The sequence below is a fragment of the Drosophila albomicans genome, chromosome 2R, assembly GCF_009650485.2.
Source record: "Drosophila albomicans strain 15112-1751.03 chromosome 2R, ASM965048v2, whole genome shotgun sequence".
NCBI lineage: Eukaryota > Metazoa > Arthropoda > Insecta > Diptera > Drosophilidae > Drosophila > Drosophila albomicans.
Genome location: NC_047631.2, coordinates 24588386 through 24723673, shown reverse-complemented (window position 1 = coordinate 24723673; position 135288 = coordinate 24588386). Strand labels below are relative to the sequence as shown.

Here is a 135288-nt window from a genome sequence, read left to right as displayed (position 1 = left end):
TATAGTGAGAGGTTTTTCACTCAGCTTTAAAACAGTTTAGGGAAAATATAACTAAGAAGTTGAAGGAAGAATTCACTGCCTATGGAAGTTGTAATTTTCATATAAGAATAATACAAAATTAAAAAAAAACAACTAAGTCGTTGACTAATTATTTTATGGCCTATTGAAGTTTCTTCAAGTTTTTTTGTAATACTAATATTTGTTATTAAAAATGTAAAAAGACTATCTTCGAGGGTGTTTGACTATGAGATACTCGCTATGAAAATAAAACTGTGCGATATTATTCTTTAAATATACCAAATTAATATTACGAAAAAATAGTATAACATACCTCATGACATACTTGGTATTTTGATATACTCCTACAATTAAAATATACTATAGAGTACTAAAAATACCAGAATGTCAGGCTAATACCCTATTGAAGTTGGCGTTTTTTATCATACAAAAGTATTTCTTAAATAAATAAATAGAAATTGTATCTTATCGCATCCAAAATTGAAACGAACTTGATCTGCGTGCAAGCATAACAAATTCTATCTATATACATTATATCATTTATAGTCTCTGAGATCTAGGTATTCATACCGACAGACAAACAGATTGATATATGTATATACCGTATAGGGTCGGAGATGTCTCATACTACCTGTGACGTACATTTCATGGAGGCTACCGAATGGCTCGCCGGTATAAAAACAACTAAGACAACTGAATTTGAATTTCGTTGTCTTTTAAAGTTTCTTAAAGTTTCTTAAAATAATAACAAATTTGCAAACAACCTTGAAATATATTCGAAATGAGAGTTAGGAATAAGAACAATTGTTAAAATCCTCTGTGGGTATCAGAAAACAGATTTATTAAAAATGTTAACAGTATAATAATGTACAAAAACAATACAAATAGCCAACTTAAGATTCATTTTCTCTATCTGTTTATCGCTATTTATTGCAAATAAATTGGCATCGACAAACAAGCATTTAGAAAAAATATAATCAAAATGTTATCTGAACATTAAATTTATAGAATTTGAATGAATTGTTCATTGCATTGAGAAAAGATTTTATACTTTACAAAGGTCAACAAAAAAGGCAATATTAAATCTAAGATAAATGTTTTGTAGAGCTAGCTTGATAAATGTTTTATATAGTACCAAAAAACTTTTCTAAGCTACGAATACAATAGAAATATTTTGTAGAAGCTGCACTTAAATTTAAGCCAGATTATAACAAATTTTTGCTTTTATAAAATACAACAAACAAAGAACTTTCTACTCCTCCTTCACTCATTAACTTTTACTGTCCAACACTATAAACTATCATTGGCCGAAAGTAGAATGGTAATTTGTGTAGTTTCTAATAATAAGTTGACAAGTTTGAAGTAGCAGTAAAATTGTTACTTTAGCTTTCCCTTTATAGAGCAACCAGAACAACTACAAATTAAATATTTACATGAAACAACGACCCTGTAAAATCGTAGTTGTAGTTGTAGTTGAAGTTGAGTGCTGTCCGAGTTCACATATAAATTTTATATATTTAGAGGTAATGCAAGCCTTAAAAATAACAGATACCCATCGCACCTGAATATACTTTATTTATACGCTCAAAAACTCAACCCTTGTCAAATTCGTTGATGGCATTTCTTGAACGGACTTTTGTGAATCCTTACAGCTGTTCATAATATCATTTTCATTCTCATATACGCATATTCTCATTATTCCGCCCCCTCTTATGCCACTCCCTAAGCAGCTGTTCGTATGCAAAGTGCTTGAGAGGGGGAATTTATTAAAAATTTACTTAAATGCGACAATTAAAAAATTGCTGTGGCGAGTTCGGGTTTGGGAAAGTGAACAGCTTGTTGTCCACATGTCGAATCGGTTGGAAAATGTACAAGATGGCGGACGAAACAGAACAAAACAGAACAGGACAGGACACAAGTGTCAATCAGCAGGCGCAGTGTCAATCTGTCAGTCAGTCAGTCGATCCGTCCGTCAGTCAATCAATTTGCTTGCATATGTAGTTTGTATAGATGTCGTTTCATAAATATTTTATGCTGCGGTCCTTTGGCTATATACAAGGACACACACTCAAATGTCTGTGTGTGTTTATGTATGTATATTAGTTAGCCCAACTCCTGTGTACACTGGGCGTATGAGCAACGCGACTTCGCCTTCAGTAAGTGACAATTATTTTGGGGTAGGTATTTTCTCTTGCTCTCGCTTTCGTCTTGGCTGCCAAAAATGTACCTCCAAAAGTTGACATTAAGTGTAATTTTTTGTTGGTAGCAAACATTTCATGAATTAAAAATGAGTGTGCGTGTGTGTGTGTGTAGTTTATTAGGGTGGCTCTCTCTCTCTCTCTCTCTTTGTGGTTGTGAAAGAAAAGTGCGTTCGGAGTTCTTTTGCTGCGTGCTCTGTCGCCGCTGGCAGTTAGTCATCATCCTCTTGCCACATGCCACATGGCTCATCGCAACAGCCCAAAAAATGAAATGTTATACTACGTCATTGTCACACGCGCTGCGCGTAGGCGTGGCCAAACGCCCACCTATACAGGCATTTTTCGGGGCCCCTGTCGACGTTCGCCATGTCATCTAATGTAATGAAGCGAGCAGACAGAGTGAAAGTAACCAAGGGAGAAAGAGAAAGCGAGAGAGAGAAAGCTGTTTAGACATGCTGCGTTTTACTTTTATTACCAACACACATACATATTTTGTATGCCAAGCAAGGTTTCCTCCGCTTATCTGTTGGATGGGCATATATTTTTCATATGTCAGTCGAACAGCTCAAATCGTAAGGCATTTAAATTATTGCCTTTGGGGTCGGCAGGCGACTAATGCTAATTGAATTTGCCCAACAAAAGAAGCAAAAAATGGAAGAGAAACCCGATGAAAAATGCCAAGCAACAGGCAGCCAAAAAATCTGTGCAACTTCATTGCCAGCATATTAAATACATAAGTCCTTCATCAGTTAGCTAATCATCCACAAAGAGCATGATTATTACCCGTTCATCGTTATGCCATATAAAAATATATAGCATGCTAATAAAATGCACACAGATGAGTACCAAAAAACACCCAAAAAGATTCCAATAAAGACTTTTACGACATTCCCAAGCGAAAAGGACACTCTCAAAAAGTGTCGCATTCGAGTTTGATTTCATTGCTTATATCCTTTTATAGTTTTCTATCTCAGCTATCTAAATGCCTTAATCGCAACTGCAATTGGGACGGAGTTTGGCAAGGTGTGCGTACAAAGTGAATTTCCTTTCTGCAAAGTAACAAGCAAAAAACCTTTCACAAGTGCTCAACTTCACTCTTCACTCTTCTCCTCAATTCACAATTCGCAATTCGCATTCGAATTTCAGCACAATTTTAGCTGCTGTGCATTTCTATTGCTCCCCAGTGCTGCAGTCGCTTTCGTTCTTTCTCTTTTTGTGTGTGTCTGTGTGTTTCGGTTCCTGTTTGCATTCAATTTGATATTGACTGATTTGTAATTTAAGATAAGCAAATGGAGCGTTGCAGCCCCCCACACAGCTAGCCACCAAGGGAGGATTTAGAGGAGGTACTAAGGGGAGGGAGACAGCGAACACGGCAACGAAAAGCAGCACAAATGTTTTGTCAATATTTGCCAGACTGCTGAGGGGTGGAGCGGGGGGAGGTAACCGGTAACTGCGTCAAGGTGAGCGACATTCAGCGGCAGCTTTAAGGCAATAAAACTAGTACATAACACTCACATAGAGTGAGAGAGAGTGAGGCTAATGGAAAGCACTAGATTTATGCATGAATATTCTATAGCATATACTATATAGTAGATTATGACTTGGGCTTCACTAACCTCGATTTACGTATTGTACATGAAGAGTCCCAAACAAACAAAAGTAAATCAAACAACACATAATAATTAATCGTCCTGCTATGTAAATATATTATAATTATATTTACGAGGCTAAAAGAGAAATTCTAAAGAAAGTACAGAGTGAAGAATAAAGCACAAAATATATTAAAACTGATGTTTAGTTATTTAGAAATATGGATTGTATATGACTATAATATAAATATAAATAGAAATAATTCTAAACTCAACACAAATATCAGTGATTTATGAAGCACAATTCACATAATAATGCAGTCAATGTATTATATTTGCATATAAAACATATCTTATTCGATAAAATTTGAAATTAAATGTAGAATGCGTAATCAAGCATATAATATCTGAACATTAGTATAGCAGATAATTTGTTTCTAGTTATTCAGAGATGTGAACTTTCATTTGTACAAATAATTCGAAATTCAAAATATGTATTTTATGAAGCAGAATTTACATAATAATTAAGTTAGTAAAGTGGACAAAGCTTATTCGATAGAATTGGAAATGAAATGTGGAATGCATGAACAAGAATATAATATTTTAAAATTATAGCACAGAATTGGGCTCTCAGAGATGTGAGTTACAAATAGTTTGGACTATAGGAATATCTAATTATCTCTATATATCAATATATCAAATACAACCTTCGGTATATATCAGTATTTTTGTATATTAATTTGGTATATTAAAAGAATAACACCGAACTCTTTTCTAAATGGAATAGCCGATCAGCTTTCTTACTTGTTTGAATTTAAATCCAAAATTTCCGATTAAAATATTTTGCATAACAAAGTGAGAAACGACAAACAAATTAAGTTCATAACATCTAACAACTATTTAAGCACTTCTTTCACTTTAGACTTTGTTAAGCCTGCTTCAATATATCTCAGTCCGCTTAGAATTAAACAAGAGTTAGATTAAATCTATTTCTTTGCATATTGATTGCGAAGACAATTGAAAATTCTATCTGGCCTGTGACATACAACAGACAAGAGTGCACGAAATTTATTTCACAGGTCGCAGAAGTTGCTTCGATTTGGCAATGTCAGACAGTAATAACAATCGATTCACAGTCTCGGTTTTCGTCTCAGTAAATTCTTTTGCAGTCTTCATTCCTGTCTTTGATACTGTCTCGTCAGCTGCTGTTCTGATTGATTTGATTGTCCCTCAAGCTACGGAAATGCGCATTTTACGCCGGAAGCTGCTGCTGATGCGTTTTTGTCCTTTGTGTGTCTGCAGTTGGCAGTTTGGTTTCTTTTGGGAATTGCGTTTCATTTTCCATTGTGTGTGTGTGTGTGTGTGTGTGTGTGTGTGTGTGTGTGTGTTTGCAAAAGTTGGCGCATTGCATGCGATTTTAATGAGATTATCGTGGCGTTAAGTGGCCAGGCCAACTCCCTTTGCCTCCCTTCATTCTCATTTTCGAGTGGAGCGCCAAGTTTTTGCATTGTTGAGACTGTGGCAACAGCACAAACAACAAAATACAGAAAACGCAGAAAATATGTGTGTCAAGTTGACGTTTTGACTAATTTCAGCATAAAAAGCAGCGCCACACAAGAAATGAGCTGAGCAAAATAATAATAAAACTGCGGCAGTGGCAGAAAACATAGCGCACGAAAGTATGCTACACTTCTTACAACGCAATCCACTCACACACATTGTGCAAGTTTTTGTAGCATACTTCGAGGCGCATGTTAAAAACCTGTCGCAAACAGCAGCTTTTCTTACTTACGTCTGCGATTGTGCAAGAGTCTGCATGTGTGTTTGTGTGTTGGAGTGTGTGTGTGTAGATTTAACTGCGCCACATTTTACGGCATTAACCCAAATTAGCTCTTAACATAAAACTCATTTGCAATTGGGTTTCTTTTGGCCAGCAGCAGCAGCAGCAGCACATTCCAACAAGTTTTCAACTGGCTAGCATGCAAAACCCAAGCTCAAGTCCAACCCCTAGACTAAAGATAGAGAGAGAGAGAGAGAGAGGAAGTAAAGTAAGTGCGAGTTGGGTGCTATCAACCCTTGTTAATATCCTGTTAGACAGGACAACGCTTGTTTGCACTGTGTGTGTGTGTGTGTGGCTTAGAAGGAGCGGGGCATTAATCAAATGATTTTTTGATTATCATGCAAGTGAATTAATTATGTTTGGGACAACTTAAACACCAACCAGGCAGGCCACAACATACAACAGAGAAACATTTCCCTCACTCCGACTGGAAATTACTGGCAATATATATTTTTATTGATGACTGTGGCTCTATCGTTGCATACCATCCACACTTCAACCCACTCTACCTCCTCTAGCTTTATCTTTATCGCTGTCCTTGGGTTCATTGACTGAAAGGTTAAAGTTGAGGCAGCATTGTTTGTGTGTTGAAATTTACTTTTGACGTAATTCATCGCTTCAGCTCCTCCATTCACAGCCTTAGTAACGCCCTCAACGCCGATGTTATATAATAATTATTATGCTTTTATTTTTATTATGACTATTTCATCAGTTTTGTGCTGTTACTTTCGCCTCGTTACAGCTCTAAAGGTATGGCCAATAGTGCGGCTTAATATGCAGATTGAACGTTATATTGTATTACGATTGCCAGACAAACATTTCATTACGCATAACCCAATGACACAGGCAGTAAATAAATAAAGTTTATATTCAATTTTTTTTTAAATTTGCCAGCTAAGACTTGATGCGTCATGTTCGGTTTGCTGCTCATTAATCTAAAGCCACTTTGTAGTCGGTTTCGTTTAAGCCAGCGTCATTGGTTTATAGTCAATGAGGGCATAAAAAAGTTCCACGTGCAAAGCGAGAGAGAGCGAGCATTGCTCACCTTTTTGTATTACTTTTTATGTAAATTATCGACCGCCATTTCAAGGGAGGCAGCAAGGCGGGCAGCAGGTCCTGTCACGCAGGCTACGTCGTTTGCTGCCATTGCCTTTTGGGGGGCGGTAAGTGGTTAATTCTACTGGCCCGCTGGCCATTTGTTGGTCAGAGAAAGAAGAGAGGCCGCTTACAAGGGTAACACACACACATTCACACATATGTATATTCTCATGCGTGCCATTACCTCGCAGGACATGCGAGTGTGTGTCGCTCTCTCTCTCACTCTCTTTGTATCTGTATCTGTATCTGTCTGTGCGGTCACGTATTCATTATCATTATCTTAATGAAGCGTTATGTAAGGTGCATTATAATTATGGATTTTTTCGCCCATTTCTCTCCGCTCTCTTTTTTTTCGACTGTGCCACTAATGAAGAACCCTTAGAGTGTGTCTCCTGCTTCACTCCTTGCTTAAATACGCATTGTGGCTGGCGAGTCAATAAAATAAAAGTCATTAAATGGGTATTATGTGGGACACTTCAGTAACTCTGATTTACCTCCGGTCTCTGTCCGCCTCCTTCCTCGCCACTCATCCTTGGATAGCCGCAGGCATTATCCTTTTTCCCCTGGACCAGCCAGCAGCCATTCGATCTGTCTTCGATTGTGTGTCCAATAAAATGCGAGGATTTCGCTGTAAAAGCATATCGCTGGACAGGCTTATAAAAATGTGCTCGATTTAAATTATGCGAGCATGTATACGAGTATCCTGTCATACAAGGACCCTCAACATTTGAAGTGCACACACACGAGTGTATGTGTGTGTGGGTTTGAGTGTTCATGTGTTTGACACTCTGCATATCCTTGTGAACAGATTTTGCCAGCGCATTTGGTGAACAATTAAAATTAAAAATTCATACGCATTGGCAACTTGCACAGGACATGCAAAATGTTTGACAAGCCTGACACAAATAACAACATTTCACAAACACACACACATGCACACGCAAGTGTACAGCACAAAGACATTTACACACACACACATGAAGAGAGTCAAACGAGGCACAACAACGACAACGACACCGACAACAACAACAACAACAACTTTTTATAACTCGTATATGAATATATTCCTCTTGTTGAGTGCATTTTGGTATTCCATTTAAATTTTTAATAATTTTCAAAATTGATGAGTGACAGACAGGACAACAGTCAGATGGAAGGACATCAAGAGGGACAGACTGTTGTGTTTGGTTTTGGTTTGGTTCGGTTTGGTTTGCTTTTGGCCTGGACTGAGCGACAACTTGAATTCATTGAAAAGCTGGACTCATGGCGAAGCTTTTCATTTGATTTATTATGATGCTTTTGGGGCCTTGCCTGCAAGAGACTTGCACACAATAAACACAAGAATAAACAAGTCAGAATGTGCCCAAAGTTGGGCTAACAAGAGACTAGAATATACTCTGTAAAGTCAAGGATGAAATAATGAATTTTGGAATAGTACAAACTTACCAGAATAAAAGTGAAGAATTCAGAATAAACTGAAAAGATAACAAATAATAAGCGGAATAAATACAATGCTTATTAAACTGTATAATAGAAAGTAAAAATATATTTGTATAAATATAATTATGGATTATTATATTCAACTCTATTGAAATGAGTATTAAATACTGTAATTTAATGCTAGTTTTGTTTACTGTTTAGGAGGGTCTCATTTATTTAATCACTGAAATTGATGAACAAATATTTCAGTTAAGTATAATAAAACTTCATGGTTCAACTTGAAAGTTAATTCTATGAAATACTCATTGAAAGTATTGAACTCATACTTTTAGGAGAAAAAAGCTTATATATTTCTATCTATTATTAATGAATTTTAAAAACGAATTAAGAGTATTAGCAATGAATTAATAAAAAGACACTTGTTTCTAAAATCAAGAATATTCTTCTTAAAAATTGTGTTTTTAAAATGTAACCAATAAGAACATATTCTTAAGACAAAGAATATTAGTTTAAAAATGCCAAAATCTCGAAAAAAAAAACCAGAAATTATAGATTTAGGTTGCAAAATTCTCTAATCCATCGCATTTCCTATAAAGCTTTTATCTAGCTTTCTGTGTTTTCATAGCTCTGTTAGTTGAGCTGTCATTAACTTTTCTTCATTGTAGTCATCTAAAAGAAGAGGTTTTAAATGCTGTGCGAATCGATGATAAGTATTTCGTAAGTTGAGTGATCAACGTTCAACTGAATAACTGAAAAAGCCTATTAAAAACAATAAAATAATAAATAAATAGAAAAATATAATACATTACTTTTTTGATCATATAATAATATTTTTGTTTCTAAAACTATAAGCTTTTATCTTTATCTTATTAATAACATCTTGCTCTTATATCAAATGTTGTTAAAATCAAGATTTGCATTCTACGTTTAAGATTTTCATATTCTGAACGCTCTTTTTAGACCAAAATTCTAAGCACCAAGACCAAAACTGGATTTTAGAGCTATTTTTTCAGTTAGTGAGCAGAAGAAGTGAAGACTCTTTTCCTATTTTTAAGTTGAAAACTTGTATGGAAAATATTAATTGAAAATATAAATTATTATTAATTTCAATGCTTTTGCTTCTTTACCTCTATTCTAAATTCATAAATATAGCCGCTAAGCTTGAATTTATTATTATAGGGTATTCTAAAATTCGATTTGTCATTCAATGCGTGGCTCAAGCTTCACCGCTGCTGCTTCTGTTGGCCAGTCGATTTCAATTTGAAAATGTGCGCTTATTGTTGAAAATCTTAATACAACAAATAATTTATGGCACAAGGACATGCGCATGTAGCATACAAATACAAAATACAAGCTCACACACACACAGACAGACACACACACCTTTCCACTCCCCTGTCAACAACTTCCGCTCTGCGTTTTTGTCAATTTAAAGTTATGCCGGAGTCGAAGTTGGAGTTGGATGCGGAGGTGGAGTCGGAGTCACTGCGGAGGTAAGCTCAATAAACGGAGAATGGAGGAGGAGGAGGATGAGGAGATTGTGTCGAGGTTGTCGCGAACAGATCTCGGCAACTGGCAAACTGGCAACTGACAGACGGAGCTCAGCTGTCAATCAAAGTTTGTGCCAGTGACAACTTTTTCTGCTTGAGAGCAATGAGAGCGCAGTGCACATTGCCAGAGATCCTTTAAGTGCCGTAAAATGGCACAACGGGTTAAGCTACAATGGACAACGGGTGGTCGTCGTCCTTTTCCCCCTCCCGTTGTTGGTTTTATGGAAATTCAGTCAGTGTTACGTGCGTCGATTGTAGTTACCTAATGAAAATTCAATTTGATTTGGCAACAAACGCTTAAGCTGAATTTGATTTGCACTCAAGTAAAGTTTGAAGGTCCTGTTTGCTTGTTTCGATTGCTGTGACTGACAGTCACAGGTCAAAGCAGAGAGCTTTGTCTTCTCTGTCTCTCTCTGTGTTTATCTATTGAAATTTATGCAATTAGCTCGATTAACAGGTTTCGGCACAGTTTTCAAATCAACCCCCGGCCAAGGGAATTTGCATAGTGTGTCCGAACGCAGGACCTTCAATTAGATCGATATGCGCACTGTCTCACTTTCTCTCAGTCCCTCTTTTCCTTTCTCTCTCTCTCTCTCTCTCTTTGCGGTACACGCTTTATCATAATCAAGTCAATTGTGTTCATTGTGGCCATTATTATAATTAAATCTATTAGTCGAGTAATTATTTTAAAGCAACTTGTGGGCGGGTGTCACATTGCCGTGTTTTCTTCGTTCTTCGTTGTTGTTGCCTTGCCAACACAGCGTTAACGATTTTTTGTTAGCCTGGCCAAAACAAAAGCTCGCAACGAACGAGGGCTAGCTCGCTAGCAGCTAGCTAGAAGCTCGGTTGCTAGCACGAAGCTAGAACACGCAACAAAAATTCCTCGACATTATATATTGCTAGGATACGCGCTCGATGTTCGGCCAAAACAACAAAACAAGCGCGTTGCCCAGCCACGACAGTTGGCAATTGGTCGCAGTGGCAAATGGCAGCGAGTGTGGCGAGTGTTATGTAAACTATCTAAAACTGAACAACAACAAATATACTAAAAAATACTACTACTAAATACCACTACAAATTAAAAATACTAACATGGTGACGTAATAGCATTGCCTAAAAGAGAGAGAGAGAGAGACAACGTTGACTATGGCAACAATGTCCTTGGGCCAAAAGATATACAAAATCAAGAATTTCACGCAAAAATTTTGCCATCAGCTAGCCAGAAGATTGCGCAAGGATGCGCATCTCGCTGCACGATTTGACTAAGTGAAAACCCAACAACAACAACAACACACATAAAGTAAATTTCTCAACAAATTTCATAAAACATTCAAAAGCTGAGCGCAAGAAAAAAAAATTAAGTAAATAACATTTGCATTTCCGTGGATGAAAAAAAAACCCCAAACGAAACGTAACGAAAGAAATATCTATACAAGAGTGGAAAAAAAGAAAGAAAGAAAGAAACGAACGAACGGACGACACATTTCTTCGTGCGGCTGTTTTGGGCTGGTACAACGCGGCGTATACGTGGCTTATTGACGCGTCGCCAGGCAACACAAAAGCGCGAGCGAACGTCGCGAGCCCAAACAAACACACACACACACTTGGCGAAGCGAGCGTAAGTACGACCAAGTGCGAGTAGCATATAATTATAGACAGGCCCCAGGACAGAACAGAACAGAACAGAACAGAGCTGGCTACTATGCCATGTACATAACATAGTATATGTTAGTATATATGGTATATGAGTATAGTATACACCAAAAGGTAGCGCAGCCATCGCGGCCTCTGTTTGCTGTGTTTGGCAACACTTTACTCGATTTGTTTAATCGATTTTTACTGCCAGGCAAATTGTGTTGCTAGCGGTATGAAGTGGGTGGGGTGAGGGGGTGGTTGAAACTGCTTTCCAAATTGCCTTTATTATAGATAAATATGGGCGATTGAGTGCCACACGCAACTTCCACTTGATGCAAAGGCAAAGCTAAAGCTGAAGCTCAAGACGAAGTCGAAGCTGAGGCAGCGAAGAGCGTCCAGCGAAGCGTCATAAACCATGCGCCGCTGGCTGTCAGATTTATAGGTGCCACGGCACTCGACTATTAATAATACTACGAAAAATATAATAATAATATAAAAGCAACAACAAGAAAACGCAAAACGCAACAGCAGCTACAAATTAACATAATTGCCTGACTCTGTTCGCCTCGCCTCTATCCTTCTCTCCTTCTTCTGCTTCTTCTCCCTCTTCTGCTTCTTCATCCATTTCTCCAACTCTCTGTTGGGCTCATCATAACCCGCTTACGGTACTTGCAGAAACTTTTACTTCATTTTTCTACAGTTAGACGGCTTAAAGAACTTTACAAGCTAAATAAAAATTAAAAAGCGAAAAAATGCTCAGTCTTTGGCAAACTTTTTTTTTCTTTACACTATTTGACAAAAACGTTTTACAAATTAGAGTATTTAAGCTGCTGGGAAAGAAAATAAAGCTTTTAAAAAGGTGACGAAATATTGATAATACAAACTTTTGTATATCATTAATGCATGTTAAATAAAAACCTTCTTTGTTACGAAAGTAATATTTCTAAAATAAATATTATAGCCCTTTTTTGGAAATTTTATTGTTTTAAAGTCTTTTTTCATAATATTCTCTTTAGATCGAAAACTATGAATTTTACAAGGTAAAATAATGAGCTAACCAATTATGGTATTTAAGTGGCTGTCAAATTATTGGAAATGCAAAAATTTTGCTACCACTTAGATATATTAAAATATGAAATGACTTAAAGAACTAAGAGCATTGCTGAAAATTTAACTTAATTTTTGAGTATAAATCATTATAGCTTTCATTACGTATCTCATTATTTAGAAAGCTCTTTTCATAATATTATCCAAAAATAAATGTACAGTCGGGTAAGCTCGACTGTGAGATACCCGGTACCCATTTTCAGTAAAACCATATTCTAAAAATATATACTAATAATATACTGTGAAAATACTAAAACATACCATAGACTATATTCAGTATATTGATATAATACTACATACTACATAGATTAAAATAGATCTAGGTGATCTTATGGACGGACAGACAGACAGACGGACAGACAGACATGGCTATATCGTATTGGCTGTTGACGCTAATTAAGGATATGGACACTTTATGGGGTCGAAAATGACTCCTTCTGCCTATTACACACATTTCATGCAGGCATATAGTTATAATACCCTTCTACCCTATAAGTAACGGGCTTAAAAATTAATCAATTCCATATGCCAAAGAATCTAGGAAAATACCTTCAATATTTATTTTTGACTCAAAGTATATTTCAAGAAAATATGCATTTCCTTCGGTGTCAATGTCAAATTAATAAAAGCGCCTTTAAGATTATAATTATGTACCATAAGCCATGCAAATGAATTTCCGAATAAAGCTTTTTATTTTAATTATTCCTATAATTGCGAATAGTTAGCAATGTATTGAGTTTAATAAATACACCTCAAGATTTAACTAGAAATGCATAATTTGAGAACATTGCCAATTCTATTTCTTCTAATTATAATTTCCATTTATTTTTATGGGCTGTGTTATTGACTGCAAACAAGAACTATACAAGTTGCCAGTATTTTATTACACTCCATATAACTTGCACACCTTTATTTTTTTGTTGTGCTCTAGATGTGAGCACAGGGCAGCGGAACATAATGCCAGTATTCTGAGTTTTCAGTTCTCAGTTCTCAGTTTTGTTCCTTTGTGTTTGGACCACTCTCTGTCCATTCACTCTGGCCATTTACAGCTGTTGTATTGTTGTTGTTGTTGTTGTCGTAATTGTTGTAGTTATTGTTGTACGTAGTTTGTTTGCTGGCGAAAAGTGCAAAAATATATTTTGCTTTGCCTCTTCGGCTTGACTCTCTCTTCATGGTCTGTCAATTAACACGCCTTTTGCATTTATTCAATACAAATCGAGTGTGCCGACGTTTGTGAGTGCCACACTGTAAATGGAAATGGAGAGCAGGACAGAAGCAGACAATAACAACACACCTGTATATAAAATTAGTTTTTCAAGAATATCCGAGACACTCACTCTCGCTCAGTGCAGTTCATTACACAGTGCAACAAATCCTTGAGATGGACATTTTCATAAAAGTAAATAAGTTTTTGGGGGTATGAGCAACTAAAGGTTACCCTTTATACATTAAGATGTAATTAAGTTGAGCACCAAACTATTTGCAATTAATAAACAGAAAATGATGCAAAAGTTGTCAGTTATTAACTGAAATTCCCTTGCTTTGCTTTTGTTGCATATGCAGGGTATGAAAAACTGAAAAATGGCTGCAAGAAATGTTGCACAGATGGAAGAGCACAGGTTGCGAGAGATTTTTGCGTACTTAAAACTCGGCAAATGGAGAAAGAGCTACTACGTGTGCACATGTGTGTGTGTGTGTGTGTGAGTTGGGCTTAAAGTGCTTTAGCCGGGCCTAAAAGACTCCGCTGCGTCGGTGCCAGGCAACGTTTGTCGAAATTGCAGCGCACAAAAACGGCACGTAGACATCTTTAGTTGTGTACGCGAGTGTGTTTGTGTGTGTGTGCATGCAGAAGTAGACATGTTATACAGTTGCCACACATACTTATACATATACATATACATATATACATACATATAAATCGAGTGTGCAGCAGGCAAACTAACCAGGCAAAAGTCTCTGTCGCTCGCTCGCTCACAATGTGATGAGAATTTTATGTGGAGCTGGGGCGTCTCCCAGTTCCAGAAGGCTTAAACAAGCTGCCAGCTATTAGCTAGGCGACTGCAGAGAAACAGTTCAACAGAGTTGTGCATGATATAAGGATAGGCCCAGCTATAGTTGAGACGATGCTGCTGCAATTTCCTTTCACCATTTGGGCAAAGGGAAAACGAAATGTGAAAAATACAAAAATACAAAATAGAGTGAAGAATACAGAGCAGAACACAAACACACACAGTACAAGTAAGTACTGAATACAGAATAGCAGAATAGCAGCAACAGAATACGTTATATGTATATACACAGGCCACGTTTCGCGCTTCCAGAGACACTACTAGACTACTACTCTAGATTTCGTGACTTCTGGCTGAAGACTTCAATTTGTAGCTTACACATACGTCTGTCCTTCTCTCTGTCCCTCTCTCTGTCTGTCCTGCTGTCTGTCTGTCCTGCTGTCTGGGTGTCTGACTGTCTGTGTGCCACGTGCAATCAGCGTGGAGTTCGACTTGGAGTGCCTAGCAAACTACTGAAGCGTCAACGCACAGTGGAACCACTTTCATGAAAAGCTAACTCAAAATATACAGTATCACGTTAAATATACCGAAAATATACAAGCGCAAATAACACAATTGTTCAAAAATGTTTGACATATCAAACCAATTTTATAATAAAAGTATTAACAAAAAAAATAGAAAATATGTATATTTGATTTCTTTTTTACACTGAAATAATTTGAAAAAATTTTAAGACTTTATAGACAATTTAATATACATAATTAAAAAAGGTAAAATTAGTTCCAGTATCTATTAGATTTTCCCCTTTTATAATTTTATGAAATATGAACAAAATTTCTAATAGTAAATTTATTGAATGCAAATTATGAATTATGAATTACAACTCTTCTACATTATTTCCATCTATTCAAAAAAAAAACTTTTCAAAATTGCGGGCTATGTTTTTATGATCTGAAATCTGGAAAATGAAAGTAAATATACTAAAATATCATTTCTGAAAAACTTTTATTAAAAATAGACTAGTATTCTATTCTATTCTATTCTATTAAATTTTTAAACAAATATAAAACACAATTTATAGAAAATATTATACAATATTCTTCTTACTTCATAATGGGAGCAATAAATTTATTTCCAAAAAAATATTTCAAACAAATAATTTATAAAAGTCTTATACAGTATTCTTCTTACTATCAACTTATTTCTAAATAAACAAATACTTTATAATGAGAGCAATAAATTTATTTCCAAACAAATATTTCAAAATGACAGTTTATAAAAAATCGTATACAGTATTCTTCTTACGTTTTATAATGAAAGCAATAAACTTATTTCTAAACAAACAAAATACAAATAATGTTATACAATATTCTTTCTCAGTATCAAGTGCTTCAATTAAACTCATTAATTAAAAGCGACTGCATAAATTAAAATGAATGTATTCAGCACTCAGCACATACATATATTTTGTGCAATCTCAGCACAGTGTGCAACGTTGCCTGGGCAATCCTGGCATCAGGATGACGCTGACAGGCAGCCAGCCAACAAGCCCGCTAGGCAGCTCGGTAGCTAGGCAGCTAGGCGGCAGAGCTGAGCTCCCGGAATTGGGTAGCCAAACAAATTGGGTCAAAGTTCAAATGTGATAAAAATCAACATGAAAATGCAGCAGGAAGAGCACCCCAAAGCTGAAGCTGAAGCAGGAGCGACTCGAGTGGTTTGGCTCCATGCCTGACTGCCCGACTGTTAGTCTGTTAGTGTTTTAGTGTGTGTGTGTGTATTGCTCTAAGGAAGCCTTTTTATTGCTTACCAAAACTTAAACATTTCCATTTTAATTGACAGCCTGTCGATGATGTTGGCTCAAAGCACCAATGCGCTCCAATGCTGTCCAGCACTGCAAGTTTATTGTGACTATGCACACGAAATATTGCTGCAAATTATGGGAATTTTCTACTACTTTTCCTCTGTCTTCTTCGTGCTCAACTCAACTCAACTCAACTCAACTCAACTCATTCCTTACACTACTTCCTTCTATGTATTCTATGTGTGACTGGAGCAAAGCTTTGGGGCTCAAGTGCAGCTGCAAAAAACACTTGAGAAACGAGTTTGAAATGGCAAAAAGGATTCAATTGCTTAACAGTTACTCATGTTGCTCTTCGGCTGCCGCTCTCAGCAATTCAGAAAGAATCTCGATAACGAAAAGTGTATTATCAAATAATGAATACAAAAAAAAATACATATACAGGAATGTTTTCAATACGCTTTAGTTTATCAAACCAAAAAAGAAAACTTAATTGCATGTCTAGAATCTCGATAAGAGCTGTTAACTTGTCTAAGTGATCTTGATGCAACAATTTTTATTTAACAAGCTCAAATGGAAAACAACTTTCAGAATGCTATTTGAGCTTAATGAAAAAGCACTTAAGACATATTTAAAACATATCAAATTTTGTTGTCTTCAGTGACTAAAGTTTCAATGTAAATTGTTTTGTCACCCAAACACACAGTATTTAAAGTCAGAGTTTGAAGATTATAGTGTCTCATACAAATTATCATAATGTTTAATAATATAATAATATAATATAATAATATAATAATATTTACGTTTGATACTCGTATTTAACTATAAAAAATCGAAACCGCCGATTTAAATCTTTTGGCTGCTTAAACAGATTTTATCTTCTGCTTATCGAAACTGCTTTTATATTGTTGGGAATTGTTTGAGTTTTTGTAGTTCTTGTTTTTTTTAACTCCCTAAGCCATAAGAATCAATTGGCAACGACAGCTTTAGATCCACTATGAGATTCCCTTCAATCTGTGGCGCTCCAAAAGAAACAATTTTCACATGTTGTTGGTGTTGTTGCAGTTGTTCTTTTTTCGTGTATTGTTTGCTGTGTTGTTTGGTGTTTGTTTTGTTGTAGTTTGCATTTTGTACATTGCCAGCGATGTGCGACAAAATTGGCTTAGAAAATTGAGCCTGCACTTCAACAAGGGGCAACAACACAGCACAACACAACACAACAGCATTGACAACAGCAACAATTGCTGCAGGGCGCAACAAATTTGTGCAAGCGGCAGAGAGAGAGAGTGGAAAAATTGGGGAGAGCGGAGGAGGGGAAGTCCCCGAGGTAGCCATGCTTTAAAATGCAACTCTGTGTATGGCACTATGGCGGATTTCATTAAAGATTTAAGCAACATATGGTAAATTTCCAGCGAGTGCCGAAACGAAGTTGACTTAAAAAGGGTCGACTATGAAATACCCTAGATAGAATGTGGAGGTAGCGAAATTACTTAAATAAATAGTATATTCTATATTAAATAGTATATTATTTAGCATTTTTATTTAAATAGTATATTTTATAGAAAATAGTGTATTAGTACTTATGAGATGAAATGTGAAAACAGTGAAATTTTATAAGCAAATAGTATTCTATATTGAGTAGTATATGATTTAGTATTTATTAGGTAAAGTATGAGGGTAAATAAATAACATATTCCATATAAAATATTATATATTTTTTGTAGTATTTTCTATGTAAAATGTGAAATAAGCTAAATAGATAGTAAGGCTTTAAAAAAAAGGTAAATTAATAGTATTCGAAATAGTAAATTCTATATTATTTGATAGATAAAATGTGAGGACAGCGAATTTAGTATATTCCTTATTAAATATAATACTATTTAGTATTGATTTTTACCAAATGTAAATTCAGCATTGCTGCAGAGTATAGAAAGTGACAAACTAACGAAAATATAAGATACATATATAAATTATAATTCAAAATATAAAAGTAATAGTATTTTCTAGAAAAATAGTATTTAATTTATTTTTACAATATATTTTCTTGACTAATGCTGCAGGGTGTAGAAAGTGTCCAATAAACGTGACTAAAAAATTATTAGCAGTGAAATATTAAAAAGTAATAAAGTAATAGTATTTTCTTTAAAAAAAATAGTATATTATTATATAGTATATTAGTATTAGTATTAGTATATTATTATAAATAGTATATTTTGACACATCATAAATACGCTTTGTTTGCCAATTGATGCAGGGTGTATAGAAAGTGTCCAACAAAGCAAAATGACCAAGTGTAAAAATGACATTGTTTTCCATGCTGTTACAGCGAAGGGGTGAGGAAAAGGGGGCAAGGCATTCCGTATATGTGTGTGTGAATGTGTGTGTGTTGTAAGGTAGTCACTCCGCTGTGCCTGGCTTTATTCAGTTGGGGGCTCTTTGCTGTGGCGTTGTAATAAAATTAGTTGCTGGCAACTTCTAGCTGTTGTTGTTGTTGCTGCTTTTGTTTGGGCCTTTTTTGGCAGCGAGACACTCGAAGAGAGCTAGAGAGGCCTTTGCATAAATGCAGTTGGCAGCAGCAGCAAAGGAATTTAGGAGTGCCGAAACCAAATTTACAACAATGCAGCAAAGGGAGGCGCCCCCAAAAACAAAAAACAAAAAAAAAACAAGTTAAGGGCATTGTTGAGGTTGAGGTTTTCACAGTAACGGCTTTTTCCTCTGTGTGTGCTTTAGAAGCAACGGCAACAAGCAAACGTGAAATGAGCTTTGTGGCTCCGTGTGGTGTCTGTGGTACAAAACGCAAATTGATTCGGTGCCGGGTGGTTCAGGTGGGTCAGTAGAGGCAAGTGTTGTGCCATTGGCGCTAATTGCCAAAGTAATTTACCAGAGTCCAGCTATAGTTGCAACTGCAACTGCAACGGCAATTAATTGTGCTGCTCGCAAAACTAAAGAAAACTCTAAGACTAACCAAGGACACTCTAGTTACACATTCTCGATGAATTTCTTTCAATGCTTCAGCTCCTAAATACATACAAAATTAATCAAATGTGTTTGTGCAGAGAGAGAGAGAGAGAGTCACAAGTTGACTGCAGTGAAAATCAAAGATAAATTGAATTGAATTGAATTGCAAGCAGCGCATTTTGCAATTGCATTTGAAAATAAAACTAAGTGAAAGCAGTACCAAAATACGTATCCTGATCCTGGGGCCAAAAGAGCAGATGCTCGCTATACTTAGATGGGAATGCATCAATTTGGAAGCCATCGCAATCAAGTGCCAAGTTCTTGCACTTCAATCAAGGCTGCACAACTCCGTCTACTAAAGTTTAATATTTATCTCCAAGTTCTCTCACTCACACACTCTTTCTGTCTTTCTCTATCTCGATTGCAGACTTTAACACGGGCAGCGCAGTAAAAGCTGAGAAATACTTCAACTTTTGGCAAGGTGAGTAATAAGTTGGATAAATAATAGTTACTTACTTGACAGCAAAGATCAAGGAAACTAATTTAAATTTGGGAAATTAACAACTCTACTAAATATTTATACATTTTTTTATTTGAGTACTTGAAATATTAATTTCATTTGAAATAACAAATAATTCTCTTATAACTTTGTGTCGATAAACAATAAATTAATTCAACTTCAGATCCGTTTGATTTTAATTGGAACTTCACTAAGCAAACGGGATGTGTCTGTTTTGTTGTAATTACACATAACTCGAAGGCAAAGACGATGTCGAAGTGTTCAATTAATTTAATCACTTTTAAGCAAAAGCCAAAACAAATACAAATTAATTTGCATTGAATGGTGAATTGCGGATTGCGAATGGCGATGTAATTAAGCGCAGCGGTTTCGCGTTTTGATATTTTAATCTCGTATGCAAATGTTGAGGAAATCATAAATTACAAAAACAAGTGGCAAGCGATAGAGATTATAAGTAGAAGAGAGGGGGGAAAGCGGTATCAGATTGGGGTGAAAAACCGTAATTGAAATGCGACCACCTCAAAGATAGTCTAAGTGAATGAAATGAATAAATGATTCACTTGACAAGCGGCATTATTCCAATTGCCAGCAATTAACCATTAAGCGAACACTCAGAGCGCAGCTCTTAGCCGTTAAGGCTTAGGCCTGTCAATGGCTTAGAGAAGCAACTGCTTAGCTTGATTGCGGGATTAGACGACGGACTTTTCGAGTGCTTCGAGTGCTTCGAGCGAACGCATTTGCAGCTTAACCAAAAAACAAAAAAAAAACACTAAAGTCGAAAGCCAAATGCTTCAACTGCAGCTGGTTCAGAGGCCAACACATTGCAGCAGGAGCAGTGGCAGCTTCCCCCCTGTGGCGCTGTTGCTGCCACAAATTGTTGCACGTTCCCTGTTCACTGTCCAGTGAAGCGGACTGCAATCCAAATGCTGTTTACCCCCTCGGGCGTTGATCCACTTTCCCGACCACAAATCGGGACTCTGAATCAGCATGCGGTGGCCAAAAGTGCGTCGTTTCAACCAAACACACACATTCCATGATTTATCCTAGAAGTTAGCTAGGTAGGGGAGGAGCAGTCAGAGGGGGTGCGTACTTAATTCAATGTGTTGGAGCAAGCACAGCAAGCACTGCGAGCCATATTAAGTAATTGTCTGTAAATCAGCGCCTAATGTGGTTAAGCTGACTTCAACCTCTCACAATATTGCCGATTGCTAAGATCGCAGGGAGCATTTAACACATGAATGCAGTAAGCTAACTAAAGCTTCTGTCGAATGTAAGCAGCATATTTAAAATAGCTACAGCTTCGCTATTATAAATTAATACATAATGCTTTAGCACTTAAAGTTGTTCTTTAAATGTAGTATGAAAATAACAAAGTTAATTGAAATTAAATTCAATTGAATCAAAATGTTGAGCTTTGTAGTTTTTCTGTTAATATTAATTATACAAAGAGGAAATTTTAAAATAATAATAGTAACATTATTAAATACAAAGTGAGGTAATTCACTTATTACGTATATAAAACATATAGAAAACAAAAAACTTTTCTTCAACTTAGAAGATTTCATAGAAATAGTTTCTGTGTTTATTCACAGCTACAACTTTTTGCAGAATGCATAATATTATATCATAACCTAACAATGTTTAATGAGGACACGAAATTCATTTTGTCCATATTATAGAAAAACTCAAAGGTTGTTTCACTTTAAAATTTGTAACTTAAAAGCACGTGGTCGCAGAGTTGTAAAATTTTGACACAGAGCTTATGATAATCGACACTATCGATAAAAATATCGATGTTTGCTTACTACTTCCCCCTATATGTGGGGCCGGGAACTAATTGAGCGGTGTGATATATGTTGATATACTCTTCTACAAAATTTGGGAATGACTTAAATAAAATAAATAGCTTAAGAAAATAATATTATATTTTCTGTTAGTCTTCAATTTCACTCTGAGATTTTTATATTGAGATTTTTATATTAATTAACTAAGACTAAATTTTAATAATGTCGTAAATAACAAGTAGGAAACCTACAGTCGACTGCTCGACTGCGAGATACTCGCTACCCACTTTAAATAAAAGCAAAACAGTGCGTTATTATACCACAAAAATACTAAAGTATATACCAAAGACTATATTTTGTATACAGCAACATTTAAAACATACCATAGAGTACAAAATATGCCAAATTGTTAGCAAAAACAATTAAGAACAGTAGTTAATAGGCTTTTTGTGGCAATTTTCAAGTCGGAGATGCCTTTTTCTGCTTGTTTCATACATTTCCTGTAAGCACTGAACTAAAAAGTTACTTTAGCAACTGAATTGTCTTGTATCTCCAAAAGTATCTTTATCAAGTTAGCCGCTTAAAATTACTGTTATTCAAAATGTACTTTGAGCATTTACAGATGTTTGTTTAATGACGCGAATCCTGCTTTTAAAGATAAATTACTGGCAGTACTTGCTGGACAGGTTTTTTGTTTTAAAAACAGCGAACCCCTATCAAAAATAGTGGGAGAAAGGTAGAAAGCAAGAATGGGGAAGGGAAGGGAAGGGGAGAACTTTTACAGTGAATGAGTGTGTCAATCAAACTCCGCCAGGATATTTTATACGCTGTCCACTTTCCACTTCCCGTTACAAGGTGTTCTCTCTCTCTCTCTCTCCCTCTCTCTCTCTTTCTCTCTCTGCTACCCCTAAATCGTTTTGGCTGTTAAAAAGACAGTTCGCGTTCATATCGATGACGATGGTCAAAGTCTCGCTCGCTCGCTCGCTTACGTCACCCAACAACAAAGGTAAATATGAAGCGAATGTCTGCGCTGACTGACTGAGTGAATGACTGAATGACTGACTGACAGTTGCACAGTGTGTTCTTCAGTTCTCCTGTTTGCCAGTTCTCCATATTCCTCGAGTCCAAATTATATGGTTGGAATGTAGTTATACACACACAATATAATGTGTTGGGTACATAATGTGGCATACTGTTCGCATAGTAAACTATATAGATATCTGCCTGTAATTGTCTGTGTCTATGTGTGTGTGTGAGAGTATCGGTGTGTGCGTGGCTGGCGTTTAGAAAAGTGGTTGGTTGGTTGCGCCGCTGGGTCGCTGGCTCAGCCAAGTGAGACGCCTTTTTTTTCCAACCGCTTGTTGTCTGAGCCGCCCGCCAACTCAGGTGTGACAAATAATTACACATACCTGTCTATATATACACTATATATACATATATATGTACATGTATTTGTGTGCGTGTCAAAAGTATAAAGCCAAAGCGCGCACAAAATGCGCAAAGAGACAGCAAAATAGAAGCATCAGCAACTACATGACACAAGCGACAGCTGGGGAGAGAGCGGGGGGGTAAGTGGTGGGTGTTTGTGCAGGGGGAGCATTGCAGTGGACTGCTGAGGTGCGACAGCAAGCAAAAGTTCATTAAAAGCCGCACAATGCCAAAGGCAAACGAGTTGCTCTTGTTGTTTTTGTTATTGTCAAACAAAACCAAAAGCGAGTCGAAGCAAAACCAAACCCAACTTTGCTCCGCTTGGCGACACTTTTCTGACTCATTAACGTAAGTAATTTTTTTTTTAATTTATAAATTTTCACAAACAATTTTCCTTTTTAAATTCGCTGTCAGTTGAGCTTTGCCATTATAAAATCAACTGCCTGCAAATCGCAGGAATGTTAACGCACACATTAAAAGCGCTGTTAAAGTTAACAGCTGTAAACAAGCTGGCAACTCTGTTCAATTTGGTTAACTTCTTAAAGTTGACATTGACTCAGAATACCAATAATATTGGTAAAGTTTGTAATACAAAAAAAACTTTAAACAGAATTTTTCAGCTTATTCAAAGTTAAGAGTCCAAACAAATTAAAAATAAACTGTTAACTAGCTGCTCAAACTATGTTAACATTTAAGAGAGCTAAAATTTCTTCTGTCAATCATTTTCACCACGAAAAATGAATAGTTAAGTGCTAGTAAGATTTTTAGAATTGCTTTTATAGTATTAGATGAAATAAATTATAGTCGACTTGATAACTATGTTTTATATGTAGTCAAGAATTTGTAAATTTAGTATCACTAAAATCGAAGCTTAAAACACAATTGTATTATATCAACTTCGTAACACAGTAAGCAGCATAAAGAGGATACAAAAACCGAAGCTTAAAGCGTTTTAAAATCAAGGATTTTTAGCTTAAAGCTGTTAAAATCAAAAGTCAAAATAGCTAAAAGAAAGCAATGTTATTGTGTAAAAGCTGACTCTAAACGATTCTATCAACAATGATTTGTTCTTGAGAATTGAAAACTTAATGCCATTAAAATCAAAAGAAAGTTCAAAAATCGTCAAATAAAGCAGAATATTATAGCAAAACTAAAAAAATAATATTCCAATTTTAATTATATTACTTCGTACTTAAGAATCGATAATGTAATACCATGAATATAAAAAAATAAAACCGAAATTGAGAGAAAACATAATAATTCATCAAAAACTGAAGCTTAAAATCCAAAACTTAATAACAAGAAAAATCAAAAGTTGAGAATTGTTCAACTGAAAGAAATCAGTGTAATTAGACGTAAACTGAAGCTTAAAGATTATATCACAAATTGTTGTAAATTTTCCAGTGGCCAATTAAAGTGAAATCAGTCGCATTTAAAATTCTTATTGCATTTTTCGTTTGCCTCAATTGTGTTGAGCGTAATTTTAATGTTGTTATTTGTCGATGTTGCTGCTGCATCGAGAACGAATGTTGTTCTCGATGTTGTTGTTGTTGTTGTTGTTGTTGTTGCCCTTTTATCAATGCACTTTTAACGCTGTTGTAATTCCGTTGATTGCTTTTGCCTGCTGTTGTTGTTGTTGTTATTATTGTTATTGTCGTTGTCGTTGTTGATGTTGTCGTTGCAACTGTTGTTGTTGTTGTTGCTCTTGTTGCCATCGTTGAGTAAATCACAATAAAGCTATTAAGAACGGAAACGGAAGCATTCGCCGCTGCGCACGCATTGAAGCATAGCCGTCGCATCGCCAGTCAATCTGCCACACCCCCATATCCCCTCAATCCCTCCCCCTCCTCCCGAGTTAAACACAACCCTGCCTCACATCTTGCACTCGCATTGTTTATTGCATTATTGTTGCTCCAACTGCTGCATTATTCATTTGATTTGACCATATTTTAGAGTCGCAATTCCCTAGCTCTTCTTCTTCTTCAACGACTACCGCTTCGTCCGATCCAGACAAACGGTCAAAGTGCATTGAACGTTGTTCGACATCAAGACTGACCAAAGGGAAGCGCAATGGGAATGGAAATGGAAATGGCAAATGGAGAAATATGAACGAAGAATTTGCCAAGCAGAACTCATAACTTGTCTTTCTCTCTCTATCCCCATCTCTGTCTCTTTGTCTTTCTGTCTTCTTCTTCATCTGTGCTCTCAGCAATTGTTGTTAGCTAATAATTTCTTAATCTTCCATGCATAATGCATTTCTATGATTGTTTATATGCGCCGCCATGGTCATTGTCTGCGATATATGAGCACAGTTACAGTGGTCAAATAGTCATTAAACAGCTGTCCAAAATATAATTACAAATTGAACAATAAATTGGAATTTAAAAAAAAACTTTAAGAAGAACATTGCTTGATTTCAGAGTACATTCAAAGAAAAAAACAAAGTTCTAAAATCATGAAGAAATCATTCGCTTTAAAAATTGTGTTCTTCGAATAAAAGCACTTCAAGAACAAATTCTTAAAACTAAAAACATTAGTGGTAAAAATGTCAAATTTTTAAAAAAGTAACACAAGTTTTAGATTTCTGATACAAAATTCTGTAATCCATTGAAATTTCTTTAAAATGTTTATATATTTTTCTCATCTGGATTGTTTTCATTCTATACAAAACTCTTTATTCAACTATCACGTATATTTAAACAAAATTTTCAATACTCTTTAAATGAAAAATTCATTACCTATAAATGAATCATAATTGCTCACAGTGTACAGTATAATTTCAAATGTTTAACTCAACTTAAATTCTGTATAAATTGTGAATATTTAATGCAAAATGCATTCAGACAAGGCAAAACATTGGGAACATTAACCACAAAACAATAGAAAATATACTACAAATTTGAACCAAAATTATTTTAGAGAGTTCATCATCATTATAGATTCAAATATTATTAAACACAATTTTGCATTCAGCTCTTGAAACATGACAATTTTGAAGAAACTCACTCATAAAATAAATATTAAATTATATTAACAATTTAGAGCAATTTTAAACAATTCGTCATCATTATTAAACTTCTTATTAATATACAAAAATTTGTGTTATATCTTTGAGTCATGGACAACACTTCAGAATTTATAGAAAATGAAACTAATAAATGTAGCCAATTTTATTCATCATCATTAAAGAATTGCCAACACATTTGACAATTAAATGAAATAGTTTTGAAATGCTACTTATTAACTTCTAATTGGAGTGCAACACATTCTTGCATTCTTGCCTCACTGTGCACCGTATCTTTTCGTCTGAGAAGATAAAGTTGGTAACTCGCAACTGGCAACTGGGCAACTTGGCAAGCTCATGTCTCTAGTAAGTGCCGCAATGACTGGCCTGACTGGTCGGAATTTGAGTTAAGTTACTTTTGAGTTGAGTTGGGTCTGCGGCAATTGCTGTTGTTGCTGCTGTGGCTGTGACTGTGGCTGTGCAGCAGGTCTCGGTCTTGGGTCTTGAAAGTCTGGGGGTCCAGACTCGAGGCTCAAGACTCGGACTCGAGGCAGGCGTTGTTTGGCATTGTCATTGTTTAGTGGCATTTACGAGTGCAATTGCAATTGCCATTGCATGAATTACTTTAGACTGGTTTGCCTCTGCTTGTTTTTGTTGTTGTTGTTGTCTTTAGCTCGGTGCATTCACCTTGCCCAAAAAGAAAAAAAAATATAAATAAAAGCAACCCCCAAAAGGCCGCATAATAAAAAAAAGAAAGAAAGACACAAACACACCTGACTTTATGCCATTCACTTGCATATTTCATTATGAACAGTTGTCGGTCGATGGCAAGAAGGGCATGTGGCATGCGGCAAGGGGAGCATGTGGCATGTGGCAAATGGCAGGCTGAGCTGGCTTGAAGTGAGCTGCAGCAGCTGCTGCTGCTGCTGCCAGAGCGTTAACACATGTCTTTTTAGGGCCAGGAACCTGCTACCTGAAGTGGATGCTATTTGTGGATGGTAATGTTAGAGAAGCGTGCCGCTTATTTCATCCCCTTCCTCTCCTTCTCTCTCATCCCTTCGACTGTTTAGTTTGCCATAATTGTTTCGGGTTTGTTTTTGACTTGTAAACAATGCGCTGTCTCTCTCTGACTTTGATTAGGCCATGCAAATGTGAGCCAATAAAGTTAGCCAAGTTATGACTGCAAATCACGTCAACGGGGCAAACGACACGTGGCGACCTACAATGCAGCCCCCGCTTCCCCTCCTCTCTCGCTTCTTACTCACTATTATTATACTTAGTAGTCTCTAGTAGTTTTTCCATTTTTTTGCCAAAAATTTCCATAGTAATTGCGGCCTGACATGAAACAACAAAACAGTGCAACAATAACAATAACAACAAGGCCGCAAAAGCAATTTTCTTTTCAAGAAATGCCAAATATTTGGGGTAACTCGTCAGTTGCTGCTGCTGCTGCCGTTAACAAACAACTTGTAATGTTGCCCCAACCCCAACCCCTCCCCCGGCAACCCCTTTATACCACCCCTACCTTAGCTGTACTAAACGGTTTGCTTATTATGCGCCAACAATAACAACAAAATGTAAGAAAAACTGTACAAAGTTATGAATAAATAAATATTGTAAATGGCAAATCGTGACTGGCTGTCATTGTGCTAACACCCTCCCGAATACCTCCCCTCCATAAAACATACTCACGCATATGCTACTTCTTGTTGTTGTCAGTCCAAGGATAAATGTTATATCGGGGTTTAGTCATCAGTCATGACATGCAAATTGCATTTGCTCATCATTTATTCGCTGAGCGCTTGTTTGATCAATTTTTATGACAAATTATCGGCACATATATAGATAACATATATAACATATAAATGGTCGACCCTAAGTTGCAAGTCGTGTGTGCAAGAACTTCAAATAATAATAGTTCCGGAAATTGAAAATTTGCTATCTACCAAACTATATTGTATGTATGTGGCCTGCATTCGTTGCATATTCTCACCCCTTGCTCGCTTCCCACAACTACAAACTGTCTCCAGTCAAGCGTTAAGTGCGCCACTTCCTGACCAGCAAACACATTCCAACGTCATAGCCCAGCTAATGAACTCATCCCACAACCCAAGCCCAAGCCCAAACCCAAGCCCAAAAAAAAAAACTGCCCACTTACAGCTACAGCTGAGAGTCCGCAGAGCATTGCCTGAAGTGCAAAAAGTGCAAGTTGCATCGACAGCAAAAAGTGCCGAAAAGAAGAGAAAAAATAGAAAATCAACTAAATAGTCGACGCACAATTCGAATTGATGACTGCGAGTTACCCTGTAGTGAAAGTAGTTATTATAGTCTAAATTGTAAAGTTACCATTCTGCATTATGTAAAAAGAAGAGGAGATGGATATATTCCAGCACTGACAACAATAAGTTAAATAATACAAGAATATTGTCAAAAAATTTCATAGCACTAGCTTTTATATTAACTGAGTTACACGACATTTTATAAGCGGACGGACAGTCAGACGGATTGTGGATGCCGTTCGAGCTGCCCGCTGTAAGTCTGTCAATTACAGGATATGTGGGGGAAAAAACGAAACCGAAGTCAGTTCCTCAGTTATTTGTGGGCAGTCAGAGACTTCGATTCGAGTCTATGAACACTCGAACTCACATGTAAGCCAAGTGACTGAAGTTTCAAGTGTTGTTGCTGTTGTTTTGAGCCTGTCTAGCGACAGCGTCACTTGCAGCCTCTGTGTGTGAGAGTTTCAGTTTCGAATCGAGTTCGCCACACATTGCTGGAATTCCTGGTTGCTGCTCCAAGTGGCTGTAGTCTGTAGTCTGGTCTGTCTGGATGTGGTGTGGTGTGGTGTGTGAGAGGTTAGCTTTAGTTAGTGTGTTACATAATCACAACTGTGCCAAGTCAAGTGAATATGTAGCTAAAAATGGCAAATGATTTGTTAACATTTCTTTGCTTCCCTCTTTGACTTTTTCTTTTCTGTGTCGCACCTGCTCCTACATCTGTACAAGAGCGAGCGAGACTTGCAGTTGCAGGAGTCACAAGTTGACGTCGGCACTTGGGGACAAGTTTTTGGAGGAGCGCGTGATTTATTGTCAGTGTGCCCATTTTTCTTGGGGGATTCACAGTCAAAGAGCCACACAGCCGGCAGCATTCGCTTTCATGTTCAAGTTGTCCAATTGTTCCAGTTTCCTATACAAATGTACCACCGCTTTAAAATGTACCATCAAAATTCTTAGTGTCGCTCTTAGTTAGACAGAATCCACAAGAGCACGCCGCGCTCTCTTAACATCCACAGCTGCGTGTATCACACGCTCTCTTTCACATGCGAACTGCGAAACCAAAACAAATGTGATGAAAAGTCTAAACCGATGTCTGGATCCCGGTGTGCCGATATGCCGCCGCTTCGCTGCTGCCGATGTCACGATGTGCCGCTTCGCTGAGTGCACGAAGTCAAAGAGCGAATGGCACGAGAGCGCCGCCGACGACGACGCCGATTGCTAAGCAACCAGTCGTTGTGTCGTCGTTGTTGTTGTTGTGTGCATAACAGCCACCGACTAACAGCGCTGTTAACCAGCTAACAGCTGGTGAATATCAGAACGTGCGAGCGAACGAAATAGCAACAGAGCAGAGAGAGTGCATAACGAAGAGAGCCGAAGTGCCAGAGTACGAGAGCCGAGTAGTTGACGAAGTTAAGTTCAGTCGGAGACCGCCACAGTTTTTGGTTTTTTGGTTCGGGCCATTCAGTCTAATGTCAGAAACGCAGTTAGCTGCTCGTCGTGCGCAAGTTTCAAACAGCTAAAAATAACAGCTAATATAACTATTACTGAAAAGCCCCAAACAACAACAACACCAACTACATATAACAAGCATTGTTAGTTCAAACTTGAGCCGTTATAAATCAAAATCAACAAACACACACATAACCACACACCCAATCATACATCGCAGTTGAAGTTTTGCCTATCGCATTTCAATTTCAACCATTTCTAATAAATCAAAACAATAACAACTCGAACAATAACAATTGCAACAACTGAAAACAACAAAATTGTGAAGCGGAAACCGTTTGCAATTAGTTCGTGTAATAAGCGCAAAAGATATTCCACTCGATTTGTATCTCAACAATTTAATTGCAACGAACACAAAGCAAATTTAATTGTTTAAAAAGAGAGAACAAAATAAAAGTTAAATTAAGGTGTGCATTTACCAACAGCAACAGCAACAACAACAACAATAATAATAACAACTGAGCTGAGCATATATAAAAAAAAATTACCGATCGTTGGCATTGTGAAAAGTGCTTTCAGTGCTAGCTACTTTACTGTATCTATGAGATACCACACGAAATGAGTCACGAGTGAAGTTGAACAGAAACTACAAGCACAACAGAATCGTACAAACTAAACTAAACTCAAGACCTAGAATCTAGGTTAAATGGAAAGCGGTATTCAATAAAAAAAAACTTAAACAACAACAAAAACAGCCATTTAAACGGGTCACAAAATTAATTGCAAACTTTAAAGAACCAGCAAAGAACCAACAAAAAACCCTAAAAATTTGTCAGAATATTTATTTATGCAAATTTAGATAAACGAATGGGCAAACATTTAAACAAGAAATCCGACAAAACTCAATAAGAATCATACTATATAGTATATTTTGCAGAATGAATTAAGTTGTAGAACAGAATTCGAAAGAACAGTTCTTCTACGTCTTTTTCTTCTCTTTGCTCATCTTCAGCTGTAGTTGGAACGACTTTGAAGACAGCTTTTTTAAAGAAGTAGAAGAAGAGGCTACGAAATTGATATGGCGTAATCTTCTTATATTACAATTTATTTATTGAGAATTTTTCAAGTTGCCGAACAAGATATTTTCAAAAACGAAAAAATTTCAAGCGCTGCAATTTTAATAATGAAAAAGTTGTAAATTCCGTTTTTGAGTTGAAGAATTTTTCAAGAATTTGAAATGCCATAAACTGCAAATCTAAATACGACACAATTTTTGTTAGATACATTTTGAATTCTAATATATTTTGTAATTAAAATGATTTTAAAGTTATATTATCTCATTATAAGTTTTAAAAGATTTCTTGTATATTCCTTTTAGTGTAATAATAATTTCGTAGAGAATTCTTTATTCTTTAATAATCCATATTACATCATATGATGTACTACAAGTTTTCTTGAAATTTCCTAAGATTTAAGATATTTCTTTAGAAATTAATCTCATTTATTCTGAGAGCATTTTTTAATCTTTCCAAATTCTAAATATTATAAAGATTAACAACTTTTCATAAAGTTTCCTTTTAACTCATTTAATATGTTGAGATAATACTTTAATATTATATCATTTGAGGTATTCAGAGTTTCCTTGAACTTTCCTCTTAATTGAATAATTACTTTGAAACTTTCTCGCCAATAGCTTGGAGAATTCTTCATACTGTGTCACACAAAGATCATTAGCTATTGTTAGCAACATTTGTGTGATGTTTTGCTGCAGCTCTCTCGAAGTTGATTAACTTAAGTGCAGATACTAGTTGCCATTGCAACACAACACGTATCTTTTGCTGTGACTGCAATTCCTATAAATTCCAGCACGTAGTTCTTGGGATGCGGTTCTTGACTCTCTCTCTCTCTCTTCTCTTTCCCCACCATCGTTATTTCGTTGTTAAGTTATGCCGCAAATCTTACACGTGAACCGCAAAAAAAAACAGAGAGAAGAAATACTGCAGCTGGCAGCCGCAAATTGAAATTGCAGCCCAGTTAAGTTTTAGGGCTCAAAAGCAAGTAGCAACGTGGCTAGAACAAGCAGCTGCAAAAATGAGAAATTTGTTGTGCGTAATAAATATGTTAACTGAAAACATTTAATTGCCAGCCAAAAAAAGGGAACATAAATTGGCGCCGACAATGTGAGTGCTAAGCGAATGAGTCGTGAGTGCTGAGTGAGTGGTGAATGAGTGTGTGAGTGTGTGTGGGGCTTCATTAAAAGTGCTCGCAATTAGCTGCAAATTGAATTATGGATGCGTTTCATTTTTGCCGCAAAACTATTTCATTTTCATTTTCGGCCAACTTGCCTTTGAACTTTGACTTCTTCCTTCTCACTCCCCAAACTGAAGCGAACCGAGCAAAAAAAAAAAAAAGAAAAACTTTTCGTGACACAGGAATTGAAGTTGTACACAATGTTGGGAAGTTGTTGTGCTGTTAGTTTGTTGCCTGTTTTGTATGGCTTTATTTATTTTAGCCAAGTTCAACCGCCAAGTTGCCGGTGCGGTGCCTCGACAGTCAGCCATCCATCCATTTCCATCAGCATTTCCATTTCCATTTTCATGTGCATGTTTATTCCCATTTCTGTTTTGTGCTAACTTTATTTTTTGCGCTGCCTTTCGGACTTCACTTAACTTGGCCCTCTGCCGAGTGTTGTGTGTTGTCTCCGACTTCGTCTGCTGCTTCTCTTTGTCTCTATCTCTGTCTTCTCTCTGTGGGTCTCTGACTTACCTTACTTTACGATTATTTCCGCTGAAGCGTTGCGCACTGCCGACTGCCACTTACTTTGAACTTTTGCTGCGGCTGACCCTTGGCCCCTTCCCTTTTTCCTTCTCCCTTTTCGTACTTTTTTTTTTGGGCGTGTGAAAGCCGTTGAAAAAAAAACGCCATATGGGTTACGACTTTGCTGTTAGCTGTTAGTTAAGAGCAGAGCCCGGTTTCCCGTGGATTCCCACACCCGCAAAAATCGTTGGCATTGCTGGCAAATTGTATCAATTGTGTGTTGGCCAACTATAGTACAATAGAAACCGGTTACTTTGCTGCTGTTGCTGCCTGCATCGAGAGCGCAGCATAAATCAGTCGCAGTCGCCTTTTCGACCACAACTACAAACTAACTAACTGGTTTATTTGTTTATAACCAAGTCTGCAAATGTGTGTGTGTTTAAATCTTTTAATGTGCTAACGACAGTTGAGCGCCCACATTATTTGAAATGGACTTAAATTGATGGCACCACCCAGCAAGTGTTTGGTTATTAATTATATTATATATTTGTACTTTTATCCCCAATCTTAATCTGTATGTGTGTATGTGTGTGTCGAAATCTGTGCAACATCAACACGAAAAAATTGCAACAAAATATATATACATATATTTTGAAAGTGGGCGAAACAGTTTTGAAACAACAACAATTTCAATTACAGTGCAGCTAAAAAGTAATACACCACAGCAACAATAAAACCAGTTACAAAGTGACGGGCAAAACGAAACCGTAACAATTTCAAAACAACAACCAACAACAACAACAAATATCCATCTATCAACAACAACAACAACAGCAAATATATAAAGGAAATTGTAAACCGATTGAAAAGTTTTATTGGAAAAGTGCAGCTCAAAAAAATACAAAATTAAAATATAAAGCAATCAAAAAATAGTGAAAATATTTTTGGGAAAACAAGGCGAAAGGAAAAAACAACAACCTCAACGAAAACTATAAAAATGGTAAATTATCATTTCTATTTATTTATATTTTTCCATTCCCTTTTCTCTCTCTATCGTTTGTACTTGACCCACTAATTATACATCGGAGAGAGAACTATATAAATATGTATACGTATATATATGAACTATGTGGGGTAACTAGAAACTTATCACTAAAGTCGGGTGTCCAAAGCCGAACGCTGAACCATCATTATATAAGGTTTTATGACGCCGACGTGACGATAAAACAAAAAAACGCGAACAACAACAAAAAGCGAAAATAATAAAACAAAACATAAAACTTGAAGTCGAGCTTGGCGCGATTTCAAGGAATTTCGCTAGAAAATAATTATGTTTCAATAATAAATATACAGCAAGCGAGTCAGTGCACTTAAAAGAAGAACTTCAACACAGCTGAGATCATGATTAGATAAAAGAGAAAGAGAGAAAGAAAAGAAAAGAACAAGTGTTGACATTTATGATATTTTAATGATGTGAACTTTTGAATTACCAAAAGTGTTAATTGACAGAATAAATGGCATAAACAGATTTCAAAGAAATAAAGAATTTGCCAATAAATTTTATGCTTAACAAACATTGACAAATCATATAATATAATTTGGAATAGATAAAAAGTGTGATTTTATGTGACTCATTTTAAATAAATATATTTTATATTTAAATTATGATATTTCAAAGTTAAATATTGATCATAATTTATTCATTTGCCATTTCACATGCCTTCGAAATTCAAGTAGTTGAGTCATTGCTTTTTATACCCGCTACCCATAGGGTAGAAGGGTATTATAACTTTGTGCCGGCAGGAAATGTATGTAACAGGTAGAAGGAGGCATCTCCGACCCTATAAAGTATATATCAGCGTCAACAGCCGAGACGATCAAGCCATGTCCGTCTGTCCGTCTGTGTGTCTGTGTGTCTGGATCTTAGAGACTATAAGAGATAGAGCTATAATTTTTTTTGACTGCATTTGTTATGTTTGCACGCAGATCAAGTTTGTTTCAAATTTTTGCCACGCCCACTACCGCCCCCGCAAATCAAAAAAATCGAATAACAAGCGTAATTTTAAAGCAAGAGTTGCGAATTTTGGTATATACAATAATTATTTAAAGTAGTTATGATTCCTGGATTCAGTATATTTTGAGAAAAATACCGCAAAATATATTTATTTTATTCAAAATGGGTAGCGGGTATCTCACAGTCGAGTACACTCGACATACTTGTTTATTTTATTATTATTAAAAAGTATATTGCATAGCTGAGAGCTGATGATAAGTGTGAAATGATATGGTATGCGGAATAGTCTGGAACTTCTAACCGGAACGACATAGTTATAGTTTGGGTTGTAAATATAATAAACCAAAACACAATGTTCAATGTTGGGTCATGGCAAATGATAGATAAACTTTAACAACATGTGCAATGCGAACAATTCAATTAAAAGCGCGTGCTAGGCTGCAAGATAACATTCGAAAGAAAGAGACAGCAAGTTATGTTTACATAGAGAGAGAGAAAGAGATAGAGAGCAGAAGTTAACTTTATCTAAAGTCATTCGCTACCTGGTCGAACAAACAGACAACGACGCGATGACGACTGGTAAAACATTTATCAATAAGCTTTATAAATAGCGTAGACCGCATTTTTAACAATATGAATTTCTTGACTTTTTTTCGGTGATTGCGTTTCTTGTAATCAAAGAACTTGACTGACTTCGACTCGACAGCAGTTGAGTTTAATAATCGGTAGCTAATTACTGGACCCCCCTTTGATGGGAAAGTACTAAATCGTTTTCCAACACTTGAGTAAAGAACCGTTATCTTCGAGTGGCGACGTCGCGACGTGGCGATCTCGATGTCGATGTCGATGTCAGTCAACTTTATTTTGTGACGTAGCTTCGAGTATCGCACTTTGCTCGCTCTATGAATGGAAAATATCTTATGGGTAAAAGTGATAACAACACACAGTTTAATTGCTACTATCTTTATGGTACAGTATTTCTCCAAAAAAAATAGCTTTGATTGCTTTCAAGATATGTTTACAATTGGTTAAACTATCTGTATTATCGATTTTAATTGCATTTCGAAAAGAAGTGATTTCGAGATAACGACGATCATCGTAAGCTGCTGTCTACAGCGTATAATTACAATTTGAAGAGCGAAACAACAATTTGCATATGACAGAGAGAGAGAGAGAGAGAGAGAGAGAGAGAGAGAGAGAGAGGGAATTGGCAAGTGAGATTGCAAAGCTTGTCGACAAAAAGCTCCAACGTATGCAAAAAAAAGCTGAATATGAAATGCGAAGCGGAACACAAAAACAACAAAAAATACAAACTTAAACAGAAAATAGTTTTTAATTATCGATGTCAATTAAAATGAACTGTGCGCTGACGTTGTCGCTGTTTGTGTTTGGCTTTATATAAGACTGTCGCTTTATGCACAGAGTAAAAACACACACAGTGACACACATACACACACTGTCACACACACAGTCTCACATATGTGCTGGCAGACGGAGAGCAAGTAAAACAATAAGCTTGAAGCATAGTAACGAGGCAACACACAACGAGGCGGCGCAGCGGAACTTTGGGCAAAGTCATTGCTCATGCAAAGACCCCCAAAGCGGGGCGGAGGGGGAAGGAAGCTGGGTCTCAGAGTGCCACGCCTCCCCCCTTTGGCTGCTGTTGCTGCTGTTGGATTGCCAAAGTGAGCAACGCCAGCAATTTAGCCCGAGACACACAGAGCCAGAAGCACAGCTACAACTATAGATACAGATACAGATACATTTATAGATACAGCTAGAGCTACAGCTACAGCTACATCCACAGACAGTTCGACAGTTCGGACTATAGATAGAGAGAGCGAGATACAGCTACTAATACTTGCAACGACCTGCGGCTTTTGATCGATGCTTTGAGTTATGAATGAGGCAAACAGCTGCCGGGTTAAGACCGAGGGAAGTGGTCCGAAGGGGGTTAGTATTGTGGCCTTAAGGGGGTGTCAAAGCTTCAACTGCAACTGGCCAGTTCCAATTGCGCGTTGTCTCTGTCCCCTAAATGTCGCTTATCGCTCTCTCGCTCTCGCTCTCTCTTGCTGTCCCTTGCTAACGAGGTTTGCTTACCATATCGATAAAATATCTTTTTTTTTGTTTTGTCGAGCGAGAATGGGGGGAGCACAGACAGATAACATGAGCCGGCAATTCGTATGAATATTTCATATTTTATTTGTTTTATGATGACAGCAAAACGAAAAACACAGAGAGAGAGAGAGAGAGAGTGTGAAAGAAATATACTTTTGTATTTGCTAGAACGAGATAAAGAACTATTTGTATCTGTATCTGTATCAATAACTGGCCTCTTACTTGGCTTGTACTCAGTTTTTTTTTCTCTGTTTTTTGTTTTGTTTGGTTTTGTTTGCTTGCTGTGTTGATTGCACATACATACATAACTAAACAGCGGAAATATTACCAATAAATATGAGATACACAATACACTTACTCGCTTATGTATCTGTATCTCTGTATCTGTTGCTTCTGCCCTGTAACTGTATCTATATCTAAATGGGAGCGTGAACCCCACGCACACGCTATGCAAATCATAAATTGGAACTTTCCATAAGTGCTCGATGTACCCTGTAAGCTGACGATGAGACGTAACTACATTTGAGCAAAAGTTCAAATTTGAAATTTAATGATTACTTTGACAGATCAAGAAATAAGTTTATACACTTCGAATAGTAATTTCTTGATATTCCAAAAATTTCTTAGCTATGTGAATAAAAAATAATAATAACTAATTATTCTTTGAAAACTTTCTTAAATCATTGATTACGTTTTCATTATTGCTCTTAGCACTTTCAAATAAGATTCTATCAATATTCTAAAAATTTAATAATAATAAAAATAATATCATTATCATTATCATGATTATTATCATCATCTAATTCAAGAAATAAGTTTTCCATTATTTGGCAATAGAAATACATAAATAATAATCCCTTGATAACGTGGTCAAATCCACAAATAAATTTCCATTCCATTCACATTCGAAAAATTTCTTAACAAAAGAAATAAATCAATAATATCAACAATTCAACAATTAAGTTTTCATTTATAGCTTTTCTGCATCTTAAATAATATTCTCTTGATATTCTGAAGATTTCCTGACAATCGTTTGACAGACACACAAGTTTGTGCCATTGAAAGTGAAAGGTCTTTTTATAAATAATGTATATTCTATACTAAATACTCGATGCACAGTCGATCAGACTCACTTAGATCACTTATATTTGTTAGGCGAGTCAAAGACAATTGAAGTTCTCTTGTTCGAGTTCTCAGATCTAATTGAATTAAAGACAATTACATAGCTCGCCATAAATGCTCTATATATACTCGTATACTAAGTGATTCTTATGCACACACACTCACATACACATACACATACACACACAACACACTACACACATGCGCAATAAAAACTCACACTAAGGCGCGCCACAAACAAAAATCAATCATCAATAAAATCTAATTGAATTTGTGCGTTGTTTGTTGCCGCGATCAGTCTGTGAATGGCAGAAAGAGAGAGGAGATAGCATGTGAAAGAGAGAGGGAGAGTAACCATCATAATTTGTGTGAAAAAGGCGATGATCATTAGTTGGCCAGGAATGCGTGGCAAATGATAGCATGTGGGTCATTTACGACCAGACGCAACTCGGACAAGGAGCAGCAAAAGGGAGGAGGAGGAGGAGGGTTGAAGGGCAAGGGACAGGGGGCAGGGTCGATAGAAGGGCAGCGCAGCGTGCGGGCTGTTGTAACAATTATCACAACATCTAAATGGTTTTCGGAAATGTTATTTGAACTTTTCGGTGGAAATGACTATTTTGTACACTTATTTTTCTTTTTTTTTTTTTTTTTTGTTGTTGCATTTTGTTTAAATAGTTTGGAAAAGCGACAGAACTGTGACGTTATTAAGGTTCACAGAAAATTGAAGTCAAATTGAACTTTTCAACTTTTCACTCAGACTTTTCGCTCTGTGTGTATGTGTGTGTGTGTGCCTGGGAAAATGGCAGATAAATGTAATTAAAGTTGAAAACTTTTCTTTTGTTGTCTATCGCAAATAGTTTATTTTCAATTTAATTATATGTAGTTAATAACTTAATATAATTATGCGTGTGTGTGTGTTGCGAACTTTTGTTAAAGAAAAAGTTTTACAAGCTTTACAGAATGGAAAATATTTAGCAATTAAATAATGTGTTATTAACATACCTGTTTAGACAGAACTGTAAAGAAATTAAGAGAAATAAAATTAAATTAAATAAAGTAAATATGAAAAAAGAATGCTACGTAACTTTAAATTAAATATAAGAAAGTAAGAAAGCTATAAACTGTGAGATATCTGCTACCCATTTGGAATAAAAGCAAAACAGTGCGGTATTATTCTAAAAATATACCAAATAATATACTGCAAATAATTTTAAAATATACCGAATGTCATATTTTGTATATAAAACAGGACTACATTCGAAATAACATATACCATAGAGGTCAAAATATACCGGATGTCATATTTGGTTTATCGATAAAGTACTACATTCGAAATATATCACAGAATTCAAAATATACCAAATGTCATATTTGGTATATTGATAAAGTACTACATTCGAAATATACCATAGAATTCAAAATATACCTAATGTAATATTTGGTAAATCGATAAAGTACTACATTCGAAATATACCGAATGTCATATTTGGTATATTCGAAATATGCCATTAAGGTCAAAATATACTAGATTGTCAGCCAAAGCAACATTTTGAAATTAGAAAAATGAATGAAAATATAATACGAAGCAAAGACAGTTAGTATTCTATGTGAAACATATGGAGCATTAAATAAAACATAAAAAACTTTAAGGAAGAAAAATAAAATATAACATTTTATGAAGCAAAGGTATAAACATATGGAACGTTATAAGTGAGCAAGAAATTAGGAAAATAAAATACAATATAATATGAAGCAAAGATAGTTAAGTATGATAGTTGAATGTGATTCATATGTAACATTAAGTCACTATGGAAATAAAGAAAAAAAAAATATAATATAATATGGAACATTAAAAGCAGTCAAGAAATTAGGACAATAAAATAATATGAAGCAAATATAGTTAAATATAAACATTTGAAACATTAAAAGTAGTCAAGAAATGAGGAAAATGAAATACAAAATAATATGAAGTAAAGATTGTTAAGTATAATAGTTGAATACGAATGTGAAACACACGTAACATTAATAGAAATAAAGTAAAATAAAATATAAAATAATATGAAGCAAAGATAGTTAAGAATGACACTATGGAACATTCAAAGGAAAATAAAATACAAAATAATATGAAGCAAAGATAGTTAAGTATGATAGTTGAATGTGAATGTGAAACATATGTAACATTAAATCGCTTAGGCCGTGTCCCTCGACTGGAGCGCGTTTAATGGTTTTAGCGACTGCGACTGCAGCAGAGTCGACACACAGGTGTGTCAATGAGTTGCCAGGGGATCTCGTGGATAATGAAAACGAAATGCAGCCAAAGGGACTTGAAGCAGTCACCGGGGCAATGACGATGGCGGAGAGCTGAATAATTTTCACTTCCGACACGAACAACAAAAAAATACAGAAAACAGAAAACATATTTACCGAGTTGCAAAGACAACAGCTGGACAACAGCAACAACAACAACAGCAACAACGATAATAATAACAACACAGGAACTGAGCTGAGAGCTGAGAGGGAAAAAAGGGAACTGGGAACTGGGAACGATGACGAGGTCAAGCTAAAAACTATTAAAAGCGAACCAAGCTGCTCCCATGTGTATCTGTGTGTGACCATTTCTCACTCGTATGCATGTGTGTGTCTGTGTGTGTGTTGTGTGTGTAGTTTTAATCAAACCGCCGCCAGAGTTTGCTTTTGCGCCTTTTTTTAAGGTGCGGTTCAGTGCCCTTTTGTTGGCCATAAAACCAACCAACCAACCAACGGCTGTGGGCCAACTTGGAAGGCAGGAAACGCCATCAGCTGTCGCCAGGGCTTGAGGTCAAAAGCGAGACTCCGACTGCGAGTCCGAGACTCGAGGCTCGTTAGCCGAAAAACTATTTGCGAGGGTTGCAGTAAGCAGCGTTTTTCCCCCCGTTTTTTCGGGGGTTGGGCTACTTGAATTACACAACCAGCATTAGAGGAGGGTTTGAGTGTGCGTGTCGCAAATGAGCATGCAACATTAAAATACACACGCACACACACACATGGATGATAAACTCTGCACTAACTATATGCCGGGCGCAATAAATTACCAAATTTATTTCAAGGCGCACGTGCTCGTCTCTTTCTCTGCGCTCTCTTAAACACTCTCTCTCTCTCTTAAATTTCGCTTGCTAAATTATTGCAATTGTTGCACGTAGCGAACGCTGCAGCCGTTGATTGATGGTCGCCCATAAAAAGTTGTGTTGTGCTTGTGCTTGTGCTTTTGTATCTTTCAGATACATTTGTGTGTCACACACAATATGCGGCGATTTATCAAAAAGGCTTAACCTCAAACAAAACAAACAAATTGATAAACTATGCAAATGTATCTCTGAGATACACATGTATCTCGGCATCTCTAAACGCAGTTTGTCAAAAAAAAACTGACAAATTGTGAATGAAATTAAGACCTCTTCCTTCTCTCCATCCACACATTTGATAACCTCATCATATTGGGGCATATGGATTACCCAATTCTCAACGAACAACATTACACAACACTTACGGCTAAATGCGAAATGTGAGACGAGTCGAGTCGAGTTGAGTCGAGAGGAGCTCTACAAGTGCTGCACAACAATGCTACAGTTGCAGATACAATTTCAGTTACAGTTACGGATATGCATATGCATATGTATGTAGATATAGATACTTTCGACTGCCAAAAGATACTTACGTGCAGCGCATGACGCAAACGTCATTACAATAGTAACACACACAACACAACACGAGAGTCATGCCACAAAAGGTGGCACAAACCATGGCGAGGGAGTCGATTGAAATGCTCGCTTTGCTGTAGGCTAACTTGACTCCAGTTGCAAAGCACGCGCGAGTTGCAACTTGCAACTTGGCAGTTGCAAAATCAACGCGAACAGCAGTTCGACGTGGCTGTCAGTCATTCAAACTGAGTTCATTTTAGCGATGGCAGTCAAATCGCATTCTATTAAGCGATGACTAAGACTTGCTATTACACTAATAGGCAATTAATCATTAATTCAAATTCATTACAAATTATTCAAATTAATATGTATTATAGATACTATTCGATAGTAATTACTATCAAGTGCGACTTGAATTTGTCATCGCTTATTTTGAATAACATGTCGTAATTCTAAATATATTTTTAATAAAGTGAGCGAGAAGTTGGAAATTGATTTTAAAATACAGCAAATTGTTTCAGGTCTTATATAGAATACAATTTATTAAAGCAACTAAACAATAAAAATTTTTTGTAATATAATTATTTATATTAAATACAAATTTTAAAGAATTTATGAACGCTAACTTTGAAATTGATTTAAAAATATCATTGGAGAGATCCATTTTGAAAACTCTATATGTTATAATGAATATAGAATAAAGTATTTAATGAAAACTTATAACATTCACTTATAACAGTCACTTAGCATGACTTGAATTTGTCATCACATATTATATTTTGCATTACAAGTCGTAATTCTAAAGAATATGTTAGCAAATTTACAATTCACACCAACGTTGAGCGATAAATTTGAATTAGTCACCGCAATATCTAAAAAACTTAGAAGAGCATATAAAAAGCAAATATTAATGTGTAACTCGTTACATTCATGTGTTTATTCTCTTTCAGTCATCTCATCAACGTTTTTATTGTTGTGAATAGACTTTTGTTTTTTTACAGAAAAGAAACACTCTCTCACTCTTTCTCTCTCCCTCTCTCTATCTCTTTATCATTCTCTCTTTTGGGCTGGATAAATACTATTTATAACTTGCACTTCTCCACTTACATACGTTCGTTTTGTTTACATACTCGTACATCATCGAATTCCCATCAATTCGTCTTCATCATCATTCAATTATGCATGCCCGTTTTTATTCAATAATTCAAATTTGGAAAAATACTCGAGATATTTATAGGCAAGACTTTCGTGCTTGATTTGTAAATGTGCGCGGCTGACATTCCGATGCATAATTTTCCATAATTCAATTACAATTGATGTGAGTGAAGAATTCTGCGAAATTTAATTAGTAATTCATTCATAACATAATATCGAATTCAATAATGATTTACAGTTACACAGCATTCGTGTCGTGTCACGTTGCCATCTCTATTGAAGTCGCGAGATATGCATTCAGTTTGCCATTGACTTCCAGCCATGTCATCATGCCAACTCATTCCGACTCATCAGCAACTACACGACTATAGCTCACATTTATGTAGTTTTCTGTTGTTGTTATTGTTGTTGTTTTTTATGTTATGTTGTTGTGTGCTGTGTTCAGCTGTTAGTTGAAGATTATTACAAAGTGAGTGACAGCGATGTTGCCGGTCGACGGCATTTGTTTACCTACAAGCTCAACAGCTGAAGACGTTGCCCTGGGGCTCCCAAAACATAGACAAGACAAGAAGAAAACGACGATGAAGATGGAGTTCGAGTTTGAGTTTGAGTTCGAGTTCGCGGTTGAGTTTGGAGTTTGGTGTTGAAGTCACAAGTAAATGCTTGCTGATATTTCTGCTTAGCTTGACGTCTTTTGGGAAGCTCTGAGGTTGCATCACTTTCAGCTTGGCCATCAACAGCTGCGACTTCGACTTCTACTGCAACTGAGCTGCATTTGCATATTTTGTTTAATATTAAAGTGGGGATCCGTTGGATCATTGAGAGTGCCAAGTACCAAGTGCCAAGTGCTGTGTTGTGTTGCTCTGACATTGCCTTGAGGGTGGTGTGCGAACTGCAAACAGTTGCAAATCGGTTGAGCAATTGAAACACGTTCAAGTTGAAAGTAAAACGGCGCCACAGACGCTGCAATTAACTGAGAAGCAGCAGCTGCTAAAGCGAACTTGACTGAGAAATACCCTAAAGATAAGCAAAGTAAACTGAACATAAGAATTTCAAGCTGGGAATTTAAAAATAACTTCAAGTTTCTACCGAAAAAATAACTTAAACTAACAACTTGTATTACATTAAGGGATTACCAAGATATATAAAATAAGTACTAAAAAATCTATCGTTAAAATACTAACTAAGTACAAATTTTAAGGGATATAAAATAAATAAGTTTTTGGAATATTTATTACCAGAACATAGAAAGATAAAACAAATAAAAGAGAAGTGCAATCGAAAGTGCGGTATTCTTAAAATATACCAAATAATATACCGCTAAAATACTAAAAATACCAAACCGCATACTTGGTATATAAAAGAGAAGTGCAATCAAATGTGCGGTATTCTTAAAATATACCAAATAATATACCGCAAAAATACTAAAAATACCAAAGCTCATACTTGGTATATTGACATAGTACTACATTGACAATATACCAAAGCGTACAAAAGAGATTGTCAGCCAAAGATACTTACATTATATAGTGCGATTCTAGTATACCCCTCTCTTATCACTTCCCTTTTACAGGGTATGCAAAACAACAGCGAAATGTGTAACTAAATAAATAGATTTTGCGCTATTGCTGGGAATTGAAATAAGCTCGCACCTGTTGACGTCGTCTTTTGTGTAAATTTGCGCAACTGTTGCCAGCCATGAAATCTCCCATCTCCCACCTCCACTACATCTCTCTCTCTCGCTCTGCCCTTCACTTGCTACGCCCCCCGTTGGACACGCCCTTTAGCATAACATTACTAACAACTTTAAGGCGTCACAAGCTCATTCTCTGGTGTCTGCTTACAGTTGAAAAGAAGAGGCAAACAGTGTATTATTGCCTCATTGGGAAAGAAAAAGTCGCGCATCGACTGCAATTTGTGGCGCATGTGAAATTTGCTTTTGTTCGGACACTTGATGCCGCACAGTTCATTAACTTGAAGAGTTGAACGCTGACACTTTCCATTTCCATTTGCTATAAGCGACGATGATGATCAAGGTAATTAAGCAGCTTTTGCATAAATCTAACAGATTTATCAACTGCGCCTAATGATGAAATTCCGCTCGCTCGCTTGCTCACATTGTGTGGGCCAAAAGCTGAAGATGTCAGGGAATGAAGATGAGAAGAAGCCCCTTCATATTTTTCAAAAAAATAATGCCCCCAGCTCCAAGTGTGTTGTGTCTTCAGTTGTCGTCTTGTTGCGTTGATTCTTTTGCGGCGAGGCGAAATTTTGCCCTGCGGGTCGCGCCACAAAACTTGTTTAACTAGTTTAATGACGATGTCACTCATAAGCCTAACACTCCGTCGTCCCCAACTGCTACAAGTCATTTTTCTTTTTTTTATTTAACGTTCTATGAATGTTCTCTGCGCTCTCCTCAGAAGTTCACACAATGTCCATTGAACCGTACAAAAATTCCAGAGAGTCGAAAAAAAAGAGTTGAGCTTGAGCATATTGAAAAATAATCCTATTAATCCATTTCGTAAATAACATTGAAGAAAAATATATTTTGTATTTTTCTTTTTGGTGATACAAACTGTGTCAACTCACGTTGTTTAGTCAGTTTTGTTTGGTTTCTCTATGATTTTCGATGTTTTGGTGACGATTATTTGCTTTAAACTAAGTGAGGAAGGCTTCAAAAATTTTGTTTATTTGATTTGCTTGAGTCTTAAACTATTTCAACTCAGCTGTTATTATAACAATTATTGTTTTTGATAAGTATAATTTAGCTGCGATTAAATTAACATAAATATACGTTAATTTAGAATAAACCTATATTATTTAGCACCGATTTAATTAGCATAATTTTATGTAAATTTAATATAAAAAGAAGCTACATAATTATATGTTAATTTTGATTACTAACATCAAATGAGAACTTTCAAATATGTCAACAAATTTTTACTGAACACCTTCTAAATTCTGAACTTCCTCGTTTCATAAATTCTGGAATTCCCCAAATTCCATTCTTCAGTTTAACGTCTTGTATTGATTGCATAACTCTGATTTTCTTGGAGTTTCGAGTTGACTTTCGGGCTGAGCAAGCGATTTATCAAAATGCCCTCAAACATTTGTTTGGCAATGCTTTTGATGATGCCACTGCGTTGATGCAACTGTTGATGCTTTTCCCCAAGCACTAAAAGAGCGAGTGAGAAATAAAGAGAGAGAGAGAGAGGGATAAAAAATGAAGAAGAGATTCGCTGAAGGTCTCACTGTGGGCGTCTAACAAATTGTCTTTTGCCTTTTGCGGCATTGGGCGTAGACACGCCTACAGATTGTGCTACACTTGCTTGCGATAGTTGTTGTCATTGTTGTTGCTACTTCTGTTGTTGTTTCTGGCGTGTTCCAATTCCCAAACACAGCTGCAATTTTTAGTGTGGCAAACAATTTCACGGCTTAGACTTGACTTCTTTGCATCCTCTCTTCTCTTTCCTCCCTTCTCTCTTTTTGCGTTAGTTGCATTGTTTTATGTTGGCCAGATTCGCATGGCCCTTTCCCTTCCCCCAGCCCTTCACCACTAAGTTTTCCAAGTGGTTGTTAGCCCGACACTTTGTCTATGTCGGCGAAAGTCTCGTCGAGCAATTGATGAACATGTTAAGTGCAGGGCGAGGACTGGGAATTCGTTTCTGGAGCGCAATTTCTTATATTTTCGTACGCGGGGCGGGGAACTGGGCACATCTCCAAGTGTTTGTTGTGGGTGACTGTATGTGTGTGTGTTTGAGTGTGAGTGTGTTGCAAGTGCGTGTGCCGGGCTAGAAGTCAATTACTTATGGCAAGGCTTTGTTCAAGTGGCTGTGAGATGAGCTGGCAGGAAGTGGAAACTGGAGCACATGTCGCTTAAAGCTATCCACTAATTCAAACATAGCTTCATTCTTGTCCCCCCTCCCCCTCTATACATAGTCTACTTGTATGTGCTTGGAAATAACCGTATAGACATGATATCATTATGCCTGAAATGGCCCAACTAATTGTTGTTCTGTCTCTTGCCTTCTGCTGCCGCTTTTGCTGCTGCTGCTAGCCAAATTCATATATTAATTAAACGCTAAATTTAACAGAAAGCCAATTATGCTAATCAGCTTCTCAGTGCGACAGCGCCACAGATAAGCTTCACCTACACACGCACAAATACAACACACACACACACACAGACACACACTTAGTCAGTTAGACACAAATAACACTACGTTTTACCTTATTGACAACAACAGGAAGCCTGAGCAGAGACTGCTTCAGTGCACTGAGAGAAAAAGGGGTTATTTGAAATAAAACATGCAATAATGAAAATAAATAAAGAAGTTTTTAAAGATGAAGACGTGAAAGGAAATAAAGAAGTTCTTAGCAGAAGAACTGCAAAGTATTTTAAAATTGACTTAAAAATAGTATAGTTTATAGCAAAGGCATTTCTTGTAGTATTTTAAAATTGACTTAAAAATATTATAAATTATTTTATGTCATTTAAATATATATATCTGAATATTGACAAATTTGGCTGTTTAAAATATTAAATGTGATTACCCCAAATGGAACGATTCATTGCTTATTAATTTCTTCAAACTAAAATTGTTTTGCTTAAGTATTAAATGATAAATGCTTATAAATAAGAATTACCAAAAATATATGAGCTATTTATCAATGTTTAAATCCAAAATTCCTAATATTAATTCTTTATATTCTTAGCAATTATTTATGTATATTATCCCAAAAATATAGATCATCTAGTCATTATCAAATTCAATATGATTAAACTTATTGTGCAACAAAAATTCCCAGCAATAAAATTCTCTTATTATTGTATATTCGCTCGATCCCTTTTAATAAGTATTGCCAAATATAGATATGCTATTTATCAAACTTTGATTTTCATATCCCAAATATTTATACCTTATATTAATTTATAATAATTTAGCAAATTATGTCTACATACTATAACAAATACACATCACATATAGATAACATTAAATTCCAAATAATTTATCTTATTGTGCAACTAAATTTCTTAGCAATAAATTTCCCTTAGTATATTCGTTTGATCCCTTTGAATAAGTATTACCAAAAGTAGATAAACTATTTACCAAATATCCCAAATATTTTTTCCTTCATTCAGTTATAAAAATTTGGCAATTTATTTAAAAATATAATAATAAATATACATCACATCGAGATATCATTAAATTCCAATCGAATTATCTTATTCTGCAACTAAATTTCCTAACAATAAAATTGCTTTAGTATGTTTACTTGCTCCGCTTCAATTTTGTTCAGTGCACTCGTCGTCTTGAGTCGCCATCGTCATTTTGATTGCCAATAAGCCACAAACGCACCCAGGGCGAGCATTAGCTAAGCCCAAACCTTCCCTCATACTCCGCACACTCTGCTTCTATCTCCATCACAGTCCCCAAAGCAGCTCCAGCTTCGAGGCAAAGAAAACTCCCACCCGAATTTTGTTGTTGATTTTATTTACTGTTTCGAATCTTGCGGATAGCTTGAAATTTCGTTTTAACTGCAATTACAAATTAAATCAGGCCCAGGGAATCGACAGCAAATTGCGTGACGAATCTGGAATTGACTTCGCAGTGCAGAGGTAGCAATACTTTTAGGGCGTACTGTCACAAATAATACGCTAACATGGAGTTTTGCCATTGAAATAATGATTTATTTTTGAAAGGAAAATGCTCTTCGAGAATTTTATCTTGTTTTTTTTTTATTTGTTTTGTGTGTTGGAAATCTTTCACTTTGCCACCTGTTTACACTCGCCTACAAACATTCGTTTCTAGTTCTAAGCGAGCCGACAAATATCTTGCTGAAATTCGTTGATTGTGCCTCATTTTTGGCTTCTTGCTACCTGTCGTCACCTGTGCGGCCTGGCAGCAGCTGTTTATCTTGCGTCATGCAACGCGACGCGGCTGTGGCAACAACGACGCCAACGCCGGCGTCATCTTGGCATTAAATCAAAACCACTTCCGTGCCGACTGTTGCTGTTTGTCTTAAGCCGTTCTTGTTGTAGCTGTTGTTGTTGTTGTTGTTGTAATTGCCACCGCACCCTTTCGTCACACACATGTCGTAGTGGCAACCAGTTTGCGATGAGTAAATAAAGTAGAGTTCGAGAAAAGAAACGAAGCCTGTGACGCGTCACTTTGACGGGGAGGGAATGAGACATGAGACCTGAGGTCTGAGTGAACCACCATGTAACCTGAGACTTGCAACCCCCGCCCAGCAACAGCAGCAGCAGTAGCAACAACATGGAATACCTGCAACCCCCATGCCAACCCCAAAACCCTAAAATCCCAACCCCAATCTTTAGACTCATGCTCACAGGTCTTTAGGCAGCCCATCAAATAGCATGTGTAAATAGAGGAAGAAGAAAATAAAACATATACGAGTGTATGTATAAAACATGGAACATGAAACACACACTCACAAAAGGACACCAAACAAGAAGAAGAAGAAGAAGAAGGAAAAGGGAATAAAAGGGGTTAGACTAACCATAAGCTAATTGAGGAGAGACTCTTTTGCCATGTTCTCTTCCATTAGCAAACTGTCGAGCGTACAACACAGACAACTTCCTTATATAGTATGTGTATTATCTACATATCTATATTTATTTTTTTTCTTGTTTCTTCTTTCGTCGTGTAGGCTGCACAACTCGCCGAGTATTTGCACATCATTAGTGCAGGCGGCGACAGAAACCAAACCAAATAAGTGTTCAAGGAGGGAGCAGCAGCTGCAGTTTGCATACTTGATAGAGAGTAGAGTACGAAATGCCAACACACTACCTTACAATTGTAAAACTTATTACTCTGATAAGGCTGCGAGTGGGGATAGAAGGAGAGAGACAGAGAGAGAGAGAGCAAGAGACAGCTGCAATAAAAGCAGCTGTGTGATAATGAGGTCAGCTTAGATGTCATTTGAAGTCAAACTACAACTGCACAGAGTTGAGAACTCTTTACATAATCGAAATCAATTTAAGGGCTAGACATTAAAAAAGTATATATGTAAATGACAATTTAAAAAGAACTATCGATACAACTTTGTATTTAGTTTATTTTACAATTATCTGAGTACTTTTTATGCCTGATTTATGACTTGCAAATTGCATTTATTGCAGTTTTGAATTTGTGAATCATATCTAAAAGCAAGATATAAAATCTTATTCATTGCACATTTGTAAACCACAACATCTAAAAACTTCTCTCAAAAAAGTTTGTTTCAACATCATTCTAACCGATTCTATGATATCAAATTGTTTGATTTTAGATTTATGAAACTCATTGCAATTTGTTAATCACAATATCTAAAAGCATCTCTTTAAAAGTATTTCAACATCATATTTATCAAATGAAATCAAATCGATATATGAAGTAAATATCAAATCTTACTTATTGCAGATTTGTAAATCACAATAACTTAAAATGTTTTTCCAAAAAGTGTTATTACACCATCCTTCTTACAGATTCTATGAATCTAATCTATATAAGAAATATATAAATATCAAATATTTGGTATTGCAAATCTATTAATAACAATATCACAATATTTTAGTACAAATCTTTATTCCCTGATTCTAATTGCTTCTCAAATCAATATATGAAATATGTATATTCATCAAATCTTAATTTTTGTAGATAATTTTTGAAAATCATATTAAAATGTATAAATCATAATATCTAAAAACATTTCCCCAAAGTTCTGTTACACCATAATTCTTATTGATTTTATGAATCTAATCTTTATATAACATACGAAATTGATATCAATCAAATCTTATTTACTGCATATTTGTGGCTCAAAATCAGATTCGTAAATCACGATATCTAAAAACAAATCTCCAAAAGTCTTCTTACACCATCATTCTTATTGAGCTTTGTAACTCAATATCTTGCCATAATTCATTGTTCTTTGCATCTAATCTATATAATTAAAATGAAATACATAATGAAGCGCACAAAATGTCTGACTACAAGACACGTTTGAATTAGATACAAATCGTTCTATTTATAGCCAACTATTGTTGTTGGCCGCACAACAACAGCAACTCATTGCTGGCGGCTTCAAGAGAAATATCGGAAATTGAATAAAGCCGATGATAATCACGGGTTTAATGGGCCACTCCATACAAGTAGATAGCAGACAGTGTCTGGGATGGGCTCAGACTCTAGAGTTTCGTACTATTTTTGGCCATAGTATAGTTATAGTTAAACTCATATAAAAGAGCACGTTATGTGAGTCACAGACTGAGATTGTGTGTGGCTGGTGAAAGGTTTTTTGGCGCAAAAACCTCATGCTGACCATAGAAATTGTTTTTATTTAGTCTTTTTTTTTTTGCTTAATGCTCTTTAGCTTGTTGTTGTTTGCGCTCACAAAACGTTAAGCAGATTTCGCCTTTCGCCACACAACAACAGCAACAATAACAACACAGTCATCCATCAACAAAGTGTAGAGCAACAATTGGCCACAAATCGACAAAAAAAAAAGAGGAAAATGAAGAAAAAAATCAGGGCAACGGCCATTTGAAACAATAACAAAACAACAAAAAAAAACTGGCAAGAAAGCAATCCATGAACAACAATCATCCCATTCATTTTCTTGGGGTCCGCTAGGCGCCTATCCTTAGGATAAGCTCATAAACTTTCCAAAAACGGTCTGAACAAGAATTATTGATTCCCATGCCTGAACCCCTTCAATCTTGCTTTGCATCTGCAATTGAAATTTGACTTTAAGATTTTTGCCAAATTGCTAATAACAATTCTCTTTCTTCTCTTTCTCTTTGCAGGTATGTGTATGCAAAACAAATCGAATTATATACTCTACTTTGTGTAAGTAATGGGAGTTTAGTTGAGAATGGAACTGGATTAGTTTGAAAGCGATTTTCCACCTGCTGCGGGCCACAAAACACACACACACACACACACAAAATCCAAATCCCTTTAACGCATCAAAACTTTTGTCTCCATTGCCAGTCGAAATATTTATCTGCATAATGCTGCCGCTGCTGCTTTTCTCATTTTCCCCATTCCCTGTGCTTTTCTTTATTCACTTTTCTTGTACTTTTCTTCTACGTCTGTCTCTGAGTGCTTAAGTAAGGCGCAGCACCCAAAAAACGAAGAAAAAAACAATGACAACAACAACAACAGCAATAAATCAAACTAAATTTCCCAGTTGGATTTTCATTTTATTGCATTTACTTATTATAATAATTTTCTTTCTTTTAGTTTTCCTCCATACTATTGTTGTTGTGGTTGCGTCAGCGGTTGTGTATTGTATTGTATTGTTAAGGGCGGTCGTGGGCGTGGCAAAGCAGCCAGTTTTAATGACTGCGCTTAGTTTACGCATACCCAGTGAATGCGGCTTTGAAGGGTATGATAGAAGTGTGTAGTAGTATAGAAATTTAATTTTAATTGCAATCAATTCATTTCAGTCAGAATCAATCTTATGTCAAGAATGTTATATCAAATCTAAATTATGATAATATAGGTTTGATTCTGATTTAAGATTTTGCCTTCTTGTTTCAATTTTGAAATACGATTTTTTCAATTTTTTAAATAAGATTACAATAACGAATTTCAACATTGTGCAATCTAGAATAGTTGTAGAATTTTTATCTAGATTTCTTTTTCATCTTCTTGGTTCAATTTAGAACTCATACAAACTTGATTCAAGATTTTATTTTGGGTTTTAGATTATGAGTAATTTATAATTAAACTTTTTTTGATATCTCTACCTAGTATATAATTATTTATAATTTTGTTAAATACTGAAAATTATCTTTCATTTAACTCAAATGGTAAATGCTATCTAGATATCTTATTTCTTATTATAAATCTGTAAATTCTTTAACTACTACAAATTCTTCTCATTTTCTTAACTCACGTGGCATTTGTCAGTCTGCATCACTCGCCACATTTTAACGCATTTTTTGTGCGCTTCGCTTTTAGGGCTTGCACTCCAGCTGTTTGGGAGACGGCAGCAGCAATAGGCTGGGGACTCTGAATCTGAATCTTAACTATTGTTAAGCACTTTCGAGCTGAGAGAAGTTTTGTGCGTCTTTTGGATATTAAGATAAAGCTTCCAAGCACAGACAGACAGACAGACGGACAGACGGATGGACAGACAGAGAGTCGAGTCGAGGCAGATGTTCAAGATGCAGAGATTCCGCTTGGGAGGCTCAAACTCAATTGTAAATGGACATTGCGTGAGTGTGCGCGAGAAGAGTGTGTGTGTGTGTGTGTGTGTGTGTGTGTGTGTGTGTGTGGGTCGGTGTCTTAAATCGCTAAACAACTACGACAAGTTTTTACAGCAATTTGTGTGCAGTGCCAGAGAGCAGCGTCAAGTGCGCTTTCCGCAGCTAATTGACATCATACTGAACTCATTCACATTAATTAATGACATCATCCAGAATGAATGACCGGGAGGGGAGCCAATCTTGAGTGGAATATATATAGAGAAGAGTGGCGCACAAAAAAAAAAAGACAACAACAAGATGAAAACGAAACAAAAGAGAGCAACTGTCGGACATGCGGCACACGCACTTTGCGCTTAATTTCAGGCAATTTCCACACACAGAGCAACATCATCATCATCATCGTTATCATCAGCAACTCCTACTTGAATTGAGTTGACTTTGACTTGAGTTCACTTGAGTTGAGTTGAATTCGTTTTCAGTTGCAATTGCAATTGTTGCTCATTTTGTCATTTTGGGCAAACACATTTTTGTGGCATTTTCAATTGACTTTGAGTTTTATTAACCACAAATTGTGCTCAACTTTTGACTGCAATTTCAACTTGTGCCTCAAATTTCGCCGCCTCCTCAAATATGTATATTCATATTTCCCCAAAGTCTTTGGTTCACTCACAGACAACAAAGTTAACAAACAACCTTGACAATATTGTCACCAACAGACACACTTCATCTCGCATATTTGCGGCTATCAACTGGCAACTGGTTAAATTACTGGCATTTAAATGGAAACTCTTCCAATCTAAATTAAAATGAAATACAAAACTTGAAAGCAACTTGAAGAAATAATAATTTAATTAAATGCAGTTTGAGCGCATTTTAAAAGTATTTAAAATACTGTAATATTATTTTAGTTGCCAATATTTTTAATACAAATGTTTGTAAAAGCTATGAAATTACATTTTTATACCCGTTGAATATGGGATGGAAAAGTAGTATAACTTTGTATGTAATAGGCAGAAAGAGGCATCTACAACAATATAAAATAAATACGAGACAATATAGTTATTTACTTATTTAGCTGTCCATCTATCTGTCTGTCAATAATACCTATAGAATTTATGAGTTCTGAGAATTTGATTTCAATCGAATAAATTTTGTAATAGTTATTTATGAAATACTTTTGTATGGAAAAATACGTTTACCGCAATCGGTATTTAGCTGCTTTGGCTGAAAATCTAGTATATATTTTGACATCTGTGGTATGTTTTGAATATAGTACTTCATGCATATAGCAAATATGGCCTTTAGCATATTATTAGTATTTTTGCGGTATATTAATTCGGTATCTTTTAAAAATAATATTATTCTTTTATATTTTGTATTGTAAGGAACATTTTGAATATAGTACTTTAACAATATAACATATACCGAATGTATGTATATTGCATTGCACGGTATATTTTTAATCTATTACTTTAGCAATATACCAATCATGCCATCAAAGGTGTCATTTTAGCATTTTTGTAGTATATTATTCGGTATTTTTATCAATATACCAAATGTTTATTGCATTGTACGGTATATATTTAATGTAGTACTTTAACAATATACCAAATATGACATTCGAATGCGTCATTTTACTATTTTTGTGGTATATTATTCGGTATATTTAAATATTTATACTATTTTGCTTTTATTCAGAATGGGTAACAAGTATCTAACAGTCAAAAACACTCGATTTTAACTTTCTTACTTGTTTATTACTATTTTAAATCAAAGCTATGCAATTTGAGTTTCATTTCAGCTTGAGCTTAAAGCAAATTATTCAATCCTTTGGCAAACCTCATGAGAAATTCATTTTAGCCTTTGCATGTAATAAAATTAAATAAATGAAATTGGACAGGGCAAACCTCAAAGTACTCAACTGTTAGATAGATAGATTGCTGTTGTTGTTGTTGTTGTTGGGTCTCCTTCTGTTTATGCAAATAATTGAGAGGCGAGTTGACAGTTTTTGTGTTGACTCTGTGACGTTTTTCGGGGGCACTCTCCTTGTCTTGGCTTGTCAATGAGGTTTTGGGCTTTGCAATTTTAATTGGATTCTACGACAAGCTAACCAGCCAGCTGCACACTGTTAAATAAGATGGCGAGTGTGAGATTTACTGGCCCATTGGGGATTAACTTGCTCTCTCACTACGCAAGCAAGCAAAACTGACTCCGACTCAGTTGAGTTGAAGTAAAAAGCTTTTCCATGTTGACAGAATGATGCAAAACACAGAAGAAGATGACAAAAAAAAAGCAACAGATATAAAGCATTTCCATGCGGTATTACAAGAGATTTAATTGAAAATGAGTGACCTGACCCTTGACACTGAACCTGAGCACCTAAAGCGTTAACCCAGCCAGCCAGCCAGTTACTCACCATGTCAAACAAGTGACTTTCAGTCCCCTCCCCTTCCCTCGCTCTACACTAGACTGGGTGTCCAACTTTCCCAAGTTGTATTGCTGTTGGCCTTTCTCTCTCTGCTGCCGCTTTAATTATGCAAAATTAACGTTAATTAATCTCGGTTGCAACAATAACAAAAAGTAGCAGCTGAGAGATGAAAATGAAAAGACGCAGAGAGAGACAGAGAGAGAGAGAGAAACACATTCTAAAAGAAATGACTTGTCTAGAGTCTGCTGGACTGAGATGTACTCTGTGTCAAGTATTGTTGATGTAAACTTTGAATTATCCTGTTGACAAATTAAAATAAAACTAAGTTGTTTAATGAGCATATGCACCTACTAAATTTCCATGTTTATTGCTCATGTTTTATGCTACCCCCTTTGAGCATTGTTTTATGTTTTCCAGGGTATGCAGATAAACAATGTTATGCTAGAGGCTTTTGCCTGTTGGATTTTGATAATTCCCAGTGCGTCGTCGCGCGTTGAGTTTTGAAATTTGTACAAATTTGCTAGAGATGAAAATTAATTGCGAATGCTAATGGAGCTCACTGAATTTAATGGTTGTTCGTTGTTCGTTGTTCATTGTAGTTAGACCGTCAGGAGGTGACATATCATCATCATCATCATATATGCATATAGTATTCTCCAAAGTATATACATAGTTGAGAGAGAGAGAGATGTCGCCTGACAGCAATTTGAATTGTTTCGTTTGACGTTGACGTTGATGATGATGATTTGTCAATTTGTTGTGCTTAGATTGTTGCTATCGTGGAATAGCACAGAACAGAACAAATGACAAATTCAACCACATTTCAGCAACACGAAATACATATCAAACGTGCGATTCACTTGCGGTCTACGATATATGTTCGTATATAGTACAATTCTCCTCAATCTGAGTGCAAGTACAAGGCTTAACGCTCAGGCCATGGGAAAGCTAGCCAAATGTCTGTGTGTGGCAAAAACATACGATCTACTCGTCGTAACAATATATAAACCGCAAGGCAGCTATTGAAACGACGAACAGCTCATGAGGGCTGATTGAAGTTGTGCCGTGATTGTGTGCCACGCCTCTTCCCCTTCTCTCCACCCTCATTCAACTGACCCCACTAACTGCTGCTGTGGCCAGGCACTCCCATTGGCAGCATTTTGCACCATTGGCCCACTGTCCGAATAAGCATTCAACACAATCGAATCTCGATTGGGTTCGAGCTTGTTATGATTGCTATTGAGCTATTGCTATTTATAACCATTCCGACAACAAGTACGAAATCGCAACAAGTAAATTACACGCGACTCTGAAATACCCTGTGATTTAGGAAATTATTCATAGGAAATTATACAAAATCCTTTTTTAATTATTGCAATTCCTAAATGTGCTTTGAATTGAAGTTTGTTAAGTTTCGATTTATAAATTACATTCATTTTTCTATTTCTCAGTTAGTAAATGACTTTCTAGTATTATGATAATTAATCTTAATAAATATTATGTTAATAAATGAAGTTACATTTATTTTTAAATTTTTCACTTCTCAGAGAAATTGTTTCATTCAATAAATTTGAATTAGTCAATTTGCATGCATTCTTTAATTTTGTTAAAGACTGTTATCAGATTGCAAATACTTTTAAATCGTAGTGATAAAAATATAAGCTTACGAGTTTATGCAAGCTATTATTCAACAAAAAGGGTTCTTCTCTCGTTTACATATTTCCTTAATCGGTCAGTCATCTGTCGTATTCACTTCACACTAAACACAGGGTATAATCAACACTCAAACGCTACATTTTGGCCACCTTTCGCCAAGGCTCAGGCTCAGAGTTAGCGTCAGCGTCAGCCTCACATCGTGCCGTGAAAGACACAAGCCGCAGCTTCATTTGCAGCTTGAACTTTTGAACTAGTTTCGCACAGAGCAACAAAGCAACAGAGAGAACTCAACTTACGAACAGTAGAGGAGCTCCATTCCATTCGAATCTTTCATTCAATCTCCGCATGAGTTTTACATTTTCACATCTTTCACATCGCTGGCGCTACTCTCCCTCTCTTGCCCTCTCTCTCTCTCTCCCTCCTCTCGACCATTTTCGTTAGACGTCTATTACATTAATGGCCACAATTGCCGTGAGTGAGCACGTCCATCTCGCTATCTGCATTCGTAGTTGTAGCTGTTGCCGTTATTGTTGATGTATCTGTATCTGTATCTGTATCTGTGGCTATCTATCTTTGCATGATTTATGGAGCGCACTCGCGACATGGCAACGCTTATAAGTAAATATTATTATCTACTTTTTTTCGTTTTGCGCAAAGATAAGCTGCAGATATAGTTATAGATAAACTTTTTGCACGATTCGTTTAATTAAACCCCATTGAATGTTTACAAATTTCAAAGCAAAATACTTTCGAGTTTGGATTTCTGATTAATGAATACAGGATACAAAAATGTTGTATCGTTAAATTTGTTATTGGCGTGCAGTTCCTGGAAACTATTTTCGTGTTCGCAATACGAAATAAATAATGAATTAATCAAGACATAACTATGATTTTTGCTTTGAAGATTTACGGATTAAAAACTGCTTATATTAGATTGCTAATTTGACATGCATCGCGATTCTATGCGGCATATAGTATAGGAAATTGCACATGATTTCATATTAATTTATTTCATTAATGTATTATTAATTAGTTAATTAATTGCGGACGAGCTGCCAAGCTTAGTCTAATATTAATTGTTCTCATTAGTAACTCATTGTTGTCTGATTTGTATCTGGCTTAAAATTTTCATTAAGTTTTCTATTAATAGAAAAGTGTGTCAGTAACAACTTAAAATTTGGTTTTTTACTATTGTGCGAAAGTGCAAAAAATCATGTTTTCATAGCTTAAATCTATTTTAAACTTGCTCCTCAAAGACTTTCTGTCATCAGTTAAGATTTTCATTAACTTTTCTTTAATTGAAAAGCAAATAGATATGTGCACAAATTTTAAAATTCTAAATTTTTCGCAAAATATTTAACAACTCTCTAAATAATTTCTCAAATTGTTAAACCTAATTTGGCTCAGAAGAACTTTTTGGACATCAGCACAAATTTCACAATTCGAAATTAGTTTTAGTTTATTCCACTAAATGTTTAACCACTCTCTAAATAATTTCTCAAATTGTTAAACTTCATTTTGGCTTACACCACAAAAACTTTCATTCATTAGTTGATTCGCAAATTGAATTTTTCCATTAATTTCATAAAAGATATTTGCCAAATACAAATACTTTGGCAAAACGGAAGTGCATTAAACGAAATTGACAGCAGCAGCAAGCCAGAGAATCACAATGGCAAATATTCAACACGAAGTGAACTATCATTTATTGATTGCATGTTTTGCTAAATTTGAAAGTATCTAATGAAAAAATTCACAAGCAACACATTTCGCGAAAAGAGTCAAAGTCAATGGCTGATTGAGCCCAGAAGTTTTTTGTAGCTAGCTGGGAAATTAAATAGAAAGCCCTGTGAGAGACGCCAAAGAGCAGGAAAACGCTGAAGACGAAGCAGAGTAAGAACGAATGAACTAGCAAGAGAAAGAGAGAGAGAGAGAGAAAGAGGCAGAAACGTAGACGTAGACTGGGGCTCAACCTACTTACCTAGTCGAGTGTCTGAATGTTTGTGCATTGAATATGCCGTGGATAATAAAACCAGGCAGCAAAGACGGCGAGGGGCGAGGCGGCTGGGCGTGCCTCGCTACCCTAGCTGAATGATACGTGTATGTGTGTGTGTGTGCTACATGGCGTATGATGGATTTATGTTTAAGTTGCGTGCAAGCAACTTAATGGATTTTGTAATTTTCAAAAAACGCTCAAACTTAACGGGCAAGACGATGCCAACTGAGGGGAGAGACGCTATGCGGGGAGGGGCTGAAGGGGGCTTTGGGGGGTGTGTGCTGGCAAAGCAAGTCACGTTGCCGAGAACTTTTGGTAGCACAAAACGCAAACTATCTTTTAGATACGAGTTACTTCAAGTGCTCGTGCTTGTGCTGCTGAAGCTGAGGCTGAGTCTGAGTCTGAGGCTGCTACGTACTCGTAGATGCCACTTGGAAATGGCTTGGCAAGTCGCACAAATAGAGACCCAAGCCAAGAGCCAGAGAACTGGAGCATGCCCAAGTTATAAAAAATGTTTCTTGAGCATCGCATATTAAATATGCGCACATAAGCATGCCAACCAAACTGAGCCTTTGCGCTCAGTTCGCAGTTCTCTTCGGAGGTGGGCGACTGAATTCAGTTGGTTGCTGCTTGGTTAAGACAACAACAACAACAACAACAACAGCAGCAACACGAACAACAACAACAGCAATAACATCAAAACATTTGAAACCGAAAACAAACAAGCAAAATGTTTGTGCAAAAGTCGAAACTTGAATACGCTGCAAAAAAGTGATGAGAAATTCAGAATTTGTGGCTAAGGATTACGTTTAAGGATTTGAATTTATCAGAAAATCGTAATTTCATTTAAATATATAAACTACTTATTGTATTTTTTATTTACAAATATTATAGTTTAATCAATGAACTTTACATATTCCTATGCCTATCAATTCCAGTTGTGGGTAGAAAACTAAAGTTTGTTAATTTTTTTTTATTTCTTTTGCCCATATTAAGCTAGGTATATTAAAGCCTATAAAATTAAAACAAAAATGCATATGGAATCAAGTCATATAAGAAAACTTTTATTATAGTTTTAAGATAGCCAAAACAAACTTTCTTTTTGTATTGAAAATAAAGATAGTTAGCATTTCTAAGAAAGAGAGAGAGAGAGTACTGCTCATAATAATAGCAGCACAGTTAGTGCTTATTAAATATTAATTATGAGACAAACGTGAAACACAAAACGATGCGCAGCAGCAATAACAATAACAAGTAATAGCCAAAGCAGGCAACAACGAACATTTATGGCCAAAACCACTTTAAGCCAAGCAGCCACTGGGCGGTGCCATCTCCCAGGCGCAGCTCTTAGAATTTGGGCATGCACACGAAAACAAGCTAGACATATTCTCTAGTTATTCAAAAGTTAGGTCTATGAGTCGCTGAGTTATGACGGATCAGTGCCAGATAGAAGCCGATCACGTGGGTGTTTCTACTTACGCCACTTGCGTTTATCTGCTGCCATTAGCAATGCTAATTGTGATCGTTATTGTTGTTGTTGCCATTGCAATTGACAATTGTTAGATGAAACAAAAAAAAAAAAAAGAAAACTGCTGACAAGTGATCCGCAATCAGCTCAAAACCAAAATCATCTTTATTTTTATGGCAACAACAACAGCTGCTGCGAAACCCGTTTCAACAATGATCATCAACGATCGTAATAATGTTGCAGACGTGGGCGTGCATGGATTAGCCAGAGAGACAACGAGTGTATCTATTACAAAAGAGATCGCTGTGTATGTCTAGTCGATGATTTGCATGAAAGCAGCATCGCTTAAGGCGTGCCACCACAGACCCAATTTTACAGAGCTAGAGCTCGAGTCGTGTGGTAATTATGGACACAAAAACGATCACAAGGGAGAACTGGAAAGCCGAACATGGAAATTGGGATTGACATTTGATTTGCTGAGGCTACAACTTAAAAGTTCAATTCGAGCAATTGTTAACGATCTTTTTTTTTTTTTTGGTTTCGTGCTGCTCCAATTTCCAACTATATTTTTGTGACTCAACCGAAGAGAGAGAGACACAGAGATAGAGAGGCGTGTCTGAGTTGTTGAAACGCTTTTGTCATTATAAAAATTACATTTAATTATATTTGCTTAATGCGCAGCATCAACAAAAAACGCGCCCAACTTCCGTTCAGTTCCAATGTTTTGTTTAGATACAAAAAATAACATGGTAAAAATGTTTAAAAAACAATGCAAAATGGAAGTCGAGACTTTGGAGCTGTGTGAGCTCAGCAAAGCGTGCGGGAAATTCATTAGCAATATTTACGATTCGTCGTTCGTTGTTGTTGCTGTGGTTGTTGTTGTCGAGGTTGAGCTATACTTTTGAATTTTTACTGAGTAATTTCCATGGCAGACAACGACAATGGCAGCGTCATTATTGTTGCTGTCAGAGCTTTTGTTTGTTAGAATTTGTAACGCAATTGTTCCCCCGCTTTGTTTTTACTGTTTGTATAAGCAAATATCGTTGTTGTTGTTGTTTTATCACTGCTGTGCAAATTTCACAACGCATGCATAACTAAAATAATAATATGAACAACCAAAAACCAACAACAAATAAAAAAGGCAGTGCAAAAATGTTGCAAAAATCAACAGAAATTATTAGTGGAAAGAACTAAACATTTTTCAAAGTCGTACACAGGCAGAAAAAATATCTATAGTGAAACGAAGATTATACATCTAAATTTAACATTTTTATTAAATCTTTAAAAAAGATTTTTATATTAAACAAGTCCTTAAATAAGATTTTTAGGTTAAAGAAATTTTGAAATAAGATTTTTGGGTTGAAAAAATCTTCAATCAAGATTTTTATGCTAAATTTAATTTAAGATTTCGCTTTCTTGGTTCAATTTGAAATTTTTCCATTCTTGAAACAAAATTATAATTTCAAGACTTGGAAATTTGGAATTTTCGAATAATTTTGATCTTGATTTAAGAATAAACATTTTTTGTTTAATTTTTACATCATATAATCTAGTTTCAAGATTTTATTCTTGATTTTGTATCGTTTTTTTCTTTCTGTGTAGATACAAAAATAACATGGCAAACATTGAATCTATAAATAATAAAAATATTAAAAAAATGAAATACTTATAAATATTAATGAGCGCATTTCTTGCCAGTCAGTTAATTATTGACGGAAAGCAATAAATTATTAAGCTGCTTTGGACAGCAAACTTGCTAACATGTATTTTTCTTTCTTTTTTTTTTGCATTGCAAAGAATACAAGTTTTATATTTGGTGATTGACACGAGCAGAAACACGCAAAATTGTTTGAACAAAGTGCGGGAGTGTAGACGATGGATGATAAAATCAGCTGACTATGCAAAATCTTTTCTATTTATTGGTCTAAATAACAATCAGATTTATGTCTTTAAATCCAAAACATTTGCTTAAAAGTTTTGTCAACAAAAGATGCAAGATAGCCAAACAATTATGGAATTTATCTCAATTTTAAATGCTTATAAGCAAAAAACAATTTAAATTGCTTCATTTAAATTTGATTAATATTTGCAATTTACCAAATTGAATATAAAGAATAAAATCCTCTGCCGCATGGGATTTATACTAAATCGGCTAAAATCTATTACAATAGTTAATTGTTTGTCACGCAAAAAAATCGATAAATGTATGTGGTCCATATATTGCGTATACGCAGGGTTAGCCTATTAATATAAAATTGGCCGCATTTTGGCCATAAATCTAAAGCACGTCGCTGCCATGGCATATTTAAATATTGGCCATATTTTCTCTGTGTGGTGTGTGGTTTTGCATTTCTATTAATTATAAATCAAGTGGCATTAGCAGCAGCTGACAACAAACAAACTCCCAATCCAATCTATGTATAAACGTAAACCAAAAAGCCGAGCCGAGAGCTGAAAACCAAAAAGCCGAACACCCACAAAAACCGCAAGCCCGAAGCTCCAAATTGAACCGAAATAACTGATCGATATTAAATTTGAATTTGAATTTGGAATTATGATTAGGCAGGCGTTGTGTGTAATTAACTCAAGTGTTTGCCCCAATCAAACCCAATTCGCTTGGAAGCTGCCACAAAATGTTGTCCATGTGTGTGTGTCCTTAAATGTTGTCAAGCTGTTGCTGCTTGGGAATATTATATGGAAAGGAATTTCGTTGCTTCTCTGTCGTTTATTGTCTGCATAATTTGTCATATGCAAAGTGTGGCGATAGCTTCGCATCTCAAGATACACGACAATGCCATCATCCCAGCTACAGATAGAGATACAGATACAGATACAGATACATATGCACTGTTACAGTTACTGTTACAGTTACAGTTACGAGGACAAGAGCAAAGCGTCGTTGGTGACACCGTTGTCCTTAGTGTTCGTCGCTCGGTATGTTATGCTTGCCTGGCGCCATTATAATCCGCATTCATAGCCTTGTTCGAGCATGAGTACGAGTATGAGAGCACACACACACACACACTCGTATTGTCCTCAAATATGTGCATATATTGTACTCGATACTCATTCTCCTTGCCTGATGATATCTCTCGGAGGGATCTCTGAGCTTTAGTTATGTGCATATTTTTGCTGGCAACGTTTGTAATACAATTTCAGTTTGTTGTCAGCTCAATTTTCAAGTTGTTTCAGCTACACACACTCATACTCATACTCATATGTGAGCTTGAGTGTATTCGATTTTCTATCTATCCGTCTGTATTTGGGTTCATTTGTTTATTTGTTGGTTTGCTGGTTTCTGTTTGCCTTGCGGTTGTATTCAACTCGACTGTATTCAGATTCTTCTTTTCTTGACTGCTCATTGGAGTTTCCATACAGCTGTGGCTGCTGCTGCTGTCGATGCCTCCGCTGCGATAACTGAAAGCGAAACAGTAGCCAAATACACCAAATACACAGCAAGAAATTGTATACACTCGCTGTCGCTGTCTCAGACTGACCTACGCAATTTGCATCTTTTTTATTTGCTTTTCGTATTTTATTTAGCTTCCTCTCTTTATCTGACATCACAAGTTGTCTCTTTGTTTTGCTTTGACAGACAGTTCAGCATTTTTTGTTTTCGTTTTTTGCTTTTGTTACAATTAGTGCTGCTTCTAGTCGAGTTCCATATATCAAAAGGCATTCGAAAACTAAATCTAGCTAGTTGCAGTTGTTGTTAAAAATAATTGAATACAATAATACAAAAAAAGTGGTGTGTAAAAAAACATTTGTAATTCTAGTGCAGACTTTATAAAACATTGAATTGATATAAATGTAAAAAAAATATTTTCGAAATACAAAAATTATTAGAATATTGTATGTGTATTACAATATTTATTTTCAATTAGTCATACAAATAAAATAATAAAAAAATATGGTAAAATAAAATACAATTTTTGAGTATTAGAATAGTTATTTTATACTAGCTGCTTGCAGTTGTTGTTTAAAGTATTTGCTTTACCATTCTATAGGCTTCGACAATACTTTATAAAGAATGAAACTTATAAAATATAAAATGTATAATATGTAGTCTCAATAAAAAGTCATTGAAATAAATATACGTTTTATAAGTTTGATAAAATTATTTTTCTTTATTCTACAACTCCGTAGATATTTTAATTTTTTTTTCTTAATGAAAAATCATTGAAATAAAAATACTTTTAACAAACAAGCATGAGAGTATACTTTTTCAAATTTTATAATTCTATAGAGTCTCCTCCATCATTGAAAAAATCTCTTGCAATTCGATTTCGCTTGTTTAATGACAACTCGTATTGCAGTTCGTTTAAAACGTGTGAAATTTCACGACACTTCTCCAGTTGCTCAACTAAAGTTCTGGCACTCGAATCGAATTTCTCTCACTGTGCTTTTATTTTCTATTGAGCTGTCGTCGTATTTGCTCTTGAATTATGCAGCGTTTTTGGGGGGCGCCCCCAACACACAAAGCATATGCTTTACACTTCCCTCCTCCTCGTCTGGTTTTTGCTTTCCCTTTCTTTGGCTGTTACCCCACTCGATGTGTGTGTGTGTGTGTGTGTCAACATTTGCATTATGTTGAATAAATTTGGCAAAGTATTTTGACAATATTGAAATGTTATTTGCATAACATTTGCAGCACACAAGAATTGCTGTCAAAGAGTAGGCCAAATATTTGTATAAGCAAGTCAAAATTAACAACACTTGGTTTAATCATTATCTTCTTTATCGTTGTGTGTTTGCAGGTTAATTGAGTCGCCAACATAGCCAACTATCAGAATCAGAACCTGTTGGGCAGCCATCACCATCTGCTCCACATCGCCGAACCACAACTGCAACTGCTGCCCGCAGTGACGACGACGACGCCGACAACGACGCCACAGCAACAGCCATTAGCATCCATAACACATACCACACAACAAACAACACAGCAACAACTTCAACACCAGCAGCAACAACAACAACTCCAGCAACAACAACAACAACTATTACAACAACAACAAAACCAGCGGCCAGTGTTCGAAAAAGCCATCACCATTTCGTCGATTGCGATTAAACGCAGGCCGACGCTGCCGCAAACGCCAGCGAGTGCCCCACAGGTGTTGTCGCCGTCGCCCAAACGCCAGTGCGCCGCCGCCGTTTCGGTGCTGCCCGTGCCAGCAGCAGCAGTTGCCGCCGCACCAGGTGCCCATCTGCAGTACGCTAGCTCGCCGGCAGCAGCAGCAGCAGCCGCCGCCGCAGCAGCCGCCGCAGCAGCAGCAGCACTTAAAGGTCATCAGCTGAGCTTTGCACATCCCACACAGTTTGCCGCCGCCGTTGCCGCACACCACCAACAGCAACAGCAACAGCAACAACATCAGCAGCAGCAGCAACAACAGCAAGTCGTTCAGCAACAACAACAGCAACAAGTCGCCTACGCCGTTGCGGCATCACAACAACAGGCAGCTGCAGCCGCAGCAGCAGCAGCAGCCCACACACATCAACAACATCATCAGCAACAACAACAACAGGTGCAGCAGCAACAGCAACAACAACAGCAGCAACAACAGCGTCTAGTGCAATTCAATCAGGCGGCTGCCGCCGCTGCATTGCTCAATCAGCATCTACAGCATTCGGCCGTCGTTGCACATCAGCAACAGCAGCAGCACGTGGCGGTGCTGCAACAGCAGCAGACACCTGCCCACTACAGTGGCTATCAGCTGCGACACGCCCACACCGCGTACGCCCCCCAACAACAACAACACATTGTACTGAGCAACAGCAGCAGCAGCAATAAACAGCAGCAGCAGCAACAGAGCGTGAGCACGGCAGCAACAACCACAGTTGCGAGCACACCAGCGACCACTGCATTAAGTGTAGCCACAGCAACAACCAACAACAGCAACAACAGTAACACCAACAGCAGCTCCCCGGGCAGCAGCTCCACGCTCGAGTCGCAGTCACAGGAATCCGCGTCAATTTCAGCACCGACGACTCCCTCGCCGGCTGGCAGCGTCAGCGCATCCGCGGTCACTGCAACAACACCAACAGGAGCAGCTACAACAGCAGCCACAGTCGTTACCAGCGACAGCAATAACAACACAACAACAACAACTACAACTAACGGCAGCAGCATAATGGAAAATCAGATGGCACTCGCCCCACTGGGACTCTCACAGAGCATGGACTCCGTGAACACGGCCAGCAATGAGGAAGAGGTGAGTTTTTCCCTTTATGCAATCCCTTTTTCTGTTTCTTCTCTCTCTCTCAAACTTGTGCCTGCAAACTTTGCACTCGACCCAACTGACAGCTTGGGGGATTACGCCGAAAAGGCAAAAGCTTCCAGAGAAACTATAGCAAAAAAGAAAATAAATGAAAAGAAAAGAAAAGTATAGCAAACGCGCCTTTAACGCCAAGCAAATCATAGACGATTTACGGCAAAATATGTTGGCGGCGTAATCCGCGCAACAATCGCAAATCTAATTCGAGAAAACAAATGTTTCGATAGTGATAAAAATAAAACAAATGATTGAGCTTCAAATGCGATTGCAATTGTCGATGCAAGTTTTAAAATTTTGCAATTTGTCGGATACTTGAAACATTACAGAAAATAGACTTCTTATAATATAATCTTCAGCTACTTACTTCGAATAAAGTACCAACATAAATTAAGGAATATTTGTAAGAATTATAAGATGCAAAAATATCATTGGAGTATACCATAGAGTACAAAATATACCAAATTGTTAGCAAAGCAACTAAGACCCCTCGAAAAAAAGACATTTATGCCCATATAAAAGTATTTCTTACATAACTTCTACACTTTTTAGCTGATTGCATCAACATTTTCAAGGATCTTCAATAATATAGTTAATTTTGTATGTACCAAAAATAAGTTCTAGTTTTAAAATACATTTCCTGCAGGCAAAAAATTATAATATCCTTATACCTTTTGAGTAGTTGATATACAATTTTATAGAAAATTCCTCAAAGTTATCATAAAACTCATTCTGAAAAAAATTTGTACAAAATATTGAGAATCATAATAATCATTCCGGAGGTAATTTGTGGAAAATTCCATTCGCTTATCACTAGAATATTTTTGAGAATTCTAAAATTTATTTTAGAGAAATTTGAAAGCAAAATTTCTAAAGCTTCTGAAACACAGTTCTAGTACAATAAACAATTTGTATATTTTAATGTCAATTAGTACTTACTACAGATTGTGCTTAAGCTAATTACACATTTACACATTATAAAGAAGTCTTTATTCAATAATTAAAATGTGCATTCATTTTATTTCCAACATTGTTGCAAGAGTCATCTCAACTTGGACGTTTTCCAAATATTTGCACTATGCGCAATTACAAAACAAAAATTCCTATTATTCATTTAGCAGATTCAATTAAATGCTTAAGCAAATAAAAGCAGAAATGTTAATATGTCAGTTTGGGTCAACTTAATTTTGTTGGACGAAAATAAAGTCAAGTCGTTGGTTAATAAAACGAAGACAAACAGATTTATGATCGATATGACAAGTGCAAGTGTATTTACTTTGGCGAGGCTGACATCAGTCAAGCAGCCAGCAGAAATCCCACTACATAGTCCCAATGCCACTTGCCACTTGCCACATTCATGTGTGGAGCTGCCTCTGCTGCCGCTGCTGCTGTGCGCTACATCAACTGGCAGCTCGGGCGTGAGATTTTTGTGGCTTGGCTTTTGTGTGTATCTGTGTGTGCAGCGTTTTCCTTTCATTCTTATTTTATTTAATTTTTCATATTTTATTTTTTTTTGGGCGGGAGATGGTAAAAGGAAACGCAGTCGAATGAACAGAGGCGCCCCATTGTGCCAACCTTTATATAGCAAAGTGGAGGAGGGCACTGCAGCCTTCGGTTTTGCTTACTTTTTGATTATGCGCCTTGTCTTATGCTACACATATTTCACGCTGCTTCCTGAGACGACGCGACGCAACGCGACGTTCTGCGATGGCTTCCCATGGAGCAACGGCGCGTAATCCAACGGCACGTGCCAAGCAGCTCCCCTCTTAACCCGCTGCTAAACATGTGTATGTGTGTGTGTGTCTCTCTCTGCTTATGTCAAGTGCTACGTGGCCTTTCTTTAAGCAGGCCAAAATGAAAGAGAGAGAGAGAGAGAGGGGGAGAGAACCCAAACTCAAGTCAAAGCATTCAGAGTTCTTGGGACGCATTCATTCTTTGCCTTTGCACAAAATGCAAGCGATGCGTTAAATTTGATTTTATCCTTGATGCATAATATTTTGCCAGCCCCCATTTTTGTTTTGGCCTCAACCTTTGCCCTGATTATGTTACTCAAATATTTATGATGCCCGCACGGGATTTTCAACTACATTTATTTAAAGGCTCAACTTGCAGACTCTTCGACTCTCTCTGTCTCTTTCGCTCTCTCGCTGTCTCACTCAGACAATCGCAATTGCATTTTTCAAATGCACGAAGAACCATTTGGCCCTAATTCCCTGTCTGCAACTTGCTTTCTTCACCTCCCCCATCCGCTTCCACCTCCCTCGTCGATGGTCCCAAGTTGCTGCCACAGTAAATTGCATTTAACTCGTGCCCCAAAATGCGCATTAAAAATGCATCAATCACGTACCTCGCGTTTGAGTCTGCAGTTGAAATTTGCCGAAAGTGGGGCGAAAGAGATAAATATGAGTGTACAGGCGAATGAATAATATTTGCAGTAAGGATGCGGAATAACTCATCCAACTGTCACTTAAATTAATCAAAATAAATATATATGAGATGACAACAAAAAGTGCACAGCGCAAAAATTTGGCTACAACTCAATAAAAAATAAAAATAAATCATCTGAGTAGTAATTTCATTTAAAGAGCTGCCTTTTATTTGTATATTTTTGTTAGTCATTATTCGTTGCCAAATACAAATTATTGTAATTATAGCATCTTTGTATATTTATTCAATCTAAATTAATGTTCTCCTAATTTCGATTTGACCTATGATTATAATCCAATTAAATTTAATGATATTTCTTTGCGATTTGATTAATTATTAATTATTTCTTTCTCATTATTCTTATTTTTTCTTGCGGTGTACAAGTCGCTGACCTGAGCTATCAATAGCTCTCTCTTCTTTAAGCTTATTTTATACCTTTCTCTGTCTGTCAGATAAATGTGCTACCCTTTATCTTTTACCCTTCTCATATTTACTTATACCTGTTTCATTTGTCTCACCTTTTGCTCTGTCGCTCGGCCGCAGATTTCATTTGTATTTATGACTGTTTCCTCTGCTTACTTTCTGTGTCTTTTGTCTCTTTCAGTGTGTGTGTGTGTGTATTCGAGTTGATCTGCATAAATTATTGATAAGTCAATTAAAAAAGTATGACAGCGACTGATGGCTGTTAAATATTTTATATGGCAATGAGCTGCCCTCGAGGATAAATTCCTCGCTTCTTCATTTGACTCTTGGCTTTGCTTTTCTTCTACTTCTGCACGTTTAAACGTTTTAAGCTCTTGTGGCTGCTGCAACTTTAAGTGACCATCGCAAGTCCGAGTCGACGTTGTTGCAGAGGCCATTGAGCAGTCAAGTGTGTGCAACCTGGCATATAAAAGTGTGTGTGGCACACACACACACACTTAAAGCTATTTACAGCATGCACATTTGATTTTATCAAAGTTGCAACAAAAGCTTTGCCTCCCTCTCACACACTCACACACACACTCACACTCACACGCAATGTTGCAAAATGCAAGCCGACAAGTTTGTGGCAGCACGTCGTTAACCTTTTCCCCTCCTCCCTCAAAACTCTCCCCTCAGCAACCTCTGTCGCACAAATGCGAAAATATAAAATAAACTTAATAAAACTTGTCACAGATGTTGAGCTCACAGCTTCCCTTCATCCCCGTCCCCCTCCTCCTTTTAGCCACTGGCATATCAGACTGTCGACTGTCGGCTGTCCGGCGTTGCATTTTAAGCGTTGCGCACAATTAAACTTTTAACTTTTTGCCAGCAGTTTTGGTCAGAAAGAATTTGCCTTACCTATGGCACGCCCACAAATCTGTCGTGTGCCGTTCTTTCCCCCTTTCCGCCCTCCCTTTCCCTCTGATCTACATTCCCCGGACTGTGTAAACTTTGCAATTTTTGTCATGTGCCCCCGACGGAAATTGCCATGTGCCAAAATGGCGTGCTGTCAGAATTCCTCTCTCTCCCTCTCTCTCTCTTTGTCTCTCTTCCTCTTTTACACTTTGTGATGCATCTCTTGCTCTAAAAAATAATATTTTTCTCTATGGTCGACTCTTTCGCTGTGGCTTGTCAGTTGCATTTTTCTTTGTCATTTCCTAGTTAGTTTCTGTTTGCCATTTGACATGTTGTTGCATGCAAATAAAAATACAAAAATACAAATAAAATATAGTGCAAAAGTTGACCGCTAGATGGCGTCGCCTGTCGCTCCCCAACAAATTTCTGAGAACTGTGAAAACATGAGCACTGCCAACTTGCTTCAAATAAGCACTGCCAACTCTCTCGCTGCATTACTTTGACGATCTGGCAACGCTGCGTGGCTCCTTCAAAATGAGTCGCTGGTTTTTGTGTGCTTATAAATAAATGCATTGCGACTTGAATTGCTTCTTACGTGGCTTTTGCTTTTACTGTGGCAAAATTCAAATCAACATTTTGTTGTTGTGTTTTGTGACCAGCACGTTGCATAAAATTGCTGTCCAAAAATTTATTTGTCGTCCTGACACACGCTATAACTATAAATAAAGCAGCCAAAGGACGAGCTGGAGCACGAGAAAACGAGCAGCAGGATGCAAAGACAAGGAAAGCGCACAACTTTTGGCCCAATGAATATCTAAACAACTTTTGTGTGGCCCCCCAGGGGAATCACACACACTCCCACACTCGTATATGTGTGTGTGTGTGTGTGTGAAGTGTAGCTCCGCCTTTTTGCCATGTGCCTAACGCTAAGTGAAATGTCAACTTTGAGTATTTTGTTTTGCCATTTGCGTTCGTTTTTTTTTTGTTCTTTTCTCCACAAATGCCAAAAGAGTTTTTGTGACAAGGCTTTTAAGCCATTTTCAGCCATTTCCAATTGCAGTTTAAGATACTTGAGCATATCGCTTAGCGTGGGTTAAATATGCCACCAAAAATATCCAAAACCCCCAAACCACTCAATTCACTTCCCCTTCCTCTTCCCATCTCTTCTTGCTCTTTCGGTTCTTGCTGTCAACTCGACACCAGAGCAGAGTCCGGAAGTGCTTAAGAAACGTTGAGCGCCATTAGCTTGGCCACAATTGCTGGCCAGAGCACAAGAATTTGCTCGATGCTTGTGGCCGATAAAAGACAGAGAAAGAGAGAGTGAGAGGCGCCATGGTTATGAGCTGGCCTGCACAAAAAAGGTGTGTTTCCTGTGTGCTAGAGATGAGCGCGTGACACGACAAGCTAAACAATAATTGAGTTTAATATGCCAGAGAGTAACAAAATATAAGACAGTGGCTTAAGAATTTACTTTCATTGTTAAATCGTAAGGGAAACTATTTGAGATAGCCATCATAACTAAAGAAAGTGTTCAAAATCTCTCTTCTAAAATTAAGTTGTGAATGCAGGTCCTCTTTATTTAACTTGTGAACATGGTCAGAACGATATTTCTTTAAGCATCTTTTATTACATTTTTCTTCTTAGATTATAGCTATGTTCATATTATAATATCTCTAAACTTGTCGTACTATTATAGCGATTCAACCTGTTACAAAATGTAGTCGCAAAAGATCTTCTAAATATAATATAGCAACTAAATAACAGAGAAAACTATTTGGGAAAGTAAGCGCATAAAATCTTGGGCTTAAAATAGAAATTAATCTCATAAATCTCTACTATTCTATATGAGAAAACGAAGCTATTACTACAATATCTTAAGCTCATTTATTTATCAAAATTTCTTGAACAAAGCTGCCATCTCTAGGCAGACACAATTTGTCCTGTGGCCTTCGGTTCATTGTGAGCACCTTTTGTCGACGCCTTATTCAATTTCGTTTAAGACAATTTGGGCGCTAAATGAAATTATTAAAAGGCACCGCCGCCGCAACTTGAAGATGCTATCGAAAATAATTTGTGTTAAAACAAAAGTTAATTGGGCCACCAAGTGTTCGTGTCTGGTGTGGCAAGTGGAAAACCTAAAGTGAATTGCACTCTCAATGTGGCCAGTGGCAGTGGCAGTGGCTTATCGGCATCAGCTTTAAACTGAACATGGACAGCTTTGTCCGTTGGATGGATGGATGGATGGATGGGTTGACCTTTTTTACTAAAGGATACGGTCGGGGCAAAAAATACATCACAAATTTAAGCCGAGTGTAATGCAGATATGACGATGCAGCTGTCGCTGATTAAAGTTCAATTAATTAAACAAATGCCATATTGTAATAATATGACCATATTACAGTTGTCTCGCACGTTTCATATCCTTCATGCCTGTCCTGTCCTGGCCTGAACTGTCCTTTTTGCCGTGTGTGTCCTGGTTGTGTCTCTCAATTGCATGCATTTAACATGCATTAACCGCACGCCGTGTAATGCAATTAAAAATGCAAACTGTGCACATAAATTACACGCTTAAATAATGCAGAAATTAATAAGTTCTGTTTACTCCGCCTACAGCAAGGATCCCTCAACCCCTCCTCCCCCTTTGCTACCTTTAGCCACCTAGCCTCTGGTTTACCCCTGGCCCAAAAAGCCATAACTCTTAATTACCAAAGTGCAGAGTTCAGTTCACAGCGGAGAGAATTGCGCCACAGCGAACACGTCTGAGGTGAAAGTTGAACAAGAAATTTGCAGCGAAACAGAAATTGATGCAGCTGCAGGGCTGCATCATTAATTTCCCTTGACCCGGTTTAGCACTTTTCCGCCGCCCTGCAGCACAATTTAGCACCTTTTGCTATTATCCTCGTCTATGCTTTCCTTTTTTCTATTTTTTTTTTTTGCCGTTCAACTCATCATCAAATCATCATCATCAACAGCAGCATCGACATCAGCATTGGTGCCTGCGGCTGTTGCGCTTCTCTACAGCTCATTAAGTCCTTTTTTTCCAGTCCCATTTCACTTTTTATAGCTCATTAGCTGCTGTTATTCTCAACTCTCCTCTTTTCTTTTTTTTTGTTTTCGGTTTTGTTTACGACTCTTGCCATCAAATCGACAACATGCAATCGGCTCATAAATGGAATTGCCAATAGAATTGGCAGAGCAACAAGAAAACGACCAAAAAGTAATTAAACGTCTATCCTTTGCTTTCTCTTGCTTGGCAAAGATTACGCATACGCATCGTAACACAAAGGCAAATCCTAAAATCAATGAAAGCTTCAACTTGAATGTTATGAAATGTTTTATGGCTTTTCATGCCTTGAAAATATCTCGAGCTGAATCAAAAATTATGCTCGATGCTTAAAATTTTAGTCAAGAGTTTGCTCTAAAAAGTCAATAAGATATTTCGTATCTATTTTTCAATTGCATGTCCTTCGCATGCCTTTTTGCTACAGTTGCTGCGTAGATTTCTGTTGCTGTTGGTGTTGCTGTTGCTTATCGCCAATTGAATTTAAGCGCCGTCAATTGTATTTCCATAAGCGCACACTTCCTGTATCCTGTATCCTGTGTGTGTCTGTGTGTGTTGTCCCCTCTGCATGTGCGTGTCCGTTTTGTGGGCGTCTCTACATGTGTCTCTTCTATGTACATATGTACATATGTGTGTGTCCAAATCAGCCTCCTGTCTGCTTCGTGTGAACTACGTGCCGAAATTGCCGTTAACTGACAAAGCGCCAAACCCCGCTCCAGGATATTTGCGCCTTCTGTGGCCCCGCATTGTCACACGCATACGAATACGAAATAAAATACAATAAATAGCGTACAGAAAAAAAAGAAGCAGCGAGCATGCTACGCATAACAACAACAACAACAACAACATCGGAAAAAAAAAGAGCAACAAAATACAAAAATTGCTGCTGACATTTGCAACAATTTCCGCTTGGGTCAGTTGTTGATTCCTTTACCCAGGCTCAGTTGTTCCCCCTTCACCTCCAGCTGAACAAAAGGTGCCACCTCCTCCTTGTTGGTATGCAATGCGACGTTTGCCGTCTGCTGTCTCTTTTATGATTATTATAAATGCGTTTTATTGTGCTCGCTGTTGAATACTCTGCCAAGTACACAGCAAGTAGAACTTGTATATAAAATCTATTTAGCAAAGCTTAAAGTGTTAAAAGTTAGACATATTTTTAAAAATATTTTCCGCTTTCTTTGAATTTATAACTTAAATAGAAATCATCTCAAAATATTTTTAAAAATGTGCTCAGCTTCGTGCAAAATTTATGTCATCGATAAAAATCCTTTTTTATTCGCGCCTTTTGTACACTACAATTTTCATAATAATCTGTGGTAGATTTTTTGCCTTCTTTTTTGTGGGGAGGTTCTTTTTTGGGGATCACACAGCATATATCCTAATCAAGTGCGCTTGACTATGTCCACTATATTATTCAGGCGTTGCCAGCTTTATGAACACAAAAATTTCAGTTAGCGTTTCGCTTTTGCTTTTGCTTGTTGCTTTTGTCCTTTTTTCCTCCTGCTTGTTTTTTTTTTGGGGGCGGGAGTTTGTTCACTTTTTGTGTTTTTTGTGTTGTGTCATCATCGACACGCAAGTCAAACAAATCACCAAACAAACAAGTGTTCGTTGAGCCTGAGATGGCAAGCGTTGACCAGGTGTGGGACACTTTTTCGGGGGGTTTTTGTTGGTCGAAGAAAGCACGAAAAAATAACAAAAAAGGTAAACGTTCAGGAAGGGGGGGGGCAAAAGTGAAAAGACACGTTGCTTCCCAGCCGTTGCCTAATAAACAAACCAAGTTCCGTGTGTCCCATGTAAACAGGAGATCGTGACCAGGCGAGAATGCCAAGCAAAGGAAATTTGCACTGTTTCCGTTTTTTTTTGTTTTTTTTTTTGTTTCTGGCCGTTGTCAAACATTTTTGTTGCTTGCGTATTTTTTACGTGGAATAATTGAAGTTTCATTCAAGTTTTTTGTCAACGTTAACGTTCCGCTTTATTCTACTCGTTTCGGTAAAAAGTTTTGCGGTCAGAAAAAGGTTAAGTGTAATTAAATATTTATAGTTGACTGGCCCGAAGGAAAGGAAAGGAACAGGGATATCAATTGAAAATGTATAGCGACTGTGCCTTTTTACCTCATTTGAAATTTCATTTACACGCTGCGCTTAAATTTGCTTTTATTTGTTTTCACTCAAATTGTAAATGCTACCGCAGAGAATGAAAGTCAGAGAAGAGGGGGGAGGGGACAAGCAAGTAATGGAAAATTGTTAAACAAATAACAACAGGCAAGAGTCGTGTTTTATACCCCAACACAACAGCTTCATTCAGCTGCTGCTAATGTGTTGAACATGTTGCGTTGTAATGCGCTGACAGCACGCGAGGCATGCCACACAGGACGCAGCAGCAAAGACGCAGCCCAAGACAAATGACATTGCCACATGCCATATGCCACATGCCACAGCAGAGAGTAGAGAGCAGCAGAGTATAGGCGCTGAAGCAGATTTGCGGCCATTGTTTGGCCATTTGCTGAGCTCTTGTCTCCATGGAGACGTTGGCGCCTCCTCCTCCATTGAATCTTCTCTCTCCAACTGTGCGCACTTTGGTGGCGTTCATTAGTTGGGCCCCGGTGCCCCCAAAGTGTTACTGTCCATCACAATTAGATGGCATGTGAGTGTGTGTGTGTGTGTGTGAATGTGTGTGTTGAATTCAACTCTCTTCTTCTACTGCTGATGTTTACACAGACAATTCGTGCTAGTTTGCTGTGTATTTGCTTTGGCATTTATACTTTTTGCGCCAATGCGTCGCAAATTTGATTTGTTGCGCCTCGCTTGGCTCATTAGCCAACCCTCCTCCTCCTCTTCCTCCTTCTCTCCTTATCCCTTCCACTTCTCTGGACACCGCTGAATCTCAGTTAACTACTGCTGCATTGCATATATAACAAATTCCAACACTTTATCACAAGTTATGCTCGTTGCTTTTTTATTTGTTGCCACGCTAGTTGCAAGTCAATCATAAAATATGAAAAATTTACTCACACACCCTCACAAACACACTCTTACTCATACACCTGCAGGCTGCACACAATTCTCACACGAACGCGCAGCCGGTCGCCATTTGAGCGGAAACCGGAAATCAACTTTAGGGCGCCTTTTGTTTATGCGATTTTATTTCGACCCCCAAAGCCACACACACAGCGATGGCAACAAAAACAAATCGCAGCTGCAACTACAACTCGAAGCATGCCAAAAATATCAGCGCATAACTTTGGGCGCCTGCAAAGTGGGCGGGGCAGGGGCGTGGGCGATATATAGACGCAGTTTCAGTTGCGCTCAACGTATATTTTCTTTATTTTTTTCGCTGTTTTTCTGTTGCTACCTCTCGCTGCTTTTATTTGTTTAGCATGCGATTTCGCGCTTCGCTGGGGAGTGCTGTAAGAAGTGGAAGCGGGGTAAGGGGGTGGCGAGTGGTAACTGGGGGGTAGACGGCACGCGGGGACCCTTACATTTTGGCACAACGTTTGATGTTTTATGCACGCGGAGACGCCGAGTGTAGAGGCAACTCTGCGCCTTCAATACAAATGTTCAGATTCCATTTTAAAGTTGTTCGAGCAGCTTTAAAAACAAAACACAATGAGCTTTAAAGCTTCTGCTTAAGCATAAACTGCGTGTAATGTTGCATTAAAAAGCTGCTTGCTGCACGATGCTGTCTTAAATTATTTTAAAGTAAAGTCTATGGCAAATAACTTTCAAATCTTAAAGTTGGCTTGATTACGAAATGAACATTATTAATCCTAGAAAATAGTTTCGATTATTTAGTAGAAGCATCTACTTAAAAAGCAGATGCTAAAATTACCCGTAGACAAAAAATTACAACACAATCAAAACATTCTTTACTTTTCAAAATCTATTATGTATTCAAATACAAGAAGCATCTACATTAAATATATATTGAAGCTCCCATAAGTTCCCCCAAGCTCCATAAAGCTTCCAAATACAAAACTTTTAATATATTGTAAAGCACATGAAATATTTTTAATTTAGATTCGATTATAGTCAAAAATGGTCTAACACTCCAAACTTTTAACCTTTCATTTTATTTAAATATGAGAGGAATATATATTTTGCAATTTCTTAAAGCTCATTTTCCTTCAGCTAAATCCATGGTAAATAAATTGTTACACACAATTCAGCTTTGTTAATCTTGTCATCCAATGATTATTGAAATTGTAGTAGCAACTACGTCTAAAATACATTTGAAAGCTGTTTAAAGCTTATCATTAATCAGTTAAGTCAATAGAAATAAATTGTAGTTATTTTTCGCTGATGCTGAAGGAGCAGCTTTAAAGCCCGGTTATAAATATAGTTGGGAGTTGGTCGAAAAATTGTATTTTTCAACACTCGTTAGCAAGGTTTTCCACTCAAGAATCAGTTGTACGCTCGATCAACGTTGCAAGTGGATGCTGTTTCTATTGTTCTGGTTATAAAAACGCATGTAAATTATACAGCAAAGTGTTTTATAGTTCATTTACCTAGCTAAGTACCAACCACAGTCAGCAGTTGCAGATTCCAGTGAGAGAGAGAATGAGAGATTGAGAGGAGCTGCAACTTTTTCTTTTTTTTTTTTTTGTGTTTTGTGCTGGTCCACTTCCCAGTTGGTTAATGCAGCAGCAGCAACAGCAACAGCAGCAGCTCCAACAACACAAAAACTTCCGAGGCAACAAACAAAAAACTGGTCAAAAACCATTGAAGCATGATTTTAATGGTGAGCGCCCAAAGGGTTGAAGAGTTGGAACGGGGGGATGAAGGATGGCCGAAGCGAGTTGTGTGCGCGTTGAGCAATTCATTTAATTTGAGTTGCATGTAAGTTGCAAATGGAGAGAGAGAGAGAGAGAGAAAGAGAGAGAGAGAGAGTGCGCTGCTCCAACGCTTTGGGCTTTAATCGGATTCCCCCCCTGCTTCAACCCCACAAACAATGCGCCACAGCGTATGCTATAGAAAACGACGTCTAGCCTTTCTTTCCACTTTTGCGTAAACATAATTTTCTTTTCCGCCTATTTAAGCCACAAAAGGCAAAGCCGACGGAAAGAAACCCACACGGCAAAAGAAAAAAAATGGGTATCGTTGCTTAATTTCAAATTGTGGCATGCATAGAAAACCATTGAGCATTGTGATGCATTAAAAAAAAAGAATAGAAAGAAGGAGAAATGCTGCCATTAGAAAGCGATTGGCTGCCAGCACTTTTATGCCATAATTGAATTGGCCAACATGTTAACCCCATTGTGCTAGTGTGAGTGTGTGTGTGAACAATAAAAATGATGCTGATTCAGCATTTGTCGAGGCCATAAATAGCAGTTGTCTTGGGTTCAACAAATCGCATAACCCAAAGCCATATATCAAGCACAAAATTTAACAATCTGCAATTGAAATAAATGAAGCAAGGAATGAAAGGAATGTTAGAATATTATTTAAGCATAGTATTTCAGTTCCAAATTTAAGCTTCAACTTATCTATAAACTCTATAATTCGTATACACTTGACTAACGAGCTCATTTATTTCTATTTAATTTCAGGTAAGCAAACCAATATATGCATAACATATCAACTCAATTCAGGTAAAATAAAAAAAAAATAGCAAAAATCTGCGAACAACTTTTATTCGCTTGGAACTATCAGCGTGGCAATCTGAATGCTCATTAGTCGCAGCATAGAAATTAGGTCATAAAATATCCATTAGGCACACACACACACACACACACATTCAATACATACACAAATTATAGTGCAAAAATCAACTGAGCTCACGATATGTGCTCATCTAATCGAAAAGCCGTGTACTCTAAAGTACATTCAGTTTAACCTCGAGGGATGGAAGGGATGTTGTTCACGTTATTCGCATCGAGGGCAGTTCGCTATGTTTGCTACGATGATGATGGCTCCGATATGCGTTGAAGCGGTCAATTTTTAGTTGACGTGCAGTCGCGTAATTACAATCCTAAAATGGTGACATGTTCGTTGACCGCCCGCCCACAACTGCTTTCCCCTCGTCACCCTCTCTCACTGTACTTGCAAAATTATCAATTGTGCGCGGAAATGTTGAAGGGGGCCAGAGGAAGAGAAATATATATAGAAGGAGACAACCCGAGACAGCGACTGCGACGCTTCGTGTGCAATTTGGAAAACTAAATTGTTCTATTGTATTTAAGTTAATTACTCATGCTAATGCTAATTTGCCCTGTCGACATTTGTCGTTCGCGACGCTGTTGACAACAATTGCCATGACTTCCACTGGAATTTTGCATTTGCTGCGGCTATTTGAACTTTGTTTTTGTTGCAGTCTGTATATAAATTTGCTTCAAACATATACATTAGTCGCCAACTAACTTCCATAGTATATAGAAATTTTGCCAGCAGCACATTAAAATTTTGCTAAAAGTTTTTTAAGTGCTTCATTCAATGAAATAATTAATTTATTTCGAATAGTTAGAACACATACTTCAACCTCGATTAAAGAATTATTTCAGTGCATGCAAAATTATTATAAATTCATTTTTTTTACTCATCTCCGTTAAGTTATATTCATGACTTAATCAATTCTTAATGCGACAAATGTCATTTTCAATAATTGCTTCATAATTCCACTTTTATTGCTTTCTAGCACTCATTACCCAATTACAATAATGTCAGTTGCTGTCATGCCTATTTTTTGAGCTGAACTCTAGAGTTCGACTGTGTGCCTTATTCATTGCAAGTTGATCATGCGAAGTGTTTTTTCTCTACGCTTGTTCTCGTAATGGGCTTCAGTTTAAAACTCTATTAAATTGTCAACCAAGACATGATTGCGTTGACTTTTGTGCCCCACGAAAAACTCACTCTGGACTTTGTTTTTCTCACTCCCACACACTCACAATGGCTTTCTATAAATAAGTCCGCCTTATATATAGAAGTAGATAGTACAATATATACATATATATTTCTACTAATGTACAAGCGGGATTTGGCATGGCGTGGTTATGTAACCTTCACGGTTCGCGGCACACGAAAAACAAAAAGTCAAAACAAAAAACAAACGGCAGCCAGCACCAAATGTCAAAATGTCTAAAGTTGATTGTTATATTTACGACTCTTTTTTTTTTAATGTTTGACAAATTAGTGGCAAAGAAGCATTGCAAACACAGAGCGACAACATTTTCAGCAACAACAATTAACAACAATGGCATAAAAGAGCCGGAAGTTAATGGCATTCTGCTGCAGCATAATAATATCAAACCATATACGGGTGTATATATAACTCCCAAGAAAAATGCTAAAAAGTTGTATCAAAAAAATAAGTAAGAAAGCAACAGTCGCGTGTGCTCGACTTTGAGATACCCGCTACGCATTTTTAATGAAAGCAAAACAGTGCGGTATTAATGTTAAAAATATCAAATTATTACAGCGCAAAAATACTGAAATTATACCAAAAGTATTATTGGAATACTAAATTTAAAATATACCATATTGTACAAATTATCCTAAATAGTAAAATACCAAATTAATATACCACAAAAATACTAAAATATACCAAATGTATAATTTGGTATATTGATAGACTAATAAATTTCAAATATACCGTATTGTGCAAATTAAACTAAATAATAAAATACCAAATTAATATACCACAGAATACTAAAATATACTGAAAATAGTGTTTGGTATATTTATATAGTACAACATACAAAATATGCCATAGAGTGCAAAATATAGCAGATTGTCCGGCAAATATAAATACCCCATAAGGTCGGCATAAAGTTATACTACCCTTCTACCTTATGGTTATCGGGTATAAAAAAACAACAAAATAATAATAATAATAATCATAATGTGAGGCGAACATAAAGCGCGAGCCATTTGAATGTGGTTTAAAGCACTCTGGGGCGCTCATGTTACACAACATTCAGTCCGCAGTCCCTAGATTCACAGCAAGATATGAGTGAGTACTCGAGTACACTTATTAGCAGACTCTTGACTTATGCAACTCGGACTTAACCACAAGCCAATGGCAAGCAAAGCCTTTCCCATCTCAAGTTACCAATGCGGCAATTGTCATCGTGACTGTCACGCCCCATGCTTGGCACCTCTCTTTATCTCTATAGGCAGCAGCAGCACTCGGTTTACCAAATTGCGGTAATGTTGTGTGTAGGCCATCGCAAACTAGCTTCAGCTTTTAATGTGCCAATAAAATATTGACTGACGTTTAGAGTCGCCTCTAGTTTCCAGTTGGAAACTCGTAAATTTTTGAGTGGAACTTCTTTGTTTAGCAGTTGTAAAATTAATCCACTAAAGATCAAATTTTTATGTTGCTGCAATTGCGACAACATGAAGAAGCTGTAAGCTGTCGTGAAATATGTTTGAAAGGTGTCATAATTCACAATTTGTTGGAAAATAAAAGTATATAAAAAGTACGATTTTAAAGATTACTTTTAGGATTATAATAGTAACAGAAATGGCAATAAAACTACTTATTTGACTAACTGATCGAACAATCTCTGAAGTGCCAGAAATATGTTTGCCTTCATTATTTTATTTATAATGAAACTAAAATGATATTTTGTATTATTAAAACTCTTTGTTCAATTATAAAAGACAAAAGTTATAGACAAAAGAGTAAACAATTTTAAGTATTACATTCTGCAATACTTCCGATACAAATCGGAAACCTTTTTATGTATTGTTAATTCGTATTAATAAAAAAACTTTTAAATTATTAGTATCAGAAAAGTATTTGCAAATTTCAATGATGTAACTAGTCAGGTTTCTAATTGATCGATCAGCTAGATAACACAATAACTTCCAACATCATGGGCAAGGCTATCGGATAACTATCGCATGCAACATTTATATGACTTTGACATTTTGCATTGTGTTTGACATTGATTTGAGTACGAGTATAGCGCATTAGACATTTGAGTATTTGAACAATCATACAATCATATTCCACAACTCGCACACACACTCACACACATTGTGATTCCGGCTCAATTGAGCTTACCGCAACAACAATCAATTGGCAAAATTGCTGGCGTATCTTTAATTAAGCTAATTAATATGTGGAAATATGCTTAAATGCATGTTTTGCTCGTCGTGACATCGAATCAACTGCCGGCTGCAAGTGGAAAGAACCAACTTTTGTGCTGTGCTGTATTCATTTTTCTCTCTCGCTTCACATGAACAGACAAAAAATTCAAACAAAACAAAAACGGTCAGCAACTTTCACCCAAAATAAAGGTGAAAGAAAAAAAACAGCAATGAAATTTGTACATGATATTATTATTTGTATTCTCATTGTCAGCGCGCTCTGCTGGGAAATGGCTGACGCCTCTGATTGCCATGTGTGCCAGTTCCCAAGGTGCTTTAGCTTTGGGCTCAGCTGCCCTCCCTTGAGAGACGACACAATGATGGTTCAGGTCATTCATTGTTTGATTCATCTGTCTGCTGGCAAAAATTGGAATTGAAATTAAACCGCTGGTAAAACTTTTGACCAAATGCATTAGAGATTGAACCGAATCACTCGTTATGGTCATAAACAAATTGCATGTCGAAAACCAACTTGAATGCAAATAAATTGAACAAATTAAATAACATGAATTTACCATTCAATATGCAAATTGTGCAGCACACATTAAATAAACCCATACGAAATGCATCTATTAAAACGGATCATTGTTTGATTAAAGACAACCAAATGCATGATGAGAAATTGAGATTGCAATGACAACGACGACGAATATGAATATAATCATATTTCATATTTAATATTTGGTTTATTGTACAAACGAATTCGAATTAAAGTCATCAAATGGCCATAAGTATAACACAATACCTATAAATGGCATCAGTTCTTGACACTCTTCTGCTCGCCCCGCACATCATCAGCACCATTTGCTCCTTGGCTACATGTGTTATGTGATTTAAAATAATTGGCATTAAAATACTCACTCGATTCTTGGCATGACAAGACAAGGGCCACTTAAAATTTCACTTGCAGTAATTTGATTCAAGATATTCTCCGTCTGAAAGCACAGATGCGAGAGTTGTCTGTAAAGCAAAAATTGAACAAGAATGCAAACATAAAAACGAATTTTTCAGTTAATGAAATGTCGTGTAAAGTATTAATAGAACATTAATTGCACGAAAAATCGAATAGGAAGTGTGTTTAAAGTAGAGAGTATACAATAATAAATACAGTATTTATAATTCCTTTAAATTTGGTTGATCGGATAAAAATTGTATAACTATTTAAGAAATACTAAAAATCTGGTATATTTTGGTATGTTTATTGTATATGTTATAAGAGAAATACTGCAGCTTTGCTTTTATTGCAAATAGGTAAGAAGTATTTCAAAGTCGAGCAATCTCGACTAAAACTTCTCAATTATTTTTTTGAATAATTGTGCATTTTGTGCACTTGAAATACTTCATTGACTGCCCTCGCATCTTTATTCAACTTGTTGCTATTTGTGTTGTATAATTAAACATTAAACTAGCAAATAGCAAAAATCATGCTTGCGACAGCGTCTACATGATTATAATGATCTTGCTCTTGCCCATTGTTGTGTCGCATTGTTGTCAGCCCTGTCATTTGTCTACGAAATTACTGTGTGCTCTACGTCGGAGAGCGACGGAATGTTCAGGCAGATTGCCCAGTTTTGATAAATCTGTGACGTTTCTCTATATCTATTTGGCGTTCTCTTTTGCCACTCGCTAGTTTTCTTAGTTTCAGACACTTTCATCAAGTTTATCAGGGCAATTTCATCGCATCTGGCTGAATGCCGACTCTCAACTCTGTGTAGTCTGTACAACTATAGCTTTGTCGAAGATAACCAGGAGACTTGGTGGCTGGCAGAATTGCCACGACACGAATCAGAAAACCATTTGGCAAATGAGAGTTTCTAAATGGCAATGGCAGCTGTGGCTGTGGCTGTGCCTGGCTTAAACTCAAAGTCAACTTTGGGGCAAGGCAATTTGTCAACACCTCCAAGCTGGCTCATTCAAATGATAGTGTATCAGTTTGTGTGTGTATGTGTGTGTGTGTGTTGCTGCCACAAGCCGCATGCTAATGCTCATTAAAATCACAGCAGCTGCCCATTCCTTGCTGCTTTTGCTCTCCTTACAACTTTTGATGGCAAACTTGTGCAACCTTTTGATGTGCAGATAATTTGCTAGCAAATGTGGTTACATCATTAGCGTGTGGCATGCCACTTCTACCCCCCATCCCCTACCACACACCTTGTCACGGCCATGTTGCATGTCCTGTGTGTATGAGAGAGAGAGAGAAAGAAGAGGAGAGAGAAATGTAATAAATTTATTAGACTGCCTCAAATGATGCATGAGACAAGTCCTTATATAGAGCTTGCCCCGCTGCCAACTTTTCTAAACAAGCAACATAAAACAAAGAGGCAGACAAGACTTTCCCAGTCTCTGTCCCTTTCCCCTTGCCCTCCTCAACATCTTTCGTTCTCTCCCCCCAAGCGTGGCAGTTCCTTGAACTTCGGCGTAGACAAATTATTTAACGTGGCGTGAATCTTTCTGCTGCCTGCACACCTGGCCTACACACATACAGATGGCTTCATCTTCAGTTCCTGCGCCTGCTGCTGCCACATCTCGGGTTTACTTATATATATTAAAACTGACACTTTTAATGAGCTTTGTGATATTAATCTTTGTCGTCGCCATGTGCCGCCTGAAGTTGGCAACTTCATCATTTTTGCGGCTTCATTCTATTAACTTTGCCATTTCTAATTACATATGCTACACGTAAAGTTTTTGTGGCCACCTTGGAAAGCAATTAGATATTGACCCTGAGAATGCCTGGGAGTGCATTAAAAAGTAGAAAGCAAAATACTGAGGCAGTACAACTCTTTTCCTCTTCTCTTTATTTTTGAAGCCAGAAAACATATTTTGTCACATTTAAATGCAACTCATGAGTCTGACTGTCCCGCTGTCTGTGTGGCATTTACCACTAATGGAAAGTTCGCGTAATTTGTCAGCAGACCATAAAAATCCAACACACACACACACACATCTACACACACATCGTGTGCAGTTAGCAGAAAAATGTTAACTGTTTGTTGGGCAAAAAGGTTTAGTTAGATGTGAGTGCTAAAGTCAAGGTGGTAAGGGGAAGTTGCACACATACGTATGAACATATATTTATGTATATTCATGAGTGGCACTTTAGCAACGGGGTTAAAGTTTGTTGCAGGGTCTCTACGATTGCAACATCCTGGCATTGCCCTCCAAAAAAACACAGAAACGTTGTGACAGGTAAATGCTTAACTTGATTACGAGAGTCTGCGATTATCATCGTCATCCAACTGACGTTATATTTCTACTGTTAATTAACGTCGTTAAAACTGTTGCTGTTGATGTGGCATTTATGCAAATGCCACGCCACATCCGACTGCCCACAAATAGTAGAAGCTGCCATGCGACTATTTTCGAGCTGTTGAAATTGATTAATGATTTGCGCAGCTGCGTGCTAGAAAAAAGGGTTTTGTATGCGTGCAGAACTCAACTAATAATCGCAATGAAAATATTATGTATACGCCACTTGTCCGCTCAGGGAGGAAACTGCCAACATAAATATTCATTTCTTGACGCATTCTTGCACACACATTGCTTACGTCTGCGTCTGTGTGTATGTGTGAGCCATTTTGCCACATTAATGGCCACAAATACATCATGACTTTTCATAAGCGGCTGCCACTTGAGGCAGCTTCTGTCGTCTGCTCACACAACTTGCCCCCGCCAAGGACATCTGCTAAGCTGACTCGGTGTCTGCTCCTGCTCCTTGTAAGTTTCCCCCCACATCGACTTCCACCTTTTTTGCTGCTTCGTTTTGTCCCCTCTTCAAACTACGAGTTGTCATATTTATGTAACTGCATTTAAGCCAACTGCTGCTGCTGCTGCTGGCGTCAAGTTGTTGGCTGGCCAAGCCACATAAACGCTTCAATTTAGAGACGACAGCAGCATAAATGTCCTTCCAACTGCGGGCTGGATAATAGCGTAATGGCTTAGAAATATATATTGCTATTCTCAGTTTGAACAGCGTTTCAACGTTTTGGGTTATATTTTTCTATGCTGTTGCCTAATTAGAGTTGAGTGTTCTTCAGTCGAAATGAAGAGGGAACTGCAGCTTATTTATTTACATTAATTTAATTAGTTTTTAAGCAGAAAGAATTCAATTAAGTAAGATTCTTTGTTGAGGAATTTAATTGACTTCTAATTCTGTAATAAAGCGAGGAGCAACATAGTTTTTAAGCAGAAAGAATTCAATTACATAAGATCCTTTTTTGAGGAATTTAATTGACTTCTAATTCTGTAATAAAGCTAGGACTAACTTAAATAAATTAGATACACATTATGCTTTATTTTCGTTGGAAAAGTTTAAACGTGCTTTGTCTCAACTTGCAGTTGAATTAGTTTTCCAGCTCAGGTTGCATCATCCTGTCGAGTGTTATATCATTGTCAAGTTGTTTGGTAAACAAGCAACTTTGTCTTCCACCTGAGCAATTACAACTACAAATTTACCTGAGCAGCATGTGTCAAGTGTATTTATTTAATTATTGCAATTTATTTAAGAGGAGACCATAACCGTTATTTAAGCCACACACACACAGTCAAAGCCGTTGCTTCTTATAAAATGTCGCTGGTGGCTTATTAAAAGTGTATGTCCTGGAACAAAGGACAAAGTAACCACGTTGCGAGCTGCATTAAAATGGAATCGAAGGGGCGAGCAAGCACAGTTATGCATTTTTCATAAATCAAAAGGATACGAGTTCAATGCGAATGTGGCCAAATGATATGCGAAAGTAAAGTAAAGAGAGAAACAAAAGAAGAGTTCTGCATTCTGCATACGTGCAATTTAATAAGCTCTTCCAAAATGACCATGAGTTATGCCTCAGAGTTGCAGCAGTTTTGTGTGTGGTCCTTAAGTGCAAGTTTCTATGGGCTAACTGCACCAAAGGGGGCGTGGCCAGCGTGGCGGCAACCGCACATTATGTTAATGAGCATATTTTTGGCTTCCCCTCTTTGTGCACCACTGCAAGCAGTTAATTACTTCAGTTGAAACAACATTGAAGCCAAAAGCAGCGTCTAAACTGCCTTTTTGCTACGCAACGAAATTTGCCTCGTTTTTCCCACCCGCTCCCTTAATTTGGCTTTTTTGCTGGCTGACAAATTGTTAACCCGAACAGCATAAAAAACTGTGGTTTAATTATTAAAATGTTTTCAGTTTGTTGCATATTTTTAGGCATTTTAAAATGGCATTTCGCTGTTTGCTGTTGCCTTTTGCGGGCGCTAATTAAATTAATAGTAGCAGAAAATAAAAATGGCACAAACAAAATGTAAATGCAAAACAGTTGCAACAAAATTATTAATTTGTTACAGTCTACACCGCCGAACCACCGCAACCAGCAACAACTGTGGTGCCATATTGCGGTGGATCATAATTGTGGTTAGACCGCAGTCGACACACGTTGCATAAGCTCTCAGCTTCGCTCTCTTTTAATGTGAATGTTGTAAAGTACATTAAAGCATTTGTAAAAGCTAATCCCGAAAAATCGAAATACTTAAGCTTACACATTTGAATCCACGATTTTCATGTGGGAGCGAGCGGTTTAACGGCTTAAAGGATAAACTGCAACAAACGAAACGAGCGAAAAAGTTTTGCAAGCTAAAGGATATCATATTTTCTGAGCAGCTTCTGTGTCCATGACAACTAATGCACATTTATACCCGCTACCCATTGGGTAGAAGGGTATTTCAACGTTGTGCCGGCAGGAAACGTAATGATCTCAAAAATTGTAAGAGATGGATATACATTTTTGCTTTGCTTATTTGGAATGTAGTACATCAACGATATACCAAACATGGCTTCCGGTATATTTAACTATTTTTGTAGCTGTATATTTGACAATATGATACATGTTTACATCTGTGGTATATTTTGGAATGTAGTATTTCAACGATATGGCTTTCGGTATATTTTAGTATTTTTTTAAATGTAGCTTTCTTACTTGTTTGCTTTGCTTTGCTGTTTTGGCAATCTGGTATATTTGACAATATGGTATATTTTTACATTTTTTGGAATGTAGTAGTTAAACAATATACCAAACATGGCTTTCGGTATATTTTAGTATTTTTGTAGATGCAGCTTTCTTACTTCTTTGTTTAGTTTTGTTGCTTTGGCAATTTGGTATATTTGACCATATGGTATATTTTAACATCTATGGAATATTTCGAATGCTTTAATATTTCAGTATTCTAAATATGCCCTTCGGTATATTTTAGTATTTTTGTAGTATATTTTATTTGGTATATTTTAAAAATAATACCACACTATTTTGTTGTCATTATAAAATGGTTAGCTAGTATCTCACAGTCGAGCACACTGTGAATGTAGCTTTCTGACCTATTCGTATTTAGCTTTTCAAAGAGACAGCTTTCCAAATATAGTTGGTTTTCGTTATTCGATATTCGTTTCTAATTATCGTGAAAAAGCATTTTGAAAGTTACGTGATTTCATCAAACAACAATGCCAGACGTCAGGCAGTTCATTTAGCCATTACGAATTTTAACCGATTTTGTAGCTCTTGAACGTGTTCATCAATAAATTCAATTTTGATTTGCAAAATACCAGAGACCAGAGTTGAGCGTTAGTTGTTTGGCCATAAACTAATTTGGCGACTAAATGTGCCACAGTGAAGAGTTCAGAAATCAATGCAAAATGCTGTTGCTATCCATTGGCCATTGCTGCTGTTGTTGCCTGTCAACGTCAATTTGCCAACAAAATGAAAAGAGAGAAGTGTGGGAGGCTGATGATGAAAAATTTGAGTGAAGCGGAGCTCATTGCAAATCAAGCAATGAAACCACGTGACGTGTAGAGTCGAAAGCCCAGCGACAAATCCGGTGGAATGGCGGCATTTAAATGCCAATGGTTCAGGGGTACAACAGGACACAGGCCACAGGACACGTGTCCTTGTGCCGGCAACGAGCGACGGCAACATCATTAAATGATTTGGCAACGTGAGCAGACTGCGTAATCGATGCAGCAGTTGAAGCAGAGCGACTAAAAAGGGCTAACCACAGCGGCAACACGTTGCGTATGCGTAATATTTGAATTACTGCAACGCTGATCGGCTGCTAAACGCTATCAATGACAACAAAGTGCACACAATTTACACAGCACCTGTACAATTTTTGGGGCCAGCTATTTGAATGCCCCACATATCAAGTGTTCCTCACTTATTTCCCTCCTCCTCCTACTCCTTAGCAGTCTTGTCATCGTTTTACGCAGCCTATTTGCTCAGCTGTCGCAATGAGTTGGAACTGAAAATTTGCGCATGTCATGCAGTTTTTCAATGTCCCAACGCAAAAATGTTGCTTATCTCACGTGCCCAGCAAAACAATTCTCACACTCACTCTTTCTCTCTCTCTGAGAGTTGGCAATGCATTCGAAATGTTTTTCACTTTGTCGTCGTGTTATTAATTCAGACCGAAAAAAAGTAAGAAAAAGAGAAAGAAAATAATAGACGACCCTGCGCAATTGCCATGCAAATCAACTGAGCAGCGCCCCCAAAAAAAAATGCGCTTCAATGCAAACAGTGGGCGTGGCACATGTTGACGTTGACGATGACAAAATGAATGAGCACAAGCAACGCCCAAGACAACAGCAAAAAAAGAATGCGCAGCCAAATTGTTTACAAGCCTCACAAATACAATTGAGCGGAAGTGAAACTCATGCTAAGAAGGCAGCAGAGAACAATGCAGCAATAATCACATATGTGGTGGCAATTTTGGTTAAAAGTTTGTGTGCGACTAACAGATATCCTTCAGCAAAAACGAAGTATACAAATAAAAGTTATAGGAAGAGAACAGCAAATTTAGGCAAATACGTTCAACAAATAATTTCTACTTTTTTACTAGACAGAGTAGATTCCGAAATTTAAATTTTTAGAGTTGAATTAATGATCTGCTACTAGATTGTAAAGAAAACTACAGAGAGTGCCTTAGGAGTTGAGTGAAGTTTATACACTGAGAGATAAAATTGAGTTCTTAAAATTAGAATATAAATCTTGAGTTCAACAACTTCTTAATCTAAAAAATACTTGAAATGAGAATTCCATATTTAACAAGAACGCTACAGTCAAGTGGGCTCGACTAAGAGATCCTCGCTACTCATTTTAAATAAAACCATGTTCGGTTAATATACCAAAAATATACTACAAAATACAAAAATATACCTCAAGTTTTATATGGTATATCGATATTGTAGTACATACATCAAAATTGTAATTGCGAATTCGGTGAATCAAGTAAATATTGTTAAAAATACTTTTTATATTATCCTCAAATTCAAAACAAAGAAATTTAACTTTATATTTTTACTGCTTCATTAAAGCTTCACTATTTCCGTAGCTCATTTACAGGGTAGTTTTCCGCTCAATATGCTCAAGTGCTCGCTGCTTTGTTTTGGTCTAATGTGCTCGGTACCATTATCATCTTCATTTGTTGCCCTCTGCTTTTGTGAGCCTACTACATTTGACCCTCAGAGTTTGTGCCTCCTTTTACCGTACCGTTATTGTCTGTGTGGCCATATCTCAGACCGTTAACCACAATCGTTGCCGCTTGTGCGCAAACTAATTAGCACATATTTCACGTGGCCGAAAAACGAAGGGCCAAAAATTGCTCACGCTCCGTTTTCCTATTCCCCCAAAAATCCACTCAATGCGAAATTTCTTTGCCGCGATTTTCATTTGTCAGTGTGTGTGAGAGTGTGTATGTGTGTGTGTATGCGAGTGTAGTTGCAATTACAATTGTAATTAGCATTGTTGCTTATTGCTGTCGTCGTTGTTGCTGTTGCTTCTGTTGCTGTTGCTGCATTGCGTCCGCAATTTAATTTTGATTTGTTCGTTTCGTCTCATTTTGTGTTTTGTAATGGAATTTTTAATGCCACACAGCTAAAGCGAATTGTTCTCTCTCTGTCTCTCTGGTACCCTTTTTATCTCTGTCATCTCATTCTTCTGTTTCTCCTTTACTTGTGTGTTGCCTGCTTTGAGGCGCTTTATCAGCTTGCGACAAAAACATATCAACGCTTATCATACAAGCACAAAAAAAAAACGGATAGGAAAAAGGGCAAACAACATTTTCGATGGCCAACAAACTTGCCGTAAACATCAAATGGAGACAGATCCACTGAGCGAAAAAAAAAGTTGTAAAATGCTATGAATTTAAGAGGTCATAATAAATAAATAAGACAACATTTTTAGTTATTTAACAAATACTTTTGTCCGGTGTAGTATTAAATTGATATACCAAAGATAGCCATCAGTATATTTTTGTAGGTTCTGGTATATTTTCAATATTGCATTATATACATATACCAAATATGCATATCAGTCTATTTTAGTATATTCTAGTATATTCTGTACTCTGGGATATTTCCAATTCCCAATATTTCCAAATAGCGTTAGGTGTATGTTAGTATTTTGTGGTATATTAATTTAGTATAGTGTATCATTCTTACTTGTTTTCTATTCTTTTTACATTTTTAATTTTTTATTAAAAAATGTACTTAAGAGTTCAAGACTAATAAACATAGAATTAAATATTCAAAATCTGAAGATAATTCCTTAAACATATTTTCCTTTATGTGCATTTTAAAATTAATTTATTAAAATTAAAAATATGTAGAAAGTCATATCTTTAGTGTGCATAACATAATCTTAATTTCTGCCAGTGCTGCTCGCCATAGAAGTTTCAGAGTTGACTCCTCAGCTGCTGAATTGAACTTCTCAGTCCGCTGCTGGTTGCATGTTTGTCATGTTGTCTGTGTTGGCAGCTTTAATGAATGGCAGAAAGTCACACACGAGAGCATGTTTGCCAATGTTTTGTCAATGGAGCTGCTGCTCCTGATGTTGCTGCTGCTTCCGCATTATCGAGCTACCTTTCCCAGGGGCAAGTTCTTACCTCTGTTTTTCCTTCTCTTTCCTTTTTTTTTGTTGTTTAACTTTGTAGCGCACTTTTATGCGCTGCTTTTATTATAATGAAGTGAATGCTGCACGAACGATATTGACGCTCCCTCAGCTTTTCCAGCTTTGCCAGCTGGATACCAGAGGAGCAGCTGCTCGTCTTTCAACTGCCTCCTCCGGGTTCTCTCGTTCTTGTTTGCTAACTAACTGCTGTCTGTTGCCCGCCGCCTGCTGACTGGTTGCATTTTTAATTACTTCGAGTTTGGCTGAGGCGTTTGTCAGAGTCTTTGATGAGTATGGGGAGGCGAGGACACACACACAGGATAAACAGGAAGCGACTGGCAGCTTAATTAGGAGGAAATACTTGTGGACATAAAATGTAGCCGCAATTTACACGCTTTGAATTTGTTGCACAATTTAACAGTGTTCGCTGTTCTCCTTCGCTCTGCAGTTTATTAATTAAACGCATTGCTTTTAATTATGCTAATCAAATTAAAATTGTCATAATCATATTAGAATTAATTTTTAAATAAATTGCAATTCATGGCACGTATTTTGTGGCAACATTGCTCGATTGTTGTGCAACAACACAATCACAAATTTAAATGCATTTCCCTAAAACATAGGCTTGGCATTTGTCATTACTGCCAAAAGCTGGGGCGAGGCGAGTCAATTAACCCCGCCCCCGCTCCACGCCTCCCTTAAAAGTGAAATTATGTCACGTTTTGCTTCACTGATCGAACCGATTTCACAGTGATTAGCTGTGCGTCATGCGTGGCCAAATGGGGCGTGGCATTCCCATTCTCTCACTCTCGCTTATTAATGCTCCTCCAACGATTTGAGACTAATTAATGCATTCGCCAAAATGGTAACTGAAATTGTCGAAATCGTGATGTCAATCAACGACCAACCAAAAATAATCATTACATGTGTAAAATAATTGCAAATTCATGCGGTTAAACGCATAGAACAGTGGCATAATATGCTTTTAATGAGCCCATTAAGCTAGCAACGAATACAACAGTGATAATGTCAATAGTTGAAAGGTTTTTGAAATAATCTAATTATGCTTAAAAAGATCTGATATGAGTTAACATAGCTATTTGATTATATCGTGTTATGTGCTTTCAAATAAACTTATTCAAACTTTCAAATATTAAATATTGTATTTCAATTATAGCTTGAACGATTTAGAATAAAGGAAAACAATACGGTATTATTTTAAAAACATACAAATGAATATACTGCAAAAGGAATGAAATATACCAAGGGCTTTATTTGGTATATTGCCAGAGTACTTCAATAAAATATACCACATTGTCAGTGAAACCAAAGTTTTCCCCATATTTCTTAAATAACTTTTGAAAATTTGTATCTGTTCGCAATCAAGATTTCAGGAATTATAAATATGATACTATGATTGTTATTGAATGAACAAAACTTAAGCAGTTAACAGAACTAGTATTTTTCTTTTAGAACATTTTAGAACTCTCTTATTCTACCGTGCATTCTTCAATCGTTGCTTAAATCTAGTCAAATTTAAAACTTTATATCGAACCTAATCAGATTAGTCAAAATTTGCAAAGCAAACGCAGTTTTGTATTTTCGAAAATAATTTCCAGTAATTTAAGATAAATATTTATGGTTGTTTGGCAACCATTTTTTTGAGCGCCACATTTTCTAGGGTATTTATGAGATTTTGTTTTGTTGATTTTTGGCTATGCATCGCTGAGGATATGCAGCATGAAATTGTTATTAATAATTCAGCGCATAAAGTGGCGATCGAGTGAAAGAGATAGCTATAGCTACAATGGCTTAGTGCGCTGATTTAAAGCAAACACATCGCGTGGCCTAGGCAACCAAAAAGCACCGAGAGGGGCGGGACGGAAAGAGGGAAATATGTTTGATGCCAACACTCTGAGGGGATTTGCTGGTAGGTTGCACGATGATGATGAATGCTGCATGCCACATGCACGCATATGTTGCATGGCAAAGTGTGCGCAAATATTTGCAAATTGTTGCAAGTGACGCCAAAAAATGTATAAAATATTTATTTAGCCGTCACAAAAAATAATAACTATATACGTTACACATCGAATTGGCTGTCACACAAAAACATATATTGGTCACATGTGGTGGATCGGTCATAGGTCAAATGTTAAGGCCAACAACAGAAAAAAGTCGAAATCATGGCACTGACAAATAATTTCATTACAAGGACAGAGTGGAGTGAATTAAGTTGGGTCAACAGCGAAATGCGTTCTGCGGCCAGCGCGAAAAGTAAGAATTATGCATTCGCCGCGTCGGCGGCAACTTGTCCTGCGGGCTCCTCTGTTGGAGTCACATTCTCCTCCTTACCTGCGACTGCAGCAGTCAAGCATAATAAATTATTCCCACTGCGCGTTCAAGTCCGAGTCGGAGTCGGAGTTGGAGATGGAGTCGAAGGCAGAGTCAGAGTCCGTGTCCTGCTGCGTTCCAAACGAAAAAAAAGGTGCAAAATGGGACGAAGAAAAATGCGATGAGAAAATCGAATGAAAATAAAAAAGAGAAGCGAAGCGAAGGCAACCACAAATGGGGAGGGTAGGGGCAACAGGCAACGAGCAGTCGAGCATGAAAACAGCGTGCCGCTTGCATCCTGCTGTTGCTGTTGCTGCTGCTGTTGCCATTGCCACTGTGGCTGTTGCCGCTGGGGCAGTCAACGGTATAATTTCTCATATACATGTCACGCGCCCCAACGAACCGTGCCAAATGTGTTGAGACACTTCCTAGGGTTCGGGGTGTAAGCTCCATGTGCTGGTCAGTGAAGTCGTTCTCCCTCTCTCTCTCACTCTGTGAATGTGCCTCTCTCTCACCCTCTGCGACTCCTTCCCTCTCTTCTTCTCTGCCTGCAGCAACGTTGCTTGTTTGTTGCTTGTTTTTAACGGCAGCAACAACTTTCAAAACTGCTGCAGCATTGCACGACTTGCGAATACCTTTTGCCATTCAAAAAAAAAGTCAACTTTAGCCGTTAGCTTTAGCCTATTATACCCCATGCTAAGCGCACGTTCATGCGCAGCCAACAATGAGTCTTAAACTTAATACAAAGTTTTATACGTCGCATTGCATAAAACACAAAATATGTTCAACTGAGAGTTAAACCGAGAACGAGACACACACACATTGCTGCACTCGCCAGGATATGGACGGACGCTTGTTATTGCCCAGCTTTCTCAGTTGGTTTCTACATGTGTCCAGGGTGAACGTGCGTGCCAAGCAACGACAACGACAACAGTAACATAATAACAACAACAACATGATTCTAACTTGAAAGTCCTTATCCATAGTTTTCGAGTTGTACACAGAGTCCTTGAGTTGTGTTCGGCTGTTATCCTGCTACTTCTCCATCTCCATCTCCACCTCCATCTCCTTCTCTCACCTCGTCGCACACATTTAGCCACGCCGCGTGTGTGTGTGTGTGTTTAAGCTGGTGTGGAGCTTATTTATGGCAGCTTTAACTCCCATTGGACACATTTCAATGCATTTGCAAAGAGCTCCGAAGACTTATGCAGCCTCAAAAGTATATTATTTAAGTGTTAGCTGCTTCAGCTATAAAATACTACATACTATATGCGCGAAGCATGTCTTAAATTTGTTATGACGACAGACTTTTATTCCAAGATCCATTACTAAACTTTAGCCAAGTTTCTGCTATGATCATTCACTTGGTTAAACCTTTAACACTCTTGATACAATTTGCCAAACAAAGAGAGACTTTTATTCAAAGTTCTATTATTCACCTTTAGCTATATTCGTTCACTTGCTTAAGTGAATGAACACTCTTGATACAATTTGACAAACTAAACACAACAATTTGTTATTACGAGAGACTTTTATTCGATGATCTATTATTAACCTTAGCTATATTCATTCACTTCTTAAACCTTTAACACTCTTGATACAATTTGCATTCTAAACACATAATCTTTCTGCTCATAAATATCACTCATTGCTAAATTAAACAATCTGCTCTCTTTATCATTTCAGGTATGTAACGTACAGAGACACACAACATCAATTCCATTATTTTTGAGGCCATCTGTAAGTCTAAGCACAAAAATTGAATTTGGCTGCAGCAGCAAAAGGAAAAAAAAAAGAAGGGAAACAACTTGAACAGAATGTCAGGCAATAAATTAACGCAAATTATTATTAATGAGTGAACATTTATCGCCTTCAACACACACACACACACACATATACACGCACAGAGTCAGCTTTTCCCTTGCCCAATTGTGGCGACAAATTGTCGACAAGTGCAAATGTCGCACATACGGCCAAAGACTGTGTGAGAGAAATGGCAAATGGTGAGAGAGAATTGCCAGAGATTTGGGATTGGGCTACATTCACTGATTAATTGCAATTTGATGCTAAAAATTGCGCGGCATTTGGCCAGCGAAAAGGGAAAAAGAAGTTCTTGAAAGACAGCTAACATGATGCAGAGTAAAAACTACAACGAATTTAAGACATTTTGCTTTGTAGCTTTAAGCGGTTTTTGTCCGGGTTCAATGACCTGCGAAAGTGCACAATATATAATATGTGTTCGTGTTTTAATGCCCAAAAATAGTAAATATATAAGTTTGCAGAAACATAACAATTTTTATGCATGTAGCTTTTATGACAAGTCCGCAGCAAGATAAGTCTTTGACTACACTGTGAGAAAATGTTCAAGAAAAGTTTTTAATGAAAGCAATAAAAGAGCTCAGCATTTAGTAAACCAATTTTAAGTTACATTTGAATTACAATTTTTAATTTGTATCATCAATGAAATATTCTAAATTTTCAAGCTAGTTTTTTCGCTTTATCACCTTCGATTTCTCTCTGTGCACTTCCCAGCCACGTCTTCTAAGCCATCATGTTCACATGCATGGCATGTTGCGGCCAAGTGTTGACAGTTTTGTGCCAAGTTTGGAGCCCCCAATACAGGCGCCAGCATTAAGGCCTAGTCCCAAAAAGACCTGCTCAGCCAGTTGCTATGGCCACCACCTTCAATAGTTGTTGAGTTTTAGCCGCTTGCCTCTGCCTCTGCCTTTTCTTTCCGCAGGGCTATTAAATTTTCGTGTCTGCTGAAAATGCTTAAAATTTGATGTGTTCTTTGGCGCCTGGCTGAATTTTCTGTGGATTGCAGAAGCGGCGTCATAGTTTTCCGGCCATCAAGCTTACGGCTTTCATGTTCGTTGGTCCAATCAAAACAGCTTGACAACATTTCATCAATAAACGGGAGATGAGGCAACATCGTCCGGACAGTTGGCTGTGCTTTAATGTTGCATGAGCCATACGCCGACTTTTGTGGGTTAAGCAAACTTTTTGTTACCGTCGCCACGCAACGCAACGCACAACGTAAACGCCTGATGCCAGTCGCACAACTTTTATGTATCAGTGTGTGTATGGACATGAGTGTTAGTGTTAGTATGTGTGCATGTGTGTGTGTTGCTGGGGTGTAAAAACAGTGGCATGTTTGCCAAAGCTAATGACAATAGCAGCGCCCTCGGTTTGAATTTCAAGCCTTTGGCCCGAGCTGCTCACATAATGAGCTCAATGAGCTGCACGTGATTGGCCCTTGGGGCACGTTCTGTTGCTGTTGTTGTTGTTGTTCTTGCTGTTGCCAGTGTCAGCCCTTAAAGCGTGCTCCTTCTTCAACTCAACGGCAGCTGCGCGTGCCTTAAAGTTGTCGCAAGAACACACAAACAAAAAAACTGCAACCAATTTCAAGTTTATTTACCTACGACGAGTTGCAACTCAAAGCGCCAAGCCAAGCCACGCCCCGTCAACGAGTTAACATTTGTATGTGTGTAAGAGTTTTTTTTGGTGTTACCTTTGCTGCCTTTTATTCCCGTTTTCCGTGCTCGTTTGGTCGAGTGGCAACCGCCAATTTCCATATGGCAAACCTTTGAATATTGCAGTGGCTGTGGCAGAGCCTTCAAATGTCGTTGGCCGCCGTCGCTGCTGCAGACAAATACAATTTGAATTTACCTCTTTCACAATTTCTACCCTACTCCTTCCCCGACTGAGCCACAGTATAGTTGCAAAATTACACGGCAGGCAGCAGCAGAAGAACTGCACAAAACTGCAAAAAAAAAGAAAACGCAAAACATTTCCTGATCGAATCAAAGCACTACTCTGAGGCCAGCAGAAAGCAAAACAACCAAACATAAAACTGCAACAGCATATGACAGAAAGATAGAGTAACAGAGAAAGAGAGAGGGAAGTATAGAGCGGGACAGCGACTGACACTGAAGTTGATGGGTTAATGCCATTAGACGGCATTGATTTGATTGGCGTTGATTGGAAAAATGCCAGGCAGGCTGCCAGCAGGCAAGCACTCTACACGAACGACACACGGCGATATGATGATGATGGCTGGCTGTCGGGCGGGCGCCAACAGTGCGTATGCGTAATGCCTGTAAAGTCAGTTTGTCATGCATAAATGCATTTCCGAGAGTGCAATAAAATATTTTCGTTAAAAAAACGTAGAAAAACACACATCTCCACATTCGCACGCACAGCAAAATGAATTCAATGAACTGCAAATTTAATAGAGATTTATATGGCGAGAAGTTGCATAAATTGGCTAAGTTTAGCAGTTTTTTAATGCTTGTTAGATTTGCAAATATTTAGAAATATTTTTAGCAGCTGCTTCAATTCTAGTAATTAATAATAAAAACGAATTTCCTATTCCTACTTTGACACTCATTTCTACAGCTGACAAACTTGTCTAAAATTTGTTCGACTACTTTAAAGTACCTTTAAAGTTGCCATTACTCTCTTTGACAGACAAAATTTTCGCAAAATAACTCGATTTGAAACATTAACATTCCAGTTGAGCTGTAAATGTATACGAACATATTTTATTTATAAATCGGCGCAAAAATTCAATAATATATTTTGTATATTAACAACTTTGTGCGAAGAGAACTTCAATACTTCAAAGAGGGCTGCTGACTGCGAGTTATGAAATATCCCATCAATTATTTACAAAGCATTTCACATTGCCCTTTTTCGAGGCACTGCGTTGCGTATACGCAACGTTGTCGCCAATACATTTCAATTTAGCACATTTATAGTTGTACAACGAGTATTGCTGACAAACGCTTATTGTGTGTGATTCATGATTCAGATTCAAACATCAATCGTGTGTAATACTCATAAAAGTGCCTTGCTAGAAGAAAATTCATTTGTTTCGGCCTCTTGGCCAAGCAAAGGACAAGAACGTGTAACCAATGACTACCTTTTGAGTTATTGCCAAGTGATTGATCTCGTTGGAGTGTAAGAAATATTTTCTATTTCATTTCTTACACATTTCATTCTCTACACTTTGATAAAAACTTGTCTCAGTTATGATCTAATATGATATGATATGCGTTGCAACAACTGAGCGTGCGTTGATAGCATTTTTGACACGTTTCTCGTACCCTCAGTAACAAAAACTTTGACACGAAAAGTTAACACACAGCTTACGTTGTCGTTTTTGTTGATATTTTTTTGTGTCTTAGAAGTCCCCCAAAACAGCAGCAGCAGCTGCTTTTGCTGTAAAAATTGTTAGACAAAAGCCAATAATGCAAGTAACTGCAGCAAGTTGCAGCTGCTGTTGCTTTGGCTGTTTGGTGGCATCCATCGTTGCCGTTGCTGACGTCTTTTTATGCAGCCTTTTGCATTGATGTCCTTCGGCCACAAGCAAAGCAATGCATAAAAACGCACCGAGGGACGCAACTCAAAAAAAGGAAAAAGAAAAAAGAAAATAAACACGAAAGCAAAGTGTGATAAATGTTATGGAAGACACCTCGTAAAAAGTCGTGATGTCTAGAAGGGTATATATGCAAAATGGCGACAGCTTCGCTGGATAAGTGCAATTTAGAATTTTGCTGTAGAGTTGTAAAGCAGCAACTAAGCTAAGTGCAATGTAAGCAAATGTTGGTCTTAAAGCAGTTCGACAACTTTGTCAATACAGCTGAGTCTCTGAATGACAACAAAGTAAAGTCTATTCTGCAATATTTGTAATTCGAAGTTGATATTAGTATATCAAGCATACGCCATGTTGAAGCTTCAATTAAAAATAATTATTATTTAAAGTATTTTTACTAGAAACTGCGCTATTCCTAGGAGAGACATTCATTCCTATATTACATTCATTCGTTACTATATTAAGCATACGCCATGTTGATTATAAGAATATCACATATATTATGCATTTATTTTAAGTCCTGCTTTAATTCAAATACAATATTTTTGAAGTAGTTAAGCTGCAAACAAAGTTTTTTTATAAAGAAATATTGTAGCTAAGCTTTAGCATTCAATTTCATGTATTCAAGTAAGCTTTGGTATATCAATATTTAAGAACTTCACTTTAACCTCACCCATTACATAATTCTAGCTTTGTATTTCTCACTTCTCTTAATTAAAATCATCTGCAAGGTATTTGCTCACTTATCATTTGCATTTATCACCCATCGCATTGTTTTTGCCGCTTTAGCTGTCAATTCGTTTTCCCCCATTTTTCGTTGCATACTTCAAGGCGGCGCCTTGAGCTGCTGCTGTTGCTGTTGATGCTGTGTTGTGTTGTTTTCTGTGTGTTGTGCTGTGTTTTGCTGTCTGTCAGTCGCATCAGAGCGAAATCCACTTCAATGGCCCAACACTTTTGACATGCAACTGACTGACTGACGCCTCTCTGTGTGTTGCTATTGTTGCGACTGCTGCTGCCTCCGTTGCTTCGTTGTTGTTGCTGCTGCATTGTCAGTCATTTGGCTTTGGTTATGTTGTTCGCCTCGTTTGGCAATGTTCAACGATTTAGAGAAAAGATTTACTGCAACTTAATTTAGCATCGTAGCAAGCCCAGAGCCAAGGCACCTCCTTTGAGAAAGCTCATATTATTGATGAGCCGCACCGTTGGCCAGGCGATTGTGGCACGTGACTGCAAAAAGAGGCTGCCATAGGAGGCTGCTTGCCAAAAGCGCCACAAAAATTTGTGCAATAAGCCAGAAATTGCACAAAAATCAAGTCAACAATTGGCCAAAGGCACAGCAGCAGCAATGCAGTTTAAAATGCTGTTGACGTTGGCAAAAAGGCTTCACACAATTTTCAAGTTTGTTTGGCAAGCCGAAAACTTCTGACTTCTTCTTGGGGCCTTTTTTGAGGCCAGGCACGTGCCTGTCAGTTGAGAGGCAGTTTTTGGCGCCTGCAGCTGCGAAACAGAGAAATATGGGTCGCATTTGCTTTTTGCTCGATGAACACAAAATGATTTCTTGACTTGGTTAGCTGCATCATTCTTTCTCTCCACTTGATGTGGCTGATTTAATTTCGAGTTCATTTTTGGCAGACACAAATCGCAAAATAAATCGAAGACACACACAGAGAGATAGAGAGAGAGACACATTGCTTGCAGCTTATAACTGATAAGAACGAGTTGCTTACATTCGGTTCAAGTGTCTGCTTTTGAATTGTGTCCTGGCGGCATGATAAAGCCCCCAAAAGCCCGCTCAAAGCCAAAGCGTCGTCGTCGGCTTCGGCAGCAGCGGCAGAAAACAATAAAAATTGTTACAAAATGTCGCTTCAAGATAAACGTGCAGAGGCACATTTTGAATGAAGGGAAGGGGAGACCACAACCAAAAGCACGTTGGGTGATAAAAAAAAAAAAAATGGCTGCACATAAAAAGGGATGGCGAACGATAAAATGCGACAAAACCAACAAACAAATCTTCACTTGCAAGCGGAAAGGAAATCACAGCGAGTTATCCTTGAGGGTTAGACACAGGCAGTCAGACAGACAGACAGACAGAGAGAAAAAGCTCGAGGCAGCAGCAGCTGAGATAGCGCATACCAAAAGCGACAATCAGACATATGAAAAATGTCTTTATCTGCTTGTGGACTCTGTGAGTAGTTTAAAGTAGTAGTTGCGCCTTTTGTCAGCCAAGGATTTGCAGTTTCTTTCGCCGAGAATTGTTTTCGCATTAAGCTCTGTGTGTGGGATTCTGTTGATAACTGTCTTCGGAAAGGATAACGAAGTGCTTATATACAGAAATCAGCTAAAAGCTGCGTAATACAAATATTACATGACAATTTCATTTTGCGTTTTATAAAAGCGTAAAAAAAGGCTAAGCATTTTCTTTAAACTTTTATTAAAGGATACTTCAGAGTTTATCATACTTTTTATTATAACTTTCAATAAAGTTTATTATTGAAGTGTCAACATTTCATACAGAAATCAACTGAAAGCTTCGTAATACAAATATTACACGACAATTTTAATATTCGTTTTATATGAACGTAATAAAATATAGGCACTTTTTTTAAGTTTTATTAGAGAATAAACAAAATAATTCAGAGTTTATCATACTTTTTATTTGAGCTTTAAATCAAATTTATTATTGGCTGATCTAGCAACTCAACCTAAATTTCAACCATATTATTAGCTGCCGCATGGAACTGTCAATATTTCATATTTCATGCTGCATTCGACATAATTCTGCAACATTTTCTTAGCCACTGCTGTCAATTTCTTTTCCACTGTTATTTTCGCAATGTCTGAGTTTGCTTTCTTTCTTATTTCGCAGTTTCATTCTTTTCGACATTTTTGCGGTGCAAGTTTTCGCACTTTGCTTTCTGCTACAGTTTCAGTTGCAGTTGCAGTTGCCACAAATTAGGTAAACTTTTTTGCAAAACACTATTTTGCTGTTGTGGCAACTTTATTAGTTGGCAGCTGGCAGACGGCCAACTGGAAAAATGTTCAAAAGTGACTTTAAGGATTTCAGTGCGCTTAAAGCGAAACTATTAATAGCAGTCTTTAGGCTGCGTTTGACCCCCGAGCACAATGGCATTCGTCGCTCTCTCTCTCACACTTGACGATAATTACCAGCGATTTTCACACTCACTTGAGTTGCCATCGATGCGCACACACACACATACATACAGAGTAAGTGCGGCGGCTTAATTCTAGCCGTGTCACTCACAATTAGCCGCATGGCTAAAAATAAGAATAGCCAAGTGGAGGATGAAGGACGAAAGCAACAGTAGCAGCAGCAAACGCAGCTGACAATCTGCCTGCTCACTGTCAATGAGTGCGACTGACTTGGGGCTAAAGCGGGTTTGACAGCGTGTGACAATACACACACACTAGCACACACACAAACACTTAAGCACACACATACATATGCATAGAGCTCTGTCTCTCTGTAGTCCTTTTTTCCCACTTGGTCATTGGTAATGCTTGCAGAGTAAACGAGCTGTGGAAAGAGATAGAGTCAGCAGCCGCTTAGCATACAATATACCCTGTAATATAGTGGAGCAAAGGTTGCTCAGTAGGACAGGTAATGACAACCATGAAAGTAGGAAAGGAAAGTACAGTAGAAGAATGCTTACATGTACTATAAAAGCAAAGCAAAGAAAGGTATTTAATTTGAGAGAATTCTACAAAAGAAATTACATTGAATTGCAAAACATTTCTAGATTCAACTGTTATAAAAGTCTAAACAAAAAGTAAGGTACAAAATTTATAGGGTATCTCTGCTGCATCTACTCATTGTGTCTGCTTTAGCTACTGCGTCCTGCTGAGGACAGACACACTTGGACACAGCGCTTAGAGTGTCCTTCAGTCTATTTGGATACTTTGCATTTTCTGCGTTTTGCTTTTTCAATGGTTGTTCTTGTTCTTCTCGTTGTTGTTGTTGTTGTTGGCTTCCGTTGCTAAATGTGCTCTATTTTTATGCGAGGCTACACACACTCCCACACAATGCCACTTTGGCTAATGAAATGCAAACGCTGCTGTAAAAAATACGTTCTCTCTATGTGTGTGTGTGAGTATGATTTTCAAAATAGCTACAAAGCTTAAAAAAAAAACAACAACAACAACAGAAGCTCACTGACTATAACTGCCATATTAATATTTATGCATTGTGTTAGCAGCAGTCTAATGAATGCTGGGCAGCAAAGAGAGAGAGAGAGAGAGAGAGAGAGAGAGAGAACTTGGCTAACAACAACTTGGCCACAAGCATAGATAGCAAAAATGTTTAGCAAGAAAATCCAAGAAAATGCATGTTTGTTGGCTCTTGTTGAAATATTAAATTTGTGGCATAAGCAAAATCGCATTAATTTAAAGTTCAACGAAATTTAAAACAACTTCAAGAGAAGTGCAACTTTAAATCAAATTTAAGGAAAAGACAAAGATGGAAGCTACAGTGGAGTGTGCTCGACAGAGAGATACACGCTATCTATTTTTAATGTAAGCAAAACAGAGCGGTATTCATTTTAAAATATACTACAAAATACTAAAAATATACCGAATGTTATAATTGGTATATTTATTATATTTATTTATATTAGAGGGTAAAGCAAAACAGAGTGGTATAAAATTTTAAAAATACCAAATTAAATACTACAAAAATACTAAACTATAACCAGGGATGTAATTGGTATATTGATATAGTACTATATTCAAAATATACCATAGAGTGCAAATGTATGTCCCAAAATATATTAGATGGTCGGTCTAAGCAACTAAGACCCGATTGGACAGACAGATAGACAGACACAGACAGACATATCGTGTGTGCTTTTGACGCTGATCAAAAATATATATCCTTTATAGGTAGATACCTCCTTCTGTCTGTGACAAACATTTCCTAGAGGCACAAAGTTATTATACCCTTCTTACCTTTTGGATAACGGGTATAAAATCGAGAATTTTAACTAACAATTTCATTACAAAATTTGCTGCAATTACTTCAATCAATATTATTATTAATTATGGCAACTGTCATAGTCGCATATTTTAGTTGTTTTCGCACCTCTTTTTTTTTGTCCATTTCTTTGCTTCGCTTCCACTTGAACTCTTTGGGAAAACTGTCTCTGACTTGCCTAACTGATTGCTTAATTTAATGAAAAATATTTGCCATGGCAACACCGTGACAGACAGGGTTGAGAGGAAGGGCATTTATCAAAGTTTTTCGAGACCAGTTAGCGTTACTTTAATTGCACAGAGTTTGACACGCCCTGGCCCAAAACTTTTGCAATGAAGGTAAATAAAGTAAGGTGCTGATGAAATGAAATGTTTTTTAGAGCCAACGTCTGGACTTTGGCTTCACAAAAATTTGTTCGGTACACAATTTTGCGCAATTTGATTTGCAAATTGAAATGTGTTGTCATTGGGCAGAGAGAACTGACGCCATTCCACTTCCGTCGACAAGAGTCTTTAACGATTTTAATTAGCATTTTCGTGGTCGTTGGTTGATTTTATTCATAAATCGAAATTGAAGCAAATGCTGAGGAGAAAAACAATTGAAAAAGTAGTAAATGTTTTGGATGAGTGACTAATTGATACTCTAACGATTAAATTGCAAATAAAAATGGAATATTAAACAATTCCAACTTGCAATTCGATATTCATGCTAAAATATATATTTTAACAGCAGAGTATTCATCATAAATTATAATAAAATTTCACAGCTATGTGCGCAATGCATATGCTCGCTTTTTTTAAATTAATTAATATTAATTACTTTGCTTTTTCTGTTGTGGGTCAGCATAAAACAGAAAAACATATTGTAGTTTCTCTTTTTTTTTTGCGAATAGTTTTAACAATTGAGTTAAATGAAAATCTTTACAGAGTAAACGACAAATATTTGGCTTTCATTTGAAATGCATGCAACTGTAATTAACAAATGCGTTTCAAGTGCATTACCAAATTCATTGAATTGTGGCAACTCCATCACAAAAAAAAAGAGAAACAAATTGCTGAATTTAATGAAGCTGTCAGCGACAGTTTTCACTTAAAGCAAACGGCGACATTTTTTTTTTTTTTTGCGGGATTCGCATTCATCTTTCTCTCTCAATGGGGTGTTAATACAATTGAGTTTCATTGCACAAATATCGGCACAAACAAGCGCGTAATTGAGTCTGGCTTCCCCTTCTGCCAATATCATCTCTTCCCCTTTCCCATCCCTCTCTCGTTGTCTCCTAGAACTTTTCGATCAAGTTAAATGTGCTGCACAGAGGCAGAGGCAAATCAAACAGCATAAAATGCAAAGGGCCAAATACAAATTAAGCGACAGTCGGGCCAAAAAATTGCAAAAGGTGTTGTTTGGCAACTGCCAGCAACAACAACAACAACAACTACAAAAACAACTGCATCGGGTACAACGTCAACTACATCCGGAAAAAGTAACAAGCGCAGCAATTCAATAAAAAAACGAATGTTTAAATACACTATAAAAAAATGTAAGACCATCAATTAACATGGCAAATATTTGCAGTTTTTATGCGCATAACTACAAAAGAACTAAAAAATTATAGTCGAAATATTCAAATTATAAAAACTGCAAAGGTAATTGATGTTCAAAATATTTTACTGCAATGAAAGCACTTCAATTTATTTTGGATTCTCATCTTTCAACGCTCAATTAAATTAGAAAAAAACAAAATTCCAAATATTTTACAGAACTACTTGAATTTATTGAATCACTTTAATATAGTTTTGTATTTTTTATAATCAACAACACTAAATTCAAATTTACTAATTTTATTTAGTGAAGAAAATTCAAATAAACAAATATTCCACTATTATTTATATAATTTTTCTAAGCTAAACTTATTTAATTTTTATAATTTAGTATAACATTGCTTTTGTAATAGTTTCTATAGCAAAAGTCTAATATTTTTATTGCAAAAATTTGCCACAAGCATTAAAACTTCATTCGATCCCCTGATTCCGTTCAAAGTTTTCTTTGCGCAAAAAGTACAAGCACAATCCCTGGGAATGCGTTACAAAATAACTGTCAAATTCCCAGTAGCCTAATAAAAGTTATTCAAACAGCAACACCAACAACTGCCAGCGACGACAGCAATGAAACAGTTGTGCTCCTCTTGACTCCACTGTACAGTGTGTAGACCCCACTGTACCATCAGTCGCATATTGCGCTCTGTCAATAGACATCAAAAATGAAAATTGTAATGCGAACATTTTGGGTAGACGACAACGAGAACGTCGGCGACAGCGAGCAGCCAATGTCATCGTCATTCAGTCATCCACTCCCAGTGAGTGTGTGTGTGTGTTTGTGTGAGGATAGCGCATCCTTTGGCAGTTGCCCCGCCCGTTTGTTGTTTTTTGTGCAACAGCAGCACACAGAACTCACACAGGAGTCAGCACAGCAACATTACTCCCGTTTGGCCACACACCATCAGGAGCAGGAGCAGAGTGAATGGCTGGCAGCCAACGTTTGCATTGGTAGCTTGGTAGTTGGCCATATTGACAGCAGCAAATTCATTAATGTCAGACCAAACAGACAGCGTTCAGGTATTGGCTTTTGGGTGTATGGTCCCGCGACTCTCTCTCGCTCTCTCGCTCTCTCTCTACCTGTCTCAGTCTGTTGCCCCGCAGAAAAGCAATAATGCAAGTTTATTTCTGGACGCGAAAATTTGCGCGCCATTGTTAAACGGTTTGGCTGGACAAGCCAAAGAGACACAACGACGACAGCAAGGTGGAGATAGTTAGTGAGGGAGAACAGGGAAGAAGTAGAGGGGAGCTGGGCTGTGAGTTATCGTCGACAGGAACAAGGACAATAGCCGTAATGAAGTGACAGCTTTATTGACAAATAAATTCTGTTTACCAACACTCAGCGAAGCGTCGACGACGACGACGACGTCGACAAACAAAACAAACACGCGCCAATAAAACTAAAGCGTAAAAAATACTCTCTAAAAAAAGAATTCGAGAAGCTGAAGTAGAAGCAGCAGCTACAAATAATAACAACTAACAACTGCAGTGGCCAATTGTGCAATTTGCTTTGATCTCTGGCAATAAAATAAATTGCGTAAATATAACAAAATGTCAAAACGGTTCCCCAATGAACAAACCCTGACTAGTAGTTGACAGCAGCTTCATTTGGCATTCAAATCAAGCCGGACAACTAGATGGATAAGGACGGACAACGAAACCAAAGTTAGACTGGCAAATGTGGCAGTGGCTGTGGCTGTGGCAACTGCTGCAGCGGCAACTGCAACAATGCGGCAGCCACATAAATTATGCAACAAATGTGCAGATTAAACACAAAATACCAAAGCACTTAAAATGCCCGAATAATCAATGCAGTCGCCAACACAACAGGGACATGGTTATGCCAACGAGAGAGAGAGAGGAGAATTGAGGACTGGGAAATATAAGAGACACAGAGAGAGACTTGTCATTAGCCAAGCATCTTGCAGACAATTATAATTGTTTAAATATTTAAACACAATCAAATTAAAAGCGTTGACAATGAGCTGACATAAGAAGAGCACACAATACTATAACTTTGATATTGATATAGATTATGTAAATACATGCTAAATATTTATTGTGTCAACTTGCCAGAATAAATAATCCTTGTGCAGTGTGAGACAAAGTAATAATAAATGTGCAAATTGTGCAAAGTAAGAATATTTTCGATTAGAAATTTCTTTTCTATTTGCGCACACAACTTTCAATTATTCAGCATTTGTGTGTTTTCTAATGCGAATTTAATATGCTATGAAATACCTTCTCAATTTAGAGTGACTCGGTGCTGAAAATTTATTCGGCATTAAAATTGCAGAGTGCACAAAATATAAAATGAATGATGTGTCTCCCCTAGTTAGTTAACATGACAACAGTCCATAAAATTTGTGACAGATCATTATACAGTTAGTGATATATATGTTATCCTTGGGCGTGTAAATAACATTTATAAATATTTTAATAACGCATTTATTTGTGTGAGTTTTGGGATAATGTGTAATATTTTCGTGTGTGTCTGTTCCAGTTGTTTGTTTTGTCAACTGACAAGCTGGATGATAATTGGTCGGGTTTCAATTATTCACAAATGTTTTGTGGTGAATCGCAAAATTGCGAAATATATGTGAAATGTGAATTGTTTTTGGCAGTAGTAGCCAACACAACATTATTGTCCTCAGTGACCGGTTTATAAATAATAAATAAGCACAAATGTTTGTGACAATTGTCATGCAATTTTATTGTTTTCGTTGTTGATGCTGGCAAACTAATTATCAACAATCAACACAAAACGCATTCAGCAATTTGTTGTACAAATACAAATTACAAAACACAAACAACAAACAATCATGCAAAAAATACACGAAATAAAAATGTTTTGCTCAATGCCCCAATAAGTATGCTATGGATAATGCAACAAATCATTACAGCTGCCGCATCACATTGAACTGCTGTGTAAATAGAAAAGCAACGAGATAAAGAGAGTGAGAGGGAGAGCGAGTGTTGTCAAGTGTCTCGGCGCAGTTTTCACTTAACCATCAAGTGTTTTGGCCGATTGAAAGCGAATCGCATTCCAAAAGCCGCAGCGCCAGCATCATTTATTTAAGAGCCTCACAACGCGTTGCCAACAAAGGGAGAGCGAGAGAGAGAATGTGAGGAAAAGGGACTTAGTCAGCTTACATAGAAACCCAAAAAAAAAAGAAAAACGAAAATATAGCGAAGAATTTTTGCTTTTTCTCTCCGACAGAGGTATTTAATATGCATGCCCTGTTGTTTGGTCAATCGGAGCAGAACCTGCCAAAGCGAGTCCTGGAACTGTGCTCGTTAGAGCCAAGATTAGAAGTAGACGAGGGCCAACAACATTTTAGGCCATCAACTTTGACGATACCCTCGAGTTAAGGTTTAGGGAAACAACATCAAAGCTTAATTAAGTTGCAGCCAGAGACAAATAAGCTAATTGTTCTAGGAATTAAACAAAAGAATTTAAAATTCAATTTGCCAGCAAAGCAACCCCATTTTGTGCCTTAGAATTACACAGTATTTAACAAGCATATACTAGGCACGTAATTCATGTGAAGACTTCTTCTTCTCACTCTCACTCTGCACAGCCTCTTTCCTCTTTTTTCTGTGATTGACCCAAAAATGCGCTGATTCGTTTTGATTTGAAAACACACAAAAAAAAAAAATATGCTGCAAATTTATTGAGATTCGCCTTTGAGTATGATCTCGAGCTTTGCCAACAGCAAATTGTTTGCAGCTGTCCCTTTACTTGTATTATCAATATAATGAGAAAAGCTTGCCACGTTAGCACCTGCCAGTTAAACACGCCTGCAACTTTAGTTTCTAGTTAAGCACATTTACCTAAGCGTTGCATTTACAGCAGCATTTCTCTGCTTTCCCCATGGCAACATTCCCTTCTCTTCCTTGCTTTGAATGCCCCGCGGGGCAACTCGTACGCTTGGCATAATAAATTAGCTTGCTGACTTTTTGCTGGCTTTTGTGGCGCGCTTGCTGTTGCTCTGTTACTCTATATGTATGTGTGTGTGTGTGTGTGGGGTGCCACATTGCTCTGCGGCAGCTTCAATCTTAATTAGCTGACGCAGTTTTGCATTAACCAAACACACACACAAACGCAACCAAAAACTGCTCATCGCATATGTATATGCATTTTATTGGTTGCCACGCAAAAATTGTTGTGTGCATGAGCCAAAAAGGTGTCATGTTTGCCTAATGAGCTACTGGCAAAAGTTCCCCCAACACATTTCTGCATTAATTTACTGACGCACTGCGTGCTGCGTGAAAAGTGCAGCAAAAGGTGTGAAAATGAGTTGATTAACAACGAAACATGTGACACAACTAAAGTTGGAAATTCCCTCGAAAAAGGGAGTTTAACAATTTAACATTCGAGTTGCACTTTCAACGATCTATAAGCAAATGCAGCTAGTAGGCTGACTTAAAGTTTTTCCGTCAGTTCTGGCAACAAATTTAACTAAATTATTAACAGAAAAATTGTATAGTTTAAAATTATGTCCTTTGTGGAGCTATTGTGGCAGCCCGTTCGATATCAATTGTTTATACTACGCACCTTGGCAGCAGGCACAAAGCGTATTCAATGGCAAAATCTGCTGTTATTATCAGGAAGAAGTCATTTCGAGGCAATGGAATATTTGTTAATGGCTTTCGTTGGCAGCTGGGCGCTACTTAGTGTTATTATATTTGACGAACAGTTGCCAAGCAGTTTGTGCCATGAAAGAACTTGCGGTGGCTCCGAGTTGGACGATCAGGAGATATTCTTTTGGGGCTGCCAACAAAGTTATAGTTCACAACCGATACTCAAATTCTCGCACAATCAATTGGAAATAATATTGGGAAACGATTATGATATATCGTGTGATTGCTATATCGGTTCCACTGAGAACAGCGTTAGTGAAATGTTTGAAGAAGTTTGCGAATGTAAGGGAGATAACCATAAAATTGACAACACAAAAGCGAATAAAATTCTGTAATCTGTATTACTGACAAAATTGAATTCATGTTCAATGACTTTACTCATTATCCGCTCAATGAAAAAACAAGTAAGAAAGCTACAGTCGAGTGTACTCGACTGTGAGATACCCGCTACCCATTTTGAATAAAAGCAATCTATTTTGCGGTATTATTCTCAAAATATACCAAATATACTGCAAAAATACTAAAAATATACCGAATGGTATATGTGGTATATCGATAAAGTACCGCATTCAAAATATACCATAGACGGCTCAATATACCAGATTGTCAGCCAAAGTAACTAAGACCCTTATAAGTAGGCGTTTTTGCCCATACAAAAGTATTTCTTTTATAACTTCGACAATTTTTATCTGATCGCAACCAAATCTTCAGGAATCATAACTACTATAGTTATTATTATATATACCAAAATTCGCAACTCTAGCTTTACAATTACGCTTGTTATTCGATTTTTTTGATTTGCGGGGGCGGAAGTGGGCGTGGCAAAAATTTGAAACAAACTTGATCTGCGTGCAAACATAACAAATGCTGTCGAAAAAAAATTATAGCTCTATCTCTTATAGTCTCTGAGATCTAGGTGTTCATACGGACGGACGGACAGACACACAGACACACAGACGGACAGACGGACATGGCTAGATCGTCTCGGTTGTTGACGCTGATCAAGAATATATATACTTTATAGGGTCGGAGATGCCTCCTTTTACCTGTTACATACATTTCCTGTCGGCACAAAGTTATAATACCCTTCTACCCTATGGGTAGCGGGTATAAACATATTTAATACTTACAATTATCGCAATTTTATAGTCATCTGCTGCAATGAAAAAAGTGAAAACAATTATTCAGCTGTGTTATTATCCTGTTTAAAACTTTCCATAAGCTAAAGCATAATCTAATTAGTCTTGTTGTTGTCGGGATTTTAAGCTCGTCGAAAGCTCATTAGGCTTAACACTTGGCAGCAGTTGAAGGACTCGTAACTAGTCTCTACTATGCTTTTCTCTCTTTCCTCGGACAGGTTGTGTTTTAATAATGTTCCCTGTCAAATGGTTCGTCTGTGTGGAGAGGACAATAGGAGCACAGTGCCTGCAGTTGCTTTCGGACACGTTTTGTTTCACATTCGAGTCCAAGGCTCAGTTTTGTCTATTGTTTTGTCATTTGGTTTTTATAGTTTTCTTTTTTATACCGGCTACCCATACGGAAGAAGGGTATTATAGCTTTGTGCCTGCAGGAAATCTTTTTAACAAGCAAAAGGACGCATTTCCTACCTCATAAAGTATATATATTCTTGATCAGCCGGGACTATATAGCCAAGTATTTATGATTCTTTAAGTTCCAAGGTTTTAAGAAATACTTTTGTGAACAAACTTTTGTGGCAAACAATTTGCTTTGGCTAATAATCTGATATATTTTGAACTGGTATGGTATAATTTGAATGTAGTACTATATGAATATACCAAATATTGGCATATTTTTCTATTTATCGGTACATTAATTTGGTATATTTTTAAAATAATACCGTTAAGAATAATGCCAATCTGGTATATTTGGAATATAGTATTATATTAATAAACAAATTAAAGCCGTTAGTATATTTTTGTATTTTGCGGTATATTCATTTGGTATAATTTAAGTATAATACTGTTAAGAATAATACCAATCTAGCATATTGTGTACTTGGAAGTTAGTGGTATATCAATATACCAAATATGGCATTCTGTATATTTCAGTATGCAACAGTTTTGTTTTTAATCAAAATTGGTAGCGAGTATCTCGCAGTCGAGCCCACTCGGCTGTAGCTTTCTTATTCTGTTTATACCCGCTACCCATAGGGTAGAAGGGTATTATAACTTTGTGCCGACAGGAAATGTATGTAACAGGTAAAAGGAGGCATCTCCGACCCTATAAAGTATATATATTCTTGATCAGCGTCAACAACCGAGACGATCTAGCCATGTCCGTCTGTCCGTCTGTGTGTCTGTGTGTCTGTCCGTCCGTCCGTATGAACACCTAGATCTCAGAGACTATAAGAGATAGAGCTATAATTTTTTTTCGACAGCATTTGTTATGTTTGCACGCAGATCAAGTTTGTTTCAAATTTTTGCCACGCCCACTTCCGCCCACGCAAATCAAAAAAATCGAATAACAAGCGTAATTTTAAAGCTAGAGTTACGAATTTTGGTGTATACAATAATTACTATAGTAGTTATGATTCCTGGAAATTTGGTTGCGATCAGATAAAAATTGTCGAAGTTATTAAAGAAATACTTTTGTATGGGCAAAAACGCCTACTTACTAGGGGTCTTAGTTACTTTGTCTGACAATCTGGTATATTGTGCCGTCTATGGTATATTTTGAATGCAGTACTATATGGATATACCACATATACCATTTGGTATATTTTTAGTATTTTTGTAGTATATTTGGTATATTTTGAGAAATATACCGCAAAATATATTGCTTTTATTCAAAATGGGTAGCGGGTATCTCACAGTCGAGTGCACTCGACTGTAGCTTTCTTACTTGTTTTTTGCTGCTGCTGCCCGGAAACGTATTTCTTTTGCCTTGGCCTAAACGTTGAATTGTTAATAATTTTCTTTCTTTATACTTTTCGTTTGTTGTTTTCGTGGCACGTCAAGCGTGACACTCTGCTGAGAAATGTTGCATATGCAATATGTGTTCGTTGCTTTTGCATGCAGCCTTGTCCTAGTTTAAATTGCAACTTGCAACATGCCACGTGTGTGTGTGTGTTGTCCCTTTGTCCCATAATGAAGTGAATTTGAAATGTTTATAATAAATTCAGTTGCATTTGCAATTTAGCAAAATGCCATAAATTACAAACAATGCTCCAAAGTGTCAAATTCTTGACTTGCTCTCCGCTTTCTCCCCCTCCCTTTCCTCTCTAGTTTTCCGCCCCTTCAACGTCTCATGTCAGCCACTGTTAATTATTAATAAGCGCCCGAACTCAACTCTCAACTCAATTCATTTGCTTCATCCCCTACGCACAGTTGGCCCCAAAAGTATTTTGCCGTAAAGAGTCATCGCTCATTTGTTATTTAATCTTCGTCCAGCTGGGAGAGCAACTTCCTCCCTTCCATTCCCTTTCTCTGCTTTGCATTCTAGGCAAAAGTGTTAATGAGTTTTAATTATTAAAATTTGGAAATTTGTTTCCTTCTCTCGATGTTGTTGTTGTTGTTGCATTTTCGAAAATGTCAAGTTTCATATTTGCCTGCATTGCTCTTAGCCACGCCCCCACTCCCCCCAACACACACAACCCTCCCACAACTTTGCAGCATTTTTGTATAGTAGTTTTTGTTGTTGTTGTTGTTTTCATTTTGTTGGCCTTATCTCGTTACACAATTTTTGTTTGCCAACAAGAAGAAGAAGCAAAAATCTGCCTTGGCTGCCGGCTACAAACTTTTGGCAGTCACTGTACTTGTGTGTGTGTGTATTGCAAATAATTTGCAATCAAAAGTTGCAGCCATGAAAATGTTGCCATTTTTGTTTCGCATTTGTAGGCGTTACCGCCCAGCCAGTGGGCGTGGCAAATGTCCCGCAGCTGTTTTGCATTTGTCTCTCTGCTTCGAATTGTGCTCTGTGCGTGTGTGTGTGTATGTGTGTATGTGGCAAGTGTCTCGAAATTTTGGCTAATTTGTAAAATAAGCATAACGAGGCAAAAGTTTCGTTTCATCGTATCTTTTGCATCAATGTGCTGCGGGTGTGTGTGTGTGTCTGAGTGTGTGTATGTATGTGTTTGTTATACCCGTCAGTTATTTGCCTAGCAATTAAAATATTAGTTTTGGCCATTTGGTTGCTGCTGCCCCAGCTGCTGTTGAGGGCAGCTTATTAAGCGATTTATAAAAGAGAAAAGTGCTTAGCTCATTTATTTTTGTTTTTTTTTTCGATGGGCGGGTTCAAGACGTTAATCAAATGAGAGGCAGGCGACAAGAGCAACGCTAATTACCTGTCCAATTGCTGTCGCAACTGCAACAAACAGAGATAACAACAGCAAACAAGCAAAGCAGAGCAGCGTCAGGATCTGGCGCAAAACACGCGAACAATGGCAGCACAAATTCTAGAAAAATGTTGAAAAAAACAAAATAGAGAACAACATAAAAACAAGGACGGATGAGCAGAGAGAGAGAGAAAGAGAAAGATTAAAGCAATGCCAGCAATGCAACGCGAAGGCCAAAGAGGTTTAATTGAGCGGTTGCTACCACGGCAACGGCAACGGCAACAACGTGGCGTGGGGGCGTGGCAGATTGCGGCTAGTTGCGGAGCGAGCGCGCGCGTGAGCCAAATGCCAAGCAGCCAAAGAAAGCAGCCGGGGAAAGGCGCAAAATGCAAACAAAAACGTTTCAGTTAAGCCAAAAAAAAAAAAAAACAGAGGGAAGAAAAAAACACACAACAAAACAGAAGTTGGCCAACATTGTGATTGCTATTGTTGCTGCTGTTGCTGTTGTGTTGCTGCTGCTGGCAAAGCACAACTGCAATTGTCTATTGCTGCAATGCATCCCGAGTCCCGTTTTCACAATGGTCGCCCCGTCATTTTGTATGCAAAATGCGGCAAAACACCAAGTAACAAGAACAATTGCAGCAACAACAGCAGCAACAACGGCAACAACAATTGCTATATGAGGCAGCCACATGCATGTGGCACTCATTCATTTGCTTTACTCATTTAGTTTGCAACACAAGCCTGCTGCTACTATTTTGAGCAATGAACAGCAACTTTTGTAGACAGAAAGTATTCCAACTCGAGTTTGCAATCAATAGCTTTTGTGTTTAACAATTCAAAGCAGCCGCAGCAACCAGTTTTGTGTTATCTGCAGTCTACAATTTAAATAGCTATTGATTGTCTCATTATTTTGTTAGCAATTAATACAAGACATAGCTTTACTAATTGCTCAACAACTATGTATATCTAGTTAATGTGCCCTTGTTGTAGTAGCCATAAACAAGTGTCACAGCAAAGCTGCAACATAAGCTTCTAGAAGAGTTCGCAGCTGGTTGCCTGCGGCAGCTGTTGCTTTTGCTTTTCTCTTCTTTGTTGCACTTAAAGATTTGCCTGAGCAAAGAAAAGAAAAAAAAGAACAAGAGGAATGCGTAGTAAAGAGAATAAAAGCCAGCAAAAGCAATTCAAAAACTAAATAAACAAGCAAGCATAACAACAAAAGCAAACAGCAGCACAGGAACAACAATAACAATGCCAGCTGCAACAATAACAACAGCAGCAACTCACTGCAGTCAACTTTGGCAGCCAACGGCATTTAGTTGACTCGACGCTCAACTTAATTGGCATCAAAAGCTTCGAGGCAACTACAACTACGATAGTCAGTATTTGTGTGTGAGTGTGGGCGGGGGCGAAGAGTCGTGTATTAGGCGCCAGTTATCTGGCGATTTGCAAACATTGCAAGCCAAGATTTTGCCCAAAAATTTATGGCCAGCTTTAAGCATAAATTTTCAACGCTTTTAAGCCAGCGATGCCGTGTCAAATTTGCCATTAAAAATTGTTCAAGTGAGCACAAAATTGAAATCAAATTTTGCATAAATTATTTCGCAGTGAATAAATTAAATTTGCTTCTCTTCATTTAAAGGAAATATAATTTTGATGAATATTTGCCAAAAGCAAAAAAAGATTATATTAAAAAATATTGATTAAAAATAACCAAAACTGTCAAATTTAATTCTGATTTATTTATTAAATTCAATATTCAACTTTTCATCTATGCCAACATTTTATTATATATTAAATTCACTTTTCATCTATTTCCTCTTAAAATTTCTAACATTTGCATGTTTTTTCAACTCACGTATGCAACGCTTGCTTTGCTTCATTTATTTATAACTTTATCAACGCTATTAATCTTGCATTCGCTGAGGCCCGCAAATGCATATTAAATACGTTTTAATTGCCAACAATTTATAGAAAAAATTTTGTGCAAACACTTTGTGCAAATGCCGCCGCCGTCAAGCGATAAAAGTCAATAGCAAAAGTTGTTTCAATGTTGGAATTGTTGATGTTGGCGTTTGACGCGCAGTAAACTGCAACAGCAACAGCAGCAGCAGCAAAAACACCGTCAACAACAGCAACAGCAACAATTATTTAAATATTTGCAATCGTTGTGTATTGCGATTTGTGACGGTGTTTTGCTGTGTGTTTAATACCCAACACAAAGTGAGACAAACGAGATGAATGTTGTTGCTGCAAGAAAGCTTCACGATTTTGAAGAGCTCAAACTTATCTTTTATTTTTCTAAGTACATAAATTGTTTTTATTTAAATGATATATTATCGAGCGATAGAGAGACAGCCATAAAATTTTTGTGTTTTTCGTTGTCTTTTAATATCACAATGACTCCTAATATTCAATAAATCTATCGATAAAGTTTTTATTAAATAAATAATTAGTTCTGTTACATTACAGACGCTAACCATGTTTAACATTTAAAACTTTGATTTAGTATATTTGAAATTTTAAAAAAATGTTGGTGGCAACAAACGCTAAACGTTTTTTTTATATATGCACATTACAGGGTATTTGGTTAGTCTTGCTTTGGCTTCCTCTCTTACATGATTTGCCTCTCGATTTGTCTGCTGCTTTGTCAGCTGTTTGACAATTTACAAGCGCTTACAATTTAACGCCTTTTAGCAAAATTCCGACGAGACTCACCTCAGACGCCTTGGTAACGACGCCCACAGCTCTAGAGGCGATTATGATCGCTTCTATAAACACTTTTCGAAATAAGTGACAGTCTCTCTGTATACATGTGTGTGTGTGTGTCACGTTTAATTATTGTAAGTCAACACTTGACTAGAGAGTGATTTACAATTGGGGGGCCCCCAAAAGACAAAACAAGGCCAACGACCACAACAGTCGGTTCAGAGCTAGAGCTTGGGAAAGTTATCGGCAGCAACAGTGCGTATGGGTAATATTTGCATATGCAATTCGATACAGCACAAATTTATTGAAGCAACCGCATAAACTTCATGTGTCCATAATTATAAACAACTGGGGAAACTCCAAGCAAAACTATATTCGACTCTAATAGCAAATAGATTGCGAGAGGGGAGAAGGGGAAGGAGAAGAAGAAGCAGTCGCAATTGCTGCAACTTCTTGGCAAAGTTGATGGCAGCAGCTCAGTAACCGCAAAGCCAAACACAGCAGTTGGGGAGGGGCGGTGAGAGGGGCGTTGCAGTAACGAAATCATTGCCAAGCAAAGAGGCGGCCAAGTTGCAAGGTTGCAACCAAAAACAGCAACAAGCAACCAACAAACCAACAGCCAAACTGCAACTCTGTGACATTTTGCTGTATTTAAATGGAATTTGGCAACCAAAGTTGGACAGAATCCGCAAATACACACACTCACACACACACAGAGAGACACTTATACGAATGTAAACCGCCCACACAATATCAAGAGTGTGGCAAATAGAAGGGGCAGGGCTGTAAGCTGCAGACTGTAGCTGATGCTGATGCTGAGGATGTAGTGCTAGAGCTTGCCAAAATGTTGAATGTATTTCCGCAGTGGCCAAAACACACAAGACAAACAAAAACAAGTCAAGAGGTTAGTAACTCCCTTAGCCACGTCTATGGCTGATTTGGCCTGGCTAACTGACTTTTGTGGTTGCCAACACAAGACACAGTGGTAACGTTGCTATTATTTGGCTGTATCATAAAAAAGCAAAAGAATTTATTGACATGACAACTATAAAATAGATAAAATAATAAAGTCATTTGTATTTCAATAAAAAAGAAAATAATAATAATAAATCACTACATATGAACTATATAATATAATATAAATATTGTTTGATTAAGATTTAGATTAAGAATCTATCAATTTTAATAGAGAACATAAATATTTAATGAAATATGATAAAAGATCAAACAACAATTATTTAGAAACAGAAAACAGAAACAGCAAAATCAAAAGAAAAACATTTTACAATTTCTATAATAACCATGAAATTGGAAATTTCAATTGACAGTATAAAACATATAAAAAAATATGTAAAATCAAGATTTTCAGCTTGTTTGCCCCACTGTGCAGGGCGTTCAACCTCTAGCAGAGCTCCATTTCCTGTCTCTTGTCTGTTGTTTGCTCTTGGCATATTTGTGCACCGAGACATGCTATCAAATTGAGGTACAACTCACAAATCTCATTCGCATACACACACAAGTACAGTATGAGTGTGTGTATGTGATATGGACTCACATACGATTAGAGGGGAAATAAAATAATTGCATTTCAATGCCATTTGCAACAGGAATTGAGCTCGAAAGTTTCTGTGTGAAGTCGAGTATTGCATTTGCCACACCGCAAGTACAATTCTGTGGATTGAGCTCTTGCTTCTAATTAGTTTGCTTGGCTCAATTTTCTTTAATTTTCATCACAATTCTTCGTGTAGCTGTAGCTGTTGTTGTTGTTGTTGTTGCTGTTGTCCGTTTGGAAGGGCCGAGGAGCTCAGCTCATTACCCGTCCAATTAGTGGACCCCACAAAAAAGGCGGAGACGTAGCCAAGTTGCAACAAGACCGCAGACTGCGCAAAAATTAATTTTAATTGCTATTTAACTGAGCGTATCCTGCAGATCCTTTTTGGCAAGCGCCGAAACTACGTCAAAGGATTTTCGTTCTTTTTACTTTTTACTTCAGTTCCTCCATCTTCTTCTTCTTCGTTTTATTATCATGCCTGCCCGGCACTCGAGTGAGTTAATTAATTTGTAAATTGCGGCCGGACAATTTTAAAGTCGCAACCGAGCAACTCAACTCTCTCTCTACAAATGTAAAAGAGTTCCCAACTGTGCTCTCTATGTAATCATGTGTGGCGTCGAGTGTGGCACATGTTTAGCTATTTTTACACAGCTGCTTTCCCAGCTGGATAACAATAGCTAGATTACACGATAGAACACGTTTTAATTTTAACTCTCACACACACAGATACACACAAAACATGGACTTCCCTTTTACAATCTGTCACTCTGCGCAGGATGAGTCCCTAAACGACAACACAAAGGTTGGGAAAAGGAACACCGCGAAACTTGACTAGAATATACCTGTTAAGGTTATCTTAATTGCAACTCAAAAAGTTGTCGGTTGATTTTTAATACAAATTTGTAAAGAACTCTTTAATGTTATTTGTTATCCTTTTAGAATTCGATTAACAAAACGCCTTCAATAGAAACAATAAAGTTTTTTAAAACATAAAGAGTGGTCACATTGTTTCAGTTTCTCTAGAAAACATTTAATATAATATAAATCGTTTTTTATTAAGTATTCAAATTTAAGAATATTTGTCAACAATTATACAATAGTAACAATAACTATTTTTAAAGACTTGAAGTCTGGTCACATTGTTTTATTTTCTCTCTTTTGTTCTTGATTTCTAAGAGTACCAAAACATCAATAGTGAATTGTATTTTTAATTAATATTCAAAGTTTACAGCAGTTGTTAATAATCTGAAAAGTTTTTTTTATCACGTTTAATTTTCAGTATTCAGTATATGATAAAAGAGTTCAATATTTAATTGATAGTCAACTATTCAAAGGAGTTTAACTCTAGTTTTAGTTTTCTACGTTTTAAAGAGCAATTCATTTAATGAATAACATTTGTTAAAGTTTCAATACTTTGCGAAGTCGCATATATAGTCGCATATACCCCTTCATTATAATTACTATACAGGTATATACAAAAAATGCCAAAATCAGCTAACCAAAAACAGCTCACAGCTTGCGCAGTTTGTCCCTTTGCAAGCTGTCTTTTGCCTAGGTGTTAAAAATACAACACACAAAAGAAGAACAAAAAAAAAACAAAAAAACCGGCGACAAGGCTCATTAGTACCATCATCCTCTCCCCTGTCTCCCTCTCCCTCACCTCTTGTGCTTTGAATCCCTGCGCAATGATGCTTCCCCCAACTCTGCATTTAAACATCTACTGTGGCAACGTGTCACGTCGTTGCCTTAATGAATTCAGCGTTTATGGCGCTTATTCCATTTGGTTTCATTATCACTACATACTCACACACACACACATACACACACACAGACATATAAAGAAATGTGTGTTTGTGTGAGTGCCATGAACTTTTGGGCTTAGAGAGCGGCAGTGAATTTAAATATTTGACACATTGAAATTGAGGCTGAAGGTTTTTTGGTGTGTGTGTGTGTGTGTGTTGGGGTTTCAGGTTTGAATCCGGCCAAAGGACGTGACAGCTTTAACTTAATTACGCAATCATAGGAAATTGGTTTCTCGACATAGCGAAGAAAAACCAGGTTAAATCTATACACACACAGATTTGTTAAATGTATTTCCATCTCTCTCTTTCCTACTTGCAGGTGCGCACATTGTTCGTCAGTGGTTTGCCAATGGATGCCAAGCCACGTGAGCTCTATTTGCTATTCAGAGCCTATGAGGTGAGTCAACCAGCTATCAGCAGCTGCATATCTCGCTCAAGCTGTAGCTATTAACTATTAAAGACATTTTAATTGAACTTATGAGCTCGATAAAGGGCCAAAGATAGTTTGAAAGATACTTCAGAAAAAGGGTTGCATAAGCTTTGAAAACTTGTTAAGCTTGAGTTACAGTTGAGTTGAGTAATCCACGTAAATATTAACGAGTTTTTAGTGAGACAACACAGAATAGATTATTTGTGATTAATTGTGATATAATGATGGTTTCATTTCCAAGTTGTTAAAGAAAATCTTTAAATTTTCATCACAAAATAAAATTGTAAAATTCTGTTAGACATATTTTATGAATAGTAGAAATTCTGCTGAGTGCTGCTGCTGTGAATTCTGAGAAATTATTCTCAAGATATTAAGTCAGCATATAATTACACATTATTATAAAGTTTAGCAAAATATCTATCTATAGATTTTAATCACTACATAAGCTCATAACATTCCTTAATGATTGCTAGAAATTCTTTCTTTAAATTTGGAGAATTGATTTTCAAGATATTTTCGTCAATTTTTTCGCCTAGCCAAGATAAGCAAATTATTTAGCTACAGACTTTTATCAGTAAATATATTATAACATTACTACATACCTGCTTTATGATGTGTAGAAATTCTGCTAATTTCCTAAAATTCCGATAAATCAGTTACAAGATAATAAGTTAACAAATAATGATACATTTCTAGTCAAATTATGTGGCTTTAGATAGAATTTTCTCACTAAGTACGATTACTAGGAATTCTGCTAATCATTCCCAAGATATTAAATTAAGCTAAATTTTTAATGCAACATTAATTTTCATAGGGCTACGAAGGATCTCTACTAAAAGTAACTAGCAAAAATGGCAAAACAGCATCGGTAAGTCACAGCAAAAATGTAAATGATTCGTAATAAATTTAAAAATTCCATTTTCAACATTTTAAATAAACAGCCCGTTGGTTTTGTGACATTCCATACAAGAGCCGGTGCCGAGGCAGCTAAACAGGATCTGCAGGTAACATATATATTGGCAGTTTCTACCACTTGTATAACTATCTATATATACCTAATCTATAATTGTTAACTATATATAATCGATGAAGAACAAACACCAACAATTCTTAGCAAAAGCCTATCCCAAAAAAAAAACAAACAAAAAATAAATATATGGCAACTTTTTCGGCGTTTCAAAATACAAAATACAAAAATACGACACATAGATTGTAAAGCACTCAATAAGAACCAAAAACAAATCGTACTGCCTGGCTTACACTGAGCGTTAAGAACAAGTTTAGGTCCTCAACAAGAAACAACAACAACAATCGTATCTCAATTACAATGACAAAAACAACAACAAGAACAACTACAACAACAACAACAACAAGATGTACTCACAACACGTGCTTGCATTTTGAAAGAAACTTCACCGCATTTATGTTTAAGTCTATCCCTATTGATTTTGTTTCTTTTTGGTATTGCATCTCGCTCTTCGATATCTATTCTCTCTCTCTCTCTCTATTAAATTTCTGTCTTTATCATACACCCAGAGATACACACACACATCACATTTTACACTCATCTATAGCAACTGCAATGAGGCAAATGTAGCACAAAAGAAATGAATTTTATAAACAAAAAACAAAAAAAAAATGGAAGCCTGGCAACTCTAGTCCACAAAATAATTATTGCTGGTGCATGTTCAAGTTCCCTCTAGGCACCGCCCCTCTATCCATTCCCCGTCTCTCCCTTCTGGCACCTACAAACATATTTGAATGACCCTTTTCCCCGTTCTCCTCTTTCACTCATAGGTGCTCTTCGTATGCAGTTGCTGTTCATCTCTTGCTTTTGATTTCTATGCATAAAACAAAAAATCACATAAAACTCACACAACCACTCACACACACACACATACACACAAATTGAACTAGTTCCCCTTTCCGTAACCTGTTCGTACATCTCTGAATTAAAGCAAAAATAAAGGCATCCAAAGGCACCACTCAAAAAAGCCACTCAAAACTCAAACTCTCAGCGTTTTGTAAGCACCACCGCCCATAAACAGAAACAAGTTGGTTTTTACGTTCCCAATTTGCAAAAAAAAAAAACAAAAATGAGAAAACACAATTCTCTCTCTCTCAATCTCTATCTCTCTCAACACACGCAAATGCGACATTCAAAATTATTTTTGGCGAATTGTTGCAAGAAATGAAATCGATAATAAATAGAAAAAATGATAATGAAAACAAAATCCAAAAATTTCAAATACACTTTTTATTATTTTGCAAAAGTAAAACAAACAAAATCTTAAAAAAAAGAATAGAAAAAATAGAAAATACAAACCGCTGTATTTTGATCTGATCATTTACAGCAGGGTGTACGCTTCGATCCCGATATGCCCCAAACAATTCGCTTGGAATTCGCCAAGAGTAACACGAAAGTGAGCAAACCCAAACCACAGCCCAATACAGCGACAACAGCCTCACATCCTGCATTGATGCACCCACTCACTGGACGTAAGTAAAAAAAAAAAAAGAAAAACAAAAAACAAAATAAAAAAAAGATATAAAAAGCAGCTGCTACTTTTATTTTGGTTTTATGTATATGTAGTTGATAGTTTAATAAAATACAACAAATACAAAACTTATATACAAATGAAATATTCTTATATTCAGCTATCGTACCGAAGGCGTACTAGCGCACAACCTAACTCTTATGACACACACACACATACAAACACTCACAGACACACATATGTAAACACACTCGAGAACAATCCAACAATTGAACAGTTGAAATTTGCTTCAAAGTGCACAACTCTATATTATAAATATATATATAAATATCGTATATATCTACTATTATCGTACGCCCGAAACTAAATTTTCGCTATAAATATTTACATAGGTTACAGCAAGAACTCAACAACAACAACAACTACAAATTACAACTACAACAACAACTACAATGATATATTATGTAACGCACCTTCGATCACTGTAACACACTCTGTTTGAATCACAAAACACACACCAGTACACACAGCCACACACAACCACACACACACACACACTCGCAGTGAGATACAGAATTAAAAAAACTGAATTTTGGTTTCCAACTCCAAGCAAAACAAAAGACTTAGGCAACGAACTTGAAGCAGTCGCTTTATCATTTCAAATCAACTTTTCGCAACTTTTGTTGCACTCTATTCACTTACAATACAAAATACAGATCCAAAAATAAATACAAACAACAATATATGAAAAGTAAATGAAACACATGGCAGCAATAACTGATGAATTTTCGTCTTCATTTCGTTTTCTCCTTTTCTTCAACTCTTTCCCTTTCTCTCTCTCTTAGATCTTGGCGGGCCGTTCTTTCCGGGCGGACCCGAGCTATGGCATCATCCGTTAGCGTATTCGGCTGCCGCCGCTGCTGAGCTGCCCGGCGCTGCCGCCTTGCAGCATGCAACACTCGTGCATCCAGCACTGCATCCGCAGGTGCCCGTTCGCTCCTATCTCTGACTAAATACAGACAAAGTAATGGAGCAGCCTATGCATCAAGTGAGTACAAGCAACACAGCGACAACACTTCGACAACAACAACCAAACTTCAACAACCATTTGTTGCAGACTCAAATAACTATGCCACATCATCAGACAACTGCTACCGCTTTACATCCCAGCCAACAGGCGGCAATGGCACACATGGCTGCTGCTGCTGCCGGCGGTGTGGCTGGCGGTGGCGGTGCCGCGGCTGCGGCTGCTGCCGCCGCTGCTGCTGCCGCTGCCGGTGCAACGCCCCAGGGCGCTGCTGCTGTCGGTGGTAATGCAGCTGTTGCTGCCGCAGCCGCCGCTGCAGCTGCTGCTGCCGCATCGCATCATCATTTTTTATCCAGTCCCGCGTTGGCAAGCCCCGCCGGCTCCACCAACAACGCCACACATCCGGCAAATCCGCAGATAGCCGCCAATGCGCCCTGCTCCACGCTGTTCGTGGCCAATTTGGGCCAGTTTGTGTCCGAGCACGAGCTCAAGGAGGTTTTCTCTAGGTAAATGAATGCATCATATTCTATACACATATATTTAGCCTGTTATCGATTAACGATAACTTGTCGCGACAACATCAAAAGAACAAACATTGACACTAATCACTAAAGTAATCCAAAAATTTGAGTTGTTGAGCGAGCAAAATGGCACCACTCACCCACCACCCACTCACTCACCACCCACTTATCACTCACCACGTTGTCACTCACAATTTACCACCACTTGATAATGCACCGATAATTTTTACTCTCGATATATTACTAAAAACTAATCGATAACTTTTTGCGTTCTTTCTTTGGTTTGTCGTTTGTTGCCCAATCACCAATTGTATTATACATGATTAACGATAATCGATAACCGACTACTTACATACTACTACTACTACTACTATATATATATATATTATCCAACTATATATCGTATATATCGCAACAAACAAACAAAAAAATATGTTATATACATGCACAGTATGCCTGGCTTTTGTCGCCTACGAATGCACACAAAAGGTACGCACAATATCACAACTTCTATGCCTCCAACTTTGTCTTCAACTCTGACTTCTCCACCACCAACTTCAACCTTCCTCACCGCAACTGCAACAACAGGCACTGCTTCAACAGCAACAACAACTACAAGCTGCACCACTACTGCTACCAACAACAACAGTAACAACCAAGCACAACATCAACATCCGGTGGCATTCATCGAGTTCAACGATGCCCCAAGCGCTGCTCAGGCGATGCAACAATTGCAGGGCAAATATTTGCTTAGCTCTGATCGCGGCTCCATACGCATCGAATACGCCAAGACCAAGATGCTGAACGAGGTAACGCTGCCAACAGCGCTGATCAACAACAACAACAGCCACAAGTCACTGGCAGTTGCAGCAGCAGCACCGCCAGCAACAACAGTCGCAGCAGCAACTCCGACAGCACATCAGCAACTATTTATTTTGAATGGCGGCTTGGAATTGCCACCGCCACCGCCGCCACATTTGAGCCATGTTAGTGCCAGCAATATGTTGGTCGCAGCCCCAGCAACAGCACCTCTCACAATCCCAAATGCACCACAGCAACATCACCAACAACAACTTCAGCAGCAGCACCAACTCCAACAGCAGCAGCAACATCAATTTCAACTACAGCAGCTACAACAGGCGCCAACTGGCTGCACCACCAGCACCACTAGCGTTGTTGTTAATTCACTACAGCACCACCAACTTCATCCAAATCAGCACCACCAAAATCATCTCTTTAGAGACGTATGTATATGATAAACAAAAAAAGAAAAGAAAAACAAAGTACACCAAAAAAAAAAAGTAGAAGTAGTTGCCATCTCTTTCTATCTTTCACTCACATCGCTCAGCAATTTGCTAAACCATTTTTATACCTCTCTAAGCATTATAAATATTTAATATGCAAAGGGTTCAAGCCCATAATTCACCTTCAACCTTCAAGCTTTATTCACCTCCCTCCACCTCCCAGGCACATGTATCATAAGTAAATTGTATGCACGCCACACACACACACACACAACCAACGAAAAAAGCGGCAACCCATTAACTATTTATGAAATTGCAAATTGTTATTGTTTAGCTCGCCTCGTTTACTTTGCATGACAGCAGCCACAACAGCAGCGGCAGCAACAGCAGCAGCAGCAAGAACAACAGCCGCATCAACAGCAGCAGCAACATTGGCTGCCGCAGCATCACAGCTAAAATTTAGACCAGGCAGGCATTTAAATACAAATTATAACAAACAAATGTTGGCCGAATAAACCAAGCATACACACACACACACACACCAGCACACACACACACAAATTTACTGCAGCAGCAGCAACCATTGCAGCCAGAGCAGCAACTACAGCAATTTATGGCCATCTTATAGCACTTGACTTTACGATTCATATACCCACTTATACACACACACATAATTCACACATACACACACACACCTACAGACACGGCACACCCACTTGTCTGGAGACTTAATATGGCCGCCTCAGCTTCTCTCTCTCTTTCTCTTTCTCCAGCTAGTTTTAAGTGCAAGCTTCCCTCGAATAAAAAGAAGGCAGCACATTTTTTACCCCACACTCACGTGTGTGTGAATACCTTTGAGTGTGTGTGTTTTGCTGCTTCTGTTGCACGTATTTAAAATGCGAAAAGACCACATAAATTTATTTTTTCAATTTTCGTGCAAGAAAAAGCCAAGCGCGATCACAAACAGCCAACAAAAAAACAAAAACTCGACAGCAGAAAAAATACTTTATAAAAAATGCAAAGCAGAACGCATGCCACGCCCACAGCCCCCAAAAAGTAAAATGTAGAGTCGCGACACGGTTGGCAAATTCCCTAGACGTTATAAATGCGAGCAAAACAGTTTTCATTTTTAGTTTTGTTTGTGATAAACATTTTGAGTGTTGCTACTAAAATAAATATAAAAGTTTATGGCGCTTGCTGATAGATTTTATTGCACAAAAATGTAGATGGCACTTAAGATTAGTAACTGGTGCATAAAAATAAAAGGTGACCAAGAAAGGAAATAGTCAGAAAGAAATTGCATCATCTTTGCGGGAAATAAAAGCAATGAAAATAATATGAAATGGAAATTGTAGAGAACAAATAATTGTATTTGATTTTTATTCCAAAGAACTATTCAAATTCATTCCTCTTTCTTTTGCTTATCTCTGAAAAGAAGTGACAACACATTTTATGAGTCATAAGCTGAGATTACTCGCTCACATTTGATTATGATAACTTAAAGCGCCCAGCGACAATCAATTTAAAAATCGAATGATTGTTGGGATCTTGCACAGGCCATAAAACTTGCGATAATAAATTTCTCGAACTACATTTTTGAGTGTATTTGCTGTTTGTAGTTGATTGCTTGTTCGAAATCAATTTAAATCGTTTACATGCTGTTGCCAGGGATCAACGGGGATGGAGACTGAGGGTCCTTCTCCTGTGTGTGTGTGTGTGTGTTGCTTCAGCTGAATGCCAAGGCTCTTCTGCGGAGGAGTCGTAAAAAGTTGTGCAGCTGCCGCTGGGCGCAAATTGCGCACTTGGCTTTTAGTACATGAAAGGAGTGAGAAGGAGAGGTCAAAGGAAAGAAGGAGAGATAGGGATAAATTGGCATTGGGTTGAATTTTTCGGGTGGTAGCAAAGTTTTTTTTGTTCTTTTTTTTTGAGTGTTTGCATGTTGTTTTCTACACATAAAACATGATGCTTGATGTTTTTGGGGGTCAGTCATAAAATGCCAGCCAAAGGATAAAGTTTTCTAATGGGGGCGGGAGTCATGCATGTGGAAATATCATTAAATTAAAAAGCAACCACTTTAGCAATAACAACAACAACTAACCAAGCGACTAATCACCAAATGCACCGCCTAACTCTCACCATCCAAATATACAGAAATAGAGTGTGACGAAGAGAGACTCTGAATCAACTTATTTACTTATGTTCCAACAACTTATTTACAGAGGAGCGGGTATGGAATCAAGGCATGATTTGCTCGCTAAGAAATTAGAGCGCGAGATGCAACAGCAACAACAGCAGCAGCAACAACAGCAACAGGCACACCACCAGCCACAGTCGCATCATCAGCATTACCATCAGAGCCATCAGTCGCATCATCACCATCATCATCATCAGCATCATCAGCAGCAGCAGTTCTTGATGACGCCGACAGCGACCTGACCCGGCAGCGCGAATGCACCACCAACATCGCTGCCGCACTATCACCAACCACAACAACAGCAGCAGCAGCAGCAACATCAACACCATCAACAGCAACATCATCTGCACCACCAACAGCAGCAGCAGCAACATCATGCGCAGCAACAGCAGCCGCATCATCATCACATCTATTCGTATGTGCTGCCGGCAGCAACACACATTGCTGCCTGAGAGTGTTGGTGCAACAACAGCAACATGAACAACATCACTGTAGCAGGGTCCACGGTCCGTATATTTCGAGTTTGAAACGCGCATAGAGCGATAAAATAAAGCTCCGCATGTAACGGATGCATGCAATAGGAGGCAACAACAACAACAACAGAAAAAAATACAAAAAAAAATTAAAAAAAAAAAAACTTTAGTTGTAGTATAAAAAAAATATTTAAAAAAGCAAAAAAAAATCCACAAGTATATGTATATGTATATATATATACGATATAATAATTTATATGGCAAGCCTAACCCAGTTTAGTGAAATTTTTGACAGGCCGCATGGAAAATTGTAGGAAAACCAAAAGAAAAGAAAAGGCAGCAAAAGATGGAAAAAACTTGTAGTAAAATATACAAAGCGAAAACAAAAAACGATAGAACAGAATTAGAGATTGAGAGAACCAATTCGAAAAAGACACTTGATATGCCCCCAATAGATATATATATACACAAATATATATATATATATACAAATATGTATATCCGAAAAATATATACAAAATAGTTGAAAATGCTGCAAACGATTTTTGAAGGATTTTTAAAACTGAGATCGTCGTTCTGTTTAATATCAAATTTTTTTGGGTTTTTGTTTGAATTGTTTTTTTCCTATTTCGATTATTTTTCAAGAAATGGAATTGAGACATTATAATCGATTTTTTTGACATTATTTTTCAAATGCATCATAAGAAGTTAAGGGATTAACTTAATTGAACATACATAATTATGGGAAATAAATTAACTAAACAAAAAAAAAACGAAAGAAACAAAAAAGAAATATAATTATAGCTTAACCGAATGTGCCCTTTAATAGCTCTCTTTCTAGAATTATAATAATAATAATAAAAAAAAAAACAAAAAAGGAAAAAAACCATGAGAAACCAAAAGTTATAAATACATCTATCTGTATGTATGTATATTTGCATTAAAGTAATATATCTTGTATCTAGAGAATACAATTTTGAAGTGTTATTTAAATATGAGAAAAAAATGAAAGAAACAAACAAACAATTTGTATCAAGATCAACTACGGAAACAAACAAACAACAACAACGAGAACTAGTCGACGTCATCATCAAAGTGAAATTTAACTGAAAGCTGGTTTCGAAATTTATTTGGTATAATGAAAAAAAAAAGTACTTATAAATTAAATACAATTGTGAATTCGACACGGCACTAAGCTCGAGTTGCGATGTTAAAGACTCGTAATACATTATAACAACAAAAAAGAAAAAAGAAAAACAATATACATATATATATATAAATCTTAAACTAAATCGAATCGAATTGCAGAAAACGATTCCAGATTACAATTCAAACACTCTATACACACACTTTCCGCCCAAAAAATACTGAGACAGTCTTTTTTGATTGAATTCTGCAAAGCTCTCGCCCCACACACTCAAAAGACTAGACAGAAAAGAAAGAACTTACTACCAAAAAAAAAAAAAAACTCTTGACTTTCCCCCCAGGATTCCTAACGATCTTTTCTGAAAATTATCAAATGCTAGAACAATCAACACACACATTTTTCTTGCTAACAAAACAAAATCAACAACATTAAAGAAACCAACGAAACGACAGAAGGGGAAAAGCGGAGATAGATCTAGGCAGAATGACAACAACAACAAAAAAAAAGATAATGACGCAAACATCAACAGAACAGAACAGAACAGAACAACAATTTCTCTAGGATGGGTTCTAGTATATGACATCAGAAAACATATCATCTTATGTAGCTGCAGTAACAACAGAAACTACAAAAGCAATTATGAAAATGAATTGCGATTAATTGTGACTAAGCGAGATGAACTACAAGTACACTTATGCTAAAGCAATGTTAAAGTTAAAAGCTAAAAAAAACAACTATAAACAAATGGCAAGACATAGGCGTTTAAGTAGCTAATTACAACAACAACAACAACAACAACAACTGGAAAATGGTATCCAATTTTTTATTCAATTCTAGTTTCTCTGAGTTGACTTGATTTCGAGTAGTTGCAGTTTTTTTCCCCCAAGCATTGTTTAAACTTTAAGCATAAACATTACAATTATTTTACATTTACAAAAAAGATGAAAAAGAAAACGTATTTTTACCAAAGTTGTCCTTACTAAATAACTTATTTACGTTAACAATTTCCCAACAATTTGTTAAAATAACAAACAAAAAAAAAACTAAACATATTTAATACTTAGTTAAGCTTAAAGAAAAAAACTAGACATACCAAAGGCATATTTGAAAGAAAACTGAAACAAAATATGAGAAAAAAATATGTTATAGCAATAATTGGCATTATATTTTTGGTCTTGGATTTTCAATTGACAAATTTTTCAATCAATTTAATTTGTATAATTTAAAGAATTTGTTTTTAATTTCAATTGACTTTAGTCAAATTGCAAAGCATATTCCGTCCAATTACATTTCTTGCTTTCCTCTTGCCTACGAACTCATTAAGCCTCATCAAAAACATCCTTATCATCATCATCAATTATCCTCATCAACATCATTATCTTTATGACAGGTTCACACACACACACACACACACACGCATACAATACAGTACATACTTATGAAATTGAATTATATTATTAACTAATGCATATCATAAAATTGCGCCTTTAAAACAAAAACAAAAAAAAACAAAACAAAATATTTACAATTACAAGTAAGCATTACAATTAAACTAAATAAAAGTTACCAAAAGGAATAGCAGCTATGCCTAATACAAATATTTTCGAAATTAATTTTTAACGTTAAGCAGCAAAGAATAAAAACGCCTGAAAGTATGCAAACAAAAGCAATGGAAAAGCGTTCTAATTAGCTGCGTGTGTGCAAGTGTGTGTGTGTGTGCGTGTGTGCATGTTTGAAATCATCCAAAAAGGCATTTTTACCCATCTAGTAACTAACAGAAAAAAAAAACAGAAAAGGAATCGCTAAGGACACATTAGCTGCCTTTAGGCCTCTATTTCCAGACATGATCCTAAAAACTACATTTCAAAATGATTTCATCAGCAAAAACGTGACGAAAGTGAAAATACTTTCGCGTTCGAGAATATCTATAAAGCATAATGAAACTAGTTTGTAAATGATAAAACAAAAAAAATTGAAAAAACTAAAACTAAAACTAAACAATATGAATTATGGGAACATTATATGAATATATGAATACATTTTTGAAACAAAAACAAAAAACAAAAGAAAATGAAAATGAAAGAAAAAACTACATACAACTACAACAGATACATATCAGCAAAGATGGAAGATTTACCAGATATAGAACAAAGCAAAAACAACTTTTACAAGAAATATGCTAAAGAATAACTTATATAAAATAAAAATAAAACGATAAGCGATATGTTTTGATGTGGTTTTTAACATTTTTTGACAATGTAAGCATAAAAAGGCAAAGCAGTTACCAAAAGAAAAAGAAACAAAAGAAGAAGAAGAAAACAAGAATAAAATTAATATTATATGAGTTCTAACTGTGTCTAGGGGCAATTAGATAATAGATTAAACACTACTTACATAAATATGTAAAGGCATATAAACACATAAAGACAAAGAAATTTGTATTTTATTATATTATTATTAAGTATTTGTATTTTGTAATTCAATTCTCTTCTTTTCCTAACAATTTCTCCCAATTTCTTTCGATTCTCCCCCCAAACAAATATTTCAATTGCCTTATCTAAAAAGTTTTGTAACCCAACTAATGCTTAAGTAATTTATGTATTGTATACCATCTATATATATATACCCAAAATATCATATAGTATATATAAACTATATACTTCTAAACAATATTTCCATACTTGCGTTTATGTGTAGCGTTTACTTAGCCTTTTTTAATTAATTGACGGTATTAATTATGCATAATAAATTCATTTTGTTCGTTAAACAAAAATCCCAACTGACATTTGTTTTATTTATCATTTCACAATTTTAGTTGACTAAATCTGATTTGCTCTGATTTTTAATAATAATGATGATGATCATACGCATAAACCTTAAGGAAACGAATTTTAAATTAGTGAAAATTTTTGCAATAACTAAAACAAGTTAAAAATACATACAAGAAGATGCGTATATAAAAAATAAATATACATATATATATATAACGGTTATATACATAAGAATTGATATAATATGATATTGAACTACAACAGAGGAGATATTCTCAACAAAACAATTTGCTATGGATGATGCTGTAAATTTGTTTATAACATTTCCAATATACATATAGCATACACTCGTATATACACATACACACATACATATATACACAGAACAAATACATTCATTTACATGCATAGCCATATAAGTAGAACAAAATTGATATTGAATATTGAAAATATCAATAAAAACAAAAATGAAAATGTTGATAATGACAGCAAACAACAACAAGAACAACATCAGCAACAACAAGTGAAATGAGTAACATTTAAAAAAGATAAAGAAAAGTAAACAATTGAAAACATATCAAACTTGTGCCCGATATTAAAATGAACTATATATAGTATGTGTTGTGCAGACACATGCACATATATAATTATATTATATATAAATATATATACTTATATATGTATACAAAAAAATATGTAACGCAGCAACAAATTAGCCGCAGCAATTTTCAAATTATAATAATAATAATAATAACAATAATAAAAGAAATGCATATGTGCAGTTTTCAATTGCAACTTTTATCATCATAAACATAATACAAATAATAATAAGTATAATACAAATAATTCAGCATAATAATATTATTATTATTATTAACTACAACAAATGGCAAATGTTTGTCTATTTTGAGGCTCATTTAAAGTTTTTGCAAACAACCAAAAAAATACAAAAATAATACTAAAAAAAAAAAACAAAACAATTTAAGAACTCTTCATTTGAACAATTGACAACCTTTTGCTAGTATTGTAAAAAATGAGAAAGAAACATATACAAAAGAGCGCAAGCTATGAAAAGATTAGCTAAATATTATTATGAACTTACATAAAAGAAAACAAAAACAACAAAATATGAATATCAGCCTTGTTCTTTATATATATTTCAAAGTAAACCAAAAAAAAAAAACCAAAACAAAATGCATACAATATATTAAAAAATTATTAACTACTATATTAAAAGTAAACTAAAACTGAAAAAAAAACATTAAAAAAAATACAAAAATAAAAAAAAATACATAAATATTTAGCAAAAATATTGTATTGTG

The 135288-nt window shown here is 36.8% G+C and overlaps 1 protein-coding gene across 1 annotated transcript; it reads left to right on the top strand.

Annotated features, from left to right (window-relative positions):
- The first annotated feature begins 61081 nt into the window (after positions 1-61081).
- On the top strand, positions 61082-129771 carry LOC117575147 (protein couch potato). The gene is given in 12 exon segments (XM_052006887.1): positions 61082-61106; positions 65073-66514; positions 96391-96444; positions 121981-122058; positions 122906-122959; positions 123033-123095; positions 124446-124590; positions 125435-125637; positions 125707-126122; positions 126589-126626; positions 126726-127381; positions 129601-129771. Coding segments are annotated over 12 exon segments (3201 nt in total). The 3' UTR covers positions 129628-129771.
- The last annotated feature ends 5517 nt before the right edge of the window (positions 129772-135288 follow it).